The 140,481-nt window shown below is 33.1% G+C and overlaps 18 protein-coding genes and 1 long non-coding RNA gene across 36 annotated transcripts in view; 11 read left to right on the top strand and 8 right to left on the bottom strand.

Moving 5' to 3' along the window:
- The window catches only part of LOC123228584 (serine hydroxymethyltransferase 2, mitochondrial-like), a 4,593-nt gene extending 3,176 nt beyond the window's left edge, over positions 1-1,417 (top strand). The window contains 5 exon segments of the mRNA XM_044653992.1: positions 91-168; positions 491-602; positions 690-800; positions 890-1,060; positions 1,208-1,417. Coding sequence (XP_044509927.1) covers positions 91-168; positions 491-602; positions 690-800; positions 890-1,038 — 450 coding nt within the window. The 3' untranslated portion in view covers positions 1,039-1,060; positions 1,208-1,417.
- Positions 1,418-2,970: 1,553 nt separating this feature from the next.
- Positions 2,971-5,857, top strand: LOC123229044 (pentatricopeptide repeat-containing protein At3g24000, mitochondrial-like). Its single transcript, XM_044654603.1, has 2 exons — positions 2,971-3,220; positions 3,501-5,857. Exons 1-2 carry the CDS (start codon positions 3,122-3,124, stop codon positions 5,697-5,699), a joined length of 2,298 nt encoding a protein of 765 aa, XP_044510538.1. The 5' UTR covers positions 2,971-3,121; the 3' UTR covers positions 5,700-5,857.
- Positions 5,723-11,377, bottom strand: LOC123229045 (CBL-interacting serine/threonine-protein kinase 8-like). 7 transcript variants are annotated; one of them, XM_044654604.1, is made up of 15 exons: positions 10,960-11,368; positions 10,663-10,887; positions 9,848-9,910; positions 9,671-9,742; positions 9,462-9,569; positions 9,304-9,378; positions 9,164-9,217; positions 8,934-9,059; positions 8,699-8,788; positions 7,774-7,905; positions 6,777-6,896; positions 6,480-6,596; positions 6,282-6,338; positions 6,113-6,187; positions 5,723-6,035 (listed from the first exon to the last, which is right to left on the bottom strand). In XM_044654604.1, the coding sequence occupies exons 2-15, from the start codon at positions 10,819-10,821 to the stop codon at positions 5,934-5,936; spliced, it is 1,350 nt and encodes a 449-aa protein (XP_044510539.1). In that variant the 5' UTR covers positions 10,822-10,887; positions 10,960-11,368; the 3' UTR covers positions 5,723-5,933. The 7 variants fall into 7 exon arrangements, 6 of the variants coding, with proteins under 6 accessions (XP_044510539.1, XP_044510541.1, XP_044510542.1 ...); XM_044654606.1 differs by having other exon boundaries at positions 10,663-10,883; XM_044654607.1 differs by having other exon boundaries at positions 10,663-10,873.
- A 2,190-nt stretch (positions 11,378-13,567) lies between these two features.
- LOC123229636 lies at positions 13,568-14,866 on the bottom strand. The gene has a single exon (XM_044655554.1). It carries the CDS (start codon positions 14,864-14,866, stop codon positions 13,568-13,570), a length of 1,299 nt encoding a protein of 432 aa, XP_044511489.1.
- Positions 14,867-18,267: 3,401 nt separating this feature from the next.
- On the top strand, positions 18,268-23,099 carry LOC123228624 (protein odr-4 homolog). 3 transcript variants are annotated; one of them, XM_044654057.1, is made up of 11 exons: positions 18,268-18,498; positions 18,575-18,793; positions 18,871-18,966; positions 19,054-19,142; positions 19,225-19,356; positions 19,733-19,853; positions 20,151-20,235; positions 20,327-20,436; positions 22,129-22,268; positions 22,466-22,613; positions 22,715-22,855. In XM_044654057.1, exons 1-10 carry the CDS (start codon positions 18,418-18,420, stop codon positions 22,602-22,604), a joined length of 1,212 nt encoding a protein of 403 aa, XP_044509992.1. In that variant the 5' UTR covers positions 18,268-18,417; the 3' UTR covers positions 22,605-22,613; positions 22,715-22,855. The 3 variants fall into 3 exon arrangements, with proteins under 3 accessions (XP_044509992.1, XP_044509993.1, XP_044509991.1); XM_044654058.1 differs by having other exon boundaries at positions 18,269-18,498; positions 22,466-22,562; positions 22,773-22,928; XM_044654056.1 differs by having other exon boundaries at positions 18,271-18,498; positions 22,466-22,562; positions 22,715-23,099.
- Positions 23,100-23,159: 60 nt separating this feature from the next.
- Positions 23,160-26,655, bottom strand: LOC123228625 (phosphoglycerate mutase-like protein 1). Its single transcript, XM_044654059.1, has 10 exons — positions 26,531-26,655; positions 26,074-26,126; positions 25,853-25,960; positions 25,664-25,743; positions 25,274-25,424; positions 24,031-24,105; positions 23,815-23,903; positions 23,605-23,721; positions 23,465-23,515; positions 23,160-23,373 (listed from the first exon to the last, which is right to left on the bottom strand). The coding sequence occupies exons 1-10, from the start codon at positions 26,586-26,588 to the stop codon at positions 23,310-23,312; spliced, it is 846 nt and encodes a 281-aa protein (XP_044509994.1). The 5' UTR covers positions 26,589-26,655; the 3' UTR covers positions 23,160-23,309.
- Positions 26,656-37,954: 11,299 nt separating this feature from the next.
- LOC123228905 (phosphoglycerate mutase-like protein 1) lies at positions 37,955-42,112 on the bottom strand. Its single transcript, XM_044654396.1, has 10 exons — positions 41,790-42,112; positions 41,444-41,508; positions 41,245-41,352; positions 40,840-40,919; positions 40,581-40,743; positions 39,745-39,819; positions 39,505-39,593; positions 38,809-38,928; positions 38,384-38,428; positions 37,955-38,278 (listed from the first exon to the last, which is right to left on the bottom strand). Exons 2-10 carry the CDS (start codon positions 41,501-41,503, stop codon positions 38,176-38,178), a joined length of 843 nt encoding a protein of 280 aa, XP_044510331.1. The 5' UTR covers positions 41,504-41,508; positions 41,790-42,112; the 3' UTR covers positions 37,955-38,175.
- A 9,030-nt stretch (positions 42,113-51,142) lies between these two features.
- On the top strand, positions 51,143-52,717 carry LOC123229150 (transcription factor bHLH93-like). Its single transcript, XM_044654761.1, has 4 exons — positions 51,143-51,760; positions 51,869-52,036; positions 52,147-52,314; positions 52,410-52,717. The coding sequence occupies exons 1-4, from the start codon at positions 51,179-51,181 to the stop codon at positions 52,494-52,496; spliced, it is 1,005 nt and encodes a 334-aa protein (XP_044510696.1). The 5' UTR covers positions 51,143-51,178; the 3' UTR covers positions 52,497-52,717.
- Positions 52,718-61,531: 8,814 nt separating this feature from the next.
- On the top strand, positions 61,532-66,883 carry LOC123229582 (auxin-responsive protein IAA9-like). 2 transcript variants are annotated; one of them, XM_044655498.1, is made up of 7 exons: positions 61,532-61,766; positions 63,003-63,457; positions 63,546-63,763; positions 63,844-64,070; positions 64,213-64,354; positions 65,446-65,507; positions 66,401-66,883. In XM_044655498.1, exons 2-7 carry the CDS (start codon positions 63,050-63,052, stop codon positions 66,436-66,438), a joined length of 1,095 nt encoding a protein of 364 aa, XP_044511433.1. In that variant the 5' UTR covers positions 61,532-61,766; positions 63,003-63,049; the 3' UTR covers positions 66,439-66,883. The 2 variants fall into 2 exon arrangements, with proteins under 2 accessions (XP_044511433.1, XP_044511432.1); XM_044655497.1 differs by having other exon boundaries at positions 61,545-61,766; positions 62,953-63,457.
- Positions 66,884-76,936: 10,053 nt separating this feature from the next.
- On the top strand, positions 76,937-79,681 carry LOC123229054 (E3 ubiquitin-protein ligase WAV3-like). Its single transcript, XM_044654623.1, has 2 exons — positions 76,937-77,424; positions 77,534-79,681. Exons 1-2 carry the CDS (start codon positions 77,050-77,052, stop codon positions 79,421-79,423), a joined length of 2,265 nt encoding a protein of 754 aa, XP_044510558.1. The 5' UTR covers positions 76,937-77,049; the 3' UTR covers positions 79,424-79,681.
- A 271-nt stretch (positions 79,682-79,952) lies between these two features.
- Positions 79,953-84,075, bottom strand: LOC123230068 (glutamyl-tRNA reductase 1, chloroplastic-like). Of its 4 annotated transcripts, none has more exons than XR_006505009.1 (5): positions 83,721-84,075; positions 82,729-82,970; positions 81,332-82,474; positions 80,488-80,905; positions 79,953-80,402 (listed from the first exon to the last, which is right to left on the bottom strand). XR_006505009.1 is itself a non-coding variant. In XM_044656170.1 (3 exons), the coding sequence occupies exons 1-3, from the start codon at positions 83,968-83,970 to the stop codon at positions 81,344-81,346; spliced, it is 1,623 nt and encodes a 540-aa protein (XP_044512105.1). In that variant the 5' UTR covers positions 83,971-84,075; the 3' UTR covers positions 81,152-81,343. The 4 variants fall into 4 exon arrangements, 1 of the variants encoding a protein (XP_044512105.1); XR_006505010.1 differs by having other exon boundaries at positions 80,592-80,905; XR_006505011.1 differs by having other exon boundaries at positions 80,488-80,898.
- Positions 84,076-87,914: 3,839 nt separating this feature from the next.
- LOC123229635 (putative disease resistance protein RGA4) lies at positions 87,915-91,405 on the top strand. Its single transcript, XM_044655553.1, has 2 exons — positions 87,915-88,856; positions 88,925-91,405. The coding sequence occupies exons 1-2, from the start codon at positions 87,915-87,917 to the stop codon at positions 91,403-91,405; spliced, it is 3,423 nt and encodes a 1,140-aa protein (XP_044511488.1).
- A 1,831-nt stretch (positions 91,406-93,236) lies between these two features.
- Positions 93,237-95,248, top strand: LOC123229909. 2 transcript variants are annotated; one of them, XR_006504984.1, is made up of 4 exons: positions 93,237-93,365; positions 93,972-94,056; positions 94,697-94,789; positions 94,989-95,248. XR_006504984.1 is itself a non-coding variant. In XM_044655943.1 (3 exons), the coding sequence occupies exons 1-3, from the start codon at positions 93,886-93,888 to the stop codon at positions 95,046-95,048; spliced, it is 324 nt and encodes a 107-aa protein (XP_044511878.1). In that variant the 5' UTR covers positions 93,242-93,885; the 3' UTR covers positions 95,049-95,248. The 2 variants fall into 2 exon arrangements, 1 of the variants encoding a protein (XP_044511878.1); XM_044655943.1 differs by having other exon boundaries at positions 93,242-94,056.
- A 230-nt stretch (positions 95,249-95,478) lies between these two features.
- On the bottom strand, positions 95,479-98,880 carry LOC123229908 (probable beta-1,4-xylosyltransferase IRX9H). 2 transcript variants are annotated; one of them, XM_044655942.1, is made up of 4 exons: positions 97,681-98,880; positions 96,457-96,706; positions 96,130-96,340; positions 95,479-95,815 (listed from the first exon to the last, which is right to left on the bottom strand). In XM_044655942.1, exons 1-3 carry the CDS (start codon positions 98,490-98,492, stop codon positions 96,170-96,172), a joined length of 1,233 nt encoding a protein of 410 aa, XP_044511877.1. In that variant the 5' UTR covers positions 98,493-98,880; the 3' UTR covers positions 95,479-95,815; positions 96,130-96,169. The 2 variants fall into 2 exon arrangements, with proteins under 2 accessions (XP_044511877.1, XP_044511876.1); XM_044655941.1 differs by having other exon boundaries at positions 95,479-95,841; positions 97,681-98,879.
- Positions 98,881-101,895: 3,015 nt separating this feature from the next.
- LOC123229036 lies at positions 101,896-104,640 on the top strand. Its single transcript, XR_006504786.1, has 2 exons — positions 101,896-102,070; positions 103,935-104,640. It is a non-coding gene; the product is annotated as an uncharacterized LOC123229036 (long non-coding RNA).
- Positions 104,641-111,541: 6,901 nt separating this feature from the next.
- On the bottom strand, positions 111,542-113,868 carry LOC123229454 (protein DETOXIFICATION 48-like). The gene is made up of 2 exons (XM_044655265.1): positions 113,559-113,868; positions 111,542-113,461 (listed from the first exon to the last, which is right to left on the bottom strand). The coding sequence occupies exons 1-2, from the start codon at positions 113,601-113,603 to the stop codon at positions 111,932-111,934; spliced, it is 1,575 nt and encodes a 524-aa protein (XP_044511200.1). The 5' UTR covers positions 113,604-113,868; the 3' UTR covers positions 111,542-111,931.
- A 1,530-nt stretch (positions 113,869-115,398) lies between these two features.
- On the bottom strand, positions 115,399-122,699 carry LOC123229455 (sucrose transport protein SUC4-like). Of its 4 annotated transcripts, none has more exons than XM_044655266.1 (6): positions 121,831-122,696; positions 120,523-121,268; positions 119,811-119,874; positions 119,683-119,726; positions 116,784-116,943; positions 115,399-115,663 (listed from the first exon to the last, which is right to left on the bottom strand). In XM_044655266.1, the coding sequence occupies exons 1-5, from the start codon at positions 122,327-122,329 to the stop codon at positions 116,785-116,787; spliced, it is 1,512 nt and encodes a 503-aa protein (XP_044511201.1). In that variant the 5' UTR covers positions 122,330-122,696; the 3' UTR covers positions 115,399-115,663; position 116,784. The 4 variants fall into 4 exon arrangements, with proteins under 4 accessions (XP_044511201.1, XP_044511202.1, XP_044511203.1 ...); XM_044655267.1 differs by having other exon boundaries at positions 115,399-115,655; XM_044655268.1 differs by having other exon boundaries at positions 115,399-115,569.
- A 2,150-nt stretch (positions 122,700-124,849) lies between these two features.
- On the top strand, positions 124,850-125,865 carry LOC123230171 (protein RESPONSE TO ABA AND SALT 1-like). The gene has a single exon (XM_044656318.1). The coding sequence runs from the start codon at positions 125,038-125,040 to the stop codon at positions 125,740-125,742; it is 705 nt and encodes a 234-aa protein (XP_044512253.1). The 5' UTR covers positions 124,850-125,037; the 3' UTR covers positions 125,743-125,865.
- Positions 125,866-135,902: 10,037 nt separating this feature from the next.
- On the top strand, positions 135,903-139,273 carry LOC123229510 (receptor-like protein kinase 7). The gene is made up of 2 exons (XM_044655369.1): positions 135,903-138,553; positions 138,631-139,273. Exons 1-2 carry the CDS (start codon positions 136,015-136,017, stop codon positions 139,029-139,031), a joined length of 2,940 nt encoding a protein of 979 aa, XP_044511304.1. The 5' UTR covers positions 135,903-136,014; the 3' UTR covers positions 139,032-139,273.
- The last annotated feature ends 1,208 nt before the right edge of the window (positions 139,274-140,481 follow it).

The following is a 140,481-nucleotide window of genomic DNA, read 5'->3' as shown; positions in this document are numbered from 1 at the left end:
TTTGCTTATTTTCATTTTTGTGTTGTAACATCTTGTCGTACCAGAGTAATTTATTCAGTGAATAAACTAATAAGCCCATTCTAATTGCAGAGTTTGTTAGAGAAGGGTTATGAACTAGTATCTGGTGGAACTGACAACCATTTAGTCTTGGTCAACTTGAGAAACAAGGTAGAAGAATCATTATTTCCTCTCTTGCAACTGCTTTACTAAAGTTTGATTTATTTCATAGGACTATTAATAGACTATGCTGATTTTTCTCTCCATTTGTACAAGAACAAATTTCAGTTGTCCTGCTAAAAGAATTGGACTCAAAGCTGTTTGTAATAGGAAAACTTGTCTTAATATATTTGGGGAAGAAAATTTCTCAATCCCATTACTGTGCAGTCTACAGTCAGACAATTTTAAATGTTGAGAATGACAAACTTCCTTAAATTATAAACTTGTTGAACCAAATTTCCATTCAATACTCTGTTGGAATTTTGGTTGACAGGGTATAGATGGATCAAGAGTTGAAAAGGTTTTGGAAGCAGTACATATTGCAGCTAATAAAAACACTGTTCCTGGGGATGTTTCTGCCATGGTACCTGGTGGTATTCGAATGGGTATGCCTCCGTCCTCTAATCATTTTTCATTCTTTGATTTTTGTCCAACTACTTGTATTTACAGCATCTTGTTCTCTGGCGCTCCAGGAACTCCTGCTCTCACATCTAGAGGGTTTATTGAGGAAGATTTTGCCAAAGTAGCTGAGTTCTTTGATGCAGCTGTGAAGTTGGCCTTGAAGATCAAGGCTAATACCAAAGGTTCTTTCTCTATCATCATATCTTTGGGTATCAGAAAGTAAATATTCTTCATCTAATCATTGAAAACATTTTGTACTATAATTAACCAGGAACAAAGCTGAAGGATTTTGTGGCAACTCTGCAATCGGATGCCAACATTTTATCTGAGATTTCAAAGCTCCGTCATGAGGTTGAGGAGCATGCAAAACAATTTCCAACAGTTGGTTTTGAAAAAGAAACAATGAAATACAAAGACTGAAGATTTCTCTTTATAATTCAAGGTATGTCAATTTGCTGATCTTCCAACATAGCATCCTGCACTTAAGTTTTTCCTGTTAAAAGCAGATGAAGGGGTTGCCATGATTATGCCTCTATTGCATTGTTTACATCTCAAAACAATTTATGCATATTCATTTGTTTCCAAGCAGGAGGTGTCAGGTTATGCCTTGAATTTCCCTGTTGTAAAATTGGTGTGAACAAAATGGAGATTTGGAGATTACAGCTTATTGAAATGGGAGTATTTTGGACTCAAGTAAATGAATTCCAGATCATAAGAATATTCGATCCCTGATGTAAATTTATATTCAACTGAGCTTTTGTAATGTATAAATATGAAGTCTCATTTTCTTTTTGTTTCATTGCAATCCCTTTTTATGATCCAGCTGAGGAGTAGTAGGATTCAATAAATTAACCAAAAAGAAAGAAAAATGAAAACGTCCTTCGATGTCAAGAGCCGTAATCTAATTTGTAAGTCATAGAGCAGTGGCCAATGTGGCTGAGGTTCGCCTATTCCATTTTGCTAGCGGGTAATATCTGGGAGATGCTTATGATCTCTAAGTTCCAATATCAAATGTCACTGAAATAAGCTGGGGTTCTTCATAGATTTCCAGATATATGGATGGGTACTCTTTTAATAATTTGGCCGTAATTCCAAGAACGTGGGTGTTTAGGCAGTAATACGAAAATCGTTTGGAGGACTATTTCTCATTAGACTTTTGCTTTAATGATATTTCTTTAACTTCCGTTAGGTTAGGTTAGTGAAAAATGTTTTTCTTCTTAGGATAGATAAAAGGCCAAAAGACTTATTTCCGCCCAAGTTGTGATCTATTTCTAAACTCTTAGTTTTAAAAACTTAAATATTTATTTTTCTATGAAATTTTTTTATTAGAATTAAAAAGTAAAATTATTTTTTAACAAAAAAATATTTAAAAAACTAAAATTTTTTCTTTTGTTTAACAAACTAACAATTTTTTAATTCAAAATTTAAAAAATTATTTTTTTTTAAGGTTTTTTTTTCTTTGTTGACTGTCTCTGTTGACAATTAGCTTTCTCACCAACTTGTTTTCCCTTGAAATGCTAACGTCTAATGACTATTTTCGTTGGATGAAGATAAATTCATCCAACAAAGACTTTGTCGTTTTCGTTTCTTTAGACTAGATGAAGACGATTTGTCTTTGTTTGACCAAAGATTGACTATTTTCGTCTCTTGAATAAGTTTCATGCCTAATAAGTATGATTTCATTTGAATTGTGCCATCTCGGTGTGATCTCAACTAGAATTGCAATATTTTAGTGTGATTTTAATTAGAATTGTATCATTTCAGTACTATTCTAATGATAATTTCAATTATAATTTATGTGATTACAAGCTTGGGATTGATTTAATTGTGGTTAGAATTTTTATTTTTTTAATTTATAATAAGAGTGTAAGGGATAATTTCTTAAGTTAGTAAAATAAAATATAAGTTTTTTATATTTTAAGACTGTAAGCAGAATTAATCTTACAAAAATATTCTTTAATTATTAAAACTAATGTTTGAATTTTGACAGAAAGCGAGAAATGTCGTTTTTAAAATTCAAGAGTTGGAAAGTGTTAGTAAGACCAAAAACAGGTGGGAAATAGTTGCTCTGCCCAATATTATTCATCCAATCATAAATTAAGGATAATAAAACTATGTGTACTTATTTTTTATATATAATTTGAATATAAAATAATGTCTCATTATATAATTAATTAATTTTAAATTAAAAATATAATAATATTTAACCATATAATAATAAATTATTTATATATTTAAATTATATATAAAAAAATATATGCCGGTAGAGATAACAAGCTTAGATTGTCTCTTAAATTTATTGGGCCTTAAAATAATATAAAACTCATAGGTGTCTGCGCATTTGCCGAACGTATTTCATCCAACTCGTACTTGTTAACTGATAACTGACATGGTCCATTCCTTCCCACCAGACCACAGCTCTATCCATTCCCCGCCACGCCACCCACCACAAGATGTAATTCTTTAATTTTTATTCTAACATCTCTCTTGTTTACTTCTGTTCATGGCTTCTTTGCCTTTAGTTACTGTTAATTGCACTCTTAAACTCGAGCCACATTTCACAAAACCGCCGGCACCTTCCACCTCTTTTCCCACTCACAAGGTACCAATCATTTATCAAATCTCTGTTTTGGTGTATTGGATTTGAAGAAACCGATTTCTTAAAAAGTTTCTTCTGTTATTTGTATTTGTTATCTTATACAACATGATGAAAGAATTGAAGCTCAAAAAAGATAAATTTTTTGTTTTTCTTTTTAAAGAGTTTTACTTGTTCTAAGGGACTGAATTGGAGCAAGTTTTTACTTATTTTTCTTTTTGTCCTAGTTTGGTTTACTATATTAATTTCAGCAAGCACTAATCATCACCTTCATCTGATTTCTCAGAATCCTAGCATTTCCTATCAGAGAAATCAGACAGTTAATCAATTGAATGGAAATTCAGAACTACTTAGGTCTCTGGATTTTCAAGAAGCTCTTACTATGATAAAAGAGGGCAAAAAGGTTGAAACAATTTATTATGTTCCTGTCCTGCGAGAATGCATAAACAGGAATTCAATTTCAAATGTACAGGTTGTTCATACTCACATCATAAAGACTGGAACCCATGAAGACTTTTTTGTCATGACATTTCTCGTTAATGTGTATGCAAAATGTGGATATATGGAAGAGGCTCAAAAGGTTTTTGACAATCTGCCTAAAAGAAATGCTGTTGCATGGACAAGCCTGATGACGGGTTTTGTCCAAAATTCACAGCCAGAGCTTGCAATTCATGTTTTTCTAGAGATGCTGGAAGCTGGAGCTTATCCTACAAATATCACTCTTGGAACTGCTCTAAATGCTTGTGCCTCATTGGAGTCTATTAAATTGGGGAAGCAAATCCATGCCTATATTGTTAAGTATCGGACTGAAGATGACGCTAGCGTTGGAAACTCACTTTGTAACTTATATTCAAAATGTGGCAACTTGCGCTCTGCTGTTAAAGCCTTCAGGAGAATTAGGGAAAAGAATGTGATTTCATGGACTTCAGTTATATGTGCTTGTGGTGAAAATGGTGAAGTTTCAAAGGGGTTGAAATTTTTTGCTAGGATGCTTTCTGAAGGCATTTTACCTAATGAATTTACAGTAACTAGCATATTGAGCATGTGTTCTACAATGCTCTCTCTGCGTTTTGGAGTACAACTTCACTCTGTGAGCATTAAACTTGGCTATGAATCAGACCTCCGCATAAAAAATTCCATCATGTATTTGTACCTGAAATGTGGATCACTTGATGCGGCAAATAAATTTTTTGATTGCATGGAACATGTCAGCTTGGTGACATGGAATGCTATGATCGCAGGCCATGCCCAAATGATTGATCTAGCTAAGGATGAAATTTCGGCTTACCATAGTGGAACTGAGGCACTGAAATTTTTTTCAAAATTGAATCGGTCAGGCTTGAAGCCAGATTTGTACACCTTTTCGAGTATCTTGACTGTTTGTAGTAAATTGGTGGCCTTAGAACAAGGGGAACAGATTCATGCTCAGGCCCTTAAATCCGGGTTTTTGTCTGAGGTGGTTGTGGGAACTGCTCTTGTTGGCATGTATAACAAATGTGGAAGCATTGAGAGAGCAAGCAAAGCATTTGTGGAGATGTATACTAGAACATTGATATCATGGACTTCTATGATTACTGGTTTTGCAAATCACGGCTGGAGTCAGCAGGCTCTACAGCTTTTTGAAGATATGCTGGTTGCAGGAGTTAGACCAAATCAGATAACTTTTGTGGGTGTTTTATCAGCTTGTAGCTATGGTGGAATGGTCCCTGAAGCACTCAGTTACTTTGAGATGATGCAAAAGGATTACAAAATCAAGCCTGTGATGGACCATTTCGTATGCCTGATTGATATGTTTGTAAGGTTAGGTCGTATAGAGGAAGCTTTCGATTTCATTAAGCAAATGGATTCTGAACCCAACGAGGTTATTTGGTCGCTCTTGATTGCGGGATGTAGGAGACAGGGGAATAAGGAATTAGGATTTTTTGCAGCTGAAAAGCTAATTCAACTTAAACCGAAAGATCCTGAAATATACCTTATGTTGTTGGATATGTTCTCCTCTGCAGAAAGGTGGGAGGACGTTTCCAGGGTGAAACAAGCAATGGAAGAAGAGGAACTAAGCAAAACACAAGATTGGAGCTGGATTAGCATTAAAGGCAAAGTCTATCCATTTAAGCCCAATGATATGCTGCATCCTCAGAGTGCAGAGATGTACAAGTTATTGGATGAATTGTTGGACAAAGCAAAGGCTCTTGGGTACGAATCAGAAGAAAGATTTGAGCTAATTGAGGACGATGGCGAGGAAAAGACTTTCTCATCTTCTGTTTATCACAGTGAAAAGCTGGCCATTGCATTTGGGTTGTTGAACACACTGAATGTTGCACCGTTAATAGTTATTAAGAGTACCACCATGTCCAGGGATTGCCATATTTTCATGAAGATTATCTCGTCACTGACAACTAGAAATATCATCGTTAGGGATAGCGAACGGCTCCACAAATTTGTTGCCGGACATTGTTTATGTGGAGATTTTGGTGCCCGTCTTTGAAAACTTCGATAAAATTCTAAGTATACTCCAAAATATTTTTACTCGTTTAAGAATGCTATCATACTTTTTGCAAATGTGTAATTTTCCCTATAATCTGTTCTGTAACAGTTAGCTAATGGTGATAAAAAACTGAGTTCATAACAAACACTAACCATACAGTAAAAAAAAATATTTACATGTATCAATTTTGAAAGCCGATCTGAGAGATAATCCTGAAGCTGCGATGCAAAGAGGTCAACGCTTTTTACTCTTTGGCTTGGTGATCCTTGGTTTGCTTGATTCAAAAGGTGGTTTCCAGATGATATCCTCAAGATTGTTATAGAAGTTCTTGTAAAACTGCAAATGCAGATAAGGGATCCTTTTTAATCAAACTTTGAGGTCAATTTGGGCCATCTGATGAACAGAAAACTTACATTGAGGTATTCACTGGCATCTCCAGCAGCTTTCTGAATGTCTACCATAAAAAATGTGGGGGCAACTTCAAATATCTTCACTCCATACATTTTATAAAAGGAAACAAAATCAGCCAACTAAATTATAGAAAAACTGGATTCTCGTCTAAAGTAAGGGTCGAAAACCTACCTCCAAGATGACTGAGAAATGAGCGGTCTTGTTTGCAGAAAGACCTTCCACTCTCATCTAAACATTGAAACAAATCTTGTTTAATGAGTTTCGGAAAACCACTCAGGATCACTTTTTCAGTTTAAAATTAAATGAATATATAAATACATAGGTAAATATTAAGTGAAAGTAGAAAAATATAGTGGTCTGATACTCCACCTTATAATTACGAATATGCGTCTTAAAACCCATTGATTGTGCAACAACTTCCATGCTTGACAAAACAACCTTTGCTGGCTTCTGTGACACAAAGCGTGTCTGATGCTTTACAGAGTCCTGTTAAAACATCAATAATTTAAAACAAAAAAAAATTGTGACTGCAGGTTCCCTAATTTGGAAAGTGTTGAAAGGCGATTCTTTTTGTTTTTTTAATCTTGGTCATCCAATTTTACGATAACTCAAGTAGGCCTCAGAACAAATTAAGGAAATTTAAGCAGTACAATGAGACATTCATACCTCTCCACGGTCAAATAGTGTTGCAAGGTTCAAACCTTGAGATAAAATGATTAAGTCAAAGGCATTGAGATTCAAAGGGCCCATGTCCTCTGTCCCACATCGCTCATTAGCCTGCCCTTCCTACAATAAACCACATTACCGATAATGTCAATAATATACCAGATCACCACAACAATGCATCTGAACACAAGAACCTGATATGGGCACCGCCTCTGTCAGTTAATAAGGACGCCAATCAAAAGGAAAAGTTCAATTGAATATGTTAGAACTCATATATACATTTCCCACAGGAAAAGAGAAAATAAAAAAGGCTGTGACCCAAAGGCAAGATCGGAAGGCTGTCACCTTAATGCAAATCCAGCCACTAAGAATATAAAGCGTGGCAGAGCAGGAGAAAATGAAATGGCTATGGAAAGAGTTGAAAAAGCGGAGCAGGTATGGGAAAAGGGAAGCAGGTGAAAAAACTAAGGAAAAAGTGGGGAGAGAGTGGTTCTCTCGAATGCTGAGTATGTACTGTGGGGATTTAATTGGGTTTTTGTGTAACTTTCTGGAGAAAAATTAGTGAAGAGAATTGTAATTGATTAAGCCGTGTAGTAGATGAAAATAGTCATTGTATTGGAGAACTAATTTGTATTCATTCCTGGAAACGTATTCAATACAATACATATTTTCATTGTCTTATGTGTTTGTGTTTGTGTTGCCATTCCTGTTCCATTGTATGCTGTGTTGTGGTTGAGATTGGTACACAGGAGAGGCTGTGAGAGCTGAGGAAGTAACCAGGCAAGGCTCTGCTGCTGGCGGACTACTCAGGTACCCATCAGAATATTACAAATTATGAAAAGAAGAACCTGATATGGGCACAATGTTTATAGTAGGAGACTTCAGATTTGCTAGAATAATTGCACACAATGGGCAAGTCTTCATAAAGTAGTAGAACCAAAAGCATTTATGTAGTGATTGAAGTATTAAAAAAAAAAAAAATCTGTATTGCTCATGCCTTACCAACCTCAGGATCATCAAAGACAGCATTTACGTCATCCAGGTTGACATCTTCATCTTCAAGAAGTCTGACAGGAACATAATTCTTCTTAAACCACTCATCATCTCTGATCTGTTCAATCGTAATACGCTGCACACACATGTATACTAATGAACTTTAGAAACAGCCAGAAGAAGTATAGAAACTAACTAATGCATCTGAAGTCTCATACACATTTTTTATCATATCACAACACAAGGTAATGACACCAACCAAACAGTAAGAAAGTCATGCAGTAATGTCACATAAGGTAAATTTTCATTTTCATACTAGCACCAGGGACTAGTTAGGCAAGGTAAAAGGAAAGACCATGCAAACAAAAAGCAGATTCGTAAGTAGAACGCACGCCTTTCAGGTAGCATGGGACAGTAAAATCAGAATTATGAGTATCAATTTTGGTGATAAACTCTTAGAGAAGGTGACAGCAGGGAAATCGGAATTTGGAGCATTTAATATGGCTTCCTTAAGCCATTAAGATAGAAGAGGCAGTGATCAGGGTATCCTGGCATTACTCATGATCACATATTTAATATAACGGGGTTGAATAAAAGGTGCTAAACAAAGTCTAAATTTAAGAGGTCAAAAATGGCATGATCGAGGATCAGTGGATTATCACATACAGCAACACTATCATGACCAATGAATATGCAGAAGTTACTTCTACAGGAAATATGACCCACTTTGCCAACTACATATCAAGTTTTCGATGTACAAGTTATGAGTTTAAGTTTGTACAGAAAATCATCATTTAAGTAATTATGGTATCATACCATCCATATCTGTAATTCCATGTTCTTGATACAAATCATAATCACAAGAGCAGCCAAAAGTGTGCAAATATAGACATAATGGAAGCAATGTCTCTAAAGACAGTAACACTTACAGTTTCAGGATTTGGGTCTAAAATTCTGTGAATTAATGATTTGGCTCCCACTGGAAACCAGGACGGACATGAGTAATCAGCTTTTTCAACCTGCAGGAAGGAAATGAAACAATCCAATTAAAATCAACTCTAATGTAACACTGATACTGACGTCAAACTTTGGATGAATGCAAGCAAGAAAGATACTTATTGCACAATTATCATAAATAGTAGACCCAAAAAATGTAGTTCATGCCTTACTATATAGCGTGGTGAGATCAAGCTCATCAAATGGAAGATATCCAGCCATTAGAACATAAAGAATTACCCCACAAGACCATACATCTGCCACAGCACCATTGTAGCCCTTGTGACTAAGTACCTTGAGTGAAAAATGAAAACATTGATGAAGAAGCATACTTAGATATAAAATGCTGCAATCACATTATATTTCCTTTAATACTGGACTGACCATTCTGTTATTACCTCGGGTGCTACATAGTTAGGAGTTCCACATGTTGTCCGAAGTAGACTAACTCCCTATATGCATAAATTACCAGGTAAAGACTCATTATTATCATTCCTCTTAACTATGCTGCTAGTAAAAGGAGGGACAGTTGTATTACTTGTTCTGGCAATGCACTTAGACCAAAATCTGATATCTTCAAATTTCCTTGGGAATCAAGTAAAAGATTTTCGGGCTGTGTACAAAAAGGAAAATTATTGTAAGAATAAATTGAAACAGGGAAGCACTACATCATTTCAAATGCTACCAGAAGAACACCTTCAAATCTCTGTGGTAGACACCCTTACTATGGCAAAAATCCACACCATCAATAAGTTGTTGGAAGTATCGCCTAGCCTCAGCTTCACTGAGTCGACGATGATGAACCTACATGATCATAAGTAAATCAACCATTACACTTTGGAAACAGATAATAAAGTCAAGACTTAAACATCTTCAGATGTTAGATCCCAAATTAGACAACTTACTATTTTATCGAACAATTCACCACCTGTGATGAACTCCAAGATTATATAGATCTTTGTGCGACTAGCAAGAACCTAATGAAGCAATAAGAGTCAGAAGGGAATATGACTGAATAATGACGAAACAAGGTCAACACTAATAATCTCATCCACAAAATTATAAATATGCATATCCCATGCCTCATGAAGCCGAACCACATTAGGATGTCTGACAAGCTTCATTATAGATATCTCTTTCTTGATCTGTAAAAGAATAAATGAGTCATTTCAAGAAAAACATACTTGGATACAAGGCTGCATAAAATTGAAGAATCAAATTATACTAGATAGTAATTACAAAAAATTAAGATTATATGCTGACAATACCTAAAATATCAAAACCTGGAAACTACATCAAGCGAGAAATGCATTGAATTGGAAGATTACACCAAACAAATCAATTTTTTTCTTTTTTTAAAGTAAACAATACATCATTTACACTGCTTTATTTCTTTCAAGCAGCACCATGATTGTAAAGAGTTAAAAACTGCCACCCCCAGTACCCGGAAATTCATGGAAGTTAAACCAATGACAAATGGATCAAATCACACAAGTTTTTCTAAATGTCTATCCTGAAAGAACTCCGAATTGATGAGCACTTGGCACCAAATTCTATATCGGAAACAATCAGTTATTAGCAAGGCAATTCCAAGAGAAGAACTTAGAGTCAGAGTTGAGAGTCGAATCTCCGACGCTAATTCAACGGCAAGTCATTAATGAAACTCCCCAGCATACTTCACAGCCAAACAACATGGTAATCCTAAAGATTGAACTTTTAAACCCCCAAAAAAAAAAAAATCCCAAATTCAAGGCTTAACAATAGTTTGCCTACTCCTGCACAGAGTTTCTCCCAATGAACCCTGTACTTGGAAATAAACATTTGTGCCTTAAAAAGCCCAAAAAAGCAAATTTTTTGTTGGAAATTGGAAAATTAAAAGGAGACAGACAAGACATACCTGATCAGCCATCTTGTGCTTGATTATGGTACTTCGATCAAGAATTTTCATAGCAACACTTTCACCTGTCTCTGTATTTTGCGCGAACTTTACTTTGGCGAATGTCCCTTCACCGATCGTCCGCCCGACCTCGTACTTGCCCACTTTCCTGACCACCATTTTTACTACTTCTCTTCTCGTCTCCGCGGCTACCTTATGCTTTATCTTTTTTCTTCAAAACTCTAACTGAGGCTCAGCATATTAAATAGATAATGGGAAACCTTTTCGCTTTAAAAAATAGTAATTTTACTAACTTACTTGTATGATCAGACACACTCCAGATTTGATTTCAAATTTTGAAGAATAATACAGAAGAATTTATCAAGTCCAGGCGTTCAAAGCAGAAAAGGGACTCGATTAGTTAGTTGGTCCGAAAGTTCATTATTATTTTCTCAGTACATTCTTGTTTGGTCTGAATTTAAGTAAAATGGGAAAGCAGAGGAGAAAATTACAGATAAATTTACCGTACCTATTGAGGGATTAGATATTATTTGAATTAAATAATAAAATGACCAATCACACCAAACAAATGAAGTCCGAAACCTAGCACCACTACACTGACAATTCCCATATTGTTTTGATCTTCCTCCGATTTTGCAATCTTGTCACATAACTTTCTTTAATAATTTTTCCATTTCAAATGGCAAACAAGAAGCATACATATAAAGTCAAATGAAACTCTCTACGGCAGTTATGGGCCTTCTGGGTCTTCTGTTCCAAAAAACAGTGTCACAAAACTATGGGTATATATTTGCGGCTGATGTGAACTGCAAGGAGATCTAGGTCCTGATATTTATCCATTTTTTATAATTCTACTGTATCAAACAATGGAAAAGTAAAACAAGGCTGCAGCTCATCAATTTTTCTTATCAACAACAATAAATTTAAGTTGAAACGGTGAACCGTCGTTTTCTTGCTTTAATCAGAGATCTTGATTTCTTAGAATGTGAAACTCATTACCTTAATGTTTATAAAATAATATTTAAAGCAGTTGATGGGTTTATTATTAGGATAGAAATTTATATAGAATTTCAAGTTCAATGTTCCCTAAGCCGACATGAATTAGTGGAGAATTAGGCCCACTGTCTATATAGTCTCTCTGATCTGGACTGTTTCATGTGCCTGACTTTGAACACGTATCATGGCGATTAAGAAATTAATGTGGGCAATTGAAAAGATCATCAGCCTGTCGATATATATTACCTCAAGCATCTAAGGGTTTCCTTCTTTCAAGTGCTGTGTTGGCATACGCCAGCTAATCGTGCTTTTCCCATCTGAAAAGAAAAGCAGCTTATGCTTGTGGTTGTGGAGGCCTTTTCACCTTTCAATGATGCTGCGAAATGGCGTAATCAAGTTAGGCCACTTGGAAGGGTTGGGCTAAATGATAAAGAGAAAAACTATCTTTGTGAAATGCCAGGTTTTAAATGGTATTGTCTCTCCTATGTGAAATATCAGGTCACGAATAATTTGACACTGATTAACAATATATTATAATAAATCACTTTTAATTAATCCAATACAATTACATCTTAGGATTTATCAATCTAATGAAATTAGGCATATTTTCAATCATTCAAAAAAAAAAAAAGTTAAGCCACTTGGAAATGCTACACCCGTAGACACGACTTGGTTGACGATGGTGTTGTTTCTTTTCTCTATATCTAGAAGTTTGTATTGAATTTTCTGGAGGAACTAGAGTTATAAGTGTTGTTGATAATATTGGTTAAGGCAAAGCACTTTCAGCGCAACCTTTGAGCACATTCTGTGCTGTATGTATTCTGACTATGATTTGTTTTCTGGTTTTGGCTTGGATTTGTCGGGCTTTTAGCATTCACCAGTCCCTTGCCCTCATGATTCAACGCTCCACTGCCTTCCATCCATAGACACCGCCTAGGCAAGAACATGTTCACCGATTAGAATCATCACTTTGTTGGGGTTACAAGACTTAAGGTTGTCTCAATAGTCTAGTATATAAGCATGAAGGACTCTTCTGACAAACCTCTCTAATGCATTTCAAGCTCAATTCTTAGCACGTCAAACTTTTATGTATAAAACATCAATTTTAAATATGTATGCCATATTAATAATAATTTATTGATTTATTTTTAAATATTCATTGTTATGTAATTACGTTTCTATAATAGATTAATTCCTAAATTCAAAACCTTATGAAATTTTTCATATATAGTTTCTTGTTCAATTATCAACATTCTCTTATGTCACTAGTGCATCTCATTATATTATTATCTTTATATATCTTAAATCCTCTGTACCCAATCACAAGTACTACTTCAGCTATTTTTCAAATGAAAATTTTCTACTATTAGCAAATTCATATGGATATTCTGCTAGACATTGCTTCTCTAGCTTGACGGAATGATATTATTTTCATGTATAATCATAGCTTATCAACTTGGCAACTTTTATTTGCTTCAGGTGATAAATTTTCTTTGTTAGGATACTGCAATTATAAACTAAAAACACTGATTAACTGAGAAAAGCAGTACGTTGAACAGGACTTCATAATAGATGTTGAATTCTCCGCAGACAAAGCTGTGGCTTTGCTGGAAGGTAAATCATTTTGTTAAGCCAAAGCCATTCGGTAAAATAAGACAATTACTTAGTCTCGGTACTCTGATGAACAGGTCAATGAAAAATGGTTTCTACTATCAGGAAATTTATAGGCTTAGACTGCATCAAGGTCTTAATTTAAGGTTGATCGCTTATCTTCACCTGCAAATCAAACATATAATATCTTGAAAAATTATGTTTCCCATAATATCCCCATACAATTCAAACAATCTTTGTTTCTTATTTAACAATTAACTTACAACAAAAAAATCTTAAAAATTGAAATCAAACCGAGCTAGTTTGATGACCCATTATTAGTCACAACTGTCTTACCCTCCTGATTCAATGCTCCACCACCTTGCTTTCCATCCACAGCCACCGCCTGGTATTGCGCCATCACTCCTGCTGCTGGGGCTGCAGCTGACGTGTAATACACCTGTCTCCCTGCACCATCATAACCCACTTGTACATAACCAGGCTCAGCCACTAGCCCACCTTTCACCTGCTGCTGAATTGAACCAGCTGCCGCTGCTACCGCATTGTACACTGGTTGTTCCTGTACCACCCTCTGCACTCCGTAATAAGCTTGACCCGTTACCCCAGTAACGGGTCGCAAAGTTGGAGCCGAATAAACACCAGCGGCTGAAGCAGCTGGAATGTAATAAACGGCCTGCTCAATCGGATAATTGGCAGCTGTCGTATGGCGTTCCGGTATATACTCAGATGGAACTGATATTTGCATTGGCGAGGGAATTGCCCCCGGTGGAGGAGCAATTTTCTCCGGAACAAGTTTCTGCCCGGCGTAACCAACTCTGGGATTTTGGTTCGCTTGTTCATGAGTATTAATTCCACCAATATTCAATCTATGTAATTCTTGCCTCTGGATCTCCATCATCTGATCTTCCATCACGTGTCGATCCTCAGATCCACAATCGGCTCCTGCTGTTACTTCCTTCTCAACTACATCTGAAATTATCTTCATCGCAACAGTTTCCGGCATTTTCAGTTTATCTAATCCAAACAAAAAATGGGGATTTGTCGCCAATACAGCGGCTGCTGGCGGCGAAGAGCCATCAAGATGCTGGATCTGGACCGAATTTAAAGCGTCCACAAACCACTGTCGCTCGGATTTCGTCTCACTTGCACCAAAATCCGACGTTATTTTGGAATTCAATGTAAACAAAAAGAGTCTCAACCTTGCCGGTTTGTGTGAAGCACGAACCAGGCGATCGTACTCTAACATCATGTGCTCAAGATCCTCGTCATTGGTCACAGAAATCAAAGCATCGAGGTCTTCGCCGGGAAGCTGATACTTGAAGCAAAAATTGTCATTGCCGTAAAGAGCAGAAAGTTTATTCATAATGACTTTGAACTTGATATTCCGTTCAACAGTTAAGATTTTGGTGTCACCGCCGATGTAAGCGAGCTGCTTATCATGTGGTCTGGGCTGGATTTTGCCGCCGTAACTGCACATGAACTTGACTTTGGAGTTGGACGGAAGCTCGTCCCATGACTGATTCTCGCAGTCGATTTCTCGAGAGTGCGGGGAAGAGTTGCCGCAGTCGAGGTAAGGAGAATAAGAATAATTTTCCATTTGAGAGGGCGCAGGAGAGGAGAGAGGCTCTTGCGCCGTTAGGGCTTGTGGCAAATTATAGCCATTTGATAGAAAAACGGCGCAGCTGCGTACGGATGGGACCTAGGCCTAGCTACTGGAATGTTTAAGAAGGGACGTAGCCTGACGATGACAAGTGGGTAAGGAGAGAAGATTTTTCATAATGATTAATATTTTTAAAAATATTTTACTAAATTTTTTAAAAAACAATTTATGTGGGTCTCCCTCCTGTGCCAAGCCAACCTACCAACCGCACCACTGCCAGTCAGAAAGAGTAACATGAAAAATGAGAAAGTGCACAACGACAACTACCATAGAAGAAGACTAGCGGCGGTGGTGGATGTGGTGCGCGTCGAAAGAGTTCAAATGGTCAACAGTGCATTTTATTTTAAGTAAGAGCGAATTAATTTTCCCATTTTCCCACCCACGGATTGCCCTAACAAGTAAAAACCTTTTTCACATTTATACGTATATATCATAGTTTTTTCCCGCTCAAAACAAACTTTATAAATTAAAAAAAAATTATAATGCAGAATTAAAAGGTTAAATTATTATTATTTTTTAAGTATAAATAAACTTAAATCAACAAAAATTAAAAAAAAAAAACACTCTTTATAGTCAATATTGTCTTTCCCTTTTGTTTTTCTTCCATTTTTTTTCTTGGATGTTTTGGTTGATCTCTGTCATCATCACTAAATTATAATTTCCATTACCTTGATAAGTCATCCAACACTTACCTTTGTTAGCTATTATCTCACCATTAACATCAACTTATGAGTGTACGTAAGCATAACCTCTTATCTTTTTTCCAACTAGTTATTCTCTAGTCATCTTAACACAAAACCCATTAAATGAATTCCAATATGTATGTGTCACTTTCACAAAATGTCTTGACGTTGTGGTTTAATCAAATCCTTATCATCTTTAGCTTTTCATAGTCTTGTTATTCTCAATAGTCTTTGGCGTCACTCTCATCTTTATCCTCATCATTAAATCAATGGTAATAGTTATATTTCAATTAAAGTGACGAACAAGGTCTTAAAAACTAATTTGTAGGTTTTCAAATTTATAAATATTAAGATAAAATATGTAAAGAGTTATTCATTTTAATTTTATTTAAAGAAAACTTAATGATGAAATTACTGTTTTATTTTTATAATGTCAATTTTAAGAATAGAAAACTTAATGGTGTCTCTCTGTAAACAAATGGAGAGAGATGAGGACGATTTGTCTCTCTCCATCGACAGACAAACAAACAAAGATTTATCTCTCTTTATCGGCAAATAAAGGATGGAGATTTAATCATTGTTCATTCGTTAATTTTGTCAACACTTCTTGGTCTCACGATGACAAAGGAGAGTTGACTAACAATTTGGGTGGGAAGAAGAGATTGTCAAAAATATAACGGCGACCGAAGAGGGGAAAAAAAAATCTAAATATGGAAAAAAAATAATCACTTTTCTAAACTAGAAAAGTTTATATAAGGGTGAAAATATTAATTTTCAAAATTTGAAAGAAAATAAGATAAAATTAAATATTTTTAAATAATATTTTTTAAAATAATAATATTATTTATATATAATAAATAATAAATAATTTTAACAGAATTATAATAATAAATAAATATTTAAGTTTTTTAAATTCTGTAAACGTGAGTTTAAAAATAGACTTAAAAATTAGGTGGTAATAAGTCCTCTGGCCCTGAGATTTTTCATATTCCCGACTCCCAAAAAATCACAAAGTGGAATACCTTGTCAGAGAGCATGAGCCAGAATCTATGCTCCTCTGCGTTACTCTCGCCGTGCACCATGACTAATGCTAATTTTTTATTTCTCTTGTACATCCAACACACACCATAGCCATTTTTTAAAAAGAATTTTAAATATATTATCAATTCTGTTATATTGTTCAACTCGCAATTGTAGCCAACAAATAATGAAAAAGCATGTAATAGGTTTTGCGCTTACCTGATTGTAAGTTTTCTGTTTGTGCTGGAGCCCCTAGGATTCACACAACTGTTTTGTTCTCCTTAACCAAATTCCTTAAAAGTAAGAGTGGATTTAAACCAAATTTATTCAAGTTCAAACTTAAAATAAGTTTAATTCAAATAAGTTTGGGCTAAAAAAATCAATATTTTTGAGCTTAAACTTTAAAAGTGTTTGGATTGTCAAGCTCACAAACCTAAAAAATTCGATACAAAATGACATCGTTTTGACTAGTATAAATTAAAACAATATCATTTTAATATAAAATCAAACTTAAAACTCAATTAAGCTGGACTCTTTTGAAATGAATCGAGCTCAAACACCTTTGATGTGAGTTTGAGCCTAAATTCGAGTTTGGTTGTATGCAAACTGAGTCGATCTTAAACTTATACGAGTTTAAACTCAACTCATTTCAAATCTACCTTACTTAAAAGCGAGATACCACCTTGAAATAATAAACTACAGGAATAACGACCCGATATGTTTTTTACACACTAATTAATGCCAGAAATTCTCACATACAGACTAATTAAGAACTCTTTATTAAATTAGAATCTTATAATTATCTTGTTTTCACATGAAATAAAAAAAAAAAACAAACTTAAATTTAAAATTAAATTTAAATGTAACATATAGAAATATGACTTTCCTTTTGCTCAAATAAGTAAAAGATTATACAAAGATAAAAAGGTGCATGATGGTTTCAAATAACTCTTATATATCCATTAATAATACTTTGTCAGAATTTGTACGTAAGATATGAATAATATAATTATAAATATAAAATCTTGAATAGGGTTAGATTCGAACTGAATTTAAATTTAGGCTCATCAAACTCGTTGCAAATAAACTTGAGTTCGAACTTAAATTTTAACTAATTTGTTATTAAAATAACATTATTTTAATATATATTAATTAAAATAATATTATTTTGTATCAAAATTTTTAGTTTATGAATTTGATAAACAATTTGAGCTCGAGCTTACTCGAACTTATTTGAGATTTGCTTGTTTCGGAGCTTCTTTGAATCAAGCTTAAGTTTAAATTCAAATAAATTTGATTCGAATCTAACTCTACTCTTAAATAACTAATCAAACAATGTTAAAGCATTTAGTCTTCATATATTTCTTACACACTCTTATTCATCCATACTCGTATCGATTCAAGACAATATAGTGAATGCAAAATTATCCTACTAATATTTATCGTCATTATTATTTTCCTACCCTTGATCTAACCTTTGCATCTTCTCGTTATATAATTTGGTACTAGAGAAAGGGTCTCCCACAAACAAAGCTCTGGTGAACTTAAACTATTTTACGGTGTGCTTAACAAACTGATACAAAAGGTAACTGGACTTCAATCTAAAAAGCGAGGACCAAGCTATAGCCCAAATAAAGATATCATCGTCATGGGCCAATTCAACCGTGTTTTGACAAGTCTGAAATACTGTTCTGTACCCACCTGACCGAACCAGCGAACTCTTTCAACTCTTTTCCACAGCCTCAATCTCTTCTTCTTTGTTGGTTCAAGCCTGAGCGAGTAACAATGGTTAAAGGGGTGGTAGGAGAGGAAACTCAACTCAAATTAGCCGAAGATCGCCTCTCTCAATCTACTCTCCCTGCCCAAGTACTCTCTCCTCCTCCTTTTTACTAGCTTATACATCTTTTGAATTTGGGGATTTTCTCAATTTGTAAATTGGCAGGTGGGTCTTGTGATAGGCAAGCTAAGCTCCACTCTCGATCGAGGCTTTGTCTTCGATTTAATTCCTACCCCTCAAAACGATGCCGGAGAGGCAGTTTGTTTTCTCAATGAAACTTCCTCCAAAGACGGGAAGAAAAAGACCTCTAAATCCAAATCTCAACCCTCCGATTCTCTCTCTCTAGTCATCGACCAGGAATGGGTGGCCGAACATGCGCGTCAGGTAATTTCACACTCGGAAAAAGCTTTGTTTGTCAATCAACATTGCAATGGTTAAGATTGAATGACTTGCTGCTTTAGGTTTCGAGAATGCTGTTAGGAGGTATTAAAGTGATTGGTATTTATGTGTGGGCTAGTGATAGCTCGTTCAAGAATTCTACTGTCGCTCTTTACCAGGTATTCTCTTTGTTGGTATTTCATTTTGATTAGCTTATAAATTTCGGGATTAGTCTTGAATGTTTGTCTGTTACTGGTAACTTTCAGACAGTGAGTGGAGTTGCAAGAGAAGCGCCTTTTATGGGGACAGATGGTGGTGAAAGATTGATAATTCACATTTGTTATAGTCCACGGAGGTCCAAATGCATACATTTTATCGTTTTTATATATTTATTGTGTTTCTCGCAGGGAGTTTGACCAGAGAATTAGCTTGTGTAGGTGGACATGTCGGAGTTGCATGGTGGCTTCAAATACTGTTACATCAACTAGTTTAAGACCTTGTGATATCAAAATGGGAAAGGTCTTAAATTCACTTCAAACTTTCAAGTGCACCTACAACTTCAGTCTTGGGTAATATTATTGAATGTTTTATTTGTCTTTTGTTTGTGAGCAAATTTCTGTCTTTATTATCTAGAAGCAATCTTCACTTACAGAGTTTATTTGTATTATTCTGTTTATTTTTCTTTTCGAAACAAAAACACCTTTATGGGTGCTTAAGAGCCTGATTAGAGCTGAAGGATATGTATGCACCAATTGTATTGTGGTGATTTCCACAAGTACTCTGTGCTTAGATAGTCAATTGTGATTTTTTTAACTTTTGGACCTGAAATGTCTGACGTTATGAGAAAATATTATAATTTGTTAATAGTATTTTATTGTAATTTTTTTCTGAAGTTACTAGTTATAATACTATTTGGGCTTTTTATATCTCAATTACATTTCCCAGATTGCCAATATGTAATGAGGGTGCACCAAATGCCCCAACTCTCAGTGACATTCTTCGCCAAGGAATTTTGAATCATGCAAAGGAGTTGAGAAGTGCAAAGGCCATTTTAGATGGAAATTTGGTAAGCATTCCAGTTTTGGACTGTTCAAACCTATTTGCTCATAATGTGCACCTACTACAGTTGATAGTGGAATTATAAATTTTCAATTACTATAAAAATATCAATATTAGTAGCTACAATGTCATACTAAGAACTCAAATTTGGGCTCTAGAAAGAGTGAAATTTACAGTTCCCTTTAGAGTTTATATTCCATTAAAATAACAATTCATATTAATTCCAATGAGCATTGTTATATGGTGCATCCTTTTCATAATCACATTCGATGACCACTTTATTTTTTGTTTTGTGCATTTTTAGGTTGTTGATGATGAGCCATGCACAACAGATGGTTTGCATGAAGTTGAGTTGCTTCTACCATTCTTGAATGATACATCTGCAAAAGGTGTGTTAGGTCATTTAATTTCTTTTTGTTGCTTGAAGCTGTTTTGAAACTTTTAAGTCTGACATTTTAATTGTATCATTATGTTGTAAAGCTTCCAACCAAAAGGATGTTGTCGGTCTTCTCGTCTTCAATGGCTCCTTGTCTTCTTTTGCTTATTTGAATTTAAAAGAACCAATTTCAGAGGCTATTTCTGAAATAAAGGTCAGCAATTTCAGTTTTACTGTATTATTACTTTGAAATGAAAACAAATTCATGATTTAGTATTTCATGCATTTGGAATGGGATATACTGGTTGGTGCATGTGCTGGTCTTTGGTGCCAGACTACTGTAAACATTAACTGTGTCAAACATCATTTTGAGTTTAGTCTTCAAATAAATAGCCATGGTGAGGAATCTATTTTTGGGATTGTACCACCACTTCTTAATCTGGGAACTTTGTTCTTGTTAATCTTATGGGCATGTGGTCATTATGCTCTTAGTTTGATGATAACAAAGTAACATGTCTCTAAGCATATTGACTAATGGCTTTACTTGAGTATAAGTTTATCAGAATTTACCTAATACACTTAAAGGAGTATCAAAATTGAAATTAAATTTAAAACTCAAATGAAAATTCTTGAAGATTTGAAGAAAAACTGAAGTTTAGGTAAATGTTTTTGTAATCTTCAAGCATTAATCTTTATTAGAATATTTATTTGCATGTGAAAGCACTTTGAAAATTTTGTTTTCATATCTTTCAAAATTTTGGGTTAAAATGTCAATTTTCAAATTTAATGAATTAACTTATTTGTTATCAAATTCCAATAACTCATTTGATATTATAAAGTTTTGTAGACTATAATTTCATATTTTAGAGTTGATAGAGTTTTCCAAATAATGGAGTTAATTGTTATTTTCCAAAGTTTTAGGGGAAAATTATAATTTTTCAAAACTTCAAGGGGCAAAGTGCAATAAAATTCGGTTGATTGAATTGACTAGCCAAATTTTTCGATTGTGGGTGTTGGATTATCCAAAAGCCATGTCTTTTGGCTTTCAAAAATCTAGTCGATTGAATTAGGTGATAAAATTTCTAATAGCTAGTGCCATGTAAACCCTACAGAAGTGTCATATCACATTCAATTGATTGAAATATAACAGTTTGACCGAATTCTCCATTTTCTGGAAATTTAAAACAACTAGTTTTGTGCGTATCGGTAATTTTTCTTATTCTTTCCTATGTAAAATCAATGAAATCCACTTGGGAACGACTTTTGCAAGCTGAAACTTTCATACATTTGAGAGCAAAACATTTTTTAGCTATTCACTTTCAAATATTTCTCTCTAATCAAAACTCTTGTTTATTCATTTTCTTGAATGGATTTGTGTTGAGTTGTATCAAACAAAAACTTTTATATGCATTCTTTGAGCGAATTTTAAACTTTATTTTCTTATAAATTCATGTTGTAAATGAGTGCGGTTTACTCTTTCGGAGGCTAGAGATTTCTAGTGAGAGAAAGTGAGTTCTAGCACTTGTAAATGTCAATAGCAACTTGAAAGCTATATATATTGTGAAAAGAAACTTGTTTGGGGTTTTGTCAACTAAGAATTAGTGGAATTCTCCAAAGGAGATAGCATGGAGGAGTGAACCTAGGTCGGGTTGTGCTGAATTACTATATATCGCATGTTTGTTTTTCTTATCTCATTACCTTTTATTTTGTGTTATATGTTATCTTGTTTGCATTGATTCTTTGAATCAATTCTTGACATCTTTATAAATTCCATTAAAAATTAGTCAACATTCATCAAGTGATCTCAATTGCATTAATTATTTAAATTGATATAAATAGTTTTAAAAGCCTAATTCACCCCCCCTCTTAGGCCATTCAATCATTCAGTGTCATGCGCTATTTTCAGGGCGATATAATTAGGAGTCTGCAAAGCAGATTAGATATCATCTGTGATGAGGCTGATGAGGATCAGGTTGCAGCTGACAATATTGGCAAGGAAGCAAGCAATGGGAAACCTGTTTCCAGACTTGTCCTGCACTCCCTGAGGTGCCTCGGAAAATAATACTTATTTAATTGCAACTGGACTGTTATCTGCATCTTGTGCTTGCTCATCCCAGGATAACCTGTGGGCCTTAACTTGCATCTTCTGAACTACAAGTTGGATGTTGATGCAAATTTCTGTTTGTGTCACTAGTATATGATAATCTGTACTGATTCAGTTTTTGCTGTTTAATATAACTCAGGAAAACATGCAGCCTCTCATTTCCTCGGAGAGTCTTTCTTCCTTGGTTGGCAGGCACATTCATTGGTGACTACTTGCAATCATCTGAGACACTTGAGGTTCGTTCTTGTGACTTAAGGAGACAAACTTATGCAGTTTAAAGAAAGAATGTAAATAAGCTGAGTTATACTGCATCCCATTTCTTCTTTGCATAATTAATTGATATGAGTTGTTCTATTTATTTATTTATTTATTTTGGTTGCTTGATTAGGTTATTAAAGATCATTTAGTTGAGTTGATGTCCATGGAACCTGTTTCTGATTCCTCAGAAATCTCGGAAGCTGAAGTAGAAGCCCCCACAGTAATAATCTCTAAATCCTTTTGGGATGTAGCAGATACCTATCACTCTGGATCCAACTCTTCTTCAGAGAATAAGGGAATTGACACGAAGGAAAAAAGCAAACAACCTGTGAAGACAGCTAATTACAACCTCATGGCTGCTGTCTTTTTCCTTGTTCTCTCAATTTTGTTAGGTTTATTGCTTACTGTCAAGAGACCATAGCTCTCACTAAGCAAATTCTTGCTCATAAATTAGGATGTTTCAAGTTTTTGTAGTCTAAAAAATTAGTTATATTGATTTTGTTTTTATTTTTCAAGTTGGGAGGAAGTATACTGTGCACAGTTAAAGTTCTATCATTTTTCTTAAGAGCCACACATAATAGAAGGAATCTTGTATTATTGTTGATAAAGAGTTCAATTGATAACGGAGTCACTGGGTCTTTGTTGACACAAAATTTGTTATCTGAATTAATTTTTCAGCATCAATAGATATAGATTCCTTGAAAAGCACCTCTGCTACTGGGCGATTAGTTGGACGCCTCCTTTCTTTGGGTGTCCTCTTTTCTAACGTCATGTGGATGACAAAATATGCTGAAAATATATGCGGTATATGATGTACCCATAGAAAAATTGAGTAAAACTTCTAATACTCGAAGAAGAACACATATTATTTGATGCTCACCTTCCATCGGCAATGTTAATGGCTACCGTCCGAATCTCACAGTTGCCAAACCTAAGCACATTGATCACCAACAATTAAAAGGACAGATAGGTGGCTGGTTGGCCAAAGACGGTAAAAGCTAAAAGCAACATTATTCTCACCGTGAACATAGATTTTCCATTGATTGATTCGTTTCTTTTGCAAGTTTTTGCAGGGTTTGCTGCAAGAATATGCCGTGGCTAACTATAGCAATTTCCTTCTCCTGCCTAGTCCACAACCTAATAAAGCAAAATCACTCTTAAAGTTAATCAATTAATGCTCATAACCTAACTGTACAAATTTATGTTCTTGAGAAACAGCAAGTTGGTCACCATTTCAAAAACTTGATTCCCCTTGCTGCAACTTCTTCATACGACTCTCTAACGTCAGCTTTCCACAAAATGTCATCTTCACTTTCTATCTAAAAATGGAATTAAAAAAAAAAAAGGGAAATTAGACTTGTTGCATTTGAAGCTAAAGTACTAGTTGGAATTCTAAGTTGACACGTTAAGTCATGTCAAAATAACATGAAGACAGTTAATACTTGCCAGCTGAAAATCAATTCCCGGGAAAAGAGTTTGATATTCGTGGATGCTTCTTCTCCTATTGCAAGGTTCAAGCCCCTGCAGTAACGGTTGAGCTTCAGTCAAAATCTCATATATACCAATGATTTGCAGAGGTGGGAGAAGCTTATGTTTTGGGGTGGTTTAAGCGTCCAGTCATTTCGTTAGAAAGATCAATCAATCAACCCACAGTCCCTATTACTTTTATTTTTCTTCGCACTGTTTGTGGAAAAGAATGGATGCATTTTAGTTTTGGTCTGACGAGCGAAAAAAGTATAGAAGTCTTGGTCTCCTAGATAAGTTAAGAGATCACATCGCACCTGCCCATCCTAGAAAAGAGGTAATTTATGACAAGTTTTTATTGATATGGAAGTTTTTGACAGAAGAGAAGGAACCCTTAAAACCTGTTCTAGAAATACCCAGTCCTCCTCAAAAAGGAATTAGGAAAATTCTCTTTCCGGCGGTTGAAAGGTTAGGCAAGCTGATTTACCTAAAAACTATTTTATCATTGAGGTATCTTTCAATATAAATTGATGGGTTACCTAACTTGACATCAATTCATTAAGAAGGCCGTATGTCTCTGTCGGCAACAACGTGTTGTCAATTAGCCCCTTTGGAGGCTCTTTATTTGGAAAATATTTTTATTATTAAAATTGAAAGGTTATTTTAAAAATTATTGAGAATAAACTTATTATTATGTTTGGTAAAATTAATATGTATAAATAATTATTGTGTTTAATGAGAAATAATAAAAAAATATTAATATATTATTTCATTTATTATATGAAATATTAATAGTTATAAAAATATTTTTTATATTTTTTATTATTTTAATTAAAAATTGAGAATAATTTTGTCTCAAAAATTTAATAAGTAAAGATAAAATAGTAATAATAATTAAGATTTCTATAATAATTTTTTAATAACTTATATTATTAAAATATTTTATTACTTTGTAAATTAAATAAGATTATCAAAATAATTTTAAAATTTTTTAATCAAACGATGGTTAATATTATCTTGAGTGATAAAAGAAATAGAATAAAATTATAAGAGTAGGAATTTAAATTTTTTTTATAATATTTTAAAATTAAACTTTTAATTTATTTAATACAATAAATATAAAACTAAATACTAACTTAATGTGATTAGTTTACTCTGAAAAAAACAATTCGACCTAAACAATGTTTTTTTTTTTTTGTGTCAAACGAGGACAATTCAAACATACCCAACGTTCTCGACAATGCTCAACAGCTATAATTGGAGGACCATCGATCTTGGCAAACTTATCACCATTCACCGCAGTTTCCCCATCCACGTCAAACCCATTTGCTTGGCTTCCACCACCACCGAAAACTCCAACAGCTGTTTGCAAAGTTCTGCAGTCAAACCATTTACAACGTAAGCTGCCTAGTCTTCTTCGAGAAAACAAAACTTGCATTGCATTGCATGGCCTCCAACAACTGAACGCCTTCCTTAGAAGACTGATTGTTAAGTTAGATGAAGTGATTATAATTATGTTAAGCCCTTTCCTAAGCTTGACAGACAACCTGAAACACCTAAAACTAAACATGTAATTAAAACATAAAACAAATATAAATGAAAATATCATTGTTACCTCAACATGGGGGAAGCGATGACTAAATCAATTTTCTTAGTCAGCTCTCTCTCTTCAACTTCCGTCCGCAATTTTTCCACCTAATACAAAATCACAGTCATTTACGCCGTCTGTAAAGTTGTGCGGCAGCATCATTATTTTATTATTATTATTATTATTGTTATTATAGAGGATGATAATTTGATTTACCTGCTTGAATCCAAGATCAGAGAGTTGTGCATCAAAGAGCTCTTGAGACAACAATGCTTCAGGACCCTTCCCTACTACTGTGTTGTGGACACCTTGTGCATGCCGCACCTGTAAGTAATTTAATTAAATTATAAAACTTGCAGACTTTTCAATATTTGAATTGTATTAAATTTGAAATGCTTATATCTGATATAGGACATGGGGATGAAAACGGTACAAACCAGATGAAGAATTTTGCATCCCTGCGTTGAATGGGCTGTTGTGGGATCCATATCTGCCAATGAAACTATTCAGAAACAATGCATGCGATAGAATAAAGCAGATTAAACAAGTGTAATTCAGGTAAAGCTTCAGCTCACTGTAATGAATTGGCATGGGCCTACTCAACACAGAATAATATAAAGAATTACTAAAAATCGTGATTAAACCATGTTGTTATAGCCTTCCAGTTCTCCAAAAGCTTGATCCATTAAGTTTTATATTAGCGTGATTATCGCCAGGATTATCTCAAGACGTGTTGATAAGCAAAGAAGGTGCTAAATATATGACAGCTAAGGAAGGTTTTGCCTTAATCCTCAGTAAGAAAATTTGACAGAAAGATGCGAAAGCTCTGTCAAAAATTGACGAAGAATATAAGATTTTTGGGAGAAAAATTTCAAGGGATTGCATGAAACGTACCACAGAGAGGATTAGCCATGGAACTGGTAACCCGAAGTAATGCAGGTAAGACATCCATGTTGAATAATCCTGAAGGAAAACTGCAAAGAAAACGTAATGGGCGGGAGATAAGAGGAGGAAAATTATTGAACGTTTATATTGACAAACTACCTGATTATTTACCTATAAATAGATTTTTCAATATGACATGAGTTGACTCATCTATGCAAGACTCCATTGATGAATTAATCCAAAGCAATTCTTTACTAGTGAAACCGCTATGAAGGTGTCTTCCTCCTTCTATGATATTACATTCAAGACCAGATCTCACCACACAGCAAAATTAGAAAATTAATGATACGATCGATTACCTGTAATTTAGCTTCTGTTCTTTACAATAAAAATAATTGACTAATTTTAATATTATAAACGAAAGTTACATATTTGTCATAAAACATATTTTGTCGTAATCTGTTGTAGAACAACGTGAATCGACAATATAGAATATGACGGGGTCAAATTTTTACTTCATTTATGCTTTCTCAAATTGAAAAGGAGAGAAACCATCCTAATTGGTAAATACATGTACCGAAAAAAGAGGTATAAAAATTATATAGATATGATATAATAAATAATAAATAATATATTTATAAAAAAATTGTAAAATTTATATACGAATTTAATATGATATATTATTAATAATACGTTTTTAAAAATACGATAATATCAATAATAATTTTACTGCATCTCATAGATCTCCTAGTTAAAATCAATATAATAATTCATATGTAAAATATTTAATTGACTATTAAAGTTAATATAACATAATACATCATATTCAGTCATTGTACCATTAGGTGAATCTGCAACAAGATTAATGAATAATCGGTTTCTCTAATTAGTTTATATATAAAAAAATTGTAAACATAACGAAGTTATATACAAGCAAAGGAAAAGATAATGAAAGTTTATCTTTTTAGAGAATAACAAAGATGAAAAGTTGAGTCTGACAAAAAGAAAAGCACCGATTTGATGTAAAAAAAATTATGTGAAATTTTTTTACTATTCTTGTGAATATGGACCAATGTGGTGAATGGAGAGGTTAGGGATTTGATTAAAAAGATTGTCACCATTATGGTAATTAATTGAAAATTAAAGAGACGTTTTCATACTTTGAATTTAAGTATTGAAATAATGTTGTTTTAGATTTTTTAAAAATTCAAAAAAAGGGACACAAATAAAATAGATATTTAATATAGGAAAGATGTAAAATACATATTAATATATTTTGTGTTTAAAAATTTAAAATATTATATTTAATATATGAATTAAATGGGAATACGAATTAAACCCATTTTTACTAACCCGGGAAACCATTAACCTAACTATTGTTTCTAACAGTTGCGTAGTCAATATCTGGTTTTGATCTTGGAGTTTTTCTTGACAATGAAAAATTAATTGAATAAAATGATTTCTTGGAAAATAATGATTTCTTGGAAAATAATGATTTCTTAACATATATTATATTTAATATATGAAAAAATTCAACAACATTTTCTTCTTAATTCACAACCCTAATTTTATGTTTTCCTTTCTTGTTGTCTATACAAAGATTCACTCTGATTTGAAGTCTAAAATTCATGTTGATTAATTTGTTTTTTTTTTAATTGATTGGTACAGTACTTATTATACAAAAAATTTTGATTATATATTATGTTATATTAGATTTAATAGTTAATTAAATATTTTATATTTAAATTATTATATTAATTTTCAATAAGAGATTCGTAAAAAGTATTAAAATTATTATGATATTACCATATTTTTAAAAACGCATTATTAACGATGTGTCGTATTAAACTCGTATATACATACTCTATATTTTTCTAGTATGTAAATTTTAAGAACATATTTTTATAAACATATTTTTTTATTTTTCTTTATATTATATCCATATAATTCACTTTTTTTTTTTCCTGTTCCCTATTTACTCACTAGGCGTAAAAGTGAGATGAAATGGATAAACAATGAATCCAGCTATGAATGTTCATGGAAAGATATAAATTCAAATATGATCTTGATTAGTAAAAGCAAGCCAGCTGACTTAACCAAATTAATGGTCGTCTGTCCTTTTTGTGTTTTCAATTGAAGGAAACGAACATGCAATTTCCTTAATGGAACTCGTGAGCTGACAAAGCAATTTCATCGCGCCCGCATTTTTTTTTTCTGACTTATCCGGCATTGACTTGTGATAACAAAAGCCAGGAGTATTTTTTGGTCGCGTACAGATTGTTAAGGGGTTATACCTGCGGGAAGGCGGGATGTTTGATTCCATTGCCACTTAAGTGTTATATAATAATGAAAGAAAATGCAGTATTCACCAGTGCATAAACCCCACCATCGTAGCTGAAATTTCGCCTGTCTGTGTACACAGATTGTTAAGGGGTTACACCTCTGGGAAAGCAAGATATTTGATTCCTTTGTGTGTCTGGGTGCCTGTGAGAAAGAGGGATTGAGTGTCACTGCCATTTATTGAGGTTATATACCTTACATGAGACTACATGTTATTATTGGATTGGCTTTATTTTGTCAGTTTTAGGTTTAGGTCAAAAACCATCTGTTCTAACCTAATATGAATATGACTCATATTAAAGTTTTCTAATCCCAACCCAATTTGAGCTATAATTGGGTTAATTTGATATAATTCAAAATTATTTATTGTTTTCAATCTTTTAAATGTTTTTTATATTTTAATTTATTTGTTAAATTATCTAAACCTTTTATTAACAAAATATATAATATAATATTTTATGTTGTCTATAAATGATCTAAAAAATTACTTATCAAAACTCTTTAAAACATGTCAATAGTCTTAGTGATCAAATTATATTTTCATTATCAAAAAAATAAAATAAAAATTTTAAATAAAAGCGAAAATAATCAACATAATTACAATTATATAGAGGTATAACTATATGTAATATGTGAGGATACTTGTCATTCATTAACAAATTTTACTACATTAACTTTCTCTAAACATTGAGAGTAGTTCGAGCTAATTCGAGTTATTTTTGGATCAATATGAATGCGACTTGATTTAGTTTTGATTTGCATCAGATTGCTCTGAATTAAATTTGCGTAAAAAAAACTCAACCTAATCCAATAATTTTTTTTATTATATTGTATTAGGTTAATGGATCATATTAAAAGTTAACCGCTTTTGTTTTATAATAATTAAGTCCAAAGACTTGTTCCCACCTAAGGTATAATGAAATCTGAAACTCTCACATTCTAATTTTTAAAAACTAAAATGCTTATCTATAAACAAATTATTGTTAAAAAAATCAGTTATGATTAGGGATAAAATTGTTATTTACTAAAAAAATTAAAGTTTTATCACATTTTTCTCTTTAAGTTTAAAAAACTTACAATTTCCTCTCAACCCAAAGTTTAAAAACTGACATATACCCTCTAGAGTTTGTTTCTCTTCTTTTCCACATGGAGTTGTAGTCTTTGATTGTCGGTCATCCTCCCTCTCATGTTACTCTCCCTCTAGTCTCTCTCTTCCCTCTTTAGCCGTCTTTGATCAAGACAAAGATGAACAATCTTTATCTGAGATAAAAATATATCATCTTCATCTCTCAAATGAAAATTCATTGTGTTTATCTCAAATAAAGACCATTTAATATTTATATATAAATATTACACACATTATTTATACACATAATATTCCTACTTATCTCAAACACTTATCCTTTTGCAAGTCAGACAGTGGGAAAAGAGGCTGATACTGTCTGTTCTTTACAATAAAATATTTGATTAATTTTAATATTATAAACGAAAATTTTAACCTGTTATGAGACATATTTTGTCGTAATCTGTTGCAGAATAACGTGAATTGACACGATAGAGCATGATGGGGTCAATAAAATTTTATCCGTGGCCAAATGTCAATTTTTTACCCAAATTTTAAGTCAATCTAGATAGTATACTAATAATAAATAAAAAATTAAAATATTTATCTATCCCAAAATTATTATTTAATAATAATATTAAAAAATTTATTATTTTATTTTTAGATTTTAAATTTAATATTTTACCTTTATACCTAAACTTTAAAAATTGATTTTTTTCCTTTCAAATCTCTAAATTTTTTTTTCGTCCATCCCTTTAGGTATTAGCAATTGGCATGAAACATTGCTAGATGACAGAGCATTGTTTAGTGACGATAACATTTATTATCCAATGATTATCCTCTAGATGACTCCATCTTATTCATCTATTGTTAGATTATCATTTTTCGAAAAAAATGATTAGATTTCAAGTTTGATATTGTAGAGGGAAAATAAAATTTTTTAAAACTTAATCCAGAAAAAAAATTACTAGTTTTTCAAAAAAAAATATATAATTTTAATTATTTTAATATTATTAATAAAATAATAATTTTACCGTTTTAATCCTAATAAAAAATTTAAGAATATATTTCAATAAATTAAAATTTAAATAGATATTTACATTTTTTATTAATTATGAATATATATTTATTATTTCATCTAAACTTGAGCGAGAAATAGTCTTTTGGCCTTTATTCATATAATGCATTCTTAAATCGCAAAGGAAAGAAAAGCTACTCTTACTAACAGTTACGTGCTCAATATGTAGTTTTAATCTTGGAGGTTATTCCTTGATAAAAAAATAATTTCATAGAAATTGAGTTTTTTTTTTTTTTGGTACAATCCAATGTAAGTCAAGACAGAATAAATTTTTATAATTTGTTCTTAGGCATAAGAATTAATTTGGGGCAAATTTAGTTCCGTGGCTTATATGGCGGCAATGGAAATTAATGTGCGCATATTTTCTTTTTTTTTAATTGTAAGTAAGAATGAAAGGGATGAACATTCAATCCAGCTATAAATGTTCATGGAAAAATATAACCAGGGCAGCTGACTTAACCAAATGAATGGTCGTCTCTCCTCTTTTTGTACCCACAATTACAGGAAACGATCTTGCAATTTCCTTGTGGAACTGGTGAGCTGCCAAATTCTTTTTTGGCCTTTTGAGCATTGACTTAATAAAAGACAATCAGAAGTATTTTATTTGACGTGTCTTTCTCGGAGTTCTTAAAATATTATTTTCTCTTGTGACTGATTCCAAACCACGTGTAAATGGATTCGATTGGAGATTAATAGGTGTTAATATGGATAACGATATAATATAATAAAAATTAACAAATAATATATATAAAAAGATATATTAAATTAATACGATATAATAAATATATATATATTATATAATATAATATATATTATTTATATAAAATGGTATATTTTTTAAAAATAATAATAATATAATAAAGGTATAAATAAAAAATCTTAAAATTCTAAAATAATGATATGTTAATTAGATTTTTTATTATTTTATTAATACTTTAATATTTTCGTTTTTAAAATTTTTATTATATAATATGATATTTAATAAAAAAATTAAGTATTTAATATACGATTCGACTATCATAGATATAAAGAATATAAGATATTGTTAATCTTTATTTTAAAAAGGTTAAAAGACTATTTCCCACTCAAGGTTTAGTGAAATAACAAATTTTGACGTATTAATTTAAAAAACCTAAATACTCATCTATTTATTAAAATTCACTAATAGAGTTAAAGATAAAAGTGTTATTTAGGTTTAAAAATTTAACAATTTCTCCTTAACCGAAAGTTTGAACAATGATATGTATTTTTATTGGACGAAGATAAACGAATCGTCTTCATCTAACGAAGAGATGAAAATATCATCTTCTTTATCTCTTCAAGTGAATAAAGATGATTTATTCTCGTCCGATGATTTTAACCAAAGATTGGTATGTTTCGATCGAAAAAAATGAGCCTGGGAAGGTCGGCCGTGGGAGATGATTAATCATGGTTACGGAATCTTTGATGAATTAAAGTTGTAAATAGCAAAACAATCAATAAGTATTTGAATTAAGATAAATAGAGAACACATTAGTGATTGTTTTTGTCACCTTTTGTTGACGACAACCACCGAACGAAGTTCACAATTACCAAACCTAAAAACCCAGATCACAAAAGCCTTTTGGTTAGTCAAAAATGCAATTGAAATGAAACTACAAGTGAGATATTATGTGGTTGAAAGAAAAATAGAAAGATTTGGTCATAAACCAATACAAAAAAGGACGGCTAAGCGCTTGGTTAATTGAACTTTGATTGATGGGTATGCGTCAGTTTCCAGAAAATAAAGTGCCTGCTACAAGACTACACCATGGCTCACAGTCGCAGTCTCCTTTTCTGCTCGTGTCCACAGCCTTTATATTGTAAATGGGTATATCTATTGGAAAGCGATATTTGATTCCAATGCCACTACTTTTGTGTTTAAAGGAGCCGCTTGGAATGACTTTAAGAAGATGGATATTTAGACTTGTGTGTTTGTGGTTAGAATTTCACTATATTCTTTTTTTTTTAAATGAAAAAAACATAAAATTATATATATTTAGTTTTGAGTATCAAAATAATATATTTTTATCAAATATCCAATTATAAAATGATACTTCAATTAAATACCCAATTATATTGCATTGCTGCAGAAAAAATATAACATTCAACCTCGCATAAACTCCACCATCCTAGCTGTAACTTATCAGATTATTTTATTATTAATATAATATTGAAAAGTCTGTTGTTACATCAGGCTTACAGTTGAGACACAAATTCTATGATTAGAATTTTATCTATCCATAATTCCATCTGCACTCTTTTGCGTCATCCCTCATATTAGACACCTCAATTGGGTCTAATTAAATAAAGGTTTGTCTCAAAATACAAAATTAAAATTCGGTCTAAAAAGACTTGGTCCAAAACCAAAACATATAAGGTCAAACCCATCAGTTTATCGGTTGGGTTATAAACTTTAATGTTAAATGTATAGATCAATCCAGTTCGATATGATACTATTAAAAAAATAAAAATTAAAAAAAAATTGTTTGCTTATACCAGAAGCAACTAAGGCTCTTGCCACAAGTTTTTGCCACAAACGCAAAAGCCATCTTCAATGGCTACAGACCTTTAGCCAATAGCCGTTGTTTAATTTTTTAAATTTACTTATTTGTTTATTTTTCTCTATATAAACTACTCTAGTTTTTCTTCATTTTCAATTTTATTTATAAATATTTCAATCTCAATCCTTTATTATATTCTCAATCACATTTTCTCTTATTAACTCTTTTTGAAAAATTATCTGAATTCACAAATAATAATTCTTTGTGTTTATAATTTTATTTTTATTTTTATTTTATCATTACAAAATATTACAAATAAATTTAATATCAAATGAATTCAATCCATTTAAATATTATCATGTTGATACTGATGATATTTTTGATAATGCACAAAGTGGAATAGATAGAGCACCAACAGGTCAAAATGGTACAGGTATAAATTTGCATTATTCGATGAAGAGGAAAAAAAACAAATGTCAATGGTGTGGGAGCACTTCAATTGAATAGAGGAAATGATAAAAAGAAAATTAACTCGTTGAGTAGTATGTAAACATTGTGGTTCTTGTTTGACATATGTAAGTATATGTGAGACGAGACACCTTCTTCAACACGTTACTAATTAATGTAAAAAAATTTCACATGAGCTCAAAGGAATGAAACAAATTGCATTCACCTAATCGCGGTCAGTTAGTCTTGGCGCCAGTTGACATGAGAGAAATGTCAACTTTCACATACGATCAAATAAAGATGTAAGATTACATGACTAGGTACGTAGTTTCTTCTAATCAACTTTTTAGTTATGCAGAAGAAATTTTAGATTTGATGATGTAAAATAGTGTTCAACTAGCATTTAGAAGAATTTTTAGGTTAACTCTTAGGTAAGACATATTGAGAAATTATGAATTAATAAAATTAAAAGTTATTGGAAAATTAAGTAATTTTAATGAGGTAATTTCAATAACTTCTAATTTATGAACTGCTACAAATCAACACATAGAGTATCTTTGTGCAATTGCCTATTATATTAATTCTAATTAACAGTTATGCATAAAAATTATTGCATTTAGAAATTTAGAATATCCGCATGATAATCTTACAATTTATTGTATATTAGCAAATATTTTTTAGGAATATTTTTTCAATTACTTTTGATAATACCAAAAATAATGATAAAATTATTGAATATATATTTTATCATTATCTCCTCCATTTAATCGAAAATTATTTTATATAAGGTGTGCATGTCATGTTATTAATTTAATAACTCAAGAAGGCTTGAGTTTGGCTAAAAAACATTTACAAGTAATTAGACATACCATTGTATACATTTCATCATCTTCATCACGGGTATAAACATATCATCTATTATGTAAATCAATGAGATTAAGAGAAAAAAAAATTCAAAGTAGATACTAAAACTAGGTGGAATTCAACATACCTCGTATTGAAAGCGTGCGAAAAGAATGAAGTTCCTATAATACAGTACTTTGATACCCAACCAAAAGATTCGGCGGATCCTTTTTTTGACAGATTAAGATTGAGAGATAGCTATGACTCTAACGAACATGTTAGAGCCATTGAAAGCAGTCGTAGACTATTATTTAGATGTGTATTATCTAATAACTTGTTCAATAATATATAGTATGATAGAAATAAGTGATATTTTTAAAGAACATAGATCTTATGACTCTCATCATACTTTTCAGAATATGTCCAAGCAGGCAAATAGAACAAAAATTTTAAAAATATTGCAGTGAAATTTTTTTTGTTTTATTCTACAACTACTATTTTAGTCTTTAAGACAAAAACTAATGAATTACAAAATTTATTTTATATTATTAATGAAAATTTATCAATTAATAGTAATGTTAATTCTATTAAATATATTCAAGATTTTTTACTTGATATATATAGTATTTATGAACAAAAATATAAAAGAACTGAACAAAGTTTTGTATCAGAGATAAGTTTTAGTAGTTCAAACAAAAAAAAATTGCACATATGATCTCTTTTGCAGACACTTCTTCTGTTATTAGATGGACGAATTCCCTGAAGTAAATTAGGGCATGCATCAGAAGAAAAATGGTATCTAAATGCAACATACAGTCTCGACACTTCTCAAATGCTAATATTGGTGGGCAACTGAGAGCCGGCGTTGCATTGCACTGATCATTTGCCACCATAACTGGAGGTGTACATGTGTCTAATCCATATTCATACACTTGGCGTTCACAGCCAAAAACTCCAACTGCTGTTTGCGTGGCCCTGAAGCACACATGCAATTGTTAATTTAATCAATGCAACATTCATAATCATCAATTGCCAGAAAGTGCTTGCGCAGATCAGCCGCCTGTTATAAACACATCGAAGTAATTACAATTAACTAAAACAAAATCAAAGAGATAGTTATATGGGGATTAATTATTCAGTCACCTGCTCCAACCAATAGGGGAGATTGGAGTATCAAACAATTTAGGAGACAATAAAGCCTCAAGACTCTTCTCTGCTTCTAAATTGTGCATCCCTTGCCTATGCCTCACCTGGCATGTAAATTTATGCAACTATCCGAGCTTCATTTCAGCGAAACAATGAATCGCAACCAAAGGGAAGTGACTTAAAGGAATAAGGTTAGAGATGTATACAAACCAGATGAAGAAATCTGCAGTGGTTTGGGCAGTACAGAAATTGGGCTGTAGCGGTAACCATTTCTATAAATACATGGAAAAATATTATGGATTTTAAACCAACGCCAAGTAGGAAAGAAGAATTGCAACCAAATAACCATTGTCAAGTATTAATCAGATTTCATTAACATAATTAGTTAAGTTTAACTGGACCATAATGACAAACTAAAGAGAAGGGTTCTTCTATCTTGCAGTTAAACAAAAAAGGAAGTAGAAAACACCATGTTCTTTAAAAAAGAAAAAAAAGTAAGAATAAATATTTGTGTGTCTTTTTCGATTCAGGATTCAAGATATAGATATATATATATATATATATATATATATATATATATGCAGGCAATATATTCGAGTGAAAGGATTCTATTGGAAAATGTTAATATTCGATTACCATAATCCTTTTTAGATTACTTAAAACGAAATAGTAAGAAATCACAATAAATAAAATTTTAAATTATCTGATACATTAATTATAAGTCTAATTATTACATTTTAACATTTATTTATCGGACAAAATAGAGCGTAGTTTCCTATTAAAAGAAAAACTCATTCAAGCCTTGAATCTGACGGTGGGTTTACTTTGATTCTTACCGTAGTAATTAATGTTGTTGATTTGATTATTTTATTCATCTAACGTATCCTAAGGATCGAAATTCTGAGAACATAGCTTTGAAACCGTGTGTAGTTTTCCTTGATGCAGAACATCTCAATCCCACGTAGTTAAATTACATGCATAATATTATAATTAAAGCTTAGTTTCTGTTCACAGTCTTGTTAGTTGAATGGAATAATAAAAGAAATTTCCATTTGATTAATACTTCTTGCATGACACTCCTTATGACTTTGAACTTGATCAATATAGAAAAAATGAATAGATTAAACTTGTTTCTATAGATTAACGTCATAATCAGTACATCAAATAATTCAAAAGTTTAATCGTGTAAGAAAACCCGTAAGATGCACGAATCATTGATCAGTTTAATATCATGAATTCAAAGTCATCCTTTTGATTTGAAATTTTCAATGGGTTACATCTTCACCAATCATGCCTTTGCTTTATTCTCACCATGAAATTTACGTGAAATAGAAAGGAAAAGAAGGCAGTTATATAGAACATGCATGCAAAATGATTATAATTTCTGTCTTATTAAAATTTGTATTTGTTTCATTAGAAACCAAACATACATGTTATACTCAGTGTTATCGTTTTCCAGGAAAAACTCTAAAAACTTATTCATAATACTGTCAACCTCTTCAAAAACACTGGGCTTGACTAACCAATTTCATTTTCTTTATCCTTTTTTCTGATGAGGGGTTCATATTTATTTTTCTTTTTATTTTAATAAATTATAATTTCTAAGTTAGTGTCTGTCATTATAAGATAAATTTAGTGAGAAGTTCCGATTTCAGCACTAGACATCATCAGTTGCTAAATACACGACAAATCCAAAGGGTCGAAGAGAGTCATTGGACCTCTCTTGGATTTGAAAATTTTGAATAATGAATAATTCAATACCCCTCTAGTCTTTTAAAAAAAAAAGTAATTTAATATATTTTATATTTTATTATTTCTTAATTGATCTTTTATATTTTTACTTTTATCTAATTTTGACTTATTTATATTATATCAACAAGTTTGCCACTAAGCCGAAATGTGATAATCAAAATTTTGCATTTCAATTCTATGCAAGTTGAGATGACTCACTGTTCAATTAAGACTGCAAGTTTCATGCAACAATCTCGAAAGTTCAACATTCTTGAGTTTAACAATATGAATCAATTTCGTTCATAATTTCACCTTAAAATGAATTATGAACATTGTCTACAAGAACAGCCAGCTCATGAGTATTTTTTTGTACCTATAATTTTGCACTAAGGTAAACTCTCTCAGTTAATCACTTCTGCAATTATTTTATGCCATATCAGGATTCCTGCTCGATCATGGACCCCTGGCTATAATTCATTACGCCTTAATTTACCAGATGCTTCTCAGCAGCAACATCACTTGGTAGATCAAGACCACTGGGAATCTTTCCAGGGAAATTAGTTGTAGCAGAATCTGAACCCAACATACTGCAGCACAAAGAGAAAGAGATAATCAATTGAAAAAAGAGTCACTAGTTATGGCTAAGCTTAAAAACAGAGTTGTCTGTCAAGTTATATTGTAATCATGCTCACCTTCTATCAACAATAACCATTGAGCGAAGCTCACAATTTGCAAAGCTGCAACAACAAAATGCAGAGCATATGAGCCTTTTTATCCATGTTGAATCCAATTTATAGTTATTTACTACCCACTGTCAATAATTTAAGGAAGAAATTAGAAGTTTTGGGTAATAATTGAATTATCACTTTTTTGTATACAGGACTCAGATTTACACAGAAATAAATAATTATTGAGGCATCCAGACCAGGTAAAGAATTAATGTAGAGAAAACAGTTTTCAGCTTGTAGTCATTGATCAAACAATACAAAGAATATTCAGAATGGCAAAAAGAAGTAGAATTTGAAGCTGTGAAGACAAATCTCTACCATCTATCTCTATATATCTTTAATTTCTATACACCAACGATTGACAATGAAATTTATGAGGCAACACTTACTGTTTACATATTTCACTCTTTATAGATGGATGGCAATCGTTTCCAAAAGCACTTAGGGTATGATATAAGAATCCACTGTGAGTAACAACTGCAATCTCTTTCTCTTTCCGTGTCCACAGCCTGGAAAAACAAAAGGAAGTAGTCAGGATTAAATTGATGCTACTTGTGCTATAGAATTACATGTCCATATGCATCTTATTCAAAGTTGAAACAAATACTAAGGTAAAATTCAAGAAACATTTCGAGCCTGGATCAATTTAAAGGGGAGCATTTACAGTTCCAATGGCAGAATGAAGTCATCAAACTCCTTTTTTCATAATGAAACTAATGGCACAAGTGATTATTAAAAGATCAAGTTTCTTCATTGCTACAGTTCAATTCAAAATGAAGATGAACCATAAGTGCACACTTCAAAGGCCATGTGTGGAATCTAAAACTCAGTGGAAATCATCATTTACATGGATTACAACATAACTACTACTCCAAAAAACGACTCAAAGCCTCCCATCTTTGTAAAACCATAGACAAGAGCATGAAAAGTTTAAACCCTACGACAGACCTCACTAAAAAGATGGCATCCTAGGAGCTGCAATCACACCATTCCATAGTCATTGTCTAAACTGTCTATCATTGTTATGTACTTGTGCAGATAAAAATAAAAATTAAAAAAATGAATGGAGATAAATAGTAAGTCACCAGTTCATAAACTCCATTCCCCTCTTTGCAACATGTTCATTCGTCTCTCTGGTGTCAGCCGTCCACAAAATGTCCTCATCAGCTTCTATCTGAATAAAACCATAAAAAAAAAAATGTAAGAAATAACTGTAATTCGCAATAAGTAAAATTTTGACTCAAACCCATGACCAACAGTTCAAAAGTATCACATTAATAACAGCTAATCCCCAAAACAAAAACCAATCACAATGAATTACTTGCCAGTGAAAAATCAATAGCAGGAAAAAGAGTTTGGTACTCGCTGATACTTCTTCTCTTATCACATGGATGAACTCCCTGAGGTGAAAGAAATAAACATGAAAGCAGAACACATAAATTTAGAAGAAAAAAATTTAATTTACAAAAAAGAACTTCTCTATCCACAAAAATTAGAACCCTAATTTCCAAATTCGTTCTTATAAACAAATAAAGCTCATTCCTGTAAAATTTGGAAAACATGCCCTGGTCAATTTAGATTTGAAATCAAAGAGCACTGGAAGCTAACAGTGCTCCACATATCTTAGAAAACCACCCAATAATCACATCAAGTAGAGTATGGATTTGGGTATCCTCCTTTATTTGCTTTCTAAACAAAGGACTAAGGCCACACCCTGAATGATTTAATCCAATTCTATGTTATAACAAAACCTTGACAAAAATTTGGAATGAATTAGAAATTTGGTCCAGTCTCCCTTGATCACACAATATGTTATTGGGCATACCAATCTAGATTTGGGAGCGATCATGAATTCAGAATATAATAAATAAGATAATATAACAACTTAATCGAAAGACTGCCAAATCATTGAAATATTAATATTATAACTGCTAAGCCAAAGCCTAATTTATTGGCAGAATGCATAATGGCACAAATTCATGAAATTCATCTTTTTAGTTGTGATTACTTTACTCTAAAATTTCTACTACCAAATAAAGAGTTGGTTTTTTCATTTCTCTTTTTTATTCAGTTTTCTTTATTTTTCCTCAGGCCAATAGAATATAAACATGTTTGAAAAGGAAGTTGTATTCTCTCCAACTAGCCTTCGTTATGTACATACCAAATGTTCTCGGCAAAGCTCAAATGCAATAAATGGTGGGCAATTTAGACTTGAGATTGCAGGACGATCACTGTTCCCTGCTTTTTCCACCATCAATGGAGGTGCATCTATCCCATCTGCGTACCCTTCACCACCAAAGACTCCTACTGCTGTTTGCATGGTCCTGCAATTCAAATGGCGGGAGTCATAACCTAAAATTCAAGAATGCATAAACAATTATGAACAGTTAACAGGAATCTAATTCTTTTACACATAATACCTTAATAAAGGGGAAGTGATGACCAACTCAATTCTCTTAGAAAGTCCAGTTACATGAACATGCTTGTGCAAATTATCCACCTGGTATTGAACCATGAATCATTCTAAAATCATTGTCGTATCCTCAAAAAGCATTGTATAATATACAGAACAACATAACATAAAAGTTGCGGTAAAAACCAATGTCATCTAGCACCAATTTAGAGGATGATTGTAATCATTCTTAGATTCAGAAAAAATTCAAACGGAAGATTCTCTCACTGCTGAAACAATAGAAATGCAGAATTATCATAGTCCTAACAGAACATTACGTTGAAAAACTTTCAAGTCTTTATTAGATGAAAAACACATGGCAAGATCATCGGATCTAAATGGATAATGAAACAAAATATTAAGTGGTGAAAACCTGCTGCCAGCCGAGTGGAGTAAGGTGTGCATCAAAATAATCGTAAGAATTGTAAGCATCATAGTCCTTTTCCCCTGCTACATTGTGAATACCCTGAGCATGTCTCACCTACATGCAAAATTTTAACCATACAATCCTCTCAAAATGAAAATCTCAACCATATTTGATGGATAAAAAATAAATAAATCTTGGCACCAACCAGGTGAATAGTTTTACATCGGTGAGATGGGTACAAACTTGTGCCAGTGATGGAATCCATATCGCCTGCACCCAAATGTAACTGAAATTCAAGATTGAAAACCAAAACAACTAAAATAATAGCAGAAAGTGTACGAACAACTAGATCCCATCTGGACCACGGAACTCAGATCAATGCAAATACAACAATCACCACTTGAAAAATCTGGCCTAACCAAAATCATCACATTTCATGATTCTAATAAAAGCACCAAATAACGAGAAATAAACCAGATGGGAGTAGCTATAAAGCATGCAATTCATACATCCAAAAAAGGAAAATATGCGACTGGATAAGAAAGTTGTACCTTGGAGAGATGACAAACAAAGAACAGGAAACCAAATATGAAAAAAAGGAGAAAGGTGTAATTATAAAACAAGAGAAGCTCTGGTTTTGTTGCAGTTAAGAGGGAGAAGAAGGGGTGAAGTTTTGAGGAGGTGAAAAGGTAGAAGAAGAGGAATGAAAACAATTAAGGAAAAGTAAATATCCTGATGATTCACGAGGGGTTGGGGAGTGGAAGTTTCCTTCTCACAATTCAGCCCCCGGGAATTCGTGAAGAGTTCCGCTTCTGGTTCCACCTTTTTCTGCTTCAATGGTTTCCTTGGGCTGGGATATGCCAAAAAATGTTCGGCCACTAACTTATGTGCACATGTAGGGGCCCGCCTGCGCCCGGTCAACGATTTAGACCAGACAATCACGCCCACTTGGCATACTCTCAGTTGCTTCCCTAACTTTTGCAACTTTCTTAATATTTGAATTTGACTTCCAAGTTCTAACTTTCAAACGCTGAAAAGGAAGAACGAAAGACTGGGGTAACTGGTTAAAATACCTTTTCTTTTAACGTTGTATATAGGCATAATTAACTTTTTTTTAATCAATAACATGAAAGATTGATTAGTATTTATGTTTTATTATTAATATATCTTTTATTAATTTATTCGGTAATAAAATATTCTCACTTTAAAATAAAATAATTTTAATTTTGTTTGAATTTATTATTATTATTATATATCAAACAAAAATATCATTAATTTTTAATTAAAATAATAAATAATATGAATAACATTTTATAATTTAATTAATTAATTTTATAATTTGAAAACATAATATATTATCAACATTTAGAATATTTTTAAAAATACACAAAATAAATATTTAAAATAAACATGTTGGTTCTATAAAATACTATACTAATTTATACACAATAATTATATAAAAATATATATCAGTCAAATAATAATTATTTTACATATCAACAAATATGATAAAAATATATATTTAGTAATATTTTAATTAATAAATATTTATAGTAATGTTTGATTTTTTATAATAATATATTATTAAATTATACTTTTACAAGTCATTCACGAATCAGGAATGTTAAAAATTGAGTATATGTACAGTGCAGATTCATTGATTTCTGACGCAAGCGCAAACGCAATCGTGCCTAGGTTTATCTGCGGAATCATGTTGGAATCATGGATGTCATTCAGGACCCAAGCCCAAGCAAAATAAAGGATGTCAATTCCGCAGCCTGGAATGCCCTAGTCTGGGCCATAACAAAATATTGCTAAGTAAACCGAAAATTATTTGAGTATCACTAGTCAACCTTATGCATTTTAGTTTGACAGTGCAGTGTGCTGCGTAAGGCAGGCCCCTATGGAATATACGGGGGTTTTTACGGCATAGGCCTCCGCTAGCCCAATATCTTGAAAGATAGAAAGGAAAACAGACGTAGTGGGTGGGCGGGCCGTCTGCCTTTCGTGGTGGCTGTGGTTCTTGTCATGCAACTAGAATTTGATTCCAACTGAAGTTTTTTATGCTTAAAAAAATATAAAAATTAAATTTTTTCAAGCTCACCAAGCTAGCGAGTCTGAGATATTTTGATATAAATTAACAAAAATGATATTATTTTTTTAATTGTAATATCAAACCGAATTTTGAGCTTAGATCAAACTCAAACTCAAACTCAAACTCAATCTCAATTTTTGTTGAATGAATCATACTAAAATAACTTTGAACCGAACTTGAATTTTAATTCAATTTTATTTAAATCAAATTAAATACAAGTTTAAATGTGTTCCAACTTGGCCTGGCTTGGCTTCTGATGGTAACCCAATGAGCAGTTGTGATTTCTATTTTTGTTTTTTTAAATAATAATTCAATTGGTTTGTCTTCTTTGATCATTGTATATGATGTTTACGGCCTTCAATTAATAAATAAACAGAAGTAGGTAGCTGTAAAAAGGTTGTATATATCTGTGTGCGCGCCTCTTGTTTCTGTGAGTCTCAGGAATGATAAGATAGCTTTGTAATTGTCACTAATTAATAAATGACCCATCTGTCTGTCTGTCTACTTACTTGTACCTCAGGGGAATGAACAGTGGTACATTGTACATGAGAATGTAATTAATGCTTAACGTTGAAACAGCTTAATTTTCTACATTTTTCAATTAAACTTAAACAAACATGTACAATGGACGCACAAAACTTTATCAGCCTTCCCATCTTCTTCACTCTCCCTGAAAGCGAAATGAAAATAAAAAGCAAATCTCACTTGGAAGGCCTTCCTTTTGGTTTGGGTAATTACTTAAAATAGGAAGCTTATTTTAAAGGTAAATTATTTAAAAGGTTATTAGATATAAATAATTATTATGTTTGATAAAATTTAATAAGTATAAGTAATTATTATATTTAGTTAAAAATAATAAAAAAATATTATTAAATTATTTTACTTAAATATCTTTAAATATAATTATTTTTAAATATTTTTATATTATTTATTATATTTATTAAAAATAAATTTATTTTTATCTTAAAAAATTTAATTATAATAAAATCAAGATTACTTTAGTAATCTTTTAATACCTAAAATTAAGGTAGTAATTAGATTACCATATATATTATCTGTCACGTCAACATTGATAACAGAAAATTACTGTAATATTTTGTTAATGATAAACTAAACAAAATAATGTAAGTAATAAAAGATAAATTATCAAAATAATTTTTAAATTTTTAGAATCAAACAGCCCCTTGAGGGTTAGTTAATATGGACAAAATCTTCTAATATGAATCTTAGGTAAATATTACTTGAAGGGATAAATAATGTTTTAAATGACAGAAATACGAAAGCTAAAACAAAATAATAGGAGGTGATATAAGTATGTAAATTCGGTTCAAATTGTAAAATTAAATTAAACCACTTAAAAATTACATTAAATAGTTTGATTTATAAGATAGTTTGATTTGAATTGATAAATTTTTAAAAAATAGTTTTCAATTTGAATTACAGTTTAGCCGATTTTCAAACTGAACCAAATCGTAAATTATATTTTTCTAAAATACATGTATATAATTATATTTGATAGAATTTTTCAATAAGTAATTAGTTTTATTATTTTCTTTATATATATTGTAGATATTTTTTATATTTATTTTTTATGTTTACATTATATTATAGAAAACAAAATTTTAATTAATTTTATTAAATAATATATATTTATAAGTAAATAATTTTAAAATATTTTAACCGTAATGCAATTCAGATTACACTGTATTTTTTTAGTTTGGTTTGGTTTGGTTTTAAACTTAAAATAGTTTAATTTTATTTGAAAATTTTTTAGACTGTTTATTTTTTGAACAATATTATGTGTATCTATTTTAAATATATAAATATGTACATACTTACACGTATCATCATATAATCAGATGATGTTTTATCTTTAATTTAAAATTACTTAATTATATGATAACACATATAAGTGCATACATATTTGAATATCCAAAAAACTACTGTACACACCCTTGCGAGGAGAAGTCAGCGTATTAATTACAAGAAAAAAATTCAAGTTGAGAGATTTGATTCGCCAATTTGCCATTATCAAGGTTGGTTAAGATGTTTGAAATGTAATAGCAAGTAGAAAGATCCTGCAAATCTTCATTGTCTTCTGCAGGTAAACAAAATCCTCCAGCCTATAATTTCCTGTCAACTGCAACTTGATACTTTCCTACTAATTAGGAGAATCGAGAAAACAAATCTTAAACACAAGAATCATTTGGCAAAACAAGTTGAACACGCCATGGTTGATTAAAGTTTAAAGGCTATCAGGTTTTTTGTCTGCAAGTAAAACTGGGTCAGCAGAATAAGCAGTTTTAGCCATGCATATTAAATTCAATGCTTCCAAAATCTAAAATATGCATCACATTCAATGATTCAACTTCTAGGTCTATCTTTCAAATATATATAAAGGTCCCTACCCTTATTTGACCGGAATTCAGTGATATCAACGTACAAAATATAAAAGCTGGCGACGGCTCTTATTTCTTTTTTTGAAGTTGAATATGAAACAAAATAATTCTGTTGTTGTATAATTGTAGAAGGATGAAGAAACAACAAATCTTTAACTTCATTATTTAATGGTAATATAAAGATCCCATTTCATGATTTCTGAAAATCATTAGCATTCTCAATCTTCAATAGGACAAAACGTTGGATGAGATTGTAGTGTGACTACCAAACACGAAGTCGCTCAATTTTGTACAAATTTTCATGAGAAGATCCTTAAGTTATATTATAATTTGAGTTTGCAAATATGGTTGTTTGTGGTCTTTTTATATATGACAAGACTGGTCTTCTCAGAATCTTAGGTTCTGGAAAAATGTAATTATCTAAATATCCACCGAATTTCTATTGAAGTACTTAAATGGCCACTAGTTGCTTGGTATTGGAAGATGATTTGGTTGTTTTGTTACGAAAATACTATCCAATGCTGGACCAAAGATATGTGTATTATGAATTAACCGTGTATATTTTGCTTTAACATAATATATATTCCGAGTTGAGCAAAGATAAACATTTAGGGGCTAACAATATTATTTGTTTATATTATTAACTTAAAGTTAACAAAAAGAGTTTAGGTTTAAACTATATTAATCTTATAATTAGTAAAATTTTGAATTATTTAGTATTGTACTCGAAGATTTATTTATCTGGTGAAGTCGGGTGGAGTTTCCAGTCATAAAATATATATATATTACTTATAGCATTATGGGCAGATTATGGCTGTTGATGATCAAGCGAGACACATTCAAAGTTAGGTACACCATTGTTGAGCTTAAACAGATTGTAAATCTGTAGTCAACAAGATTGTTCTCAAACAAACCCATCAGTGTTACTCGTGCCAAAGAATAATGAAAATATTGAGGGTGATAAGTGAGGTAGAGATCAACCGTGTTTTTGGTCACACAGTTACTTTATTAACTTTCCTTTATATGTTATTATTGTTCATCGTGTTCATGCTTTGAAACAATAATGGCTTTTCCAGCATTAGGTACAGACCAAAATTTAATTAAAATCAAGCCATAATGTCTATTCAGGAAGAGGTCTTTCTTATATATGTATTTATAGTATCCACATTTGGGGCCTAGAATGCTGTTTTAATTTCTACATCATCATGCCCCCACCCTTAATAGCTAGATTCCACTGCTTTCATATGTTGCATTTTTTCAGCATTAGTCTGCCGACTCTGCCCCCACAAGTAGAGATTTCTAGGAAAAATATGAAACCTTACTAACCCAGAAACTGCCCTAGATGACAGGGAAGTACTCCAATTTAATCCGTGTGAAATGACAACAAATAATTAATGGACCTCTTACTTGTATTTAAATTTGTCATCAAGTGACAGGCTGCCAAAAAAATAAAAACAAAAACCCAAATCTTGTCCATGATAAATTCATCGTTGTACTACATTTTTTCAACCTGAAGTTTAGTTAACATGCAAATCTGATTGTCAACATGATAATTCACTTGGGGCATTTGTATAAATTGTTACTCAGACCTTTCAAGATACAGCAAGTAGCTAATGAAGTTGCTAGAAGATGAACGGCAAGCATACGTTAGCAACTTTGACACAAACTAATTTTATTTACTCGTGTTTTGACATTAACCATACTGAAGAGCAGGATTGATTTTACCACATCTTCTGATGAGTGGTTGTGATTTGTGGGGTTGCCCTCATTTTCTTGCTTGAAGAAAAGACTCGTGAAGGAAATCCCTTTTTAAGCCTCTAATAATGGTTAACTTTTTACTGCAACTAAAGGCGTATACAAAATGCCAACACCAAATTATAATTACCGGCCTTTATGGAATCAGAATTAGAAGAAAATAGCACTTCTACTTTCTTTTTCTTTCTTTCTTACAAAGACGATCCAATCCAACAATAAAAGCTGCGGTTTGGATACCATAACTCTTTATCTATTAGCCCTCTAATCTTGTTGATGGCACAAGCAAACAAAGCATTAGAAGACAAAATTAGAGATAGTGGTTTTGAGTGAGACCTTCAAACCCTAATAAGATATTGTGGGTATGAAAGAGAAACTGTGAAAGTAGGGTTTGCAAAACCGCTTTGTGTCGGGGTGGTAGGGAGAAACAGCCCGCGGTTTTCTCACACCACCATTAGCCCTACTTCGCCTGTGCTTATCGTGGTGGTTGTGTTGTGTCATTGTCATATAAAAATTATTTGTTTTTTCAATTGTCTTTTTATATCTCCTTCAATCTTCCTTCTAAATGCAAAATTTATTAATTAATTTTCACTTGCCATTCATCCAACTGTGCGTGTTTTTTTTGGGCTAGTTAGATGTATCAGTACTATATGATAACTTTGGTTAAGATAGAACCGTTAGTATTGATTAGTAAATATAATTATATATTAATATAAACTTAGGTAGATGCTAAATATAATTTTAATAAAAATTAATTGGATCTAACACGATGATAGTATATATATTAAATATAAATTAGAACATAATGAATTGCATAAACTGAATGTCAATTTCAATAAGATTTTTAATAATGTCGATTGCAAATTGGTAATTTATATATTTAGGTCTGAAATTTCAGCATATCAATTGAAATGATATAACCGATAAGCAAACATATTAAATTAAAATGTGAAGTTCACTGTTAATATATAAAATTATATGTATCTATTTTTAGGATACAAGTAAGTATACATTTGATCTATATTATCATATAATTTAATAATTTTGAATTAAAAATAAAGTAATATTCAATTATATAATGACATATATAAATATATACATGTTTGTATATTCAAAATTGATACGTATAGTATTTCTCTTTATATATATATATATATATATATATATATATATATATATATATATATATATATATATATATATATATTGATGACAATAAAACTATGTATACCTAATTTAAATACATAAATATTTACACATTTATACACGTCATCATATGATTAGGTAATTTTGAATTAAGAATAAAGTAGCATTCACTCATATAATGACATATATAAATATGTACATATTTATATATTTAAAATAGATATACATAGTAATACTTTTTATTCAATTGTATATATAATGAGGAGGGTTATGTGCATAATTTTATATATAAATAATGACGTGTCATCGTATAATTGGATAGTTAAAAATTAAAGATGAAATAATATATCATTATATAATAATATGTTATTATTTATATATAAAATTATATATATTATTTGTGTATATAATTTTAACAGGATTAAATCCCATAGTAAGAAAATGAAAAATGATAAATTAAGTCATGAATGACAAATCTGATCGTCAAGAGATTATTTGACAAGCAAATCATTAAGCCTTGCGGGCCTAGAGCAAGTAAAAACAGTCAATCAATTGAGTATAAATTATCTGATGATCAAGATTATAATCTCAAGTCAAAAAGTTTAATTATGGCATCAGAGCTGGTATTGCGAGTGAAGAGAACAAACATGACATACGAGTTAAACTGCGTAAATGCTTCCTCTTTTCACAGAGAAGAGGAAACTTGCTGCTTCCATGAAACGTAGGAATATATAGCTATCCATAGAAAACATATCTAAACTTTGAAAATAAAACAAAGGCTATTATTCTATGTATACTGGTGACTGACAGCTCCTAATTATACCAAGAAAAAAGCTCTAAGAAAACCACGTAAACTGATAAGAAATTCACATGCTGAAGGACGGTTGATGCTTTTTTCTCCTCCACATTCCTAGTCTCCACCTACTCCGAAATGTCTTCCTTTTTCTTATTTTCTTTTGATCTTTCCTGTGTTTTTCTTGTGGAAGGGATGCCACTTCTCCATTCAAAACCCTACTTGGAAGGCTCACCAAATAAATTTACATCCGTAGGAAAATAAATAAATAAATAAAAAGTTTTCTTTTACTTATTACCTTTTGACATGTATCCAACTTTATGTCATTTAGCTCAAAGTCTAACGATTTTTTAACATATTTTTCAAGAGGGTGTTATAATTTTCTGCTGTATGATTATTACTAATGTGATAAATGATTATTTTTAAATTAAATGATCACCATCATTGTTCATGCTTAATCATTTCGTACATGAAATTGGCCCCAAATCGGCTGCTAGGAAACGATGGTAATCATATTATAGAACAAGATAGTGGAATTTCGAAACCTTTATGTTTGAAGTTTTCACCAAATTATTTCCCTTTTACAAATTTCCAAACTTTATTTGAAAATTGCATCAAATCATTGCCACTTTAAGATTTTCGGTACTTTTTTTCTTCTTTGTGTTTGATTTTCACCTTAAACTGTAGTTGCGTTAAATTCAGCATCATGACACGAGGGAGGTAGAGTAAAGTCACGTGTTTAGAATTTTTCTGTCTTATACTTGTTCAACTGTGTTTATACGTGTGGTTCAGATTTTTTTTTTTTTTTTTGATAACAAGCAATTTCATTTGAGTCAAATTATTTTTTTATAACCCATCCTTATCCTATACAAATTATTTATTTATTTTTGTTATTGTCAGGAGAAGACAACACTATTTACATCTACTCTCACAGACAAATTTGACAGAAGAAGTGTGGCCTGTGGTCATTGCCAATTAATGCAACATGAAAGTCACGAATAATGAACTGAAGAGTCAATCTGTACTCCAATTTTGATGGGGCTGTGCTGTATGTCGCCACTCACCGCCATCAAATTGCAGTTTTATTAATTCTGTTGGAGCTAAATCAACTTGTCGTCTCATAGGATAATTAAGAAAGTGCAGCACTGCAATTGGAAATAGAATATAAAAGCCTAGCTATAAAATGGGTGGATAGAATTATCCTCATGCAGCCATGAAAAGTATTTGCATATTCACGTTAGAGTAAAGAACAAATACATAAGCCAAATTAGGCTAATAAGAAAAGAGAAAAATTGCAGTAGTCTATGGATGAATTTGATCTATATATGTCGTATTGTCAGTATGTCCAGGTGAGAGATAAGGATAAGACTGTACTATTTTCATAATTAATTGTAAAAGGATACAAAAATTAGGCCGCACAGTTAATTTAGTTAATAGAATTAATAGTAAATTAAATCAAAACCAGAATTGGGCAGATGCATTATTGAAAGTTTAGTAAAGAACAAAAAAGAGGTCCACCAACTCATTTGAAATCGTGAAGCCAAATTCTAGAGGCAGATATGTGAATGTAAATTAATAAAATTTGTTCCTTTTAAATCTAATTAAGGCACAAAGTGCTATATGTATATTTTAAGTACAACATAATTGCATATTATGAATTAATTAATTTAATTAATTAACAACCTTTCCATTGGTGTACCTATATATTCTTCCACTGGGAGCAACTTCATCTCCAGGGATTTGGTGAGAGAAGTTATGGAGCTTAGTGAAAATGGTTTCTCGGAGGAATTCTTGTCTCTAAGAAGAGACACTTGGGAGACCATCCCTACAGAAATGGATGGACTCTTCTCTAGTGATTGGAGTTATGGTTGCTATGATCAAAACCCACCTCCCATTCTTCCAAATTCTTATTGTCAGCCTTTTTCTGCACCATTTGAACAAGATTTCAACTACGACTTCAGTGAAGTCTATTGTCCATTTGTTGATGAATTGTCAGCACCTCAGCTTACTGATTCATCAATGAATACACTTGATACACCGCCATTTCCAATTCAAGAAGACTTTCCGTTGGCCATGATGGGCGATGAAGAAGCTAATAATCTACTTGCGGATGATTTCCAAAATCTCGAGATGCAATCTTCATCTTGCAAAGTTGAGCCAATTCACGAGTCTCCTGAAATCCCAGTTTTCAAAATGGGAACTTGTCCCGAACGAATGAACAGAAGTAAGAAGGTGGAGGGGCAGCCATCAAAAAATCTAATGGCCGAGAGAAGGCGAAGGAAGCGCTTAAATGACCGCCTCTCAATGCTTAGATCCATAGTTCCTAAAATAAGCAAGGTAAGTAAACAATCTCCATTGCTGGTTGCACAGATTAATTAAAGTATATTTTATATGTATGTGTAGAGCTTGTTCGATTTTAATTAATTCCCTTTGGTCTTCTGATAGATGGACAGGACTTCTATACTTGGAGATACCATAGACTACGTGAAAGAGCTCATAGAGAAAATCAACAACTTGCAACAAGAAATTGAAGCAGATTCAAGTCATATCGAGAAGCTGGGCATTTGTAAGGATGTGAAGCCAAATGAGAGTTTAGTAAGAAATGCACCAAAGGTATAGACTCTGAAATACTATTAAGTAAGAACTTCAACTGAGACAAACTGAAATTATTGGGAAAAAAAAAAGTTCCTAAATTTCGATATTCTACTTTTTATGGGCTGCAGTTTGGCGTGGAAAGAAGAAATATGGATACCAGAATTGAGATTTGCTGTCCAGCGAAGTCAGGATTGTTGTTATCAACAGTAACAACCCTGGAAGCATTAGGCCTTGAGATTGAACAATGTGTTATCAGCTGCTTTAATGACTTTTCGGTCCAAGCTTCCTGCTCAGAGGTACAAATTCACATCTTAATTTGCTGTAGTTAATTTATTTAATCTATTGAGAGCAGAGCAGTGTTTAATTTTTATGATTATTGTGATGCTGATAGGAAATGAAGCATAGAATGCTTATAAGCTCTGAGGACATAAAGCAGGCATTATTTAGAAATGCAGGCTATGGAGGACGATGTCTGTAGGAATGAAGAGAGTAGGAAATCAAGAGCAAAGCAACCTTATGGTGAAATTTTCAGTGGCAGGTTCCCTCATCTCTGTAATTTCATTAAGCTTTTTCGCTGAAAGGTTGTAATGATTTTTGTTTTTGGTTTAATAAAAGGCTTGTACTTCTCATAGCAATGTAAAATCTCCTGCTCCTGAAATATTGCTAAAATTACTTGTATTAGAGTGATTGATTTTCTGCTCCTGAAACTTCTTTAAATAAAAGTTTTCAATAAATAAAATTATATAACAAAGGTTTCAAAAAGATGACTCAATCAATAGTATATTATTAGACTTTCATCAAATATTCAATAACCGTTAGACTTACGCTAATTTTGTTTACCCAAATCTTAACTTTATATTAGACTTAAATTCATTAGTAAATTGTAATTGAACTATTCAAATAACAAGTTTTATTATATCAAAATCATAATTAATGTTAATCCACCTCATAAAATTTTCTACCAGTGAACAGCAAGATCCCTGAAATAATGGAAGCTTGTAAGAGCAAATGGATGGCCTGGGCCAAAATCATAATGTCTCCATAACAAACATGTCCATAGGGACAAACTGGGGCGTATTATTTTGGTAAGGAATCAAAAACTTTACACGCATACTAGGCCAAAGGCACACTCCTAGGTAAAATACAAAGCTGTAGGAGCCACAAAGTTTGTTGATGTACCATGGCATCCAAACATATAAACAAAACAAAAGCAATCGATTGATATTATATGGACTTGCGGTCCTTTGATCAAATTGTTAAATCAGTCTGTTTTGTTCTTTCAATGCTTTTTGATCGCTTGACATTGACATAGTACCGAATTCACTTTGCATCATCGTAGAGACACTTATGATATGACCCAAGAAGGGGCATAACTTTTTGGGAAACAACAAAAATGCACCAGGGCTTCATAAAGCTCCCAACACCACGAAGAAGCTGAGACATTTCCACGCACTTGCCACGAAGAAGATGCTTGTTGTACGGTAGTGTTCTTAAAGGGCGTCTCCTTGAGAAGCAACCAATTGGCAGAAGTGACAGTTTACTTAGTATTTATGAATCAATGGCTCTCACGTCCCTAGGGTAGGTTTATTTGATTATCCAATTTGTTTAGTCTCAATTCAACAATTAGACATTTAAATATTTTTCTTATTTTATTGGCTTAGTTAGACTGAAACTAGTGAATAAAAGAAAGGAATTTAATTACATTTCTCCAAAACTTTCTCTCTTTTCTTTCCTCTTGCTCTGCGCTTTGTTTTTCCTCTGCTTCTTCTTCTTCCATACTCTTTATTACAATTTTGGTGCTTTAATCGATCTTTACCATCATGGATGACAGAACACAATCTCGTGAATTAAAAGACCAACCCCAACACCTTCAACAACAATATGAGGTACCAGCTTCTCTAATCTTGCACGTCAATGACTCCTTCATCTCTTTGTTCATTATTGGAACAATTTTTCTAAGTCAATATTTTCGTCCAACCCAGCACATGATAACATTTTAAGGCCCCTCCACCTTTGCAGCTACCTTCACATGGGGATAGAAGTGGCAATGGACCACGCTGGTTCAGTCAAGCTCACTGGACCCATGGATCGGATTGAACCTAAGACTTGCACAATGATGAGTCTTACAGGTTAGGACAACCCATACGAAATATAAGGTCCATAGCCTAGTCCGATATATGTAGGATTAGGTCAGCCCAAAATTTTTTAAAAAAAATTATTTTTTAATTAATTTTTTAAAATTATGTTTTTAGACCATTATCTAATTATTAAAATCGATGATAGTGTCCCGAATATTTTATTGATAATCTCTCACTTATGACGAAGTAATATCATGATTATATCATAAAAAAATATTATAATATATTATAAATAAATTAATTTATATCTTATTAAATATTTTGATTGACAAAATTAAAATAAAAATAAAATTATCAATACAAAATTATTGTTTGTGAATTCAAACAGTTTCAGAGTGAGAATTGATGAGAGAAAATTAGATTGAGAATAATGAAAGATTAAGAGATTGAGATTTGAGAAAGAATAATGAATTTGTAAAAGGGAAGGGGGGGGGGGGGGGGGGGGATTATTGAGTTTATATAATAATAGTAATAAGGAAAATAAATAAATAAACAATGACTTCAGCCACATAAGTTGTTCTATAGTAAAAGGGTAGATTTAAAAATTATATTTTCGTAATAACAATAATGAATCAGGTTAGATTGATTCACGGATCTATTATCTAGACCCATAACCCAATCCTTTAAATTCAACCACCACAATAGCAGATTGAATCTTATGGTATCCGATTTTTTTTTACTAGGTTTGACACTTCTACAAAGGAATCTACTAGTTCAACATTTAAATTTACTTTTTTGGGAAATTTGATTTGGAGGATCCAACGGTTGTGTTTAAAAAATAATATTAATTTGTACTTAAAATATAACATTAGTATCCAACTCAATCTCAAACAAATGTACTAATTAAGAAATTCAATCTGACATCTTCGGAATTTTGGCACACGTCACTCACAATGACATTATGTTGTCACCCCATTAATCAGCATGCAAGAATAATCCATCAACGGAGCTCTCAGTCGGTAGCTGATTGGGCCCATTCAGACTATTAAGAAGTCTGCATCTCGTCATTGTCATTGAAAGTCCATTAAGTTATGATTACTCAGGAACTTCTATAGTAGCCCAATTCCGATCAACTCAGTGCCATCCAATTTAAATCCGTTCTCAACAAACTTAGTTAGATCCTCTAAATTGATTACTGGAATGAACAATTAAAAACCGAATTGATGGGTAATTTTCCATTTGGAGTTGGCTTAACACTGGGATTCTTTATTTATTATTTCTTTTTGTTCTTAAAATATGAGTATTTTTGTAACACTACTTGTAACAAATAGATATGAAGAGCTAAGAAATATGAGTCGTTCAGCCCACATAAACTTTAGCCTAAAGGGAATATGGACCTCAACCCACCAACCAAACCATATAATATAAGCCATTGGAGCTTAATAGATGAAAAGTGTCTATTTTACAACAATGGACACAAGCAAAAGCACGCATGACCAGGTATTAATTTCTAATTTGGGAAATAAGTACATAATGAGGTAAAACTTTTCCTTAATTAAACTTGCAGAATTAACAACAAAAAAGTGATTGGTCAATACATAACGATAAGTTATACAAATTATACGTAAAGATCAATTACATCGTTTACACACCAATGCATGACAAAATACGAACAAAAGATCTTTTATCTAGAAGGTAGGAAAACAAAACTTTTAATATTTATAATCTTTCTCTAAGATATCTTCAAAATGCAATCATAGTTTGTTATTATAATAAAATCACTTTCCATGTTTTAATCTACAATTGGAAAGCAATCAATTTGTACCAAATTGGGAGCGTTTGATTTTTTTTGGATTTGTGAGAAAACAACCTTGTGTGTGAAAACAAACTTTCCACATGGCAACGCATTTTCGTTGCTTTCAGTAGGTATGAAATCATAATGTTTTCCACTAGCTTTGAAATTGGAATTAGAAGAAGCCGAATCGATGGATAATTGAGAATTGAAGTGACCAGGACCTGATAAGATTTGTGGGATCAATTCATTTAATTCAAAACTTGCATTAGTTGTACACAAGTCCAATACAGACCGCACCATCTCCAACTTTGATTTTCCATGAAATGGTACAGAGAACGTCCCACAAAATCACTTGTAAATTCTCAATAATAACTCAGCTTAAAACGACATCTTGAGTTGAAGATGGTTACTTCTCGTGTATATTATAGTTTATGGCTACCAAGTGGTAGAAGTTAGTTGGCGTTCGAGGTGTTAAAAGAGTTTGGTCGACTTGGACACGGCAATAGACTAGGCCGGCTTATACATTTTTGAATGCTCAAAGTTTGGTCTTATATATTGGGCTACGCTGGGCCTTAAATGTGTTGGCCCATTTTTTAAATTTAATTAAAATTTTTAAATATAAATTATTTTTTAATTATTAAAACCAACAACTACCTTAAATATTTTATTTATAATCTCTCACTTATAATATTGTGATTGCATAATGAAAAATATTATAAGTTTATAATATAATATAAATTAATTAATTTACATACTGTATAAATTATAAATAAAATAAAATATATATACTATAGCATTTATCTACTCATCTTCAATATTCAAATCTCTAGATTTTTTTTTACATTGGATCCAATTATAATATTTTGTAATAATAAAATTGAAATGAAAACGAAATTATAAACACAAAGAATTATTATTTGCGAATTCATATAGTTTCCGAAAGAGAGTTGATAAGAGAAAATGAGATTAAAAATATAATTAAAAAATTGAAATTGAAAAAAAAATTGGATTGGTTTATATAGAAAAAAATAAAAAAATTAAACAATAAACCAATAATTGTTGAAGGCTTCTGCCATCTGCTCTGATGTTTTTTAAAAAAATTTATTTTTTAAATGGTAATGGCTGGCCTAGCCTAAGGGCTTGATTTAAAGTCATGATTCTGTCCGAAAGACCTTTAAGCCAGACCCGACATGTTACAATGTCAAATTGGGTCAGACTTCAAATTCTTGTTTTGGATCAGACCTCCATTTGATCCGACTCAATTGACATGTCTAAGTCAACCAAAAACACAAAATAATACCTCAGCGTATTACTGTAGAGGCGGGGCCAGACCCATAGGCTTAAACACAAGACCCATTACTATTTTCATAATTATTAAAATTAATTATAATATAAAAATATTTTTATTTGAATTAATAGATTGACCATTACTATATAATTCAGTGTGCCCTTATATATATAGGGTCGGATTGTGGATCTAATACTTTTTATGAGTTGGCCCAATGTGTGAAGCCTATTATTGTATAAATCTTAGGCCTAGCCGGACCCATAAACCAAGTGGACTAAGACCAAAACTAGCCTAACTCAACCCATTGCCATCTCTACTTGGCTTGTATCAAAATTTTGTTTAAAAGCTTTTCTTTTCTTTTAAAATTTTTTTACAGTTATTCACCTTACTCCCATTACATCAATTTAAAAATGTGTGTTTTAAGTGGTAAAACAAAATAAATCTCAAATTGATACTCTTATATTTGAAATTTCCTTCTTTTACCCGTGAATCCACCAAAGTTGTATTTAGATTATTTTTTTTATTAGTTAGCTTTCGTCTTTAGTCATGTTATTTCTTTTTATAACAAAAAAACTCATTGAATTGGTCTGTTTATATTAGGGTCTGATTAATTATATTTAACAAGTAAAACTGTAAATTTAATTATTAGTTTAACAACTATTAAATTAAATAAATAAATAATTTTATCTTACTTTAACACTAAATCCATTATTTTTGTTATTTTATACTTTTTAGTCCTCGTGAAAAGCCTAGGTGGCCAACTTTTCCCCATTCATGTCCATTGGTCCAAAATAGAAAAAGGTCAAGGGACCTTCCTCTCAACTTATATAAAATTATGAATTAAACAATATTATATGTATATATTTTTTATATATAATTTAAATATATAGATAATAAATTATTATAAGATTATATATTATTTAATCATTAATTTAAAATTATCTAATCACATGATTATATATTATCAATATACTTAAATTATATAATATATAATTTTATTAAATTTGGAAAGAGGGATACATCATACATGCATGAAATTGTTGTATGAGGAAGAAGGAGGATTCTCAAAGTTATTAAGGAAACATGGCCATCCTTTTCTCTGACTGGTGGAGTGGAGCTTTCACTCCTTCATTATTCGCCCGTGTGCATGTTTGAACTAACCAGCAGCTTGTGACAACGACTCTGATTCACAATTCAAAACCTTATCGCTTAGAATAAGGGTGAGGTAGGTCGTATTCTAGACATTTTTGGTTTTGAAAACGTGATCTGGTCAGCATTATTGAAATTAAACATTACGTACGCTGTGAAAATTGCCCTGGCTTGGGATGTCAAACTTGCGATAGCTAGGCTAGGTCTACTTACAGTAAAAAAGACCCACACAATACTTGAACCCAGCACCCTTTATCTGGCCCACTATTTGACTATCTCATAAAACTATACGGGAGTGATTGAAATTGTCCACCTGATTTTTGACCGTAAACACTTTTGGCTTACTAAACGTATAAACCATGTCATTTTTCCAAAATCTTACCCCCTTAACCAATAAAAAAGAAGTATCCCAATTCTGAATACCGTGTTGAGAATTTAAATTACTATATTATAAAATAATCATAATACCAAAAATTAGCAAAATTTTAAAATATTTCTTTGCACATCATAGTTATCATTGACACTCTTATTTTCTTCTCACTTTTACCCTTTTTTTTTCCCCTATTATATATTGTGTTGATTCCATTAAATTTGTGATGGGTTTGAGCTTAGATGAGTAACAACTATGATAATTAGATTTATATAAACTAGAATATATAGAGATTGAATTATATTTTAAAACATATTTAAGAGATTAAACTATTATATTTTACTGTTTTTATTATGAGTCTGAGTTTGAGAAGATAGTGGTTTTGAAAAGTTTAAACTTGGGTGGATGACAATTATAATGAATTTTGGTTTAAATGAATGATAATTGTGACGGCTAAAAGTTTCGAAACTATAAAACAATTAAATTATTATATTTAGATTTTTGATTGATTTGAGTAAGACTAGCGAGCTACTGATAGTTTTGATGGGTTTGAGTTAGAATGATTATGATTAAAAAATACTCTAAGAGTCAAACCTTAGACTGGAAATTATAAATCACCCAATCTATGTGCTTCTGAAAATTTTTAATTAAAAATCATTGCCCAACAGCTTTAGTTTTGTTCATAATTCACCCGTGTGCAACATCCATTCCATGATGTTGATTTTAACGTTACTAATGACTTGCTTTTTTCACCTTTTTGCCATTCATGTCCATCTCTATAACAGGCCTGGGCCTCGGCCCATTGATTCAACAGGGCTCAAATTAAAATAAGTGATGAGATGTCACTGACCCATGAAATTAGGAGGAGGAAATATGACCGTGAAAATGGTAAACGTGACAATTTTTGTCATTAGATCATGTTTTTATAATATTAATTGATATGATTTAAATCGGAATTAACCAAAACTATATCATATTGACTTAATTGATTTGATCTAAATTAACCAAAATATTTTTGAATTAACATAACCTTTCTTAAATTAATTCAAAATATATTTTTTTTATGGAATTTTACCAGGCAGAAAATGGAATTATTTACGTGATGCTGAATGACTACATCAACACGTCTGCAATGCATGGATTCAGGGCAAAGCCAAAGCCAAAGCCAAAGCGTGCGATGGTGGTGGCAGTTAATGATGGTTAATAAATCTCCAGCCTTGCTTAAAAAAAAAAGCAATACTACGTGTAGTTATTTTAAGTACATAAATATATATACACTCATATATGTCATTATATGATTAATTATTATTTTATTTTTAATTCAAAATCATCTAATCATATAATTATATATATAAATATGTATATATTTATATATCCAAAGTGGATACACATAATTTTATCGAAAAAATAAAACATAAATATTTCAATTAAATCCTCACCCACACACGGCATCAACGCGCGTGCGTTAAAATTTCTTATCACCATCATTACTCCATTTATAAAAATGGGACCCAGTCTCCTCTATATTCAAGATCGTGAAAAATTAGAAAAAATCGGATATCAACAGTAGAAAATTAAAATGAAATCTTACCTTATCTATCTAAAAATGGAATAATTTGTTTAAAAATCGCAAGTGAGAGGGCAGTGGAGTACAAGAATTAATGGGTCGCGTGAGAAAAGGTGATAGTGAAGGAGGTTATGTGTCGCGTTTTGTTGCCGGCAGTCCAAAATTAAAAGCCTCTTTCCTGTCCCCCAACGCGTCAGATCTCTTCACTCTGTTTTTCTTTGTCTCCTCTCAACCACACCCAAACTTAATGCGCTTTCTGCGTAACTCACACTCTTTCTTCTCTCTCTCCCTTAATTATTTTCCTTCTCTCTTTCTTTCTTTAAAAAAATAATAAAAACCCTTTTATTAAGTATTAAATAATGTTACTGTTTGGACGAAAATACCTGAGATAAAGTTACTAAGATGCCCTTCTGTGGACCTTCAGCCCATGTGAATGCTGTTGACGGGATCCATAGGAGGAAGATTCATGTGAATGGAGGGTGTTTAGGGAATTAAAATTAGTCCATTTGCAAGAAAGATGGGGGCATATGTAAGAAGGAATCTTACTGTTGAAATAGAAGGGTAATGAGTGGAGCCGTTGAAATTGTTATATTTGGCTAAACAAGACTTGTTTTTTATCATAATTACGATTCTATCTTTAGAAATAATAAAATTTACGAAATGGGTAGCATCATGATTATGTGAGATGTATGATGGTATATTTTTTTTTGTAGTTAAGTCAAACCCAGAGCAAGCCTAATTACGGGTTAAATGCATGGGACATCTCACGAACCTTTATCAACTTATCTTCAGGAAATTGAAGTTTTCAAGGGTAGTGATTTGGACACGTCATAGTGCAAAGACAATATTGCCACTGTATGCCCGTGGTGGACCACATACATTACACATCATTATGTTGGTACATACATGGAACATGATAAATAATAACATCAATTTTTTTTATTTTCTTAATTTAAATTTCAAATATTTGTTTCTAATTTTGTGAATTGTCAGTTAGACATACATTTCACATGAATTGAAGTATATCTACTTTTGAAAAATAAAGAGAAGGTAGTTAAGTTGGGCTTATTGAAACGACATGGAAACTGAAAAGTTTCTCAACGATACGACATTTTATTTGGTTGTGAGTTTGGGACATTATGAATGCCGTTTCATCAAACTTTCTGATGATCCAACGGCCTGCATTAGACTAACCAAATCCCGTTGTTTAGTGTATTTTGTTCGGCGGAATATTTAACAAATACAAAAAAGTGAGGGAGTTTTTATAAAAAAAACACACATTTTTTTAAAGTGGTATATTTTAATGCATAGAGTTTCACATCCAACAGCAAAATAGCTTTCGTTACTTTGTGCCAAGTGGAGGGTCCTTAGCTTCTTTCACACACACGCACACACTCTCTCTCTCTCTCTCTTTCTCAACTTTCTCTCCTCTGCGACGTCGTCATCGATTCTCTTCTTCCGCGACTGATTCTTCTGCTACTGATCCTTAAGATTTAACCAGGTAAATGTTTTTCTTTTTATTCTCTTAGCTTCTTGCTTTCAAGATTCGTTGCTCTCTGAGTGGTTTGCGCTTATTATTATTATATTTAGTGATTCTGTTGTTGCTTATTTCTTGTTTTTTCACTTCATGCTTTGTGTCGTTGGGGGAAACATAATAGAAATAAAATGTGTGGATGTTATGGATTTATGCTGGGGTTGTTGGTTTCCGTGCAGTGAATAAAAGGTTTAGTTCAGTTAAGCTTGACTGAACAATACGATGGTATGAGTAAAGTTTTTCTACTTCGTTGTCCTCTAAATAATAATTTTGACTTACTACGGTTACACTTTTTTTTTTTTTTAATTTTTTTCAAAACTTTCCAGCTACCGACCACACCTACACTTAGTACGTGTTTTTCTTTGGTGGATATGAGTTTGTTGATGTACTTTTTCTGGAATTATTTAGTTTTAGCAATACTGGTTGTAATGGCTTTTTGTTGAATCCTGTTTGTATTCTTGAAGGCTGTTTATTCTTTATTAATTATTTTGTACTTTCATTTCGGGTTATTTTATGAGTATTTGTGCAAAGATTTGATTAGGCAAAGGGATTTGGATTTCATGAATTGTAAGCACTAAGCACGTATGCTGCTTAACTTTGTCCTTGACGCCATTTTTAAGCTACTGTTTGACGTGCAAAGCTTCACAGTCTATATTTGCATTAATATCTTATGATTTTCTTACTTTTATTTTGGTACAATTACTGCAAACTGATTCATTAGCTTTCTAAAATTAAGTACTATCTTTTTTTCCTTTATACAAACAGAAATTTATTTTTTGTAAAATTTTTGTTTTTAAAAGAAAGTAGAAATAGTTAAAGTTTTAACTTAGGATATACTTGAGGTACTGTTTGAATCCACGGATCTATTAACGTTGCAACATAGTATCACTTTTGAGTTTTTTGCTTTTAGACATTTTCTTTGGAAACAACACAGCATAATTTGTGATCTAAGGAATGTTCTAGTATATTTAATGTCAGTTAAATTGTTTGCTTCACAAGGATAGGTTGCTGTTATTGAATTGTATTGCTTTTAGATTCAAGTCTTTTCCATCAACAAAAGAGGAAAGGAATGTGTTTCTCTTTATTTCTATGTTGTACAATTTAAGCTCTTTTTCCTGTTGGATATAACTTCCTTAGTTATGCAACTGTGTAGGGTGAATTTTGGTGGGGTTTTTGTTTCCTGAAGAACATTGTTATTCTTAGATTAAACAGGCTACAAAAAATTTGGGCATTTCTGGTTTCAAACTTTGATGTCTCCACCACTACGTGGTGTTGGCAAGGAGGGAGGTCCAGGAAATGTCACTCTACTACCTTCTTCGGCCTCCATGGAAAGCATATGCCAGAACGGCCCAAAATTGAAAGAGCGTAATTACATGGGATTATCAGATTGTTCTTCAGTGGACAGCTCAGTGGTCTCTAGTTTCTCTGATGAGAGCAAAACGAGGCTGAATCTGAAGGCTACAGAGCTGAGGCTTGGACTTCCTGGGTCTCAGTCTCCAGAGAGAGATCCAGAACTTTGTCTATTAAGTTCTACACAACTTGATGAGAAGCCTCTTTTCCCTTTACATCCTACAAATGATAGTCACTATCCATCACAGAAGAATGTTGTTTCTGGCAACAAAAGAGGATTCTCTGATGCTATGGATGGGTTCTCAGAGGTAAAAAATAAAACGAGCATTTTCAGGAAGGGATTCAAAGTTTTTCCTTGTGATTTCTGACTTTAGAATTATTCAATCTTTGGTGCAGGGGAAATATCTTTCTAATTCTGAGGTATTGTCACCCAGGCCTGCTCAAAACTTGGGACTAAAGCCAGGTTCTATACCAGAGAACCTCAGGGCTCAACCAGCCAAAGCAAAAGAGATAGCAACCCAGAAAGCAGTGCAGGAAAGACTCCATGTTGCCAGTGAAACTAGAATAAACCATAATGGCTCTACAAACAATAATAGCAGCGCACCTGCTCCCAAGTAAGTGAAAACTAGAATTTTTTGACTAGTTGAGACTTAATTTTGACATAATAACAATCTGCAATCCTGTTCTTTGGCAGGGCACAAGTTGTGGGTTGGCCTCCAATTAGATCGTTTAGGAAGAACTCATTGGCTACCCCTTCGAAGAACACTGATGAAGTAGATGGGAAAGCAGGGCCTGGCACTTTGTTTGTAAAAGTCAGCATGGATGGTGCTCCTTATTTGAGAAAAGTAGACTTGAAAAATTACTCAAAATACCAGGAATTGTCTTCTGCCCTTGAGAAGATGTTCAGCTGTTTTACCATTGGTGAGTTTTGGGGCCATTCTATCTCAATTGGACTTTTATCAAGGGAATAATATAGGTTAATACATGCTAAGCTGATATTTCTGTCAAGATGCATATTCTGGTTTGCATGGATCCAGTTACTGCTATTTTTGTTCGATGTTAGGCCAATATGGATCTCATGGAGCTCTTGGTAGGGAGATGCTGAGTGAGAGCAAGCTGAAGGATCTGCTCCACGGCTCAGAATATGTTCTTACATATGAAGACAAGGATGGTGATTGGATGCTTGTGGGTGATGTCCCATGGGAGTAAGTTCTAATTCCTTCATTGTTTTGTTTGTCCTAGATTTCTTCAACCCAGCTAATTGAATAATTCAACTTGGAATTGACATTGATTGTATGTGAGATCTGTGGTTATTATGTTGGGTGCATTTAAGCAAAGGTGATATTGTAGTATGGGAGAGTTTTAAGTTTGATGGTAAATGTAAAGCTGAAAGTAGTGGCATATACTACCATTAATAAAACTATGTGCATAACTTTGTGCAGAAACAATGACATGTCCCCATGTGATCGGATATTACTTTATCTCTAATTTAAATTTGCCCAATCACACGGTGACATGTCATTGTATGTGTTCAAAGTTGTGCATATAACACTACTCATACTACCATATAGAAGAATTGCAATGAATTAAATATATGAATACACCAAAAGAGTGTCAAGCTTGGCAGTGGATTATGCCTGGGTGATGCAGAAGCATGAAATTTTCTACACCACACAACTGCAGCCATAATATACAGTTTGTTTTAGTTGTCTGTAAAGTGAAAAACTTGTTTTAAGGACCTGCAAATCAAGGTTCAGGGAGATGAAAGTAGATCATTAATAGTTTAACCCTTGGTTAAGATGTGTAAAAAGCTCTATGTATGGTGATTGACATAATTTTAACTGATCATCCTGTAGTTTTATAGCTGTTATTCAATGTAGACCATCAACTTGCATTAGGAAGGAAGCACAAATATAACCATAGTTCCTATTAAACAAACCAAACTCGAGTTGCCTCAGATGCTATTTTGGACTCCAATATTTTGGAGATCTTGTACATGGATGCATGTTTTGTATTTGTTACATTTATGTAATGCAGTATGAGCTGGATCAGTGGAGACACAGTTACTGTATTGGCTAGAAGCTATTGGTTTTGTACTTATGATAAAATAGCTTTGACTTACGGTGAAAAGACTGTAGTTAATATTTGTTTGACAGGCCATTCTAACTTATGCACCTTTTTTGTGGCCGTGCATAATTGTATTCAAACTAATGGTTTTGAACTTATTATTATAGATTTGCTGGAATGATCTTTCAGCTTGCACTGTAGTCTAATTCAATCTATGGACTTTTTTCAGGATGTTTATCAATACATGCAAGAGACTGAGGATCATGAAGAGCGCTGATGCCATTGGCCTAGGTATGTATGTTACATGGTCGTTATCCACTAAAACACATCGTAAAGCTATTGAAGAATCGAAGCAACAAAAGTGAAATCTCTCTTTTATTTATGTCCTCAACGTGCATGACAAGTAAGATTATTAACTTTTCAATCATACCCCTTCTTGAGAATCCTCACACTAAGGACAACTTAATGGGATATCCCAACTTCATAAATTGGATGTCTAAGGCATCACTTAAGCATTTTTGTACAAGTCATTAAACATGCAGATTGTCTAAGTTGACATTTAACTACTCTGAAAAGTAAAACTCACAGGTAGATGGAATTATATTCCAATTATAACTGCTCCCTCTATCCATCTCAGAAGTAACACATTTTACTTGGCTGTTAAAACTCTTTCTCGCCGATAATAACAACTGGTTGATGTGGTTGAATGTTATTCATCTATCCATGTATTGCTTATGACTTTGTGTCTTTTGAATGTCAAGTTAGTGCAATTTTTGTTTTTAGTTTGAGTGGTGAGAATATAACAGTTACCATTCCAGTTTTTTTTTATCAGGTTTGTTGCTTCGATTGAGATTATCACACTAAATGGACCCATATGGATTATTCTATTTTACTTTGTGAAAATCTTACTTCTTTGCTCAGAGTATTTTTTAACATTTTATGGTAGGACTATACAAATATTGATATTAACATATTCATGTTATAATTTATATTTCAGTTTTTATATGGTATTCTTCTATAGTGATATAATGCTATATCTCTATTAGTAAGTACTCAAGTGTCAGAGATCATCTTATTCTGAACCACGTTAATGCAATGCACAGTCGTCATGTTAATTTTATGTATGCACCAGATCATTTTTTGTGACATTCAATTGGTTGAGGTTATTTGGATATTTTGTGTAGCACCAAGGGCCATGGAGAAATGCAGAAACAGAAACTAGCCAGTGTTAGACATCATTTTCACTATCCATCCAGCTGTCCTTGTGATGGATTCCAGGAGAAGATATTAAAGCACATGAACCAAATTCCTCTTGGAGGTTTGAGAATGGAAGTATGTTGGACTGGGTAGGGGATCATGAACATCTTCCTTCATTATGTCACTATGTTTATGTTCTCGATCTGAGGTATTTATGTTCTCTATGTCATGTTTCTAATCTATTAAAATTATAAAACTCCTAGGCCTTGTATTTGGCAGTACCTAATGGAACAAGTTCCTGCTATCACACAGGTACCTTAGTTTGTAAATTGCATTGGTTGTCGAACTCCTATTTTGTGTGTTTGTATGCTGAATGACATTTATTGTAACTCATCTATGTTAACTTTCTGTATGTGGGCATGTAATTTTGTATCTCGTCAATAAACATAATTGAATGTGTTTGGTTATTACATGGGTGATCTGCAATCATAATTGGCAAAATTTATGTGGGCAAAGAAAACTAAAGATGAGGTGAACTTGTTGTAGATAATTGAGTGTAATAATGTAGTTGGTTTGAAGAGTAGGGGTTAAATATTTAGATATTGCCAGCCGTCTAGATATGGCTGTCGGATAGTATTCATGTGATGCCACAGATTTTAGGCTGCATTATTGATGTGCTTTGCTCTGAATAATTTACGTATTCTTTGGGGGTAAGGCTGCATCATGTCATGCACCGGCTCAGGAAATTTTTAAGCTTATAGCCTTAGAGGGTGAAGCTGGCAAATTGTACTCTGTACAGGAAAATGACATGTAGGCTTTAAGCCATTTATTAGCTGGTATGAAGTCGTCAGAATCAGAGAGAAAGTGATCTCTTTAATTTTGGAAGTATTAAAAATGATGGAATGGAGAAAGGCAGAAAATATGTCTGCTATATGTGCAATAAGCCAAATGAAACTTGTCTGCATGATATATCTCATTTGTTAGGACCCATCCCATGGCATCCTTCAAAAAGGACTGTTACCTTCGGGGCACTAAGCCAGAGCAATTTTATGAATGCTGTGAAAATTTCCAAGAATTTTCAAAGATTTAGACTCTTATCTGGCCTGTCATTTTGGATTAATTCTGTCCATATGTTTTACCCAACAAAATTATAATATATGTTTCGAAATAAAGCGGCATTTTGGGGTTTCACTTCAATCATTGGATATTACTATCCTTTTGACTTTCTTTTTCCGTTGACCTGATTTACCAGTAAAGTTACTAAGGTTTATACTAGCACTGCTACTGAGTCTCAGCTCTTACCCGAGTAATCAAGCTTGCCTTTTATTTATATTTATCTTAATCATATCATGATGACATGCATATTCTCTTGCTTCAGTCACTTTTATTGTGAATCAAATTGATAAAGCAGAACGCGCTGAGGTGCTTTTGGCATCTTCATCCAATAGGTGTGAAAGGGGGCCAATGATTTTGGCACAGCCTGCGTTGGCCTGGTTTGGAAGAAGGAAGATCCTGTCCTGGATCGAGAGGTAAGACTTGTGAACTGGCCGTTACAATTCGTTAAAAACATTTAAAAAACTAATTATTTTTTAATTAAAATTAAAAAAAATGATAATTTCATGAGTTGGTGTGCAAAAGCGTCCATAGAATATGGCTCTATGGGCATTGGGTCTGGGTTTTTGCCGAGCTGGTTTTGCACGAAGGTCCACAAAATAGTAGGCCTCAGCCTGTCTGGACATATAAGCCAAGTGGGCTACTGACACCGTTTTTATAAAAATATCAACAGGGCTTAAAACCCATGATCTGCCTCCAATCAGTGCCCATTCCTTCTGACGAATTCTCGGTAAAAGGAGAATAATGAATCCTCTGGCTACTTTCAACGAAGATGGCAAGCAATGTGTGGGAAAGTTAAAAAGTTTCCTTATTTGGTGTTGGGGAGCAAGTCAACAAGAAGAATATATAGAAAATTTCATCTCTCAGCTCTGGAGTACTGGTATCAGAACTTCAGCAAGTACTCAACTAAAACACATTGATAGTGTGAATAATTCGGTATCATATAATAAATTAATTAGAAGAGGGTTGGGAGTTATTATTTAACCATGTTAGGTCAGATCAGATCGAGACTGTTAAATCTTGACTATCTCGATGCTTTGACCTAGTAAGACATTATTATAAGGCCAAAAGGCTTATTCCCCCATCCAAAGTTTACCCCACGTCCAAAATCTCGTTTACAAGATTTTAAAAACCTATATATTCATCTATGATTTAATTTTTATTAAATTTTTTTATTTATAATAAAGTTAAAATCGTCATTCTATTATTAAAATAAATAAAATTATATTTTATTTACCCTCCGATTTAAAAATAATAATTTTTTTCATCAAAAAATTTGAAAAATTATATTTTTTTTTCTTATTAGGGTTTATATTTTTTCCCTTGATTCTCTAATGATCGCAGTTTGACCAAAACTGTCATTATCTCATCTTCTCTCTTTGCCATCACTGACGACACCGGATGAAGCCCTAACACGACGAAATCCAATGAAGTTGGAAGACAAAGATGCCATCTTCTTCAGATCCATTGTGTTTCTCCAAATGAAGCTTTCGTCTTTGTTCAAAGCCAAATCAATAGAAACCGTGACAAATTCTTGTTGGCTGGAGCCAATTCAATGAAGCCTCTTCATTTTCAGGCTTCACTCACTGGTCTTCGTCTAGTGTTGGCGGTGGTAGAGGGAGAAGGATGGGACGACAACAGTCTTAGTTGGAATCTGGTTGTTGGAGAATGAAGAGAAAGAAAGTAAACTCTAGTGAGGGGGAAAATAAAACTTTTTAAACTTTTAGATAAGGGGAAATTGTTGTTTTTTCAAACTAGAGAAGAAAATGAGATAATTTTATTTATTTTAATATTAGTGATAAAATGATGATTTTATTTGTACAACTAACAAAAAAATTAAATAAAAGTTGAATGATGGATAAATATTTAGGTTTTTGAAACCTTGAGATGGGATTTGAAAATGGAGTAAACCTTGGGTGGGAATAAGTCTTTTGGCCTAATTATAATATGAAAAAAATTAATGCTCTTTTCCATCGATAGTAACCTGTATCTTTCTCCTAATAATACAAGGCATAGCGCCAAAGGCCACCATAAGGCCGGTTGACAACTTCGCCAGCAGGAACCTAGAAATAAGCTCAACCTTACTTTATACTGCTCCAACTGACTTGAGTACATGAATCTGCCATGCATTTCATCGTCAGTAGCTCTCTGAAGTAAAATGTCTCTTTAAAATACAAATTAATCAGTCAACTGAAACATTCCACATGACTTGGTTTTCCAGTCGATGCAGCCTACGTTGGACAAATTTAAGTCTTGAACGTGAACAAAGAAGGTGTCTAGTTGGTTAGTAGATTGAAGAGAGACATGGAAAGAAAAAGAAAAAGATGCATAAATTAAGTGAAAAATTGGTGATATGAAGAGATTTCGATTGTGTTGCATGCCAGCAAAAGTAAGAATTTAGCTGAAAAGCATCTTTGTTTTAGGATGCTGATTTCTATTGGATAATTTAAGAAGGCCAAAGGACTATTTTCCACCTAAGGTTTGCTTTTTTTTCAAATTCGCCCCGTTAATTTTAAAAATCTAATTTACCCACCTATAGACCGTTAAAATTAACTGAGTCCGTTAGTCATATCATTTAATTTAAGTTTATTTTTAATATTACAGATAAAATAATATTTTTATTCTTGAAACTATTTTTTTTAACAATTTATAGGTAGATGGATTGGATTTTCAAAGTTAACGAGGGGAATTTAAAATAAAACATACCTTGGTTGGGACACAATCTTTTGACCATTTAAGAAAATTATACTTCAATCAGACATGACTTAGCTGTCTCCATGCCAATTTTTAGGCCATCATTTTGGCCCACCTTTTAATTGCTCTAGTCCACAAGATTTTGGAACAGTCAAATTCGGTGATTTAAGAAGACAAAAATCTCCAATTGCGTTTGGTCCCTTGACCTACGCAATAATGAATGTAGTTAGAGCTTTGATCAGACCTCTGTTGCTATCTCATTTCCAATACATGCATATTGCCTTCGGGACGACTCTCATGAAGAAACGTGTTCACTTAATTTTTTTGAAACATGTTTTTTTTTTTTTAATTTACTGAAAATAAAAATATTTCTAATAAATAAACATGAAATAATATTTATCAAAAAGCATGCAAAAAGTGTCTAATAAATATTATTAGGGGCAAAGGACTATTTTTCAGCTAAATTTTAGTTCAATCTCATTTTTTTTTAAACTAATATTAAATTTTTTGTTAAATATAAGAGTAAAATCATTATTTGATAATAATATTAGAAAATATATAATTTTATCTTATTTTTTCTTAAATTTTAAAAATTAACATTTAACCTTGATATCTGAATTTTGAAAAATGACTTTTCTCTTTAAATCCCTAATTTTTTCTTCACTCCTCCTCTGGCCATCAGTAACCAACGTGATTAGAAGTTAAACCACAAACAATATCTAGATTTGGATGACGTTTGTCATCCTTCACTGAACGATAGAGTGTTGTCCATTCTCTGGATGACGTTCTTCATCTATTCTAGATGACAAGAATCATCCAGATCCGGACGATGAAGAGTCATTCAATGAGAGAAAATTTTAATTATTTTAATATTATCGATAAAATGATGAATTTATCCCTTAATCCTAATAGAAAATATATAGGTGTGTTCTAATAGAATAAACTTTAGATAAATATTTAAATTTTTTATCTGTTATAAATATATCTTTATTATTTCAACAAAATTTAGATGAAAAATTATCTTTTTTTCTATTATAAATTCAAGTTATAACATCCATACATAAATAATGTACATAGAATCAACCATAAACAGCAGTTGGTGCTGTAGTGTTTAAGGAGTTTTGAGTTTTATCCCCAGAAACATAAGCAAAGTACTTTACCCTGACCTTCTAGCCCATCTCAAAAGTTGAAACCTACCTCATAGTTTTCTTTCCACTTCCACACGTAAACTCCTCTTGGCTGTCGAGTCACTTGCCCTCTCTTTTCGGGAAGGTACCAAATTTACTATGCTAACTTTGATAACTTATATTTATTTTTGGAGGCTTTCTGGGCAACATATTAAAGCACAGTAATGCCACAGGAAATGATTTAGGTAGCTGGTGCAGGAGGTGAATAATTGAATCCTGTTTACTTGAGTAGTGAAAATTGATGAAATGTGCCGTACATAATGTAAAAGGAAGTGGCAGAAGGACCCAAGGTGAGATTTTGACGTGGATGGAAAACACAAATGGTAGGACAAAATACACCAGACGCGAAATCAGTTTCGATGTATTGCGTATAAAACGGTCTCCAATCTACTGACACTCCTTTAGAAGGAGGCAACTTGTTTGTGGGTGTCCGAGCCTGGATGAGCTGAGCCTGAGGGGGGGAGTGTCCTTGTTCGAGACATTAAAGTTTTCAATGTGTACAGTGATACGGTAATTAATATCCAAGATATGCAAAGCTGTAACCTGACATCAAGTTTTTGAGGCCAAAAAGATTTATTCCCATAAAATCACACTTATAAAATTTAAAACGCTTAAAATTTTGTTTATGAGTTAATTATTATTATTATTTTTTTAAAATAAAGATAAAATTATTATTTTATTAATAATATTAAAAAAATATAAAATTTATTAAATCTTTTTTTTAAATTTTAAAAATTAACAAATTCATTATTATCTAAAGTTTTTAACTTTAAAAAATTATAATTTTTTCCCAAACTTGAAGATTTATTTTCATCCTTCCGACCACTATCTTCAATATCGACAACCTCCTTTCTCTACCTTAAAAAGTTGATCAACAAATTAGAAAACACGATAACTTTCTCTCTCTAGATCTCTTTGTCTCGATGAAGAGACTATCTCTTCATCTCTTCATCGAGATGAAGAGATCTGAAGAGAGGAGGTCGTCATGCTAGAGATATTGGCATTAGAGATGATTGTCAAAAGTGAGAAGAAAAAATTTTAGTTTTAAAAAAAATATATAATTTTTCAAAATTAAAAGACTTTAAGAAGAGATGAAATTGTTTATTTTTAAAATTTAAAAAAAATAATAATAAATTTTATATATATTTTTAATATTATTATTAAATTTTACTTTTAACTCTAATAAATTTTTTTTATAATAATTGGTTTGTGGGTAAAATTTTAAAATTTTAAAATTTTATCAATATAATTTTGTAAACATATGATAACTTAGGTGTAACTTGAAAGAACGTAGATGGGAAATAGTCCTCTGGCCGGTTTTTAATATGTTTCTACGTACTACTTTTATAGCCTGCATCCTAGGTTCCTGCCAATCATAAATTTAGATCCATTTTAACGTTATTTCCGTGACTGAACATAATCCACGGCTATTTATAACTTAAGCAAGGAAGGCATCTTACGTTGCGCTGTATCGGACGATTGCTCATGCATGAATAGCAGAGGAGTCCAACAAGGCTATCTCAGAATCCGGTTGGAACGTATTAGGGTGATGAACACGTGCCAATGATCATCGCCATTGGTCGGTGGCCGTAACGTGCTTGCTGAATGTATACAGACAGAGCCCCGGCCCTTGACCAGTGATGTAAAAGTCATACAAACCAACGCGTGCCGGTGACTCGGTTCAATTTCTGAATTAAGTTCACCAACAAATATAAATAATATAAAGCCAGAGCAGCAGTAGATCAAAAAGAGTTTCGGTTTTAGAGATCTTTTCGGGGCTAAGTAGACTTGTCAGGGCAATATTCAAAGTGATAATTAGAAAAAGGGAATGAGAGCCATAGAGCTAGAAGATGACATGAGTCTCAAGTTTTAGTTCTATCTTAATAATCATATTACTTTGTCTTTGTCTCTTCGCTTTATTTCATTTGATCCCGTGTTGCTGGTATTGCTCAACTCAATCTCACCATTTTGTTTGCTGTTATTGAATGATCGTCTTACCTTCAATGATTAATCAAATTGTGATGTTATTATTATTTTATGTTAGTTGATCAACCTAATAATGATATGTTGTTATGCTTCTTCCTATTTTGTAATTCTTTTCTATATTGTATTGTGTATTATTATGCTTATATAAATGATATCTTTTGTATATCTAAAATATACATAAGTAGAATTTTTTATTTCATATTTCAATTATTTTTACATTATCAAAACCCAGGGTTTAGAACAATTTTTTTATTGAGAGATATTGATTTATATAATTCAAGCTTCAACTTTGTAAAATTTCATCCTCAAAGATCTGTTGATATAAGATTTGTTATGACTGATGTTGGATTGATGACTCAAAATCTTATATAAGAAAAGAATTGTTGAAGTATCTCAACTGGGAATTACGTTGGTTGTGGGTATATAAGTGTGGGAAAAAGTCTTATCCTTTGAACTAATTTTTGAGGTGAGAGAAATCCAATAACACTTTTATAGTTATAGAGACCCAACAAGTGATTTCAATTCTTCTCTCTTGTGCCACCAACCTCTCCCTACAATGGATAGTGCTCTTGAAGAATTTTTGTATGAAAAACTTGAATAATCATGTCTTCGATTCAACGTATTGATTCTCTTGTTGCAACAACTTCACAAAAATCAATCAACACTGCATTAACAAGAAAAATCCTTTTCATTATGTTACAACCAAACCATTTTATACTACAAGTCAGATATCATGCGAAAAGGAAATGTCTTGACCAACTTGTTGATAACGTTTCTATCACTAAGAATCTTATAGTGGCTTTTGATTGTTGTGGAAGCCATTGTAGGACCTTCAAACAATGACTTAGTTGACAACTCTTCACAATCTTTTACATGAATTGAGAGTTCTAATAATGAAATTGTTGCACCTCTTGAGCCTTCTTTGTCATTGTTTCCTACCCCTTCTCATTATTTGCCACCTCATGTCTAAGAGTCTAGTTGTGCTTGTGTATCTAATACTCAAACTTTGTAATTACCGCTTTTATTATGCCTAGGCTACATTACATGAACCTCACAATTTTCATTTTCATAAAGCTTAGTTTGATTCTTTGTGGAAAAAGGCCATAGAAAAAGAATTAAAACTCTAGAGAAAAGTTACACTTGAGATTTGATTGACTAAACTCCTAAAAGATCTATCATTGATTGTAAATGAATTTATAAGATTAAGACTCATTTATGGATCAATTATAAAGCTCGTCTTGTTGCCCACAGTTTTATAGAAGAATATGACATCAACTACAAATTGATTCATTATTTTCTTATAATATAGTTAATTGGCTCATTTACCAAATGAATGTAAAAAATGATTTCCTCAATTGTGACCTTACTAAAGAAGTCTACATTAAACCTCTTCATCGCTCTTGGATATCATCATATATGGTTTGCCAACACCAACATGTGTTGTATGGCCTAAAGCAAACACCTCATGTATGGTATTTAAAATTTAACACCATTGTTGGTTAACTCAATTTTAAATCTAGTTTATATGATTTTGCTCTTTTTTACTTAAACAACTAGTCATAACTACTCTTCTTCTAGTTTTTATTGATGATATGATTGTTATTGATAATGATATCAAGGGTTAGACACAACAATGAGTCGTGCCGAACTATATTAGACATAGCTTGTTGTGCCCACAAGCTATGACCTACAAAATGGTGGGGTCTTAATGGTTGTGCTTACCCACAACATAGCAAGACCCTTTGTGGGTCTTTAATGGGTCAACCCGCTATATTATATATTTATTTATATTTTAATTTTTTTGTGGATTGTGTTGGGCTTGTAGGCACACCCATGGGCTATACCTTAAGGCCCTAATACAACCCAATAACCCATGGGTCTAGCATGATTGACAAAATTATAAGTCACCCCAAAATCAAGTAAGACAAGTTGACTCGCTTGACATTTCTATAAAAGCATTTGTAAGCTTCAAATTTTTCCTCATTCTCAGTTTGAAATGTAGTTACTTGATCCTCTATATCATTAATTTTTAGGTTTAGAGGTTCATACAAACTCACATTGGCTCCACCTTTTTCAAATAAAATGTATTAAACATTGCCTCGACAAATTTGATTGATAGTAAGATTGTCTCTTTTCTTTTTGAACAAAATGTGAAACTCAGTTTTTTATTTAGTGTTCTACATTTAGATCTGACATTTCATTACACTCTAATAAGGAACCTTGTATATTTGACAACAACTCACCAAATATTGCTTTGCAATGCATATTGTTAGTCAATTTCTTTCTACTACATGATCCATACACTTTGCTATTGTACTTCAAATTCTATTATATGTCAAAAAGCCTATATATGTTTCATGGCCTACATACATTGCTAAATTAGTACTCCTTTGGATCTCGTTTGTTATTGTGATGCAGACTAGACAGGAGATCTAACAAATCAACAATTTACAACTGGTTATTGCTTTTTCATTGCTTCATCTCTTATCTCTTGGTGAAATAAAGATTAAACAATTGTGTCTTGTCCAACATAAAGGCAAAATATAAGACCCTTGTCAATGTCACGGCCAAACCTCTCTGGTAACAATGGCTTCTTCAAGATACATGGGTGTTGTTCATCAATCCAGTACTCAAATTTTTCTTGTAATAATCAAAATGTCAATTAAATTGCTTACAATAAAATTTTTTATAACATGCTAATAATTGAGATACATGATTGTCTTAATTTAAACGATAATAAATGGATATGATTATCTCAATTTAAGTGATAATAAAATGGTACACTCTTATCATGAATGTCAGTTTAAATATCAATAATGATGTATAATACCTAAATTGACACTTATTTTGGGTGAAAATAACATAACTCTTTGGGGCCATTTGGTTATAAGTTTTAAATATTACCTTGGTAATCTATCTTTTATTTCTTTGTTTGGTTTGTCAGTAATAAAATATTACAGTAATCTTCTATTACCTATGCTGATATGACAGGTAATATAGGTGATAATCTGATTACCACCTTCACCTTAGGTATTTAAAGATTATCAAGGTAATCTTGATTTTATTATAATTATATTAGTATTTATTAATTTTTTAAGACAAAAATAAATTTATTTTTAATTAATATGACAAATAATATAAAAAATATTTAAAAATAATTATATTCAATGACATTTAAGTAAAATAATTTACTAGTATTCTTTTATTACCTTTAACCAAACACAATAATTATTTATACCTATCAAATTTTATCAAACATATTAATCATTTATACCCAATGATATTTTAAGTAATCTATCTTCAAAGTAATATTTCTATTTTAATAATAAAACATTATCCAAATCAAATGTCCATTTAAGTGATTAATCTAGTGGTGGTATGATTATCTTCCCTTATTTGATTAATCTAATATGAAATGGTAATGTACTCTTTCCAATTTGTATTATTATCCTCTGTTGTATTTCGGCATTTCAATTCATTTCATTCTTTGAGTATTAGAACGATCAAAACAAAACTTCTTTTTCTTTCTTTTTCCCCTTATCTTCTTCATCGTCATCATGTCTACCATAAGATAAAGCAAATTAAGTTTGGGTTGTATTTGGATATATACATATTGAGAAGAGTAAGCTTTGGCTATTATCTTCTGGTTTTTGAATATGGGCACTGGTTGGAGAAGAGCCTTCTGCACAACGATACCCCGAGATTCAGAAATCACCACAGCTTCAGATAAGCAACAACACTTTGCTAGTCCTAGTAATAGTCCAGGCCCCAGAAGTTGCACAAGGCTAGGGTTTTTTACGGCTAGTAGCAATCCTTCTACTCCTCGCTTGCAGTCTCAACCAGTCTCAAGCCCCAGCTCGCCTTGCCGGAATACAACTCTCGAAGCAGCTTCCACAAATGAGAGTTGCAGAGTCCAATGCAAAAGCACACCCAAATCAACCAAGAGTCCTAAAACATTACAGGGTTCTAACCCAACCTCTCCTCGATCCCCTCTCAAGTTATCTCTCTTCAAGAACAGCTTCAAGTTCAAAGTAAGTAAATTTAACAACAAAAAGCTTTGACATTTAATCTTAGTGGTGAGGTTCGTAGATCGGATAGATTGATAATATTGAAGTTTGACTTCTTTGTTATTGTTTACAGAGTAGCTGCGGAATCTGTTTGAACAGCGTGAAGACAGGTCAGGGCACAGCCATCTACACAGCAGAATGCTCACACGCCTTTCACTTCCACTGCATAGCCTCCCACGTAAGCAAGCATCGCAGCCTCGTCTGCCCCGTCTGCAACGCCACCTGGACAGACGTTCCTTTACTCTCCGTCCACAAACATATGGGCGCTGCGGAAAACCCCCATCAAAACCACATCGACTCACACAACAAAATCATCAAGACTAAAATAGAAGAAAAGAAGATGATTGAATCTTCCCCCAGACTTGTTAAATCCTTCAAACAAGAACCAAAGCCAGAATCAAGATCCTACGATGACGACGAGCCATTGATATCTCCGACTGCTGGAGCTGGTCGTTTCATTCCCATACCTGAGGCAGATGAAAATGTCGAAGAAGAGGAAGATGATGTTGAAGAGTTTCAAGGCTTTTTCGTCAATTCAAAATCTTCATCTTCTCTCAAATCCGATCAAGTTCATTTTTACGACGGAGATTCACGGCATGTTCAGATTAGACTGTTACCAGAATCTGCTGTTATATCTGTTGGTAGGAATTATGAGACGTATGCAGTAGCATTGAGGGTGAAAGCACCGCCTCCGTCACCAGTCGTTAAAAGCAACAACACGGCGTCGCATCGTGCGCCTATCGATTTGGTGACCGTACTTGATGTTAGTGGCAGCATGACTGGAGCCAAGTTGCAAATGTTAAAACGCGCCATGCGTTTGGTTATTTCCTCTTTCGGCTCGGCTGATCGGCTTTCTATTGTGGCTTTTTCTGCAAGTTCTAAGAGATTGTTGCCTTTGAGGAGAATGACGGCTCAGGGTCAGCGCGCTGCTCTGCGCATTGTTGACCGTCTCGTGTGTAGTCAAGGTAATAGCTTGGCTGATGCTTTAAGGAAAGCCACTAAAGTGCTTCAAGATCGGAGAGAAAGAAATCCAGTTGCAAGTATCATGTTATTTTCCGACGGTCAGGATGAGAGAACACAGGTTAATGCCGCAAATCAACGGCGACGAGGAAGCCACGCGTCCTCCACGCGCTTCGCTCACATTGAGATCCCGGTTCATTCATTTGGTTTTGGCCAAAGCGGCGGCTACAGCCAAGAGCCAGGCGCGGACGCTTTTGCTAAATGCGTTGGCGGGTTATTAAGTGTAGTTGTACAAGATTTACGAATCCAGCTCAATTTCGCCTCTGGCTCAGCACCTGCTGAGATTGCAGCTGTCTATTCATGCAATGGAAAGCCGACTATCCTCAGCTCAGTCTCGGCACGGCTTGGAGATTTATACGCCGAAGAAGAAAGGGAGTTACTGGTGGAGTTGAGAGTCCCTACGGCGGCGGTTAGATCCCATCACGTGATGTCAGTGAAGTGTCTTTACAAAGATCCCGCCACTCAAGCAGTCATGTACGGCGCAGATCAAGCGTTTTTAGTACCATGCCCGCACGCCGTTAGATCATCAGCACCGAAAATCGAACGGTTAAGAAATCTATTCATCAGTACCCGAGCCATAGCCGAGTCACGAAGATTAATTGAGCACAACGATTTTACCAGCGCACATCATTTGCTAGCGTCGGCGCGAGCTCTTTTAATTCACTCCAGCGCCGAATCAGCTGACGATTATGGGAAAGCGTTGGAGGCAGAATTGGCAGAATTGCATAGGAGAAAACAGTATTTGTTAGCGCAACAACAAATGACGATGCAACGTCGAAGAGCGGGCGAGAGGGAAGCGATGGTTGTGACAGATGAAAACGGAGAGCCGCTTACTCCGACTTCGGCTTGGAGAGCGGCTGAGAAGCTGGCTAAAGTGGCCATGATGAAGAAGTCGATGAATAGAGACAGCGATTTGCACGGCTTCGAAAACGCTAGATTCTAATTATCATATTTTATTAAGAAATTAAAAAGAAAAAAAATTGGACATGGCGCCGGTAGGGACAAGTTGGCAGCAGACGGCGCGGGCCTTTCTGCCTTAGGAGGAGAAAATTAGGCCCACTCTTCGTTGATTGGGTGGTTGCATTAAGCTTGTTTTTTGTATTGAGAGACTCCATTTCTTTGTAGGGATTTATTATCATCATCAACATCTTAGAAAGAGCTGTAAATGCTAGTGCAATGGAGTTTTTAATTTGCCCTTTTATCTTTTTTGTTAATTATGGTTTCATTTGGGACAGAATGAGTATGATGATTGAATCATATTGCCTTTGATCCTAAAATTATCAACTCTTAAGACTGCAATGATGGGACTAAGTGCCAAAAGAAAATTTGAGATAAGGATGCCCCTTATTTTATAAAACAATAAAATTATCGGGGTAAACAATGTACATAGGCAGTGACATATTATTATGTAATTAGACGTTATTTTATCTCTAATTTAAAATTATCCGATTACATACTAAAATATCATTGTTTGTAGATAAAATTGTGTATATTATTTATACATATTGCATTACTCTTTTTGTTGGTGCTGTAAGCATGAGAGATTGTTTGAGCAAATTGTTTGTAAGGGTACAACACATACATCTCTCCCACTGCCCCTCGCATGAATTGTATAATTGAAACCAGTTCATTGTCTGGTCCATGTCTCGGAGTCCATGGTCCATGAAGAGCAGACTCACCGACGGTGGGGATTGCATCAAACATAACTGCACAACCGTAGATGTGATCATGTGAGGGATTATGATTAGGGACCACCCAATTCCCATCAATCCTCTCCTCGGTGTATACCAACACATGCACACACACATTGTGATTTCTCACTTCTCCTTTGCATCACTTTAGCAACACGCTTCTTCTTCAAGTTGATATTCTCAGTTTCAGGTCATTATGTTAGTCCCAAGAGATTCCTATACTTCATAGTCCTACAATATGGGGAGATCCCATGTTACTTATTAGTAGCAAGTATGAAATAGGATGAGAAATTGACCATGAAGAGAGTGCCCTTACATGCTAAAAATCACTTTGTATTAGGGGGAGTAGGCTTCTCCCTCCCCCTCGAGGACAGAACAGTTGGTTGATATGATAAACAGAGGACAAAATGAGGAACATACCGTAGCATGGCATCACGGACCCAATGACTCTTTTTACTTTATAATCACATTTCGTCCGCAACACAAGGCAAGCTGTGGTCTGCAAAGACCCAAAAAAGTACTATGTACTTGTTGTCTTTGGATTCCCGGGTATATAATTTAATATAATATACTAGGGACCAGTTTACTGATGATCTCATGGTGGTCTTATTCCTTGCGTCCCCAATGATTAATGGTGCTGAAGCAAACCCAGACTACACCTCTGTTACATCTTTGAATCTGGGTTTGATTTAATGACGTAGCTGTCAGTCTTCTGCCTGGTGATACACTGTATTCTAGCAATGATACTACAGGGGTTAGTTTTCTGGGATAGACCAATTAATCTCAATAAAGAAATCTATAACAAAAGATCCTTTGTCTATTAAGTGTGTAGATTAATTACATGGATTTATAGTATCTTGTCTATTAAGTGTGCAGATTAATCACATGGATTTATAGTATCCTTAGACCATAAATTCCAAAGAAGAAAACGGTAGAAGGATCAAACTCACTTCTATCCTAAAAAGTTGAATGATCACAAATCAAACTCAAATGACGCTCAGGAAATATTGTCATAAACAAATTAACGAATTAAAAAGATCCCAGACAGGATCTAAGTCGTTGCATAATTCAAATGAAGATTACAGCACTGTAAAGACTCAGAGTGAGGACATTTCTCTTTTATTCAATTTTTAGGAAGTGAATGAAGTGTCATGAAAAACCTTGTATTGAAGCTACTTCTGGGCTTGTTCTATCTTGGCTCGGATCTTCTGCTCTAACAGAGATGTATCTGTTTCAAGGCCAAACATTCTGTTAAGAGCATGCATATTTTCAAGGGTTTCATCCAGAGTCCGGCTGTCGCTCCCATCACATCTTAGGTGCTGCATTGGACCATGAAGAAGCTTATTCACAATACCGCGGCTTAGATCATCAACTGCCCTCCTTGATTTCTTTGAGATATCATCACCCATCTTTGACAGGCATTTCTCTAGCTCTGCCATTCTGATTCTTTCTGCATAAGCCCTCAGTTTCTTGATGGTAGGAACAGTCTCCAACGAATCCCTCCAAGCTTCAAACTGTTTTGATTCCTCACCGATAATAGCTTGAGCTTCCATAGCTTTGCGGAGTCTATCCTCTTTATTAGCAGCCACAACTTCCTTAAGGTCATCAACATTGTAGACTCTAGCAGTTTCAACATCTTCAACACATGAGCCAACATTACGAGGAACAGAGATGTCAATAAAGAGCCTCAAACCCCCGACTGTAGGATCAACAGGTGGAAGGTCCTTGACATTCTCTTTGAAGAATAATGGAGTTTCAGATGCTGTGCTGGTGAAGACCACATCAGCTTCAGCAGCACAGACTAGCACTTCTGAGAGAGGTTTGTAAATTATCTCAACACCCTTCATCTCCTCACGAATAGCTGCAACTCTCTCCTCAGATCTGTTTACAACCACCATCTTAGTGCATCCTTTTGCTACCAAGTGTTTTATCACAAGCTTCCCCATCTTGCCAGCTCCAACAACCAACATGCGGGCAGTGGCATTTGAAGATTCAGGAAGCTTCATTAAAGACAGTTCAACTGCGGCTGAGCTGACAGAAACAGCCCCAGCAGCAATGTTTGTCTCTGCTCTAACCCGCTTTCCAACAGTGATTGCATGCTTGAACAGTCCACTGATGTTCCTTCCAAATCCAACAACTCCTTGCCCAACTTTGACAACTTGTTTAACTTGAGCAAGGATCTGTCCTTCTCCTAGCACAAGAGAGTCAAGTCCAGCTGAAACTTCAAACAGATGATGGGTAGCATCATTGTTATACAGCAAAAACCGGTGCTGGCATAGCTCAGAGACAGGGATACCACTTGTCTGTTAATGGATACAATATTAGTAAAACACCTTTAATAATTTGAAAATTCTCTTAATAAAATTAACCGAGGATACCAATTTTAAGAAAGTAGATGATGTTAACTTATACAGAAAGATGTCACTAACATTTTACGCATAAATCAAGGTCCTTTAAAGCCAGGTTACTATCATATTAATCTACAACTTGTAAAGAGAAAGATTTTCTCAAGGAAGACAAATAAACATGTAAACATAAAGGAGAAGAATATATTCACCTTTGACATCCATTCAGTCACTTCTTTAACCCCACGATGTTGAGAAAGAGCTAGAACATATATCTCCATGCGGTTGCAGGTGCTAAGAACAGCAGCCTCTTCTATATGATTTAGATTACACAACTCTCCAATGGCCCGTGGCCATTCTGCTTCTGGTATGGCAAGTTTTTCACGCATCTCAACAGGTGCAGTGTGAACACTAAGACCAATAACAACAATGCTGCTCCTTTCCTTTGTATATCCTAAGAGAGATCATACATAAAAATCTCAGCAAACCAGCACCTTCATACCTTGCCAAAAGCATAAAAAAACTCTCTAAAATTCATGGTGATCACTGCTACTCTGAATATCCTTTAATTGTAGCAAGGGTGATAGAACTCTCAAGATTCTAGTGACTCCAACATAACAACAAGGTAAACCTCACTAAAAACTGTTATTTACACGAGGAATAGATTTTTGTTCCCCATCATTGAAAGCATTGAATCTAAGGAGTGTAATGAATCATTCATAACAAGAGACAAACACAAATTAATAGTTCAAATTACAATGAGAGGAGGCACAATTTCATAGTTATTTCAAAAGGTAATATTTGTAATCAAACAGCAACCTCTACCCAGTTTCAACTGACAAAATCATCGCAATTGATACCTCAGATTTCTATGCGGAAACCAACATTAATTGAGCCTTTGAATGCTTACATTGCAATGAAAAATAAATAAATAAGAAAAGGAAAAAAACTAGAATACAAAATCTTATCCGCAGGGTAATAGAATAGAAATTATTGACTCCCCTTTTACAGCGCAAGGATAAAAAAATTAAGCAAAAAGATGGTTACTACTCCTAATTCAAACTCTTACAGAATCAAAACACAAAACCCATAAACTTCAAGCAATGCATTCATCAAAATAGCGCAATTAAAGATAAATTACTTATTTAACACCTAAAATTCTAAAAAGGCTAAAAGAACCAAAAAAAAAAAATCGAAAACTTACGGTCAGGCGCGGAGGTCTTGAGCTGCTCAAGAGCGGAGACGATGGAGGCATCAGATGAAGCAGTAACTTGGCATCGAAATCCACTCTGAAATGTTCCCTCATTGCGACTGGGTTTACAAAGGGCACGTAATTGCTGACCCCTCACAAAAGAACAAGGCGAAGAAGAAGAAGAACCGGAATTCAATAAGAAAGCTTCCATCTTAAAACCGGCGAAAGCGGTGGAAAACCCAGTGGAGAAGGCCATGACCATGATTCTTCTTACGCTCAAACAAAACCCTGGCCTTAAAATAAAAACGCTGCAAAGGGTTTTGTTGAATGAGAGCGTTTGGTTAGTAAATTAATCAAAATTTTGCAATGTGTGAGAAGGCTGTCATCATCCCTTTTAAATTGGTTTCTGAAATCCGATTGGCGGGTGGAACTCACCTTTTATCCATTCTAGCTTCCTTGGGTCCCACACCACGTGGACTGCTCTAGTTAGATTCATTTAGTTAATTTAGTTTTTTTCTATTTGAATTAAATATTAAAATTATTTTTAATCATAAAATAATAATATATCATAAATATATTTATTATTATATAATTATAAATTAAGTTTAAATTATAAATTACACTACTTTACTTCCTTTCCGACTAGATGATGTTAGCAGTGATAGCATCAAAAATAAAAATATGTATCGAATAACCCATGTTCCTAATGAGCCTTGAATTTGCCTGCATCCAATTTATTAATTAATATTGGTAGTAAAAAAAAATATAAACTAACGCGTCACTCTATAATTCGTTAAATTACTTGTGAAAAAAATTTAATGGGTTATTTATATTGAATCGGTTCTTCTTTTATATACAATACCAAATAAAAAAGACGAGGGGGGTGACAATTAGATTGGATGATCTTCGTTTAGGGTTAAAATTTTATAAATTATACTAATAATTGTACATATTCTAATCTTCTTTCTCAAGAAAAGCAAACATAAAATTGCAGAGTTGGTTGTTTCAGATTTGGAGTAATGTATTGCCAAAGAATGCTTGCATTTTTTTTTATAAATTATATGTCTGCATTAGGTTTTACGAGGAAACACACACATGTCCAAAACTTGTTCTTGTTGGGGAAAGATTTGGCTTGAAAGGAGCTTCGTTTTCTTTTTTTAGTACATGAATTAGGGTGCATTCCAAGGCAAGTGCTCTACTGGTTGGCAGCGTGCAAAATTTTTTATTATTACTAATACTACAGACTGAAACAGGCAAACTAGTTGATATTTATTTATGATTGCAACAGCTTTGTGTTTGGTAAACACTAGTTATTTTGTGGGGGATAAGACGATTTCCCACCCAAATTTAATCTGAGTCTCAAAAACACACTTGTAGTTTTTTAAAAATTTAAATATTCATTCATAAGTTAATTTATGTTAAAATTTTTAGTTAGAGATAATGATAAAATGATCATTTTATCACTAAATCTTAAAACTCTAAAAATTTATATCATTTTTTTTTATCTTTAACTAAAAATTTAAAAAAAATTAACTTATAAATAAATATTTAAATTTATAAAATATTATAAATATATTTTTAAAATTAGACTAAAACTTGAACGAAAAATAATCTTTCGACGTTAAAAGAAATTCATTTCAATCAGGGGCCTCATAGTGACCCAATAGCTTGGTCTAAGGTATTGGACCAATAAATCAGAGTTACTTGGCGACGTCAGTCCATTGTCTTACACAAGGGAATTGGGCCCGTAAATTAGCTTCCGTTTGGAATGGCTTATTAGGGTCTAAGAGTTAAACTTACTAAGCAAATTTGACAAAAATATTGTGAGTTTGAAAAATATTAACATTGCAAACTCAAATTGTTCTAAATTGATAGATGTATACCAGGCGTCTCCTTTCTAGTATTCACGTTCTAACTGACTATGCTTATTAGTTTATAGAAAGATATACGACAAGTTGTATAATGCACGTAAATATATACGACATATCATTTTTTTCATATTAAAGAGAGAATTATAAAATAATAAAAAATCGACTATTAAGAAAATTTTACAAAGTTATATTACTTTGGATTGAATAATGATAGCCAAATGATTATTTTCCTCTCAAGTTTTCATGAACGATATTTCTCACTTTATAAGTTTAAAAAATTTATTTTTTCCGTTAATACTAAAAATTTGACGTTTGTTTTAACAATCAAATAATATTTTTATTATTTTTATAATAGGGTTAATACATCTCATACTCTTAATGGTACAATTAAATTATATTTTCATTATAACTATTTTATATTTTTATTTTTTTTCCATGTCTTCTTGTTTTCTTTTTCTTTTCGATCATTTCTCATTTTTTATTGTCAAAACACCCAAGAGGGAGTCAATGGATCCGAACATACTTGGGACTCGTGTATGCAACAAGACAACTCGTAGTTGGTGGCAACAACAAGATCCAACCAAAAAACAATCTTGTTAGCAAAAGAGAAGTGACAATAGAAAGTTATACACACAATTGAAAATATGAAGACAATGAAGGAGTCTAATTACACTGTCGTATGAAGTTGAAAGTTTGGTTGGTAGCAATACAAGGTTGGCAACAACAAGAGAAGAATAGTTTCGCCAACGACTTTTTAATAATTTTTTGTTTTTATATTTATTAACAATGGTGAATAAAAATTTTTTGTAGGGTGAACATTGTTGTACAATTTTTGCCTTTTCATCAACTTTATAGAAAAATTATCTGATTTTATTAATAAATTAAACATATAAGTGAAAAAATGATTTTTTAAAATTTCAAGAATGAAAATATATTATTTCATCAAAGATCAAGTGTGAATAGTAACAGAGACACAAGGATATAATGAAGTTATCTCTGTATATTTTTTTTTTTATATAGTCCACTTTTGAATTTTCCGAATGAGTATTGTTATATAATAATAAATATCCAATTAAATATCGATAATGATGTATTATTATGTAATTAGATATTAAATTTATCTTTTATTGAAAATGATTTAATTACATATGACATACTATTATTGATACTCTATTCAGTATTCGTTATAATTACATATTATATTATTGATTCCATATTTATGATAGCGAAGTTGCAACCACAAAAACAATCCTAAACTCATTCCACCATGAATTTTCCCCTTCGCATTGGCTACGAATATTAAATTACAAAATGAAAATGGAAGTCTACTTAAAATAATCAAATTCACATAGAACACATATAGTTGACCTGCCCACAAACTCCGACTCTCTCAACGCATTTACTTCATTTCAGATGTAACAGTGATCAGTCTTCAAAGGTCAAATTTTATTTTTAATCTCAAAAATATATTTACTATCAAAAAAAATTTTAAATATCTATTCATAAATTAATTTTTATTAAATTTTTTTATTAGAGATAGAATAAAATTATTATTTTATCCCTAAATCCTAAAAATTTATATCATTTACTTATTTAATTTAAAAAATTAATAATTTTCTCTATTATTAAACTTTAAAAAATTATGTTCCCTAGGTATAAGTCTTCCATCTCTAGCAACCAATTGCCATTCCTATCATCGGTCAACTTTTCCACTATCTTTTTTTTTAGTCATTGAAGTTCACTAGACCGATTTCGTTAGATAAAGATGAATTATTTTTATCGGATAAAGACGATTTATCTTTATTTGATGAAATTGGTCCGGTGTGAATATCGATGGCTAGAAAAGAAGGTGGTGGAAACGTCGATTAATGATTAGAAGAGCATTCGATCGTTGAAGATGAAAGAAAAAATCGTAAAAGAGAAAATATTGTTTTTTAAAATTTAATTTAAAAAAAGAATTGTAAATTTTTTAAATTTAAAAGAAAAGATAAAAAATTTTAAAATTTAATAATAAAATAACGAATTTATTCTTTTAAGTATAATAGAAAAGGTAGACAAAGTCCTTTGACCAGAGGTTGATTTATTGATAAATCTGTGGCATGAATATGTTGACACTTGACGAGACAGTAACATCCTAAATTTCTACAAGAAGTTAATATATTATTATTATTTGCCTTTCCAAGTGGGAAGTAGCCAGGAATACCCGGAGAAATTTCATAGTCTTCCGCTTTCCATTTTTCTAAGCCACGTGCTAGCAAGGTTTCAGATTTGATCAAAATCACTTGATACTTTCCTCTGAAAAATCAGATTCGGAGGAAAAGTGTAGCTAGCGGACATGGCAGAAATAGTATTATCACCTCTTTTAGAGGTGGTTCTAGAAAAGCTGGCAAATCCTTTATTGAAAGAAATCGCTAAAAGAAGCGGACTGAAGAAGGAGGTCAAGAAGGTCCGACGTTCCTTACGTGTAATCCAAGCTGTTCTTGAAGAAGCAGAAGAGCGACAGTTAACTGATAGAGCTTTGAGAATCTGGTTGGAAGAGCTTAAGGAAGTAGCTTTTGAGATGGAGGATTTGCTTGATGATTTCTCTCCCGAGGTTTTGCTTTCTAGAACTCGTGAAGGGTTTACTCAACAGGTATTAGCTTTTGTTCCTTCTGTTGTACAATATGGTGATATGTTAACTAAACTAGAGCAAATCAAGGGGACATTAGAAATGTTGGCAGAAGAGACGTTTAATTTTAATTTGAGAGGGGGCGCTGTAAATACTAGTGGAAGTACAAGTAGAAGTAGAAGCAGAAGTAGAAGAACGGGCTCTTTTATTATTGAATCAGAAATTTTTGGAAGAGAAGAAGATAAAGAGAGGGTGATAGGGGTTTTATTATCAACAGATGATAAAGCTCGTGGAGAAGTCTCTGTCATCTCCATTGTTGGCTTGGGTGGTCTCGGCAAGACAACACTTGCTCAATTAGTTTTCAATGATGAGAGGGTAACAAAACATTTTGACATGAAGATATGGGCATGTGTAAATGATGATTTTGATGTGGAAAAAATCATGGCATCAGTCATAGAATCTGCAACCAAGAATAAATGTGACTTGTTTGGGATGGATGTCCTGCAATTTCGACTTTATGAGTTATTGTCTGGGAAGAGATATTTACTAGTTTTAGATGATCTGTGGAATGAAGATGATCAAGAGTGGGATAAGTTAAGAACTTTACTGGTAAATGGTGGGGAGGGAAGCACAATAATTGTTACCACTCGGAGTGAAAAAGTTGCATCGGTAATGGACACAAAATACATCCATCATTTGGAAGGCTATCAGATGAAGATTGCTGGAATTTACTCAAGCAACGTGCTTTCTCTCGTCTTGAAGAAGACCATACAAACCTGTACCCTATTGGTAAACAAATAGCCAAGAAGTGCGGAGGGGTTCCTTTAGCTGCAAAGAGTTTGGGAAGTCTAATGCGCTTCAAAAGAGATGAGAGAGAGTGGTTGCTTGTCCAGGAGAGTGATCTCTGGAATGTATCTGAAAGTGAAAATGGAATCTTACCTGCCCTAAGGTTGAGTTACTGTCATATGCCATCACATTTGAAACGATGTTTTGCATACTGCTCGATATTTCCTAAAAACTACATAATCAAGAAGGATAAATTAATCCAGCTGTGGATTGCGGAAGGCTTGCTTCAATCGCCGAAAGGAATAAAATCACTAGAATTTATTGGAAACGAGTATTTTGATGACTTAGTATGGATGTTTTTCTTTCAAGACATATACGGAAGTGACAATGGCAATATAACCGAGTGCAAAATGCATGATATCGTTCATGACCTTGCACGTTCTGTTGCAGGAGATGAGTACATTATGCTGGAACATGGTAATATAGAACAAGATCTCTCCCACATTCGTCACTCATCAATCATTTGTAATTTCAGTTTATCCACAATTCCAGATAATTTATATGAAGCAAAGAAGTTACGAACCCTCATCTTAGTGTTTCCAAAAGGTGATCTTGGAGAAGTTCCTCCTGCTGCGTTTTCAAGTTTTAGATACTTACGGGTCCTTGGTCTGAGTGGTAGTGGCATCAAAAGGTTGCACGAGTCTATTTCTTCCTTTATATTTTTGAGATACCTAGACATCTCTAACACAGAAGTTAAGGAATTGCCAGATAGTGTTTGCAGCCTTTGCAGATTACAAGTGATGGACCTTTCTAATTGCTTTGATCTTATCAAGCTACCCAATCAGATGTCCATTATATCTAAACTGAGGCATTTAATTCTAGATGGCTGCAGTAGACTAACCAAAATGCCTCCTTCGATTGGGAAACTTGTATTTCTTCGAACACTGTCAATGTTTATTGTGGGAAATGAAGTAGATGAAGGGCTTAACCAGCTGCAAAGTCTAAACCTTGGTGGTCAGCTTAATATCAGTCATCTGGAAAAAGTGAGGGTTGCAAGAGACGCAATGGAAGCTGACTTAATAGGAAAAAGGAACCTTCTGTCATTGAGCCTCTCATGGGGAGATGGTGATAATGGTTCGAACAGGAACATTGACAATAGTGACACACATGAGGAAGTTCTCAAATACCTCCAACCACATGGATACCTAAAAAGGCTGTCTATAAGAGGATACCAAGGAAAGTGCTTTCCACGATGGATTGACGCTATTAAACTCCCAAATATAACTGATCTTGTATTGATAAACTGCAGAAGATGTGAGTATCTCCCTACGTTGGGCAAACTTCCCTTCCTCAAGGTCCTTTACCTGCAAGGAATGAATGCAGTAAAGAATATTGGTCCTGAGTTCTATGGCCAGGGCACAGAAAGAGCATTCCCATTATTAAAAGAGCTAACCTTTATGGATTTCCCTCATTTAGAATATTGGTGGAGTTCTAACAGGAGAGAAGAATTCCCTTCTCTATTAAAGTTGAACATCACCAAGTGTTTTAAGTTGAGAAATATTCCTCCGTTTCCTTATCTGCAGCATCTGGAGTTACACCATTGCAACAATGTGATCTTGTGGTCTGCATCAAAGCTAACTTCTGTAACCAACCTTGTCATCAATGGATTCACAGAAGAGTTGGCTCTTTTAGAGAACTTGCTTCAAAATAATGCTCTTCTCATGTCTGTAACAATTAGCTCTTGCCCAAAGCTTCATGCTCTACCTCCCAGTTTGGGAAAGCTCATCAATCTAAAATCATTGACAATTCGATGGAGTAAGGAACTAACTTCTTTGCCTGAATTGCAAAACCTCACCTCTCTGGACTCTTTGGAAATAATTGAATGTGACAGCCTTGCTACACTGCCAGAGGATATACAGACTCTGAGTTCTCTTCGAACTTTGTCAATTGAGAACTGCAATAGCCTTACATCGCTGCCACATAATTTGCAATTTCTCACCTCCCTTGAGCATCTAACTATTATGTATTGTCCAAAATTGACTTCTTTGCCGGAGGATTTGCAACATCTGTTCTCTCTCAAGAGTTTATCCATTTTGAATTGTCCAGGGGTCGCATCTCTTCCAGGAGGGCTAAAATATGTCACTACATTGCAGAATTTGGAAATTCGCGGCTGTTCTGGTCTGAAGGGTTTTCCAGACTGTGTAGCAAACCTTAACTCACTCAGATCATTAACATTAACAGATTGTGATAATCTAACTTCTCTACCGGGAGGTCTGCAATACGCAAGTTCCCTTCAGCATCTATCTATCCGAGAATGTCCAATTCTAGAGGAGCGTTGCAAGAAGGATACAGGTGAAGATTGGTTGAAAATAAATCACATTTCACATGTATATATAGGATCACCAAACTTCGCCAGTAGCTCATCTCATTGAAACTTGAACTATCTTTGATTGCTTTCAAGTAAGCAAAATGCCTTTGGTTTCATTGCTTCTTTTACTTTTAATTAGCATGGCAACAATTTGAATTTGACACTGTGAAAGAGATGCATTAGCTTCATGAATTCATGTGCATTTGAAATTGAGCAACTCAGCAGTTTTTTCTGGGCTAAGAAAGCTTTTATTAGTAAACTGCTCATGATCCATGTTGATTATGCCATAGTAAAAGCAGAACAGTTTTGCTGCTCTTACACGTTTCCATCTCAGAAAGTTCTTTTTGTAACCTTACTGAATGAAGATGAACACTTTCTGAATTGTAATAAATTTGTGTCAAGTTTCTGTTTGCCTAAACATAAATGAAATGCATTGATGGTGTTGAACAGAGGGTCATGATATTGTAGTTAGAAGTATTTGGGATACTAATTCATTAATTGGAATTCTGCATCAGGAGGTGGACATGGAATTCTGCATCAAAAAAATTAACCAGAAAAAAATATTTCCACCTATCAACCAATTTAATCTTTAAAAACCCATCCATGCACCAATCAAAATTCTAAATCTAAACCCACTGATAGAAAATCCATTTTTTTTTTGGCAATAATTATAGTTTCTACTCTCAAATCACACCCTAAACTAACAAATAAGTATTTCCACAAACTAAGGACCATTTTCAAACTCAAACACAGTAGATTCAAATCGAAATATGCATATCTGAATCGAACTGAAATCAAGGGCAAAAATGAGAAAAAACAAAGACAACCAAACTGATTACTAACCTGGAAACTCATTTTGGAGATGATTTTGATTGAAAAAGTGAAGAAAAACCAAAATCTCAAAGCCGAAATCATTGAAAAGCTGAAGAGTGAGTAAGAGAGGTAGACCTTTGAAGTGAAAAAGCCTCAGGTACTAATTTTATATAATCAACGCTATGTGTATATATATATATTTTTATAAATATATAAAATATATATAATTATGATATCAAATATTATTTAGGAGTGAATATACGTAATTTTATTGATTTTATATATAAGGGTGTTTTCACAAAAATGATTTTTCTTAATTATATCCCTACAATACATAAAATATATAAAAAATTGTTTTAAATTGTTTAAATAATTAAAAAATGTGTAATTAAATTCTGGAAAATTAATTAAATGCCCGAAATGTAAATACACAAAGCAAAAATGTCCAATTTTATCAATATTAACAAAAGTGCCCTTCAAATGTGAAAACACCAAACTACCCTTTAGTAAAAATGAAGTGAAAGTTGAAAATTTACCCAAATCTATGCAAACCCAGCCACACGAAAATGCAACCCAACCGTGGCAATTTTCAGCGGATTTTGCTTTTTTTTCGGCCACCAAAATGGTTCAAAAAGTTAGTAAATAAATCCTTATTATGTTTTTAGATGACTGAATGCAGTTTTTCAGTTTTTTGGGTTAGAGTTTCGAATTAAAAGATTTGATTAAATTGTTTGATTTATTGATGTTTTAAATCAATTTTTTTAAGATTTTTGTATTTGAATATATATAAAATTCATTTGTAATGAAATCGGATTCGAAAAACAAAGTTTGGATAGTGAAATCTCACCTTACATAATCAACAACGTCACATTGTAAAATTACTTTTTACCTTGCGAATCCACATGGTGACGCCGTGGAGATGGGAAGGTATTTTGAATTTTTCAAAGTTTTCCCACCGGGCGAATTTGCAAAGTGGGGGGAAAATTGCTGTTGTTAAAAGTTTCCCACCACGCGTTTGCATGGTGAAGATTGGGGGCCAGAATGATCCTTTCCATTTTGTGGTCATTTTTTTAACCCACCTAAATCACACCAACCGCCAAATAATCTCATAATTGAAGATTGCCGTGCGTTCTGGACGCCAAGCACTCTCACTTCTTGCCGCCGCAAACAACCACGGCGATCTGGCTTTCAAGCTCTCTTCTCTAAAGCAGGTCAGAAGTATTTTGTCGTCTGCTGACCCGTCTTTAGCGGCTGAACTCTTCCCTTACTTGGTCGAGCTTCAATCTTCTCCTGAAACTCTCGTTCCAAAATGTCTTATCGAGAGAGTTAACTAAACCTTAATTCGTACTATTCGACAGTTTCTAACCTTATATTTGTTGAAAGTCCGGTTATATTGTTCATTTCAAGTTGTAATTGTTTGGTTAGAGAGGCTTTTAAGAATATCTTTGCGAAATTTACGAGTTTTTTCACTCAGTGGAAAATTTACGAGTTATTTGTTGATGACATTCAAACTTCATTTTCTGCATTACTTTCAGTTGCACAGACCGCTTCTCACCCATGTAATGGAGTTTGTTATAGTATTTTTGTGGGTTATACTTTGTAGTAGATTCGTGTACCAGCATACAGCATTGGCATGACAAACTTCATGGTTTCGGCACTATCTTATTTGCCTTTTTTATGTGTCACTTGTTTTTGCCTTTGTAACTCAAGAGTCCTGTGCTTTCCTTTATTATGGGTTTCGGGACAATTGAAGGTGTTGGGTTGAAAGCAATGGAGCATTCTTATATTCTAATGCCTGTTTTGTTAGCATTTTTTAGTGATGGCGACTCTATTGTTGCAAAGCAATCTATTGTTACTGGCACGAATTTCTTTTGCCGTTTTCTAGAGGATACAGCATTACAGGTTTCTCTCTGCTTCTCAAGACTTGTTATTATCTTCATAATTTTTTCCATGCTATACAAAAAAATATTTTGTAATAATTCTGAATAACAAATAATGTAGTTATTAAAGTTTTCCATTCTTTTATATTTTTTATGGTTGAAGTTTGAATAATTTGGGGTTTTATTTCCAAATGATAATGGATCGATTTTGGCTTCATTCAGTAATTTAATGAATAAAATGTTATTTAATAATAAGTGAATGGTCTCCTATATGGTCATTTTGTCTATGAATCTGTGTGTGTGTTGAGAAGAACAATCTTATCGAGCTTCTACAATTCTTCTGCTTTTTCTATATATTACAATATATGTGTTACCAAGTGGAGGATTGATGAAATATCGGAAGTTATTAAGGGAAAGTAGAATACACGAAGGATGATTGATGGAGATTATGAGTATATGTTGCTTTGTTTGAAAATTTTTTGTAAACTATGGTTGGATAATTCTACCTCAAACTCATCTTTGCTTATCGCTTTATATCGAGTAAACTTGGCTTCGTATATTATAGATTGATCTTTCCCCTCTCTTTTACTTTGGTTGTAGTTTATAAATTGCTTGATTCTTATAGCAAATGTGTAATTTTAATGCTTATTTTGTAAATATAGTTTCATTGGCATCGTAAAGTAGAGCGGTGGCTAGAAGAACTTTGGACGTGGACGGTTAGCTTTAAGGATGCTGCCTTTTCAATTGCATTGGAGGTATGGACATTCTCTTTTGGTTTCTGTTGAAAGACCTCTTCAAGAGATGATGGAATCTAGAAATCTTGATCTTGACCTTAGAAACTAAGATCTGGATGAGTTTATGACGGATTAAAAATATCTTTGCTGCCTCGATTTTTATTCTTTTGATTTGATGCTATCTTGTCTAACCGGACTTTATTTGAGAAAAATTGAGCAGATGAAAGACCCAGAAAATGAAACTGCATTTGGAACTCAAGCCTCATCAGCCCGATGTTGATTTGTATAGAAAAACTCCACTGTTTATATTACGATTTCAGTCTCACACCTGACTTTTGAGAAAGAGAGGTTGAGATATTGATACATGATATGATGGCATCTAAGTCAACAAATTGTTTAGTTATCTTCTGTGAAAAGGAACCCTTAAACTCATAATTTTTCTGTTTACCAGTGAACAGAGTTTTGAGTTTTACATTACAATACAATCATCATCCTTCTTTGTTAACTTGATCGTTTATCATGGGCTTAGTGCGCGTCCATGAGCACGATTTACTTCCATCATAGTCTAATCATAGTAGTTTGAATTATACATCGTATTATATATCAAAAACTTAATTTTTCATATAAAAAGTTATGTATTATATCTATAATAGAATACACTTTTTAAAAAATAAAAGATAAAAACGGGTAGAATCCTGGTGATGAGAAAGTGTAAGAATCTGAAATTTTTTCAATTGCACGGCAAGTTGGCTTTTCCTGATTTGATTGAACTTAAGAGTAAAGGCTGATTTCACGACATTGCTCAGAGAGAAAACCTTCAATTTTCTAGAGTTGCAGTGTTTAGTTTTGTGAGATAGAGCAATTAAAACGCCCCAAAACTAAACACCAGTACTTCTCGACTAGTACAAAATCTCACTTGTGAAAGAATATCAAGCTATGAAAATTGTACATGTACAATCATAAATTTCTGTTTCTTTGTCATTACTACCTAGCTGAGTGGCTGTGTCCCATTTGTAGCACACATGAAGCAACAATTGCTCAGGAGGACTGGCCACAGAAACAAAAAACAATGGCTGTCATGAAAAGGCACGAGTTAGAAACAATTGACTAAAGAATCCTTTCGAAAAGTCACCTGTCTGTATGAGATATGACCCTTTTATCAAAAAATAAACATTCTAATTTTTTTCCTACTAGTTTTTTTTCCTTGTCTCCCCCTATAAAGAGAATGAACAGGTACAATGGCAAAATGGCTTTATTTTTGGAAAAAAAAATTCAGAAGCTAAATTTTCCGACTGACAATGTTGAAACTTGTGAATGTTAAAATTCTAAATGCTGCTGAGGGACAACTTAGAAAATCTTACCCATCTGAGGCTGCATGAAAATTGCAGAATTGCAGTCACATCAATTAATGGGGAGAACAGTATCAAGGTGTTTCTGAAGCAGCCATCCTCTGGGATAAGCAAGATTGCGCGTGTTCAAATGAAGGTGCCAGTTCAATATTTTTGAACAACCCGGTGGTGTACCTTCCATCTGGCGTTCATCTTCCACCACTTGTTCTATAAATGTGGTCTCCTGTAGAAAACACAATGTTGGTGAACAAAATTCAACTATTGCTCGTAATAATTTAAACAAATTAGAATTTAGACCGTTAAAAAAATCTTGATAAACTAGAATGAAAAGATTTATACTTGGAAACCCTCCTTCGCTGTGTCTAACTGCCGAATGGGATTTCGAAAAGGGCGCTTCCATCTCTTAGGATCCCACAAGATAGTGCTGTTAAAAGCAAATCCGGACATATCAACATGAAACCTACGAAGCCTTTTGCTCTTCTCATTTGTGTGCCACCCAATAACTTGGCTTCCATTGCATACAGGACCTTCTAAAATTGCCTTGTTTTTGCTTTGCGCAAGCATGCCAACAGGCCAAGTGCCAAATCGGCTGCACCAAAGGGCAAACATCAAGAGGAAGTTGAAGAAATACAAATTAATTTGCAGCATTTACAGATTTTCAAGTTATTGTGTGTGACCTATGACTTATAAGAATATAAGTTGTATAAACCAGGCAACAAATCCATTCAAGCCTCAGAAGGCTTGCTAGGTGCCCAAAATACTCTAACCACTAGTTTAATATAATTAAGTACAGATGCCAATGTTTTAAAACCCCAAATCAAGCAAATCATGTCACAAGTCATATGAATGCTTAAAGATCACATAACTAAACGCAGACCAGTATAGGGTGGATGGGAAAAGCAAACCCAAAGTAAGGCCAGTATTTTGGTAATATCAAGAACAAAAAGCAACACCACAATGACACAGTATATCATTTCAATAACAACAGTAAGAGACCAAAACAGAGAAAGTTCCATTTACACTATTGTTATCCTTGTGAGCAACATGAAACGCAAATAATCACAATGTATAAATTATTGAAACAAACCATGAATAAAGTGATAATCAATAATATTCAAAAGAACAAACAAGTGGAATAGCTGTCCCTAAAGAAGATGATGCAGAATTAATCCCAAAACGAAAGATTCGAGGCAGAGGTAATCTATAGTTAAGGCAGTTTCAAATATCCAATACTACATATCCAACATGTAATTTCATAAATATTTTAGTTAAAGCGCTCAATAATTCAAGAAATTGTTTACTTTGCCAATCAACATGTACTTCTCATGTCCATAGGCACGCATATTAGTTACATCCACCAATTGAATTAAGCAATGCAAAACACAATGCTATAACAGTTAAAATGTTACATGTGACCAACATGTCAGACTACACATTTTATGTGGAATTACCCTTTTAGCAAAATAAACTTGACAACTACAGTTTGTTAATATATCCATATCTTTAATATCTTTTCTCTGAATATAGCATGTAAGAAACTCAGTTTAGAGAAACAAAATATACCTGATTTCTCTCAGGCTCTCAAACAAGTCAATGGTGTAGACATTATCATCATCTGCAAAATACACGATCCCATCAAGTCTATGCCTTTCGATATGCTCTAAACCCACATTCCTCTGATGAACCCCCCTATCTTTCACATTGCTCGAATTCTTTTGACAAACCAAGTGTCTATACATAACCCCTGTTTTTCTCAGCATCTCCGCTGTCTCAAACGACGCCGCATTTTCCTCGACCACTATCCACAGCACCGGCGGCTGTACAAGCCTCAAAACCTGCGACAATCTGTTTAAAAAATACGCTTGCATTGCGCGGTTGTACGTTGGTGTTATCACAATTAATTGCTTTCTCGATACGAAATCGTATCTGTATTTGTAATTGTCAATCGATTCGGATTCGTTTTTCTTTTCTACTCCGAAACTCACCGTATTCAGAACGACTTCTTCACGCCAGCTCATACGCTCGGTGTTATCACTGTCAAATTGCACGTTCACGTGCGGCGGCTTGATCTCAAAAAACACGTCGTGATTTTCAATCTCCGTCACGTGACCAAAGGGTGTCAAACGACTCATGCCTAACACAACACCGACCAGGAAGAATAGAAGAAACCGGTAGAGAGATTTTCTCCATGATTTACGAGATGAAAAGAATCGACAGAGGTTGACGGTGAGTGAGTTCATTGGCGATGAGGAATATTTACCATTATGTAAGAGCCTGTGAGAAGGTGAATTAGCGGCTGGAAATGTAGAGCTGAAACCATTTTGGTAGGAACGATCGTGATACGGTGGAGAAAGAGTTCGGCGGATCGAGGCCATCTGATTTGGTGGATGCTAAATCACATGGCCGGACATTAAAAACCTAGAGAAAGCAGAAGATTTGAATTAACTAGGAAGTCAAGGCAAAGCGAGCTTAGTGAGTCTGAATTTAGTTTCCATTTTTAGGCGTATAATTGAATTGCAACGCCGACAATCAAATAGTACAATCAAGATAAACGGAGAGAGAGGCCGGGCGGCTGAGGGCTGAGATCTAGAGAGGGCAGTTCGGGCTGGGTATTTGAGTTTGAATTGAAAGAAAAGAGTAACGATGAGTTGGGTGCGCAGTACGCTCCAGCTGGACAGAACATTTGTTTATTCTAAGTTACGCGTTTAGTGAAATGTACGTGGCTGATTTCGGAGGGAAGTGTACGGGGTCCTGGTTTTGTGAGAGTGGTAATTGCGCCAAGCCTCCAACAAACATTGAGCAATGAGCAAATTAACTTGCCAAATGTATAAAATTATGTTCTTGGTGTGCAGCCACTGGGATGGCGACGGAGAGGGACCGGGAGGGGATATCAATCCCCGTTCCCGGCCCATTCCCGTTATGGGGATAACAAATAATCTTCATTTTCTCACTACGAAGGAAAATCTTCTTTTCATCCTCACGGGAAAAAATCTCCTCTCCATTCTCGTGAGGAAAAATCCCCTCTTTATACCCGTAAATATAAATTTTAATTCCTTCATATATTTTAATAAATAAAATAAATCATATTTTTCCAAAATATCACTTGCTACAAGAGCTACAAAATATTTATTGTTATTTTAGTTCAAATATAAAGTTTTCACAAAATTTAACAATATGTAATAATCAATCTTTTCATTAGTAGCTCTTCATGTTGATATTATCATTAATTCTTCATGTTGATATGAAGCAATATTTTAAAAACTAACTTGCAATAATCAATTTTAAAAGTAAAATTAATTTAAAAGCAACTTACATAGGAGATACTAACGAATTTGTAATTAAAAATATTAAATTAATTAAAATATACTAGAAATTATTATATTAATATATTAGATTTAAGGGAGGGAGGGGGGTGGGGTGGGGACAGGACGGGACGGGACGAGGCGGGGGCGGGGACATATGTATTTCTGTCCCCGATTATGGAGATTTTTTTCATCCCCATCCCCGCCCCTTTCCCGATTTTTATTAGGGAATCCCCTCCCCGTTTGTGTCGGGGCCCCTAAAATCAAGCCCAAATTATCATCCCTAGCGGCCATTGAATTGATCACAATAGAGTACTAGTTTAAGGCCAAGGGCTTATCCCCATGCAAAGTTTATTAAATTCCCACGTTAATATTTTTTATCTATTAAAAATTTAAATATATACCTATAAATAATTAAAATTAATAAAATTAGTTAAATTTTAATGATAAAATTATTATTAAATAGTAAAAATAATAAAATATTATCTATTTATCTCTTAAATTTAAAAAATAACAATTTTTTAGAATAAAACTTTAAAATATTATATTTTTTCTATAAAATTTATTTTTTTCTCTCTTCTTTTTTTGATACTATCACTTACTAGTTCTCTCTCCCTCTCCTTTTGTTCCCCTTCTCAGACGTCTTCTTCTCATCTTTGTCACCAGACAAAACATTCGGTGATGACAAGAAGACACCACAAAATGAGAGAGAGAGAAAACCAATTGGTGGCGACATCGGAAAAAGGATAGAGGAAAAGAAAAAGTCCTTATGAGAAAATATAATATTTTAAAATTTAATTATGAGAGGAATTGATAATTTTTTAAATTTAAAAGGAAACTATATAATACTAACTGGTACTATTAATTTTAACTATCCAATGAATAAATATTTAGATTTTTAATAGTTAAAAAGTATTAATTTGAGAATACAATAAACTGTTGGTGAGAATAAATCCTTTGGGCATTAAAAAATAAAACAAATATATAGATAGAGAATGAATGTATTAAAAAATTATTCTGTTATTTAGGCTAAATTATCATAATAAGAATATATCTAAATTGGATGGAAATTGATTAATTTGATGGGATCATTTATTCGTGTGAAATGATTGTGGCTACCAGAGATGGGCAAAGCCCAAAATCATGTTGGCATAGGCCTTGGTCCGTTATTGACATCCAAGCCCATCAAAGTCGGCCCGAAATATATCTAAACTACTTATAACATTATAGTAGAATGATACTTCTCACTTGAAATTTGTTAAAATAACAAATTTTCACCTTTAGATTTGAAAAGTTCATTTATTTACCCATTATCCTCATCTGTTAATGAAAAAGGTTATATGGAAAAGCAAAAAAGACATTTTGCAAATGCTATAAAATCATTCACATATAAATGAATTAAACACTCGTAAAACATAAAAAAAAAAACGCTTCATTTGCTGACATTGTTTTCATTTTACCAGTGATTTCAACATTAGTTGTGTTAAATTTTGGTTTTGAATATTGAGATTAATTAATTTTTAGTTTGTTAAGAAAATCAGACAAGTCTTTACCACCATCACAATTGTTTTGTTTAAACAATCATACGATGATATATTATATAAATATTTAATTCAATACTTAAAATTAGTTACATATAGTTTTATTGATCCCAGTTTTGCTAAGCTTATGACATCACACTTCTCATCATCGATCCCATCCATGATAGGGTGAATGTAACATCACCTTCAAAAGAAGAGGCGATTTGAAGAGCACAATGTTGAGGTAGCGAAAATGTGCAATGGTTTATGAAGTTTACCTTGAAAAATTATATCTGTAAAGTCTAATCGATTTCTATAACGGTAGAAGGTATGTATATTTAAATAAATTGTAATGACTAAGTTGCTTTGCTTTTTGAGTATGGATTTTTACAAATAACATATTGCTAGTGAGGCAAGTTTACTCTAATGAAAATGTAATTTAATCGCTAGTGAGGTGCGTAGTACTATAAGATAGAGAGTCGTCAACAAAAGTTTTATTGATTAGTATTATAGAGCAAGATAATTGAAATCAATAAAGTCATGAAACGTAAGTTAATGAGATTGTTAATAGCATGGTGATTCATATATAAAGGTGGTGAAAAAGTTTTTCTAATAGAATTTCAAACTCTCCTCTGTAGTACCATATATGTATAAGAAAAAAGTTTATTTCAATATCTCTAGAGTTAGGTGTGCCAACTGATTAACCTAAGTCGATAGAAACACAAGGCTCGAGGCACAACCTTAGACAGTGCCCTTATGAGCCCTTAGTAGGGTCGATTATGTATTTTTGTGTGTTAATTCACTAAATTATAATTTTTTTATTATTGTTAATTTTAAATAATAATATTTTAATATTTTTTAGTGGACCCACCTATATGTCTCATTTCACGCCCTGAGACACTATCTATTAAACCCGTAAGTATAACAAAACTCACTTTTTGGATAAGATGTAAGGTTAAGGTTAAGGTGTGTGAAATTAAAATTAGGATGGATAAGATGGTCAAAAGGAATAATAAGAAAGATTATAAGCTTTCAACCCAAAATAGAAACAAAAATACGAATCTGTAAAAGAACACGACCGGAGAAGAAAGGGGATGGGCAAATGGCCTGACAAAGTTTTCTGGAATTCAGGTATGCCTTCCAATCGATGAATTGATCTAGGGAATTAGGAATCAGGATCAAACAGCGTAAGCCACTAATTTACCTCATTTAAAATATGAAATATCACATTTATTTTATTGTTTGCTTTATATTTATTAGCAATCAAATTCAAATCAATGAATGTTAATCTATCGTTCGAGAAGTGTATCTGATGGAGAACTATGGTCGATTTCATCCATTTTATTATGTATTCCAAAATCTCTTTGAAATGTCTTGAAGTATCGGAAATTTAAATTATTCTTTGTGGTGCTTTGGACAAGACAATAGAGTTTTGATAAGTTTGTGGTTTGCTTTTGATAATTGTGAGTTGATAGTTTATACTGTGTGATACGATTTGAACAGCTTAAGGATGTGTAGATAATTAGCTTAAGGTAGAAGCAAGATCTTGATTTATGATTTTTTTCTATAATTTTTTTCATCAAGATCGAAGCCAGAGGTCGAGTGAGAAATTACTGATGCGCCTGTAAATGTTGTTCCAATAATGTAGGCTGTTATCCTGATAACATTTGCTTGTTCTGCAAAAACAATAGAAGGGAACACTTTGATCAGTGTTTTGGCTAGTTGTTGGAAAGTGATAGATATTAAAGACACCTAATTAATGTATAGATTTATAGGATAGAAGACTAGTAGGAACATTTTCATTTTTACTCTCCAAGTGACACTATAAAAAAATAAAAAAGGTTAGCAAGTTGGTAATATATTATTCGTTTGTCTATTTTTTAAGAGGAGGGTGAAACAATGAGTAGCAAAGTGATAAAGAGAGTGCATTTAGTATTTTCTCATTAGTGAGTGGTGATGATGATCTATTCTCTCTGTCTCTTTTGTCCAAGTTATAGAAACCTGTATATGTATATATCTTAGTTTGGTTGTTAGATTTTATGTTTTCTTAAACAATTTTAGTAACCTAAATAATTGCAGATGGAAATTTAAAGAAGTACCAGTAGTTTCCTTTCTTGGCTTCCTCAGATAATCTCTTTCTCTCTAGTTGGTGCCCACCAAAGTTTATGTTTTCTTGTCTTTGGTTGAACAATTGCCCTTTCCTATTATTTGACATCAATTTTTGCAATTTCATCGAGCAAGTTACTAGCCATCTTGACTATTTGTGGCACTGACTATTTATCTTCTGTTTTTAATGGCCAAAATTATCGATGGTGGGCTTTCTTGTTTGATCCTTATTTAGATATATCTTGTGATTTCGCTTTGCAACTGGACAGATCTAACTTACTTTCATTTATCATAAAATTTTTTAATTTTGTCATGGTACATCAATAAGATAAGAGAAAACTGCCTTTGGTCCCATTTTTCTTGTTACTGGATCATTGAATTCTCAAATTATTGTACTGTCCTGAAATTTCTGACATCTTCAAGATAATTGTTAAAGCTAGCTTACAGTCTTGCTTTCTTGGGTTTAATGTCCATGTAAGCCTTGTGAGGCAGTGTTCTTGGTTTTTATTCTTTAGTTGTTTCTTTTGGTTTGTTTCAACTCTGTTTATTAGGATAAGATGTTGGGTTCTGGATTCGGAATCCTTCATTGGGAGAACCACCCTTTTCATGTTCGACCAAAGCAGTCCTCTTGTTGTTCGTTTGCAAGGGCCCCCTACCATAACTTCATTTCATGTATGATGTTATGTTTGCTTGTTAAAGGTGGCATGTGAACTTTTAACTCTTATGATAAATAAGATGATGACTACTATTCCTTCGTTGTCAACTTTCAAAGCCTTAGGGAACTATGCTTTTAACAAGCTATAAAGAGTCAAATGTGCTAGTAGGCTGATATAGTTTGTTAAAGTTTGCATCACTACTTTGCCGGAATAAATTTTTTTCTTCAAAACAGGATCATTAATATAAACACCAATTATTTACAACAAATTTGTGGCATACAAATGAGGACTAGACAGAATTTGCAACCTACTAAAGTCATTACCGGGCCTTAAGCCATGTAATGGGTACTGTAAGCCTTTCTTTTGTGAAAGACATTTTACAATCTTCATGGATACTGGATGGAAACTCTCATAAAGAAGAATGATTGTAGAGGGGGGCAGAGCCCAAATTTTAGGATGATGTACTATGTCATGTGTAGGTCATCTTTGCTGGACAAAAGTCAAGGTTTGTGGGGCCTGAGTCTGTGCTTCTTGGCCGGCGGAATATGACAATTATACATCAAACGTTTTGGATGGGTATGTAGTTTGTTTTGTATCAGGTCTTGAAGGCCAAATTATAGGGGCTGCTTGTTATAGGTTCTGAAATAGGTCAGTCTACCCTATGCTATATACTGGCTATCATGAGGGGAGGCATTGAATGATTTTAGGCTGTATGAAAGAGAGAGATCAGGTGCATGCATGTTGCAAAGGTGATTTTGTATTCACCAGATACATGCATGATTCGAGGTGATTCTGTTTTTGTTTTTTTCTTTATATGCTGTTATGCTTTTGGGTGATCGTATATTTCTGCTTTTGATATGCAGTATTTCATTGTTGGTTCTAAGGTATCCAATGTTAAGATTAAATGCGATTTATCTGAACCATTTGAAATGTGATTGAATCTGAGTGGTGATCAATTGTATTGGCTTGTTATATATGAAGCCTTATGTAGTCAGAATGAAATAATTTTTCTTGCTGCTTTTGTGGTAAAAATATTGTCTTCAGTTGCTTTTCCCTTGGCATGTTTCTGCTTGTACTGCTATTTTCACCTACGAAAAAGCTTTAAGTTTGCACCCTTATGTTAGCTAGTTAGAAATCTGCCAAGTTATCAATTCCGTTGCTAGGCAGAATCTTGATCGAATTGTGGTGCTCATTTTGACATCAAATGTAAGAAGTTTTGAACTATGGATTTTTTGTTAATAGATTATATGCATACACCTGAACTAATTAATCGTGTACTCTTCAACTAATAACAGGTAGAAGATATATCCTTTGACAAATGAACAAGAATTCTTCAAAAAATAAATAAATTATCTTGGACATGGGAAAGTGGGATGGAGTTCACTTTGTATATGGGGCCGCAATCCCACTGTTTTTTAAAGGGTTACATAGAGTTCAATACCGCTAGGGCTGGATTCGAGCCGAGCCAAGCTCGGCTTGCAGCCAGCTCGGGCTCGGCTCGGTTTATTTATGGGCGGTTCGAGTTCGGTTCGAGCTCAACTTGGCTCGGTTCGGCTAATTTTTTATTATCAAAACGACATCGTTTTTAATATATATGGATCAAAACGACGTTGTTTTGTATAAAAAATTAAAAAAAAAAATCTACTGAGCCAACCCGAGCCAGTTCGAGTTCGGTTCGAACTCAATCGAGCCGAGCAGAGCCCGGCTTGTTTCGGGCTCGAACCAAGCCGAGCCAAGCTCGAGCTCGAGCTGGCTCGGCTCGAGTCCAGCCCTAAATATCGGTATTTAGATAGTTCATAGTTCAACAATTCTCCGTATGTAATAGTGACATGTAACTAAGCATGAAAAATTCAATATTGAAACTCATTACAAAAATGGAAAAAAGAGAAGGGGACATAACTTCGTTCTTTTTTATCTTGACTGCACCCAACTTACAGCAGGATAAGGAAGCCAAATTGTATTAGGAGTGTGTCGATCGACTGTAGAACATATTGCAGAAGCATACCACGCCACGTCTTGCAGTTAGGAAGAAGAAAATAAGAACAAATTAAAATTGAAAAGGGTAGTAGAGAGAGAAAGACAAGTAGAGGATTAAAAAGAATTATACACCACTCACTTTTACCTTATAACTCAATATTAGATTTTCTAGTTAGTTGAGTTGAGATGGCCATATTTTAATTGACGAGTTCAAAGATTTGGTCCAACGACCGTACTAGATAAGTCCAAAATTGGGTGTTGAACTCATATTTTTGCATTTGTAGATTCTTTTTCTTCATCATTCAAGATACCCGTCAAAAACGAAAGGTCTTGCGTTGCTTATGTTGAATGGTGTAATTGCATCCATGGGCATGTTTGCTACCTATTATCAATGAGTAGTCTTAATCTCAATACTTCCGTATTAATATCTCATTCCTAAGGCTAATTATTAGAGATCAAACTTGGCATGCTGCTTCAGTATTGTTGTCACCTTCATCTTCATTTAATTATTCCTTGACTCAAGAAGTGTTTCAATATTGTTGTCACCTTCATCTTCATTTAACTACTAAGACCTGAGTGGGCTAGTCTACTTGACTCAATAAGTGTTTCAATACTGTTGTCACCTTCATCTTCATTTAACTACTAAGACCTGAGTGGGCTAGTCTACTTGACTCAATAAGTGTTTCAATATTGTTGTCACCTTCATCTTCATCTGATTATTCCTTTCTAACGGCGAAGAGAACAAATCTTATAGGACTCTTTTTTCCCACTTTTGCTTCTGCCTGTCGATCTCATTAGTTGGTTGTTCAAATTAAGAATGTAGTAGAGATGAAGCCACAAAAGCAGCGACAATTAATCAGTCAAACACTAACATAAAAAACAAACAACATGTCAAACCCACTAAGTTTTGGAGTGGCATTTTCTGTATCTTTTGGTTTCACTTTAAATCAACGTACTTGCAATCATCCACCCACGTGTTTTTCAATAAAAAAAAATTGCCTATAAACTTCTCTGGTCAACCTTTCACCCCTGTAATGGTAGTGGGCCAAAGGCGTGGCTCATCTTCTATCATGGAGGGTGCCTCTCATATGTAGCCTTATAATTGACTTTATGTAATTTTTAACCCCAAAAGAATGAAAAGAATTAATTTTATATTGAACTATTGAAAAAGAGGAATTGGATGAGTGAATATATAAACACAAAGTGGCGGTCGGTTCTAATCCAATAGAGAGAAATATCAAATACCCAAAAAGAGAATCGCAAAGAGACAAGAAATATGTTGACGACAGACGATATTTGTTCCCACACGGTGGAGTCCCTAAAACGTGTGGATCCCTTACTGAATGTGCAGTAAAAATAAACTTAAAAAATGGTCCAGCAAAGGAATAATTAACATTTGGTCATTTCATCCAACAGCAACACAACATCTTGGAAATGGGGACCCTGGCTGTTGTCCCTGTGTGACTATTCTCTTGCCACACGATTGGCATCTTTGAATTCTACAATTTATGTTTCCTTCTTCAACTTCCGCATATTTTCGCTTGAAGTTGAAGACATAGCAAGTAGTTATTCCATAATGTCACTATGCATGCTTTTTTACCTTTCACTCACTAAAACTCAGATAACGCCATTGACCAACTCTATTCTCAAATATCTACGACCACTTTGATTAACAGGATCATCATGCCATTCTACCATGCAATAGAGGACAACTCATGCGAGGTGGCAATGCCTTGGAATATATACTTTAATTTGAAAAATGAAAACCAAAAGGGAATCGACATGTGGGGTCTGGCTTGAAGTTACAAGTGATGAAGGATAATTTGTATTGGAATTTAAATGCACATGTTTCAGGTTTTAGGTAATATTATAAATGCATGAAAGTGATGATCGGCTTTCGGCCATGAATGGATTAATAATGGGTTCTTCTTTCCCACTCAAACTACCAGGTTGATGGAGGAGTTGTTATTCTATAATCTTTAATACTTGTTAAGATAGAAGAAGATAAGGAATGGATGCCAATTTTTCACTTACTGCTTTCAATCTAAAGGAGGCGAAGGTGATAAGACATTTCAGGGAAAAAGCAGAAATGCTTTTTGCCAGATTAGGGTTTTTTTGATATTAAATTACAATAATGTTTTAGCTGGGGGGTTGGAACTTGGATCCACTATGATGTTGAAAATTTGCGAAATTGTTTTTCATGTGGTGGTCTTTGATATGCGAGACACCGGTCACTTTATCAATCCCCTCTTTTTCGAATATATTGACACGTGGCTTTTAATTATTCGATTCAAAGTTGGTGTTGATTGACAGATAAATCCATAATGGGAGGTACTCTAAACCCTAGAGATTCGTCACCGAACATATATAAAAATAGTATTTTCTTTTTATTTGAATATATAAAAATTGCAATAATTAATTATGCAGTTGAGTGGTTAACATTTTTTTCACTCACGTTCTCATTTAAATCATAATTTTTCTGAAAAGTTAAGATATTATATTATTTAACTATTTATTTTTTTTAAATATTATATTATCTCAATTTATCAAAATTTTAAAACAACATATTATATATTAAATTTACACAAACCCTTCCTTATTTCTTTTCACTTTTATTTTTTTAAAATAAAATTATCTAATTATATAATAATATATAATTTATATATTTAAATTATATACAAAAAAAATTATATACGTATAATTTTATTTGATTATTTTATCAGTAGCTTGTGTTAGACTGGCCAGCCCTTTGAAATAAGTCAGTCCCCACCACCACTATATGCCACCAAGTCACCAGCCCTTTATCTTAATGAGCTACCATCTCTGTGAGTCACCATCTCTTTAAAGATAATTGCAAAGCGGGTAAGTTTATATCTAGTAAGGATATGTCCACAACGCACAATTGATCACCTAGTATACCAACTAGCTTGACATATATTGGAAGATAGCTTGGAACCAATGGGGCCAAGTGTGAATAAGGGTGATGCCAATGGAAAAGTTGTATTAGAATTCTCTTAGGAGGTATTTGGTTTGAGTAATATTTTATTATCAAATAGGTAGATTATCTTGAAGATAGATTATTGGTATAAATAATTACTACGTTTGATAAAATTTGGTAAAAATAGATGGTATAAATAATTAATGTGTTTGGTTAACGGTAATAAAAAGAATACTAGTGAATTATTTTATTTAAATACCCTTAAATATATTTATTTTTAAATATTTTATATTATTTCTTATATTAATTAAAAATAAATTTAATTTTGTCTTAAAAATTAATAAATAATAATATAATTAGAATAAAATTAATATTAGCTTGGTAATCTTTTAATACCTAAGATAAAGGTAGTAATCAGATTACCACCTATATTACCTACTAAGTCAGCATTGATAATAGAAGATTATTGTAATATTTTATTACTGACAAACCAAACAAGATAATATAAATAATAAAAGATAGATTACCAAAATAATATTTAAAACACTCAAACCAAACAGCCCCTTAAGGTCATGTTAGTGGGCTGGGTTATGGTGATAGGTTATTCATACAGAAATGTTAAACTATCATGTTTAAAACATTAAAAATAAGATATATAAAATGTTTTTTCTTTTCTATTTATTCCGACATTTTGGATAGTGATAGCTTTAGTTTTATATTTTTAAGATGAAATTATTAGGTTTTTGGTTTAAAAGTGTGATTTATACATTCAGTGGGTGAGACATGTCCTAAGGTCAAACCTTGGGTGGAAAAATGTAAATTGCCGCATGCAGTATCATATATGGGCAGATACCACCTCCATTGTTGAGAATCCAACTTTATATTCTGTAACCTACTAATATTATATACATGATTCCATTATACCAATTTGTACACCATGTATTTTTATTACAATTTGGCCTGCCGTACAGAACATATTATATTTGCAATAATGGCAAGAAAAGTGCGCCATGTACAAATATAAGTTTGATCTGTACGTAGGAACATGTATCATTGGGGAGATATGTAGGGTTTCTGAATCAAATACCAATGTGGGTTAAACAGTGTTTGATATTTATGAAACAAGAACAAGTAGTATGGAGAAAAAACATGTGTGTTTAAGAAAGAGAAGAGAATCGTGAAAATGGATGGTGGCAGCTGAGAGATTTATTTATCCAGTCTGTGATAGATCAGAATCCAATTTGCAAGAACACTGACAATCGACAGTACCGTATCCACCCTCTGCATAATTAATTATCAACTTGGGCGAAGCATCTTTCAACCTTTTATGATTCAAAGGAACTGGAAGGCACGCTACCTATTTATCAATCACCATCTTGAAAACTTTATTTGAGTCGAATTACTTAGTTAGAGTTGAACCAATCATATCGAAAATATAAAACTTTGGTTACAATGATCGATTCCACAACTTTTGCATGAAATAAATGATGAGTTTAATCTTGAATTGTTTGATATGTCAACGGAGAGATTTGAACTCATGCTTTTATGTTTGATATTTTATTCCGGTAGTATTCTTTTGTAACTCAAGCTACTCTTGGAGGCCATCTTTAACACCTTTGCCGGTTACATTCACATAACACCCTTCAATGGAGATGCTGTTTAAATTTTTTATTTACAAAAGAAAAATCACAAGCTAGGGTTTGATTCATATTTTAAAAGAAGACAGAGATGGAAGATATGTGGTCCTAATCTATTAGTAAATTGCGTTTGTAAATTACCAAAAAAGATTTGCATAAAAAGTTTATCAAATTCATGTAGACATGAATAATTTCTCTGAAGTAAAGTATGTGTAAGACTAGAGGGTACGTAAGAATATTATAGAAAAAAATAAAGTAAAATTTAGAAAACATGGATGCTGGGTAACTAGCTAAACCACAAGTTAAAAAGGCAAAGTTGATCCTTACCACAATTTCATGGCTATGGAGTAATACTAGTATTGCGAGTTAGGCTAGAAGGAGATGGGCAATATTATATTTTAAACTAATGAGAAAGAAGATAAGGAAAGAATTGATAAATGAAAGGGGTGGCTGTGGCTGTGGCTGTGGGTTGAAGCACTTTCTTTAAAAACTTGAATGGAGTAATTGAATAGGAAAAAGAAATGCAAAATGAAAAAGAAACATAAAAATTTGATGGCCTTACGTGTGGCACTCAGAAACAGCAAGTGAAATGGGGCATCCCCATGTTATGATCCCTCTTTCATGCTGACCATGTTTTTTGTAGGATATAGTTTTGTATGCACATAGATAAATCAATAAAACTATATGTATAAATAATGATGTATTATTATGTGATTAGTATTATTTTATTTTTAATTTTTAACTATCTAATCCCATAATGACATATGGTTATTTATATACATAACACTACTTTTAATGAATAATACAATGTGTATTAAACTAAGTATATAAATAGATGTACATTCATGTATGTTATCATGTAATTGAGTATTACTGAATATTTAATGTAAAATTATCCAATCATATGATGATATATATTATGTATGTATCCATTTGTGTACTCAAAATTGATATACATAATTTTATTATAAATTAATTCCAATTATTCATTTTCTTATTTATTTATTCAAGTTTGCATATGTTTTTGTATCTATATGTGAGGTTTTGTGGAAGAAATGGAGGCTAAAGGTGGGGCTTGTGGGGTGGGAACTGGTAAATGCATAGGTTCTGCTACTAATTTTGTCATGTGAGAAGTAGACATAAGTTTTAATAGCTGGATTTTGTTTTCCAGTTAGAAATAGAGCCCATCTCCTTTGTTATCCATCCCTGTCACCGCATATGCATACAATTTGATTGACAAAAAAGAAAGATTCTAAACATTGGAATAGTAGTGTAAAAACGTTAAATGTAATTAAAATTGGGTTCTTCATAAGTATAATTTATTTGCATAGTGAAGGAAGGGAAATGCATTAAGATAACATGCTAATTTTCCATTTTAGGTAGTGAAACCTCATTGCCTTAAATAGAATAGACCAACGAGAAAGGTGAAGCCTCTAAACAACCGACAGCTTAACCCTTTATTCCTCTCTCCTCCTTTTATGCATCTGTGTATGCATATGGAGAAGAAGAAGTTGGTTTCATTTTTAAGTATATTAAGATGCTTATTATATTACAAGATAACAACACTTTTCAACTTTAACTAAGACAGTGAGAATGAGAGAAGGGAACTCTCTCTACTAATGAATAATTTTCACATCAGCTCCTCGAGAGGGGCAAAAATGGGGAGGGTTAACTCTAATCAATGCACAGTAGTTGTGTGTTTAGCAGATATAAGTGGGTCTGTCTCAAGTGACGCTGACTTCACATGCTCATCATTAATGCACGATATCTCTTCAAGATTATCCTTCTTGTTGATGAGAAAGTCTTCTAGTTTTGATGATGAAACTGGCAATATTGAACTACTAGTTGTTGTTGTTGTCGTCGTCTTAGATTGTGTAAGCTCTCTTGCTCTTTCAACTTGAAGAATCCAATCCGTTCTGCATAACACATACAGCATGAGCAACGCACATGAAGCTTGAGCTGCAAGCAAGCCAAGCCAGAGCCCAGGAAACCCCATTTTGGCCACAAACCCCATGAACATTGCCACTGGCATACCCACTAAGTAAAATGATCCCAAATTGATGTTTGCCCCGATTGTTGGCCTTGCACTTCCTCTTAACACACCACAGCCAGTCGTCTGAGGGCAATTTCCAAGCTCACAAAGCCCCGCAATGGGCAATGCTATTGCAGTCAGCTCTAGAATTTCAGCATCGTTGGTGAAAAACCTCCCCCATTGGTGCCTCATTAAGGTTGTGAACAGCATGGCCATGAGGCCTAATGCTACAGCGCAAAAAAGGGAAACAATCATTGAAATGCGGGCTTTAGCGGGGCGGTTAGCACCAAGTTCATTTCCAACTCTGGTGGAAACTCCAAGACTTAGAGATGAAGGGAAGACATAAACAAGAGAGGTGGTTTGGATGAGGATTCCCATTGAAGCAATGGTGGCTTTTGGGTTAGCAAGAAGTCCACAAAGCATTATCATAAACTCGTACCACCACCACTCAAGACAAACTGATATACAAGTTGGCACAGCCAGGGAAAGCAAAGAAGACCATCCCCTAAGGCAATCCATGCAGGGTGAAACCCATGAATCTTTATAGACACCAGAAAAATATACAGATGAAGATAGCAAGAGGAAGAGATTGAGATTAGTCCAAACCATAGCTATGGCCACCCCTGCAATGCCCATCTTGAAATGAACTACGAGAAGGAAATTGAGTGGCACATGGAGGAGTACAGAAATAGCAGAACAGTAAGTTAATGGCAACGTAATGCTTTGAGTTCTAAGATAGATGCGAAGTGGGTGAAGCAATGAAAGGAAAATGAGGTCAGGTATTGAATAAAGAATAAAAGTATGAGCCACAGAAGATATTTCTTGGTCTTGGCCACACCACAAAAGAATTCTTTTCATGTTAATCCACATGAAGGAGATTGGAATAGAAGTGGAGAGAAGGAGAAGAACAGTTCTTTGTAGAGTTAAGCCCAGAAGCTTCCACTGTTTGGCACCATAAGCTTGTCCACAAATGGGTTCCATTCCCATAGCCAAGCCGGAGATTACAGAGTAGCCAGTGATATTAGCAAAACCGATGGAAAGAGAGCCACCAGCAAGCTCAATTTCACCAAGATATCCAAGGAAGAGCATGGAGATCATGGCCCTTGAATACATAAGTAGACCAGTGATAGTTGTAGGGCCAGAAATCTTACCAATGGCTTTGATTTCTTCAAAGACCTGATGAATGCAATATATACGTATACATCAGTCTTACATAATATAGTCGATAAATAAGTAACATTGACAACAAGCATATATATTTATGAGTTCTCACCTCAGAAGGATTTGGCCATCTACTTAGTTGGTCTTCTTCTTCCATGTCCTCGTTGGAATCTAGAAAATGGGTTTTATTGGTAGAGAAAAATGAGGATGGTTAAGAAGGCTTCGAATTACACATAAGTAGGCAGCTGGGTAGAAATATATGGGATAAAGAGATACAAGTGTATAAAAGGTTGAAATAACGAGAGTCTCAGAAGGTTGTTTATGTTTATGTTTGATGGGTTTTGGTTTTTGAATGCTAAGTATGCAAGACGAGATGTGTATATATACAAGAAGATGTTGGGCCCGACTGCTTGGGTTCTGATGAACGTGTCCTGTATATAACAAGTGAACTTAAGAAAAAGCGAATACTGAGAAAATGCTTTTGAAGTTTGGGGTGGGGGGCCGCCCTCCTCTCTCTCTTTTCTCTGCCATGAAAGGTAGCCACTTCGTATTAATAATAATATATATATCAATTTCAAGCGAGCCATTTGGGTGTCAATATTGGATGGTTTAATTGTTTTTCACCGCCAAAACCTGTTTTCTCCATAAATTCGTTTGGTCTTAGTTTAATGGAGGGACCTTTATGGGGTTTAGTCGATGGTGGGTTTAGTTTAGTTGACGTTAAAGTACTCATTTTTTAATTCAGTGGATAATATTCTTTAAACTGGTATAATAAAAGAGATAACATTTTCATAATTAATGCAAAATTGCCAAGTGTGGTGGATACAGAAGCTATTAGATTTCTGGTTGTGAAATGACAAAGGCACATATATATTTGGTACCTTTACAAGGATGGTGAATAAAAATGTTTGCATGTTGAGGGGCATACAGGCAGCCATGCATGTTCCTTCCATTCTTCTACAACCCATGTGATTAAACCCATCCCTTCACGACCCTTTTGTTTTCTACAAACAAACTTGAACATAAAAACATCGCTCAAATACTTTCCCAACTTGAGAAAGAAAAGTTTTTGGCCCCATTTCTAGCTTTTGCCTTACTTAACGATGGGTATGGTTATGGACGCCATATTGAACTCAATATTATTATATACAATCATGTAATAATTTGTGGTGGAGGTTTTCTTTATCTAAGAAGTGGAACAGAAATGGCTAAGATTTGTATTGGAGTCAGATTTGTTTAGATCCTAAATCTATACAAAATCATTCTAAACAATTTATTTTTGCTTGCTTTCATGGTGGGGTTCATCTTTAGGGCATACTAATCATAAAGCACAATCTTCAACTAGCCTGTTCAGTTATAATACAAAATAGTTGAAGCAGATAGAGCTGAGAAATCCGCCCCATATGATGAATATACAAGTGGGGTTAAGGGAAAAGAGAAGAGTAGGAGTGGATGTTGTGTTATGAAAGGGACCACAGACTGTATTAATGGAGATGACAGTAGATAGATGGCTGCTTAGAGAACCGGCAGATGGAAGAAAGGAAACATGAAGAGACGATTACGTGCTCCAATTGCAGCCATTTAATTTGTATCCCCTTTCTCACAACAAATTTCAGACTGTCTCTCTGTAGGAGAGAGCCTTTGCACTTTCTGTGACTCTGAACAGACAGTTGCAGTCTCCCATCCATCACCCTTAAATTATTTTAACCTTTCTATTTACTCACAGTTTCAGTTTTGATTCTTGAGTTTAAGGTGCTTGATTAATCAGTAATTATTATTTTTAAAGAGATTTCGAATTTAGCATCCTGATTAGGAAGTTGGGTTCACAAAAGATAGATCACCATCAGACTGTAGTGATAGATATTGACATGTTCTTGGATCACATGGTGATGCCATTCTTTTGCACAGTTAATCAGAAACCAATTTTACACCAAGTTGTTGTTGCAGTGGAGTTCAGACAGAATTTATCTATTTATTTAAACACAATTCCAAAACCAAGTTTCAATGGAGGAGGAAAGGGATATACAACAGTGACAAGACCTTTCAAGATAAAGATTATGCTTCTCTAGAAACTCGAACAAATTCACAGATTCCTTCTTTGATAAACTTCCATTTTCCTTTTCCTGAAAAGGGCGGTTGATGCTTGGTTTTCAGGAGAAGATATTATCCCCACAAATGCCCACAAATTTCTCCCTCTCTCTCTCTTCAACTAATTCACTTCAGCAAATACAACAGGACAATATGCATGCAATCAAACTATGGGTCCACAATTTAAATAAACAAAATAAGTATACAGATGAAATGTTATGATATGATTGAATGATTTTAAATTAAAAATCAACACATAATCACATGATAACATATCATTCGAGTATCTGTTTTACGTACTCAAAGTGTATACCTGTAACATTGCTTGAATGTATGCCGCTACATTGGAGGAATTAAAGCAAACCAGGCTTTCATAGATAGTGATAAGGGCAACAAACACAAGAATTTATTCCACAGTTCAGATGCAAGCAGGAAAGAGGAGGAAAGGAAGATGGAACAATTATAAAGGGAGGTCTTCCATAAAATTAAATGGAACTTTGCCAAAAAAAATCAGGGCATAAAAAAAAGCATGTCTCCATCAAGGTTTCAATCAAAGCAACTCGCATACTAACTGTTGGGCACCAAGCACATTTCACCACATTCATACAACATATTTTCAGGCACAGAGATGAGATTCCAATACATTAAGATAGCACCACCAATGGGCAATCAACTTTGGCTTTTAATAATATTTAAGTTTTTCACCAAGAATCAGCTTATCTTGACTGGTAAGTTCTCTTGGCAGTAATACTGGGATCCACAACTTATGCTTCACTTACTTTTCCTTGACTAATTAACCATAAAGCCACATTTCCGGGATGTAACAGTAAAGTAATGCTTTATTGATTTTAAATAGCTCGTCCCTATGAACCTTTTAGCTGTTATAATGTGTCCTATGTACCTTTTAGCTGCTATCATGTGTAAGTATTGATATGTCTTTATGTGGGGTTAAAAAGAAGATTAAAATAAATTGTTTATCTTCACTCTTTCTACACGTGTCACACAATCGCAACAGGAAGTGAAACAAAGCAGCCGCTAGGCCCCCTAGTAATTTGAATACCAAAATAGATAAATGAAAAAAAAAAACAACTCAAAGATAAAACTCTAATGTAAATGATTTTCAATGGAAAAATAATTATATGCAAATAATTTTATAATCAATAGAAGTAACAATAGCTATATACAAATTCCTGCTGACATTAACTGTGCTGAAACACATTGTACAAAAAATATGGGTACAACACAATACCTCAAATGATGGCCCTGGGCTTTTGAGCACTAGATCGAGGAATAGCTAAGACTGCTATAAGTCCACCAGCTAACGCTGCAATTGCCCCAACAGCAAAGGCTGGTGAATTTCCTCCACCAAATAGCTGATCCCAAGGTCCACTACCCACAGACACCACCACCTGTTGTCACCACCATAATGTCAATGACCTAAATACTGAAAACATACATTAGTTTGAATAAGATGCTATGAAATGTTTTTAAGACACAAGATTGAGATCACAAATGCATCTGTTAGGACTCGTGTACCATTGCAGGAACAACAAGGCTGGACGTACAGGTGGCACAAAAAGGAGTGAGGCTAGTTCACAAAAACGAATGAGGACGACATGGAAAAGAAGAAACACGTGGCAGGTGATGAAAGGACTTTATGGAGATTGTTGGGCAGTTAGAGGTGAAGCAAAATAAGAGAGTAATAGATGAAAGTGGAGGGGAATTAAGAAGAGAATTTTACAGAAAATAGAGGGAGAGAGTTTTGCCACTTCAGACCAATAAAGTGGTTTTGTGGTTGTTTTTGCTTGTGTGTAGCTGTATTGTATATAGAGCATCCGTTATTCACAATTTCTGTAATTATTTGCCTGAGCCAATACAAACACTACTCATTACAGTCAATTCTTCTGTTTATTCTTGAACTTGTTGATTGTTTTCACTTGATAATTGTTGATCTTTGCTGGGCATCTAACAACATCAAAGCATTTTGAGCCTACAAATCAACATTAGATTTCCTTATTAAAAGTTGTTTCTTAATTCTACATCCATCAGACTAATTGATTTAGCTTAACAAATCAAACATTTGAAGCAAAAAATGTTGCAACTATCTGAAGATTCAGCAGAAAAAAATTGTCATCCTTCTGCAGAGCTATATAATCAATATAGCAATTGATATGAAGAGTTTCAAGAGTAATAAAAAGAATAAGGCTTGTAATTGTAGAGAACAGATCTGGTTCAGAAGTATAATATTGCCTTGTACCAAAGGGGGAACTCTTTCACAAAAATGAAAATAAATATTAATGAAGTTTGTGGACAAACATAGTCTCTGACAATAATGTGACAGATATATCAAGATATTTTTGTTATGCTTAGTTTCCCACAGAATTTTCACAATAACTATAATTAAGTTCCTAACCTCCCAAAATATTTTAGTGGTTAATGACTAAGCCTCCAGATACTCAATTTTGTGCTCAAAGAATCAAGTAAGCCAAGGAAAATGTTTAAGAAAATGAAAAATAATACCAATTCAATTAGGAAAAGACATGAAATTTACATCATCAGAGTACCAGACTTGATAAGTGACTTTCTTTTAGCTTGAGAAATAGTTATGCTTTCACCATTCTTGACTGTAACATACTACTTACAGTGATGAGGGTAGGAAAAGTTAGGGGAAACTAAAACAGACAACTCACCATATCATCTAAAATAGATCAATTTACAAACATTCCCAATCATTAAAATCGTAATTCTTTTTTTTAATAGAAAAAAGAATAATTGGATTCTATTAAATGCTCATTCATCAGGATCATGTGAAGTTTAAACTTCTTAGAAGTAAAGTTTTCAATGAAAGTCTGTCAGCATTTAAACTTTTATACTTTAAGAGAAAGCAAAAGAACGGAGAGGTAAGAAGTAAATTTTGATCAAGTTTTATGCCTTCCAAACCTCATTCAAACAATTTGAAGTTGGATTTAAACTGACTGCTAGAAATTAATAGTGACTCATTGTAAATTATGCCATCTCAAAAACTTTATTGGAAACGTAATGACAGTTAGAAAAAAATAAAATTGCTATCTTATCCTGACCTAAAGGCCGTAAACTATTGCTAAAGAGGAAATTGAAAGTTCCATCATATTTTTTAAAATAGTAATATAAAGCTCAGAAATTTGAATAACTCTTTATGTTCACTGTATTAGCATTGTTTAAGGGATTAAACCATGAATTGGTTTACTGAAACATGAGATCTCATATTAAATCATCATAAATCATTAGTTTATCAAATATACAGAAATCAAAAACCATATTTAAAACAAGAGATTGCTTTGAAAGGAGAGGCTCAGCATAATTAAATTGCATCCCATTTTCTAAACAGACACAATAATGGAATGCAAACAATAATCCCATCATGATCTGACAAATTTGAAAGTGATTCCACCAGGTGGAATCATCATATCAGGACAGAATAATCAACCTGTTAGACTTTGTTAACAAATGAAATTGCATGCAAAGTTCATTACAGACTTGCCTCCAGGGTGCAATAGGACAGTATGACTTCTTTAACCTCACTCTTCAGTATTGGCACATGATTTCCCTCTTAATATTAGTTCCAGTAATTAATGGTATGTGCAAATGCTTTTGACACTTCCAAAAGGGCTTTCAAGCAGTCAAAACAGCTTTATGTCATTTTTGTACCATTTGGTTGGGAACGGATATGAGTACTTTTTAGAAAAGCACATAATAGATTTTTTCTATTAAAGAATACAGAACAAAAAAGAAATACAAAATGATTCGGTAAAAAATAACTTAACGTACTTTTACCAAAAGCACATCCACTCAAAAGAGATTCTTACGAAAATAATCTCAAACACACCCTAGATCGAACACCTTTTCTAGTTAACCAATTTAAGCTGTATTGAGATGTTTTTAAGCAGTAATATACTGAAGAATTCTATCTCTAAAATTCAAAACTCATGACATCTGGCGAAGGTATGTTGTGCATACATTATTCTCATAAATAAGTAATTGAAACAGTTTGCCATTATCACTATCAAGATAATTACCTTATGTCAATTTAGGTAAGAATTGCAAAAATAAATAGAATAAGTGATTAATAAATGCCAGCAAGAAAAAAAAAGGTTAGAGCAACGTGATACCTGTGGGATCACAATTGCCAGATTCAGAACACCCAGAGACAAACCTGAAAGTATCAACCAGCATCAAAAGCAGTTCTATGGCCACATCTCTAAAGTTAAATCTATAAATATAACGGAAGAAATACCACCTTGGCCAAGTCCCAAAGCTTCGATACGTGTAGAAATCAAGGCATATGGAACACTGTAAGTGATCTGCAATGAAAGATTTTAATTACACATAATATTCACAAAATAAGATTTTGTATGTTGTCACTAAAGAATTAATTAGATCAAAACGTCAGCAAAACCAACTAGTTTGCCTTCCCTCTCCTGCAAAATGCTTGGATCAGAAAATTAGCACAATTAACTACTCTGCCTCTTCTCAAAAGAAGTCAGGTCCCTCCTACACTAAAACCAACAAATCTGCCTTCCCTCTCCCACAAAATGCTTGGATCAGAAAATTAGCACAATTAACTACTCTGCCTCTTTTACAAAAGAAGTCAGGTCCCTCCCAACCTGGGTCTGTTCTAGCAGATGATCTCCTAGGACAAAAAAGCAATAAATTTCTTTCCAACCCATTCAGTCTACAGGCTCTTCTCCAGAAGATTTGCAATTTTCTCTACACTCCTTAAAAAGCATATTTTGATGGATCATACTAAGAGATGGATCATATTTTAAATTCATTAGTTAAGATGATCACCAAGTTCAGGTTAATTAATAGTTGATCTTTTGAATTCCTAGGCCAATAAGACATTGATAAAGCAGGGTCCAACTTAGAAGTTTCAATTTCAATAGTTTCTTTGTCCATTTAATATTATAGAAAACCTATACACAATTGGTAGGAGGAACTGAGTAACTTACCGCCAACGGAACACCCAGAATTGTAAAGATTATCAGTGCAGCAATTACAATGCCATCTGGTGGAAGATCAAAGCCTATATAGTCCATATTTTTTGCCACAAAGGAGATTATGAGCATCACAAGAAAACAAAGGGCCATGAGGACGTCTGAAAGTCCCCATACAAAACCAGCCCCCCATTTCCTGCAAAGCTTCTCCATGAGCACTGAAGTTATTCCAAGAACAACTGAATTTAACATCAGACCAAGCGCACCCATTCTAACTCCAACATTATAATTCTGCCCTTCATTTGGCTTGCCCCCATAGATCTCTCTACCCATCCAATCAGTATCAAAGAGAAGAAACGGAAACCATCCAATCCATGTCAGAGCTGTGACAAACAATATTATCCATATGGTTCCCGAGAAATATCTAAAAGTTCCAAACAATTCCCAAAGAAAAGCCTCTTCTGATTGGCCTGAGTGTTCAGGCCCTTCTTCTGCAAAGGGAGTGGATCTGACACGTGAACCTAGAGGCACTTCCTTAGCTGCTGAGATACTTATAAATGTAGTAATTGAAATAAAAACAATGTCAATATAGAAAGCAGACTTGAGATTGGCGCAGTCAGCATTGCATGCAGAGGTAACAGTAAAAGGCAGAATCTTGTACCAACCACTGAATGATCCAGTGGCATACCCAAAAATATTACCAATAGCCATGAAAAGCGAGAAGTAGGCATTTGCCACTCGTGTCCTCCGATGATCATTCCCTAACATGACAAAAATTCACCAAAAAACCAAATATCAATTCGTTGTTTGATGTGTAATCTTGATTCTTTTTATCTTTTCAGCTGGATCCATAATTAGTTTGATATTGCATATGGAATGTGAATGCACATCCATAAATGAATTGCTATTATAACTTCATTTATGAGCATTTATAGGAAAATCCGCTCGATCAGTTTCCAATTGAGAAATAAAGATGGGACTTTTCTTGATTAATTCTGTACACATGAACAAAGGAAGACACTCTGTAAAGACAGAATAGTCATTTTAACAGTATATCCGGCAACAATATTAAAATCTCTAAAATAGTGAAAAGCAGCAAGCAGGCAGCAACAATCATTTGTACCAAATAAATAAAATATCGTAATTTTATGATCACTTCCTCCAGGCTTTTATTTAATTCTTAAAATAGTTCGAAAAAAACGAGAGATATCCTATTTTTAAATTTTAATAATCCAATAATCAGTAAAAACAAATTGAACTCTAATTTAATTTTAGGATTAATTCTACAAATTGTACTAAAAAATAATAAAATGAAAGTCGTACCAGTGAGATCAGCAAGGAGAGCTCTACAGGGACCTTGAGTCATATTATTGGCGACATCAAGAATCCAAAATCCGAACACGAACACGGCGATCGCTCTGGGTTTAGAATCGCCCCTATCGCCGAACAACCACCCGATGTCGGCGGAATGCCCGATTAGCAATACAGCTACAGCAATCAAAGTGGAACCGCCGACAATAAACGGTCTCCGACGACCAAATCGGCTACTGCAGCGGTCGCTTAAGTGACCAACCAAAGGCTGGACCAGAAGGCCGGAAAGCGGGCCGCAGAGCCAGATAATACTGGCCCAGGCGTGAGGAATTCCAAGCTCTTGCACATACGGAGTTAGAAGAGACAACTGGAGAGCCCAACCGAATTGTATACCACACGCCACGGAAGCTACTTTAAGAAGCTGACGTAGAGGAACCTTGGCTCGAGCCGCCGGCCGCGATGTTGATGATCGTCCCCCGCCACGGTGCCGCTCAGCTTCCGAGATTGGCATCCGGTTTAGTTTTCTATAATTGGACCAGTTCTGAGTTTGGAAATGGCGTATCCAAAACAGGTGACGTTATCGGTGACAGGAGGCAGGTGGTGGACAGTGAAGAGGTAAACGAATTAAAATTAGGCTTATCGTTTAAGTTAATTACGGGAAAAACCAACCCCGAGCAGGCTGAGAGCAAGGATACAGGAGATTGACTCCCATGGAAAATTAAAAATTTACGATAAAAAAGAAAGGGCAATTATATGTACGATACTCTGTTTGGGAAGGTACAACTGCCATTTGTAGGGTAGTTAAATGACGAAAAGGACCTCGTAATCATAGATAAGAGATGTTATTCGGGTGATTCAGAGATGGTTTTGGAGTAGACAAGCTTTAAGTGGTTAACGTCGTTGTGTCTCGTGATGTTTGAGTTATGGGTCGGGAAGCGTGATGAGCATTAGGTAAGCCTTAAGCGTCTCAATTTCGGTGGGTCACAGCTGGGATTGGGTTGCCATTGTTGAAGTTTGAATCCGAACCCACCCATAGTGGGTTTGCCTTTAATTCGAATTTAAATCTAATTATATTAAAATTTGTTAAATTTAAAATTAAATTCAAGCTAATTTTTATAAATTAATTTAAATTTAAGTTTAATTTAGTTAAAAACCATCTATAAAATAAATTTATTATAAATTTTAAGATTATACTATTGTAATTAATTAATTCAAGTACTTGACAAAATTATTTTTTTAATAGTTGATAAAAATATTCTTTAATTAATGAGATTATTAAAATAATTATGCGTTCACACGATTGGATATCTAAAAACAAAGGATTACAATACCTATATAAAGATTTTAAACTACTCAACTTATTAAAGACATAATTTTGAAAAATAATACGACGTGAACCAGTGATAATTGAATTAATTATTATTTTATTTATTTATTTCGTAAATTAAAATTTGTAAGTTACACATGTTGTATTTTTTACTCTAAATCAATAATACATATAAATTATTCATTTATAACTTGTGTTAAAATTTTATTTCTACTTACTAAATATATACAAATAAATATAATTATTTTAACATATTATAATTGATAAATTAAATTAAGTAAGTGATAAAATTAAATTCATAAATATAATATAATTATAAAAATATAATAAATGTTAATGATTAGGCCAGGGCCCAGTCCTGGGCATGGTCCGTTAAAGGCTTGTTAGGCCCAACCTCCATTTGCCCAACCTTAAACATAACTAGAGGATGTATAATATATATATATCGTCCAAAAGGGTAGGAAATTGTAAATAGGACAAACCTTTGGTGCCCAAATTAATTGTAAAAGCTTAGACAATTATCATGTAACCTTGTGCTACAAAAGGTGGATTCAAATCAAGCCTAATCCAAATAATCACTAGTTTGAGCTTAACTCGAATTTATAATAACAAACTCAAGAGTAAATTCAACCTACTTAAGTTGATCGGTTTGTGACATCAGAAAAGAAGATTCATCACTTAAAAAATAAAAAAAGAATTATCGACAACACAAATTTTGATGTGAAGATGTCGACAAAACATCAATCTCAAATCAAACTCAGTTGAATATTCAACTTAAAGTTTTGATGTACCAAATATCAATTTAAGTACAAGCTAGCTTGAATTATGTTCACTCTCGAAGAGACGGGGGTCAAAAAAGGACAACTGACTTTCTTTGACCTAAAAAAAAAATCCAAAAGTTTTGTATATATACAATTGCCTTTTCTATTATATGGATAATGCTATGTGATATATAAAATGTATTTTCAATCTTTGAACAAGTAAACAAGTAGAATTGGATTCGAATTGGACTTATTCAAACTCAAAAATGAGTTTGACTCGAATGAATCTAAAACAAATTTGATTCAAATGAATTTGAGTTTGAGCTCAAATTTGAAAGTTAAAATTCGAGTTTGAACTTGAGTTTGAGGGGTGTTCGGCTCGTCAAGCTCACAAACTTGAAAAAATTTGATATAAATTAACTAATATGACATTATTTTGATTAATACGCATTAAAACACTATTATTTTAGTTATTTTTTTGTTTAGTTACAGTAACTCAATGTTTGACTTGATTCGAACTCGAACTTGACTCTTTTTAAGCGAATTGAGATTGAACAACTTAAAAGAAGCTTGACATGCTCGATTTCAAGTTCAACTCCCTTCAAACTGAGCTAAATTTGAGCTTAAACGAACTCAAATTTAACTTAACTCGAATCCAATTTTATAAACAAGTGGCAGAGGCAAACTAAGTGAGGGAGAGTTATTCATGTTTCTCACATGCTCACCTTTTTCTCCACAACATTGTCAACCCTCCTCCATCTTCATTTCATATTGTTATTAGGGTATTCCGTTGGTATCAAAACATTGTCATTTCCAACTGCCTATGCCATCGGCGGTTCACAGACTTTAAAAAGACAGCGGATCGCAGGCTTCTAGAAAATTTGCCCGTTTGTTTAAGTGCGTGTACATAGAATTTTCTTCACATTGCTCTGGCGGTGGCCTCTCTCTCTTCACCCTCACTCACAGTCAAAGTCACTCCCACACCGAAAGGCCATAAATCAAAACTCAACTCTTCTGAATGAATACCGATGCAGCAATTAATACATACATCACCGCCTAAAAAAATTAACCATAACCCCTGGCTTTACCTTTACCCCTATATAATCTCTGGCTTTCCAGGCTCTCAAAAATATGGCAACAGGTCAGCCAAGCGTTCATCTGAACTTTCAGGCATTCTTGAATGGATGGCTTATTCGTCTACATGATTTGTTTGATCAGCTTAGTGTTGCAGTCAGACCAGAAAATATTCACAAAAGTGATGATCAACATCAAACCCTGATTGATCAAGTTTTACTTCATTATAAACAGTACAATGAAGAGAAATCTATAGCAGCTAGAGAAGATGTGTTTCTCTTATTTTCTCCACCGTGGTTCACTTCTTTCGAAAGAGCTTTACTCTGGATTGGTGGCTTCAAACCATCCTTGGTTTTCAAAATACTAAACGGCGCCGTCAAGGACCTGACGGAGGAGCAACAAATTAGGATGGAGATAGTGAAAGCAGAGACGAGAAGTGAAGAACGAGAGCTGACACAGACCATGGCGATGATACAAGAGAACATAGCAGCAGGCCCACTGCTGATATTGGCGAGGCGTGCTCAAAATATGGTAGATGGTGAGGCATCAGCTGAACGAGAAGCAGCCATGAGAACACTGCATACTGGAATGCTGGTGGCCTTAGAAACAGCCGATGGGCTTCGTGCGAAGACGGTAAGGAAGGTTCTAGAGATTCTCTCTCCAATACAGACAGTTCAGCTTTTGGCGGGAACCGCTGAATTTGAATTAAGAATTAGAAGATCAGGATTGGAGTGGGATCAACGAAGGGTGAACAGCGAATAAGAGTGGCCCAACCGATCATAATTTTAACTTAGGCATAATTTCTTGTAACCCACGAGCACCAATCCGACGATAAAAATTTGCGAGTATTGTTTTCTTTTCGTGATTCAGAGCATAAAGAAAATTTCTATTTTCGTTCCCCACTTCTCTTAAACTTCAACTTTGGTACCAGAAACTTGTTTTGTCAATTAGATCAACTAAAACGTATTGCATTGCGAAATTCATGCGTGGACGGGCAAACGGCAAACGGCAAACGGCAAACGGCAAACGGACAATCTCGATGGTAAATATTGTGGGCAGGTGAGAGAGAAAGTGAAAGTAAACATGACAAGTTGAATAGGATTTGGCCTGACTAATATTTCCTAAACTTCAGTTAGGTACTGAATGTACAGTTTTATTTGTTTAATATGAGTAATTTAATTTTAAAAAATGATTAAATTTAAATAAGGTATTCATGTTAAAAAGGGAAAAAATAATTATAAACTACATTATTTAAATTACAGTTTAATCACTAAAATTATATGTGTAAATAAATTTTATTAATTTATTTGTATAAATTAATATGATAATATATGATTAGATAATATAATTATTTATTTTTTATTTTAAAATCCCTTAATTATATATTTTATATTAAATTATCTAAATAAATTAATAAAATTTATTTTTACTTTTTATACATAATTTTATACACAAATAATGATATATCATCATGTGATTAAATAATTAAAAATAAAGATAAAATATCTTAATCACATAATAATATTATTAATTATATATAAAATTATATACGAAAATTATATATATAGTTTTATTATTTTATATTTGTATTTGAGTAATGTTATATGTACCTATTTTTTGTACATAATTTATGTATACAGTGATGTGTCATCATGTTATTAGCTGATTTTAAAACATGTGTCATTATATGATAAAAAAAATCCAATCATATAATAATATCTCATCTATATATATAAATTATATACCAAAAATAGATACACATAGTTTTATTGTTTATATATATATATATATATATATATATATATATATATATATATATATATATATATATATATATATATATATCTCACCGCCATAAAAATTTTATCCTTGCAACTAAATAATTTATTTTATTAATAAACAAATTATTAACTAACTGACAACCGTGGCATTCCCCTTATGTTGGTAAGCCATAACTACGTAAAGGCAGGACTGTCTCTGCCTCTACTTCTTCCTATTCACCAGCATCAGCTGATCAATATCAGCGTGGCTCACATAACCCAACGGACTCCAAACTTTGTACTCAATTTCCAAACATTCTTCAGTGGCTGGTTAATTGGTCAGCAGAACTTTTTTGATCACCTCCTCTCAGCAACTTCACCAGAAAATATTCGCAACAATGAGCAACACCAGGACTTGATCGATCAAGTTCTTTCTCATTACCAACAATATTACGAAGAGAAGTCATCAACAGCAAGAGAAGATGTATTTCTCCTCCGTGGTTCACTTCCTACGAAAGACTTTTCCTTTGGCTTGGCGGGTTTAAACCATCCTTTCTTTTCACGCTGCTTTACAGCTCAGTCAAGGACTTGACGGCTAAGCAAGAACATCAAATGGAGAGTAGAAGGGGATACAAGAAGGGAGGAGAGAGAGCTATCAGAGACAATGGCGAAGATTCAAGAGAGAGTAGCAACACCACCGGTGTAGAATGTAGCCAGGAATTTTGTATATTCAGTGGAGGGTGAGGACTCAGAAGCAGAGACGGCCAAGAGATGAGAAAACTGTAGAGAGGGATGGTGTTGGTTTTAGAGGCGGTGGATGGTCTTCGAGGGAGAGCAATGAGGAAGATTATGCAGATTTTGTCTCCAATTCAGACAGGAAAGGTTTTGGCAGCAGTTACTCAGTTTCATTTAAGTGTTAGAAGGCGAGGTTTGGAGCGAGATCAACAAACGATACCATCGGTGCCGTTTTCATGAAATTGGAGTTTACGTTGACTGGTCAAAGGAGTCAAGTTACGAGGTCCAACATATAATTGTTGGCTTGGTAAGTGTTCACTATTTGACAGGATTAAGCTCGGTCATTTAAAACATTATCGACAATAAATTATTATAATAATACAATAATAAAAAACATAGTTTTTATTTAAATATTTATTTAATATCAAATAATAGTGTTTAATTAAATTATTTTTCAAATTGCCATTATATTGATAATATAATTTTTTAAAAGATATTTTTATATTAATTAATTAAAAATAAGGATAATTTTACCTAAAATTTTTAATAATTTAAAATAAAATTATAACAAAATTAAAATTATTTTATTACAAAGATAAACCCTTTAATAATATTTTTTATATTATTTTTTACATAATTATATTATTCATTATATTATTTGTTAAATAACTCTTGTTAATACATTATCATCAAAATTTTTTATTTCCTTACAAACAAACAAAAAAGATAATATTGATTAATAATAGATAAATTATTAAAAAATTCAAATATTATCCTAAAACAAATGCCCTAATGGTAATTTTGTTTGTGATGTCTATTTTGTACAAAAAATAATAAAATTATATATACATATTTTTTATATATAAATATATACACATAAATATATTATGATATATTTAAATGATTTTAAAATAATAATAAAATAATATTCAATTTTATATATGTATATATACAGTGCATTGCATAATGAAAAATTGGAGGAGATATTATTTTTCCATTGCTCTGAAAGGATTTGTTTGACCTTTTATTCCAATGATTTTTGGACATCACTTCTGATGCGAAGGAATAACCGTGGTCTTAAAATTTTTCATCGAGTTGCGAATTTGGGTTGTTGTCTCGACGGCCGTAAATAAGGACAATTTGGAGCTCATTTTGGGCTGACGGCCCAAATACCAAACGTTTTCCATGGCTTGGGCTGTCGAATGAGGACAATGCTTAATTTGGGAACCGCCCTGACCATTTTGTAATCAAGGATTGAAGTTGGACAACAAATTGTATTTATTAATGTTAATGCGGATTAAAAAGACTTAATTAATGGTTAATCTGGATTAAAAACAAAATATTTGATGTTGCTGTTGATACCCATGTGAAGCATATCTCTAGAAAGTCATTGTTTATTTTGTTAATTCATCCATCAACCAACCATGACTTCCTCTTATCTTGACTACTCTGATTATATAATTTGGAAAGAGTAATATCACTATATATATTCTTTAGTATATATATAATGTGTCATTATATAAATAAGTTAATTCAAAATTACTCAGATAATATACAAAAAATATGTATTAATTTATCTACTCAAAATGACTGTATATAGTTATATTGATTTGGAAAAGCGATTTCATATGTTATACAAACCCTTTTAAAATAATTACAAATATCTTTGAGTAGTTAATTTATTATTAACATATTTATTAATATTATATAATATGATATGATACAAGTAAAAAGTGATATGTATCATGAGATATATTGAACTAATACGATACAGTAGATGTATCGTAAGGTACGTATTATATTATACAAAAAAATTTTAAGTTTTAAAATTTTAAAATTTAAATACGTATGATATGATACGTATCTTACAATACGATAGATATCACTGATACGAATCAATATACTTTTTAGAGAAAATAATGATATAATAGGATTGTATATAAGAAATTTTAAAATTTTTAAAAGTATTTGTGATATTTTCAAAAATAATACCATGTTAATTAGATTTTTTTATTATTTTATTTTTTAATAAATATATCATATAATACGTGTATAATAAAAAAAATTATGTTTTAATACATGAAACAACGATACGTGATTCTATCAGCATGATTATTAAATTATTGAAGTGAAAAATTGTTGAAATAGTGGAAGGAATCATTGACTGATTACTTAGGCCAAAAGCCACGATCCTTTCTAATTGAAATGACATAGCCAGCAACAGTATTCAGATTAACGTGGTAAAAGGATGAAGACTGAAGAGGCTGCTGATTTTCTTGCAATCAGCGGAAAGAACAAAAGGAAAGCGAGTGGATTTCTTTTTTGTTTTTGCATTTTGCTTGTCAACATCTTATATATAAAATCTTATCTCAACAATGAGTGACAAGAGGAGCAATTCAAAGGGATGCTTTTTAAGTGGGTGCTGTATAATAGATAAATTGAAAGAATAAAGCTCCATTGATGCTATATGAATAGGAAAAAAAGCTACACCAAAAGTTGATAACTGGGATGGTCAAAGTTTTCTGATTCAGTAGCAAAGACCAAAGACTGTATAAAGATAGATGGAAAATGACACATCATCCACTGAAATTATTGCCATGAAACTGAAATGAAGTGGAGCCATAAGGCAAACGCCATGAAACACATTTTGTTTCTGATAAATATTTCCCGGCTTCAGAGTGTGAAGATAAGAATGTGCTGAAAAGGTGCCACCACCGTCAAAGTGGGTTTCATGCTTGTCTTTGAAACGAGATGTTTAAAATTTTTGCTGGCTGAATCTTCCGACTGAGCTTTTCTCTAAAAGTTCATGAATTTTATTCCATTGTTGTTCGTTTTCCAGCCAGTGTTGGGATCAGAAACAGTATCTGTTCTGTAATATTCTCTAATCACAATATAACGACACTATTCTGAAGAGATATTGGCTCCTTTCTCACCAAAAATTCCTGGGCAGTAATCATTATATGTGTTCTTATTATTTTAATCTGAGTTGCTTCAACTTCAACCACTTTAGAATATATATATATCAGAATCAGACGCAAGTGCAGACATTGGTTGATTTTATTTTTCTAAGAAGTAGATATAAGATATGTATTGCTTGATATTTTTATACTGTAGGCCAAAAAGAAACCACCAAAAAGAAAATTCAAGTAAAAATGATTATCATCATGGAGATGTGTAGTCCATTAACCAGGTTAATAACAAGAAGAAGTAGGGCCAGCTTCATTATGTGTAACCCACTGTTTTTCAAAAGTGGTGCATATGGTCATATTCCGTGATTGATGCTGCAGATGAGAATTTTGTTTATATTGTTTAAGGAGCTTTCAACGTGAATTTTCTTTTCCTTGTTCTAAGATTTCTCTCAGACTCGTGTTTTTTTATTTAGTTGTGTTGGTGTTGTTAACTTGCATTCTTGCATCAATGCAATGACGTCTAAATAGAGATGTTATATAAGAGTTATGATGAAACTATGATGTTATATAAGAGTTTTTTTTTTTTATATAAAAATTAAGAAATAATTATTTTCTTAATTTTAAATAGAATATATGAAAAAAATAAATTAACAGAAAAAAAATTATTAAAATAGTTTAATTGTCAAAACAAAACTTAGATTTATTATTGACATTTAGACGATATTTTATTGGTAAGTACGCCAACCACAATTCATGTATTTCATTTAACGGTGGACATATAGTTTTAATCGAATAACCAAACTTTTTATTAATTTTAGTAATGATAAATCCAAAGAGAGTTAATGAGAGTAACGTTATTTTGTTTGAATTTTAAATATTTATAAATATCTTTTTAAATATAAAAAATAGTATTTTAATATTTTTTAAATTTAAAAAATTATTAATTTAATAAATAAAAATATAAAAATAATATCTAAAATTAGATATGCCCTTGCACACAAATAAAAAAATTCCCCTTATACTTTGAGGTTTATATGTGTAGGTTACAAGTGTCCGTTGGTAATTTCATCTCCGGAGTGTAAATCTTTTTGGGATAAGTTCACTCCCTCCTCAACAGCCTGTGAAGCAGACACTTACTCGATGATCATTCTTATGTGATTTACCAGTTACTATTCCTCTCAATTTGCCCCTTTGTTCTTAAATCACAACACTTTTCCTCGTTTGAAATTAAACATAGGCCAAAGTATTAATTTCCATCCATGTTTTGATACGTTTTCAAGTTACACTTATAAGATTTAAAAAACCTAAAGTTTTATTTATGAATCAACTATCATTAAATTTTTTTATTAGAAACGAGAGAAAAATCATTAATTTATTAATAATATTAAAAAAATATAAATTTATTATATTTTCTCTCTAAGTTTTAAAAACTAATAACTTCACTCTTGTGTAAAGTTTGTTAACTTTGAAAAGTTATATTTTCTCACCTAAAATTTTTTCTTTACCTCTCAAATCATCATCTCTAGTGTCGATAACTTTGACTTTCCACTTTAAACAAGTGATTAGCACAAGAAAAACAATCTAGAACAGATGTCTTTATCAAAAATAAAGAGATCTGAGAACAAAGAGATCTCTAAATCTCTTCATTGATGAAGAGATCTGTAATCTTTTCTCTTTGATAACAAGATAAAGAAATCTAGAGATCTCTTTATTGTTGAATCTCTTTGTCTCCGACAAAAAGATCAGTTTTAGATTGTTTCCCGTGTGTCAACCACTAATTTAGAATAGAGAGAGGAGATCGTCAGTGCCAAAGATGGTAGCCGAAGGGGAGAAAAAAAATCTAAAATTTGAGGAGAAAATATAATTTTTTAGAATTAGAAAAATTAAAGTAGAACTGAAATTATTAGTTTTTAAAATTTACGATAAAAAATATAATAAATTTTATATTTTTTAAATATTATTAGTAAAATAATAATTTTATTTTTATTTTTAATAAAAAAATTATAATCTTAATTAGCCTACAAATAAGATTTTAAATTTTTTAAACCCTATAAATATTAATTTGAAATAAAGTCACGACTCAGTGAGAAATAGTCCCGAGGCCTTGAATATGTGTACACTTGCATGTGTTAAGAATAAGACGGGGCAGGCGGGCGGGCGGGTTCATTTAGACCCACTTGTCTGTTGGTGACTTGTTTTTTACTGTGCAAGTCCAAAAAATGATTGGACATCTCTTATTATAAAATCTTTCCTTTCTATTTGCTGTCATTTTAGTAAAGATTGCAACTTAAAAAGGTTCAATGAACGAGTGACGGAGGTTTTGCTTCACGCTCGTCGTTTGAGCGTGATCTGTCGGCTTTTCTGGATAACATTATTCACGTGCTTTGATTGAACCCAAAGCCAGAGAAAGCAACAAATATATTCAACGTAGGCGGCTTCATACTTCCGTGTTTCACATTTCATTGCCACTTGTCACCCTACACGTCCCCAAGTGGGTCCCAAAAACCATTAACCGATTTAATGGTTTGTTTTGAGAACGGCCACATCACTATTTCCCACCCAAGGTTTGTTGAAATAACATAATCACCTTCTGAGTTTAAAATTTTCAATTTTTATTTATTATTATCAAATTATATTATGTGAAAGAATAAAAATATCGTTTTAACATTAAAAAACAAGAATTCAAAATTATTTAAAATGTGAAATTTTATCTTACCCACAAATATATATATATATATATATATATATATATATATATATAATTTCTAATTTTCTCATTTTTCCAATTCCTTTTTTTTCACTCATTACTATATTTTTATTTTTTATTTTTTCGTTCATTTATTTTTAATAAATAATAATCTATCTCTTCATTTTTTTAATCTCTTATTAATTTCTTTTCAACAAATATTGGTCTTTCTCTTTCTATTCTTTTTAACAATCATTTCTTTTCAATAAATTCAAATTTATCTTTTCCTCTATTTTCTTCCACTCATTTCTTTTCAATATGTTGATCTATCTCTTCTTCTTTTTTACACTTATTTTTTATAATTCAAATAAATATAATTATAGAATTATCAGGACATTTTCCTTGAAATGAAAAATAAAATAACGGTGTTGAAGATGATGGAAAAAGAATGATGGTTGGTGACAAAAATGATTAACAACAGTGTTATTGGTGAAGATGATGGAAAGAGAAAGAGGGATGACTGCTGATGGTGTCACTGATAAAAATAAATGAAGTCAAAAGAGAATAATCGACGGTTGATAATAAATAACTAAAGATTGTGAAAGAAGAAGGAATTAAATAAAATTAAAAAAATATTTTTTAGAAAAATTAAATAAATTATAATTATAATTAACCAAGAATTATAAATAAAAAATTAGAGGACAACTTGTTAATTAATTTTATTTTAATAAGAGTATTTTTTATAATTTTAATAAATTTAAAGATATATTGACAATTAAAATTTGTATTAAATTGTAATGAGATTTTTATCATTATATTAACATATTCAACAAAATTATATACATAAACAATGTGATCATGAGTCCAATCATTGCATTATGAGGGGTTTACCTATCTGGGGCTGACTAGCTTAGGTCTGAATAGTTGGACATAATATAACAAAACCTTTATTTATTTGATATAGTAGTTATAGATCCAGTTATTGCATTTATAAGTTTATTTGTCTAGTAAAGTCAAACAAGTTTCCCCTAGTCACAAAAAAAACGTACAACTTTATACACAAATAATAATATATCACCATATAATTAAGTGTTATTTTATCTCTAATTTAAAACTATCTAATTATATAGTACTATATTATTATTTATTATAAAATTATATATTATTTATATATAATATTACTCTAACAAATTTATAAAACTATAATCTATATTTAAACCAAATGGGATTTATTATCAAAAGTGAGAGGTTGAGTGAAAAATTAAAATTTCCAGACTTAGAGGATACAATCTTTCGTTTTATGGGTGGTGCATGTGATTTGCCCTGATGATAATTAATAAGCCAATGGATCGTTCCCACCCAAGGTATCGTGACTTCTCATTCCCACCCTCCAATTTTCAAAAACTTATATATCTAGCTATAATTTGAAAAACTAACATCTATACTCCAAAATTAAGTTTAAGTTAAGGGTAAAATCATCATTTAACAATAATATTTAATGTTTATATTATCTTACCCTCTTAATTTAAAAAATTAATAATTTTCTTCAAAATAAAATTTTGAAAAGTGACATTTTCCCCCTTACTTAGGGTTTCTAATTTCGTCGATAAATTTCTGGCCAACGATAGCCAATCTCTCTCCCTCCGATGCTCAATATCAGATCGACAATATCTAGATTCGATAGAATCCAAACATCTAGACAAAAAAATCGAAACTCTTCATTTGAATCTTTATTATTCAGATAAAGTCAGCTTTGTCTGGACAATAACAACAGTCCAGATGAGGAGATCAATCTCTTCTGGACTGTCATCATCATCAAGACGAAGAGTTGAAACTCTTCGTCTGAATTTTGTTTAGATTTTGTCAAATCTAAACTTTATCGATCTGATATTAAGCACCAGAGGGAGAGATGATACCGAGAGGGAGGGAGATCAACCATCGTTGGCTGAAAATTCCTTGATGAAATTGGAAACCTTAGGTAAGGGTAAAATATCATTTTTTAAAACTTAATTTTGGGTAAAATTATTAGTTTTTTAAATTAAGAGGTTAAAATAATATAAACTTTAAATATTATTATTAAATGATGATTTTATTTTTAACCTTAACTTAATTTTGGAGGATAGATGTTAGTTTTCCAAATTATGGGTGGATGTTAGATTTTTGAAAATTGAAGGATGGAAGTTTGAGAATTCACTATACCTTAGGCGGGAATAAGTCTTTTGGCCTAATTAATAATTAAAGCTACCCCAAAAAACAAAAAAGCACAGGTGACGTGTAAGTCCACAGACAATGAATGTATTACATATTTAAAGGAAAACAAATGACATGATGTTCAACAATTGACTGACTTTCATTTTTACCTTTCAAGTATTGCAGTGGTCCGATAGAATCAAAGTTAGGTCGCAATGCATGAGAAAGGCCAAAAGACTGATTCCCACCCAAGGAGGAGGCAGGGCGAGAGACCGGCAAAGGAGAAGAAGAGATCTAAAAAGATTGCTGATAAGGTCATAATTATTGAGTAGAAATAAAAATGGTTATTTTTTAAATTTTCAGTGAAAAAAATTATTCATTTTTGAATTTGAGAGATGAAATAAAATTTTAATTAATTATTTTTAAATAATGATTTTATCTGTAATTTTAATTAGAAAATTTAATATAAAAATAAGTATTTAAATTTTATATTAAACCTTAAATAGAATTAACTCTTTTGGCCAATTAAAAAAGAGTTTATTAATGTACAATAAAGATTATTTTTATTTTGAAAAAAGGTATTATTGACTTTATTCATGTTAATAATTGGCTTGGTACAAGAGGGTTAACAAATGCAGCCAGTGGTTGTTTGCAAGTAAAAGGCCAGAAAGCCATCCTTTTTGGTTGAAAATTGGCTCTTGTCTAAATAAGAGACCAACCCTTTGGTCTTATCTTTTCTTCTCACCGTTTACCTATGTCACCCGCTAATTCCTTTCTCTGTCTCTTTCTTTTCCTTTCCATCTTCTCCTGCGTCAAATCTGATGAACTTCAGATATTACTCACGCTCAAAACCACCATTCAAAGATCAAACAATGATGTATTACATTCCTGGGTCTCAGATAATCACTTCTGCAATTTCACAGGCATCACTTGCACCTCAGATAATTCTGTCAAAGAAATTGACCTTTCTAATCAACAATTGAGAGGAACCCTTCCTTTCGATTCCATATGCCAGCTTCAGTCCCTGGACAAGCTCTCATTTGGGTTCAATTCTTTGTCTGGCACAATCTCAAAAGAATTGAACAACTGTGTAAAATTACAGTACTTGGATCTTGGCAACAATGGTTTCTCGGGATCATTTCCAAGCATTTCGTCCCTCGGTGAATTGCGCTATCTATATCTTAATAACAGCGGATGTTCTGGCGAATTTCCATGGGCGTCTCTTGAAAACATGACTAACCTGGTTTCATTGAGTCTCGGTGATCATGATTTCTCTCCAACCCCCTTTCCAAATCAAGTATTAAAGCTTACCAAGCTGAATTGGCTCTATTTATCAAACTGTAGCCTTGAAGGGAAAATTCCAGCAGGAATTGGTAATCTAAGGGAGCTGATAAGCTTGCAGCTCTCTCAAAACAATTTATCTGGTGAGATACCTCCAGAAATTGGAAAGCTGAACAAATTGTGGGAGCTCGAGCTTTACGAAAACCGATTCACAGGACAACTTCCTGTTGGATTGAGAAACTTAACTAATCTTGAACTTTTTGATGCGTCAACCAACTCTCTTGAAGGCAGTTTATCTGAAGTGAGGTTCCTGACCAATCTGGTATCTCTCCAGCTGTTTGAGAACCGGTTTTCCGGCGAAGTACCAGCTGAGTTAGGCCAGTTTAAAAACCTGGTGAATCTTTCTCTATACAACAACAATTTGACTGGACCTTTGCCTAAGGAACTTGGCTCTTGGGCTGACTTTGATTTCATTGACGTTTCAGAGAATTTCTTGACGGGTCCGATTCCACCAGATATGTGCAAGAAAGGTACCATGAAGGGGCTTCTGATGTTACAAAACAAGTTTACAGGTGAAATTCCCGCGAGTTATGCGAATTGCTTGACTTTACGGCGATTCAGAGTTAGTCATAATTCACTAACTGGGACTGTGCCAGCCGGAATATGGGGATTGCCAAATTTGAATATTATAGACATTGAATCGAATCAAATTGAAGGGCCTATCACTAAAGCTATTGGAAACGCAAAAGCCCTCGCGCAGCTGTTTGCCGCAAACAATCGTTTGTCTGGTGAATTACCGGAGGAAATTTCGGGAGCTTCATCTTTTGTTGCTATTGATCTGAGTAACAATCAATTTTCAAGCAAACTTCCGGCATCATTTGGGGACCTTAAACACTTGAGCACTCTTAAGTTGCAGAACAACTTATTTTCTGGTTCAATTCCAAAGTCATTAGGTTCATGTACTACTCTAAGCGACCTAAACATGGCTCACAATTTATTTTCTGGGCAAATCCCATCAGTTTTGGGGTCTTTACCGACTCTAAACTCTCTGAATTTATCAGAAAATCAACTTTCTGGTCAAATTCCAGCGAGTTTGTCATCTTTGAGACTAGTTATTCTTGATCTGTCCAATAACAGATTGACTGGTCATATACCAGAATCTCTCTCCATTGAAGCATACAATGGCAGCTTTAATGGAAATCCAGGCCTCTGTAGTCAGACCATTAGCTCCTTCAAGGAATGCTCCCAGAAGTCGAAGATATCGAAGGATGCCCTCATGCTCGTAATTTCTTTTGCGTTAGGTACAATGATCTTGCTTGTCTCTTTTGCATGTTTCTTCTACTTAAAGAAGAAAGAGAAAGATCACAACCTTTCATTGAAGGAAGAATCCTGGAACATAAAGCCTTTCCGTGAATTAGTTTTCTCTGAAGATGAGATTATTGATTCCATAAAGCAAGAGAATCTCATAGGAAAAGGAGGCTCCGGAAATGTTTACAAAGTTATGCTATCCAGCGGCAAAGAACTTGCAGTGAAACACATTTGGAATAGTGACACTAATGGCCTCAAAAGAGCCCGGAGTACTACTCCAATGCTTGGTAAACGCGGCGGCAAGTCTCAGGAGTTCGATGCTGAAGTACAAACCTTGAGCTCAATTAGGCATGTGAACGTGGTGAAGCTGTATTGTAGTATAACTAGTGAGGACTCAAGCTTGTTAGTGTATGAGTATTTGCCTAACGGCAGCCTATGGGATCGGCTGCACACTTCCAGAAAAATGGAACTGGATTGGGAAACAAGATACGAAATTGCGGTTGGGGCGGCAAAAGGGTTGGAGTATCTGCATCATGGGTTCGTGAGGCCAGTTATTCACCGGGATGTCAAGTCTAGTAATATTTTGTTGGATGAATTCTTGAAGCCTAGGATTGCAGATTTTGGACTTGCTAAGATTGTTCAAGCCAATAGCAGTAAAGACTCCTCTTATACAATTGCTGGAACCTATGGTTATATTGCTCCTGGTAAGAAAATTTCTATTATTTACTTCTTTTTATACTGTTTGATTGCTCATTAAATTATGGCAATGTTAATTTTGCAGAATACGGTTACACAAGCAAGGTGAATGAGAAGAGTGATGTGTATAGTTTTGGTGTGGTTTTGATGGAGCTGGTGACCGGGAAGAGGCCGATAGAGCCAGAGTATGGAGAGAATAGCGACATAGTGAATTGGGTATGCAGCAACTTCAACAGTAAAAACAAAGTGTTAGGCATCGTGGATTCAAGAATCCCAGAAGTTTTTAAAGAAGATGCTGTGAAGATATTGCGAATTGCGGTTCTCTGCACGGCAAGGCAACCAGTTCAAAGGCCCACCATGAGAAGCGTGGTTCAGATGCTGGAGGAAGCTGAGCCTTGTAAAGTAGTGAGAATTGTCATCAGCAAAGAGGGTGCTGCTAAGAAAATAGATGTCAAGGAAAATGAGAAAATCAATTCGAATGCTTGAGTCATTTCAGATTAGGCAGGCAGGATAGAAAATTTTGGATCATTCTGTTGTTGTCACATGATGTATCTTGTAAAATATATTATCTTGAGCACTTGTAAAATATTAGCTTGGGTTAGGTTTGTAAGTCGTTGGTGTCTTGGTGAGTCTGTGGTCTGTTGTCTTTTATGTTTGTAACTTATGCAGGAGAAGCATAAAAATGCACAACCAAATAATAAGCCCATCTTAAATCCGTTTTTCTATTATTTACAGGAGAGTATTTTTTGTTCTTAGTAGCTGTGCTTTACCAGTTGTTAAATGATAAAACTCCTTTCACTAAACTCACATAGCCGCATCTCAATAGACTACTAGTTACAGTAACAAAGATTAGCAACTCAGACATGTGGGTAAACATCCTTTGCTTAGGGGAAAACCTCTCAACTTGCATTCCTCATCTCATATTAATATGGTAAAGTCGTAGCTTCTTACCATATATTTAAGGTAATAAGAAGTCAATTTTTAAATTATAATTGATAAAAACAATATTTTTTCTATTTATTCTATAAAAATAAATAACTATGTAGAGAAAATATAAGAGAAAAAAATAAATAAATAATATGTTGGACAATACTAAATCGTATAAAATAGGTGAGAAGACTCTTAAAAAATCCAATTTAGTAGTAAATAATAATTTTCTTTTGTGGGCATATTAGAGTAGAGGAATCTAATCTTAAAGATGTTGCAGAGATGTCCTACGTTATATAATATTTCTCGTAAGAAACTTATACAGGTTGTTGGATGATTGGCAAATAGATGACATTTAATCGTTGTTAACTAGTCACTCATCATAACCCGGGAGATGTTACATGTGCAGATTCATATAAAAAGAAGTTTCATGGTACAACACTATCCCTTCACAGATGAAGTCTCGGACTCTGAAATATCTATAATTTTTTAAGGTTAGTTTCTGTCGTTTGGTTCCTAACCAAAAGCACATGATCGACTCGCATAATGTAGTCTGGTCAGGAACTTCAAATTCGGATGCTAAGAGAGCACCATCCCAGTCTGGAATTTTCTAAGTTTTGAGATACAATTAGATTCCCAAAGATAAGATCAATGCTTTTTGGCCTAGTTGACATTAATAATAGCCTCTCTAGAAGCTTTGGTTGAAGTTACAAGTCATTAAATTCTTAGTGTAATGATCAAGGTATGAATTGACGTATAATTATACCTTTTATACAAAATGCGCACACAAAATGTTGCGTACACTCCATATCTGGAATTACAGTTTGAAAAAGGGTTTCTGTATATGATAGGAATCAATGCAGTTACACCAACAAATCTTTTAAGTTTTTTTTTTTAAACAAGGAAACCAGGAGTTGAACTATTTAGGTAAGTAGGAGGAGACTTGGAATCTCTTTTATTATCACTCAAATTACCTTTAAGCTTACTGACCATTTTTAAAGCGAGGGGA

Source organism: Mangifera indica, chromosome 11, assembly GCF_011075055.1.
Source record: "Mangifera indica cultivar Alphonso chromosome 11, CATAS_Mindica_2.1, whole genome shotgun sequence".
Taxonomy (NCBI): domain Eukaryota; kingdom Viridiplantae; phylum Streptophyta; class Magnoliopsida; order Sapindales; family Anacardiaceae; genus Mangifera; species Mangifera indica.
This window is presented reverse-complemented; position numbering and strand designations above follow the sequence as displayed.

Coding starts and splice junctions, on each gene's coding strand:
- LOC123229909 (XM_044655943.1), top strand. CDS start 93,886: ATGGGTTTCGGGACAATTGAAGGTGTTGGGTTGAAAGCAATGGAGCAT. Junction 94,057..94,696: donor TAGAGGATACAGCATTACAG/GTTTCTCTCTGC, acceptor TTGTAAATATAG/TTTCATTGGCATCGTAAAGT. Junction 94,790..94,988: donor CCTTTTCAATTGCATTGGAG/GTATGGACATTC, acceptor AAAATTGAGCAG/ATGAAAGACCCAGAAAATGA.
- LOC123229510 (XM_044655369.1), top strand. CDS start 136,015: ATGTCACCCGCTAATTCCTTTCTCTGTCTCTTTCTTTTCCTTTCCATC. Junction 138,554..138,630: donor CTATGGTTATATTGCTCCTG/GTAAGAAAATTT, acceptor TTAATTTTGCAG/AATACGGTTACACAAGCAAG.
- LOC123228624 (XM_044654056.1), top strand. CDS start 18,418: ATGGTTAAAGGGGTGGTAGGAGAGGAAACTCAACTCAAATTAGCCGAA. Junction 18,794..18,870: donor TGGCCGAACATGCGCGTCAG/GTAATTTCACAC, acceptor TTGCTGCTTTAG/GTTTCGAGAATGCTGTTAGG. Junction 19,357..19,732: donor ACCTACAACTTCAGTCTTGG/GTAATATTATTG, acceptor TACATTTCCCAG/ATTGCCAATATGTAATGAGG.
- LOC123229054 (XM_044654623.1), top strand. CDS start 77,050: ATGGGCACTGGTTGGAGAAGAGCCTTCTGCACAACGATACCCCGAGAT. Junction 77,425..77,533: donor AGAACAGCTTCAAGTTCAAA/GTAAGTAAATTT, acceptor TATTGTTTACAG/AGTAGCTGCGGAATCTGTTT.
- LOC123229044 (XM_044654603.1), top strand. CDS start 3,122: ATGGCTTCTTTGCCTTTAGTTACTGTTAATTGCACTCTTAAACTCGAG. Junction 3,221..3,500: donor CCTCTTTTCCCACTCACAAG/GTACCAATCATT, acceptor CTGATTTCTCAG/AATCCTAGCATTTCCTATCA.
- LOC123230068 (XM_044656170.1), bottom strand. CDS start 83,970: ATGGTCATGGCCTTCTCCACTGGGTTTTCCACCGCTTTCGCCGGTTTT. Junction 82,971..83,720: donor CAAGACCTCCGCGCCTGACC/GTAAGTTTTCGA, acceptor GATCTCTCTTAG/GATATACAAAGGAAAGGAGC. Junction 82,475..82,728: donor TGACTGAATGGATGTCAAAG/GTGAATATATTC, acceptor ATCCATTAACAG/ACAAGTGGTATCCCTGTCTC.
- LOC123228625 (XM_044654059.1), bottom strand. CDS start 26,588: ATGGATGTCTTACCTGCATTACTTCGGGTTACCAGTTCCATGGCTAAT. Junction 25,961..26,073: donor GATGCAAAATTCTTCATCTG/GTTTGTACCGTT, acceptor AATTACTTACAG/GTGCGGCATGCACAAGGTGT. Junction 25,744..25,852: donor CTGATCTTGGATTCAAGCAG/GTAAATCAAATT, acceptor ATTTTGTATTAG/GTGGAAAAATTGCGGACGGA.
- LOC123229635 (XM_044655553.1), top strand. CDS start 87,915: ATGGCAGAAATAGTATTATCACCTCTTTTAGAGGTGGTTCTAGAAAAG. Junction 88,857..88,924: donor GGAGTGAAAAAGTTGCATCG/GTAATGGACACA, acceptor AATTTACTCAAG/CAACGTGCTTTCTCTCGTCT.
- LOC123229636 (XM_044655554.1), bottom strand. CDS start 14,866: ATGGAAAATTATTCTTATTCTCCTTACCTCGACTGCGGCAACTCTTCC.
- LOC123229454 (XM_044655265.1), bottom strand. CDS start 113,603: ATGGAAGAAGAAGACCAACTAAGTAGATGGCCAAATCCTTCTGAG. Junction 113,462..113,558: donor GATGGCCAAATCCTTCTGAG/GTGAGAACTCAT, acceptor TGCATTCATCAG/GTCTTTGAAGAAATCAAAGC.
- LOC123230171 (XM_044656318.1), top strand. CDS start 125,038: ATGGCAACAGGTCAGCCAAGCGTTCATCTGAACTTTCAGGCATTCTTG.
- LOC123229908 (XM_044655942.1), bottom strand. CDS start 98,492: ATGGCCTCGATCCGCCGAACTCTTTCTCCACCGTATCACGATCGTTCC. Junction 96,707..97,680: donor GAGAGCCTGAGAGAAATCAG/GTATATTTTGTT, acceptor CCTTTGGTGCAG/CCGATTTGGCACTTGGCCTG. Junction 96,341..96,456: donor CAGCGAAGGAGGGTTTCCAA/GTATAAATCTTT, acceptor TGTTTTCTACAG/GAGACCACATTTATAGAACA.
- LOC123229455 (XM_044655266.1), bottom strand. CDS start 122,329: ATGCCAATCTCGGAAGCTGAGCGGCACCGTGGCGGGGGACGATCATCA. Junction 119,875..120,522: donor TTCTGGGTGTTCCGTTGGCG/GTAAGTTACTCA, acceptor CTTTCATTGCAG/ATCACTTACAGTGTTCCATA. Junction 116,944..119,682: donor TGGCAATTGTGATCCCACAG/GTATCACGTTGC, acceptor TGGTGACAACAG/GTGGTGGTGTCTGTGGGTAG.
- LOC123228905 (XM_044654396.1), bottom strand. CDS start 41,503: ATGGATTCCATCACTGGCACAAGTTTGTACCCATCTCACCGATGTAAA. Junction 38,929..39,504: donor GGAATGGAGTTTATGAACTG/GTGACTTACTAT, acceptor TTGTTTTTCCAG/GCTGTGGACACGGAAAGAGA. Junction 38,279..38,383: donor ATGGTTATTGTTGATAGAAG/GTGAGCATGATT, acceptor TTTGTGCTGCAG/TATGTTGGGTTCAGATTCTG.
- LOC123229150 (XM_044654761.1), top strand. CDS start 51,179: ATGGAGCTTAGTGAAAATGGTTTCTCGGAGGAATTCTTGTCTCTAAGA. Junction 51,761..51,868: donor TAGTTCCTAAAATAAGCAAG/GTAAGTAAACAA, acceptor GTCTTCTGATAG/ATGGACAGGACTTCTATACT. Junction 52,037..52,146: donor TAGTAAGAAATGCACCAAAG/GTATAGACTCTG, acceptor TATGGGCTGCAG/TTTGGCGTGGAAAGAAGAAA.
- LOC123229582 (XM_044655498.1), top strand. CDS start 63,050: ATGTCTCCACCACTACGTGGTGTTGGCAAGGAGGGAGGTCCAGGAAAT. Junction 63,458..63,545: donor CTATGGATGGGTTCTCAGAG/GTAAAAAATAAA, acceptor TCTTTGGTGCAG/GGGAAATATCTTTCTAATTC. Junction 63,764..63,843: donor AGCAGCGCACCTGCTCCCAA/GTAAGTGAAAAC, acceptor GTTCTTTGGCAG/GGCACAAGTTGTGGGTTGGC.
- LOC123229045 (XM_044654604.1), bottom strand. CDS start 10,821: ATGGTGGTCAGGAAAGTGGGCAAGTACGAGGTCGGGCGGACGATCGGT. Junction 9,743..9,847: donor ATGTGGTTCGGCTTCATGAG/GCATGGGATATG, acceptor TTGCTTCATTAG/GTTCTTGCTAGTCGCACAAA. Junction 9,379..9,461: donor TCTACCACAGAGATTTGAAG/GTGTTCTTCTGG, acceptor TTTTGTACACAG/CCCGAAAATCTTTTACTTGA.